Source organism: Crocodylus siamensis, chromosome 7 (assembly GCF_052110815.1).
Source record: "Crocodylus siamensis isolate JL-2025a chromosome 7, ASM5211081v1, whole genome shotgun sequence".
In the NCBI taxonomy this organism is placed as follows: domain Eukaryota; kingdom Metazoa; phylum Chordata; order Crocodylia; family Crocodylidae; genus Crocodylus; species Crocodylus siamensis.
In genome coordinates this window covers 968,586-1,092,273 of record NC_143401.1, presented here as the reverse complement: position 1 = coordinate 1,092,273, position 123,688 = coordinate 968,586, and the positions used below count along the sequence as shown (strand labels likewise).

The window sequence follows — 123,688 nt, the reverse complement described above, 5'->3', positions numbered from 1 at the left end:
TAGGCCAACTTCACTGTTTAACTACCACACTAAACCCTTACCAGCTCATGCTAGTGGCGAATTTGGCCGAATTATTCTAATAAGGCTGCACAAAATATGGCTTATGTTTTTAAAATACAAGTCTGCCATCTCCCTCTTCTGGAGACTCTGACGCACACACAGTCTCACTCAAATGATGCACATTCCTCAAAACTATGCTTTTTAACCTGCTTACAGCAAGCTCTACCTTGTAAGAGCAATTAACAGCTTCATGGTTGAATATCCAGGAAAGACCATTTCATACTTAAAAATATAAATATATATAGAGAAACATGTTTCTATTTTCAGGAAGTTTTTAAAGAGACGTGTCGCAACTTGTAGCGGCCTTGATTGCAAAACTTCCTCCTATTGTGAAGCCTGTATAGAGAATCATAGAAAAGCAGGACTGGAAGTTCTTTCTTGTATGCAACCTAAGTCTTCCCTGCTGCAAGTTAAGGCATTGCTCCTTGTCCTGTCACCTGTGGCCACATAGAAAAAGTGGTCTCCATCCTCTTTATTAGCACCCTTCAGGTTCTTGAAAGCTATTATCAAATAAGCCAAAAGTGAAAGAATGATAAAACATCTAAAAGCAGCACTCTTCAGATTCATAAAGTAAAAGTCTTACAGTCAAATCACCGAATGGCTTGCTGGTTGCCCATTCTAATGATAAGTTTTCTGTAGAGGTTTTTATTCATGTCATTCCTCTGACATTTAAGGTTTTTGAACTTGGAATTCTCTATCAGGTTTGGTTTTGGTTTTTTGTTGGGTTTTTTTTATAGGAAAAAACATACTAGACACATGTAGAGTTACAATAAGGAGAATAAAGCGTCATTGCAGAGCACTTAATACTATTGCTGTACTGCCTGAGAGCTTATGCTCTTTCAGCATAAGACTGGAAGTGGTGAATTCAAGCCTGAGTGGGACATATGGAGCTGATATTTCTTGCTGATCGAATGTGTCCGGTCAGTTTATGTAACTGGCCACCTCCCAAAACATTTGGTGCTTTGGTATATGTTGAGGGGGAGTGGGGAAGAGAGGGGAGGCCCCATTCCCTGCCAGCTTATGCATCTTCTGTTGCAGGACATAGCATAATGATGAATCGCAGGGCAGCTGCTCAAGTTTGGATCAGTACCGAATTGTCAGCCGTCACAGCTGGTTTAGTCAAGAGCAGCCACCATTAGTCTCCTTGCAGGCTGCTCTTTGGGAAAGACCCATATGAAAAACGCTACGTGCAATCGTGCCGGCATTTAAATACGCTCTCGGTTCATGCTTCAGTGCTCAGCGGCTGGTGTGTTTTGCATGCACTGGGACATCTGTTTCTGGCAGCTGGTTGTACAGTGGTAGCAGACGTGTAGGCAGGCTGGTGATTAGGAGTTTAACTTCAGCAGCGGAAGACCTGGATATTTTGGAATTGGCCAGCAGAGGGGGATGACAGACTGGAAACACGTTATCGTGGCTTCCCCGGTACCTGGATGATCCCTTTCCCTATGCTGTGCCTTCCTTGCAAAACCAAAAGAAGCAGAGGAGCTCAGGAGCTGCTCTGCTCGCATTATTGGTCTCTAAAGGGACATGTAAAACCCACTGGTTAGTAGCATAGCTTGTGTTCACAGGCAGCGTATGGATGATCCAGAACCTGGCCCATCCCTCTGGTTTCCATGCTGAAAGAGCATAAGCTCCTGGGCAATACAGCAATAGCATTTAGGGCTTTGCTAATACCAGTGCCAGGGTCAAGATGCAGCTGCCCACAGACATGCACCAGGGCAACACGTTTAATCGCCAGCTTGGGGGAGAAAGTGAGAGGCCTGGTAGAAGGGCTGGCATTGGAGAACGGCTTCCATAGCTACAGTGAAACCAGAGGTTAAAGTTAATCCTGAAATGAATGTGCCCGCCAACGGATTTGGGACTATCTGAAGTCCCAGACTGAAAAGTTGGGGTGGAGGATCCTTGTCGGTTGTAGCACCACACCACATATGGCATTTGAATGATCAAGTTTTGCTCAATCAAAAGGATTCGGAATTGATTTGGCTAATGCAGCCTGGAATGTGAAAAATTTTCCAAAAAAAAAAAAACAAGTGTGCCTAGCTGTGCTTTTGCTTTATGTACCAAACATTTGGGTCTTCCCGCAGTTCTAAATGTGCTAGTAAAGACTGGCAGCGTGCCCCGTACAATGTGAGGCCTAAGCCCTGCAAGCTCCTTACTGCAGATGAGCAGTCCTGCTGTGTGAATAACAACCCAGTAAGTCAGCCACGGCTCTTCAGCAAGAAATGCAACATCTCTCCCCACCAGTTTCTGGACAGTCAGCACCTGCCCCTGCCCTGACTTCCTTTTTCCTTCTGAGCCCTGAAATGAAGAGATGGCCAGATGGTCAATGCCCTCGGCGCTGGGGAGAACTGCAGCCCTGCAGACAGCCTGGCATTTTACCCAGTCCGAGTGGGGAGTCACGGGATCCCCTCTGTGATCTATTCAGTCGGTGCCAGCTTCTGTTAACCCACTTTTTCCACTGAAATTTCAGTGCCTGTCCATTAGGGCAAGAGGAAGCTCCCTTGACTCATTACCTAAAGGCAGCTCAGTCTTTTGGGCTCCATGATCTCTGAAGGCCCCTTCCAGCTCTACTTCGCTATGAATCTTGTTTTTTATAAGCCCCTTTCTGAGATTGTTCGTGCCTGGAATAGCATCTGTCTCCCTGCCCTGAAGCTGTAAGCACTGGTGTTGGTGGCCTTGCCCTGTGTACAACATTGTGCCCCGGTATTTAAAGAGGAGAAGCCAAATGGTCTGAAATCTAGGTTAGTTCCAAGATCCAAACTTCACAAAATGCACCTCGTTTCTCTGCGTGTGTCCCCCTTCGGAGTAACTCTAGCTCTGTTTGATGTACAAGAACGTGCACAATGCCGTGGCTCATGAAAGGGCATTTGACCAGTTGCTGGGCATCACAAGGATCAGGTGAGTCAAATTAGCATCCGGCTAGGTTCTGCAGAAAGCAGTCGCTGTGATGTGTTCGGCAGGATTTCTTGCATGCTAGAAGGGTGATGTGAACCAAGTGCTGGACCAAACTTTGCTAAGAAATATCATGGCTTGGCTAGCTTTGACAGTCTTTCTCAAGGAAAAACTTCTTTGCAAGGATTTGTAAGGTCCCTGCCAGCTCCTAACAACTATGGCATGACTCAATATACTATGGACTTCATAGACATCACAAGCTGCTTGTTTCTGGTTCCCGCGATGAATGGAAACTGCAGCCTTCCAGACAGTGCAAGGTCGGATGTGGTGGACGTGGCCTGGTCAGTGTTGCCAGCCCTCCAAGATTATCCTGGAGTCTCCAGGAATTGGATACAAGTCTCCAGGAAGCTGCTGAGAGTCACCTGGGAGATAAATGATAGGGCATTCATTAAAATAAATATTAAATGTTGAGTCCAATGTATACAGTAATTCAGTGGGTTTTTAAAATGTAATAGTAATGTGCATTTACCTTCCTGCCATAAAGTCTATGCACTGTAATCCCTAACTGACATAGGCAAGCACGTAGGCACGTTGGTGTTGTGTCGTGGGCATGTCAGCATGGTGTGTCAAATGTAATAATAACGTGCGTTTGCCTTCCTGATGTGAAGTCTGTGCACTGTAATCCATAACTTATACACAAGCACATGGGCACATTGGCATTGTGTGTTGCAGGCACGCTGGCATCGTCTCTTTAGTCCACTAACTATGCTACAGCGCACCTGCCTTGCACTTTCAACCCCCCACCCCAAAACCCAGAAACGGCTGATGGTGAGGGCCCTTCAAAACAAAACAGCTCTGAAGGTACTGTTAAAAAAAAAAAAAAAAAAAAAAAAGGAGTTCAGTGAATGAGGTTTTGCTGTATCCGTCATTTTATAATGGTATTAAAATGTTATTTAATGTTCCATATTTTTAAATGAATGCACACAGACCCACAAACATTTAAATGCTCATTTACAAGCAAAGTATCCTGAACTGAATCTCACTTTTTAAAAATACGATTCACATTACTGAATCTTGCTTTTTAAAAATGAGCTATGTTGCTGAACATCACTTTTTAAAAATAAATCACATTGCTAACTCTCACTTAAAAAAAAATATGACTCGTGTTACTGAATCTTGCTTTCTAAAAACTGAGCTGTATTCCTAAATCTCATTTTTAAAAAATGAGTCACATTCCTGCGTCTCGCTTTTTAAAAATACAATTCACATTACAAGTTGAGATTTTGCAATGTTGTTTATTTATGCAATGCACTTAAAATATGAAATGGTTTTCATAAAATACTTCTTATTCCCACCGAAGAGTAGAGGGTGGTATGGTGAAGGGTTTCCAAGATCAGTTGTTGTGGCAGGTGGAATACGTTTAGTGTTGGCAACCCCACGGGAGATTTCCAGGGCTCCGGATGTTGCTGACTCAGGAGTTCCCGTAACAGGGCACCTGGAAGGCATAAAAGTTTGGAGCCTGAGCTAGCAAATTGGTGGAGCCCTGCAAGGCACGGGGGTAGGAGCTCCCAGCCAGGGGAGTGACCGGAGATTGCTAGAGGGACAGCGGCACGACCTTCAGATCAGCGATGTACCCCAGGTGCCAGCTTATCCTGGCAAACAGGTAAGGGGAAGTTTTCCCGTGTAAAGGGGCAGAGGGCTGCTTTTCCTTGGTGTTGGTGGGCCTGGAGGGGGCTGTTTATGTTATACCCCGGGGGCTTATGGGTTGGGTTGCGGTTTGGCACCGCTGCACCAGTGATGTGGGTTGGGACTGTAAGGGGTGGTACCCAGAGGTGCCCTGGGGGCCACGATTGCTTTGGGTGCTGCCAGGGGCAGGCTCAAGAGCAGGGCAGAGCATAGACTTCACAGACATTGGGGCTGGAAGAGACCTCGCAAGTCCGTTGGGTCCAGCCCCCTGCCCAAAGGGCAGGCAGTCAGCAGAGGACAAATGATCCCAGTGAGATAGGCATCCAAGTGTTTCTTAAAGGGATCCAGAGTAGGTGCCTGCACCTCTGGAGGAAGCCTATTCCAGGCCCGGGGCACTCGGACAGTAAAGTTTGCCTTATGTTCAGCCTAAAACAGCCTTGCAGGAGTTTGTGACCATTTGCCCTTGTTGTCCCTTGAGGTGCTCTGGTGAACAAGCGTTTCCCCAGATCCTGATGCACACCCCTTATATACATATAGGCTGCCACCACGTCCCCTCTGAGCCTACACTCCTCCAAGCTGAAGAGTCCCATGGCTCTCAGCCTCCCCTCATAAGGTCTGTTCTCTTGTCCTCTAATCAGGCATGTGGCTCTCCACTGGACTCTCTCGAGCCTCTCCACATCCTTCCTGAATTGCAAGCCAGAACTGTACACAGTACTCCAGCTGCAGCCTCACCACGGCTGAGTACAGTGGGAGGACGACTTCCTGGGTCTTGCTCGAGATGTGTCGGTAGATGCGAGCCAGCGTTTTGTTTGCTTTGCTGGCTGCAGTGTCGCATCGGTGGTTCATGTTCATCTTGTGGTCCATAGCAATCCCCAAGTCTCTTTCAGACGTGGTGCTAGCAAGCACAGCATTGCCGAGCCTATGAGTGTGGTGTGCACTCTTTCTCTGGAGGTGGAGCACCTCGCCTTTCTCTGTATTGAATGCCATCAGGTTTAGATCTGCCCAACTTGTAAGTCTTTTGGGGCCAGTCTGGATTGCCAGCCCATTCTTTGGGGGGGTTGCACTTCCCCATAGGATGGGGCAAAAGAGCCAGATAGGTGCAGCCAGACAGGGGCCATGGGTGCAGCCAGCCAGAGGCCAGGAGTGCAGCTGGACAGGGGCCAGGGGCGCAGCCAGACATGGGCCAGGGGTGAACCTCACTTTTTAAAAATGATTTGTTACCGAATCTTCCTTTTTAAAAATGAGCTATGGTGCTGAACGTCCTTTTTAAAAGTCACATTGCTGACTCTCACTTAAAAAATACAACTCACATTACTGAATCTTGCTTTCTAAAAACTGAGCTGTATTCCTAAATCTAATTTTTTTTAAATGAGTTGCATTCCTGCATCTTGCTTTTAAAAATACAATTTGCATTACAAGTTGAGATTTTGCAATGTTGTTTATTTATGCAATGCGCTTAAAATATGAAATGGTTTTCATAATATGCTCCTTATTCCCACTGAAGAGTAAAGGGTGGTATGGTGAAGGGTTTCCAAGATCAGCCGGGCAGCAGGTGCAGGGGGGCGCTGCATCGGGCCCCGGCTGGGCGTGCGGGGGAGCCGGGCGAGGGCCCCCGAGGGCTGGGCGTGCCGGCTCGACGCGGCGGTGCCGGGGTCAGACGCGGGCCGCACGGGGCAAAGCCAGGCCTGGCACGGCTAGTCAGAGCGGGGGAATGAGCAGGCCTGCCCCGCCCCTCGCAGTCGCCATTCCGCGGGCAAGGGGCGGGGACGGAAGTGGCGGTGTTCCGGCGTGCCCCGCGCGTGGCGGAAGCGGAAGTGGAAGTGAGTGCGCTGGGAACCATGGTGCCGCTGGGGAGGGCGAGGCGGGCCCGCGGCTGCCGGGAGCTCGGTGAGAGCGGGGCGGGGTGGGACGCCGGGCGGCGGGGGTGACACGGGCGTCGCGGTGCGGCCCGGCCCGGCCCGCGGCGCCCGGCCCGGAGCCGACACGGGGCTGGTCCCCGCCGCGGCCGCTGTCTTGGCGCTGGGCCTTTCGGTGCTTCTTGACAGGTCTGCTGGCGAGCCAGGCCGCGGCGGGCGTCCGGGCGGGCAGTCCTGGGTTCGTGCTGACCAGTGCACGGCGCTGCGTGGGGCCCGGACCCCACCACGCGCCCGGGCGGGGGAAGGGCTCTCGGGGTCGTGGTCGACTCCTGGACCCACGCGAGCCGGCAGCGCAACGGAGCCGTTGGCTAGGCTGCCCGCACTTCGCCCTGCGCTGGGTCCCGGGACGGGGTGCCTCCCTTCGACGCGGCGCTGGTCAGGCGTCCAGTTTTGGGCACTGCACTTCAGGAAGGACGCGGACAACCTCGAGCGGGATCAGAGAACGCTGCTTGTATGGTTGGGGGCCTGTGGGCAAGGAGGGACTGAGGGACCCGGATCTTTTCAGCCTCCACAAGACGAGGTTGAGGGGGGTCTTGTGGCCACCTATACATTTATCGTGGTGGGGGGCAGCAGGGAATGGGAGACAGTTGATTTACAATGGCCACAAATTGGCAGAGAGCAGATTAAGGTTGGACATTAGAGATAATTTCTTCGTAGTGAGGGCTGCCAGGATCTGGATTGGGCTTCAAGGGGGGTGGTGCTGTCCCCTACCTTGGGGGTCTTCAAGAGGAGACTGGACAAGCACCTGGCTGGAGTTTTTTGACCCCTGTGCTCTTTCCTGCCTAGGCAGGGGGTCAGACCTGATGATCTGCTGAGGGCCCTTCTGACCCGAGCATCTCATAGACATTTGGGCTGGAAGGGACCTTGGAGGATGTTTGAGTCCAGCCCCCTGCCCCAGGGGCAGGAAGTCAGCTGGGGTCATAGGATCCCAGCAAGATAAGCATCCAAATGTTTTGAAGGCATTCAAAGTAGGTGCTCGCACCAGCTCTGGCAGCAGTCTGTTCTAGACCTTGGGGGCTCGGGCAGTAAAGAAGTTCTTCCTTATGTCCAGCCTGAAACAGTCCTGGAGGAGTTTGTGATCATTGGTCCTTGTCATCCCTTGGGGTCCTGTGGTGAGCAGGCATTCCCCCAGATCCTGATGCACACTCCTTATGGACTTATAGGTGGCCACCAGATCACCCTTGAGCCTGTGCTTTTCCAGGCTGAAGAGTCCCATAGCTCAGCCTGTGATCGTAAGATCTGTTTTCCTGACCTTTGATCATGCACGAGGCTCCCCTCTGCACTTTCTCAAGCTTCTCCACATCCTTTTTGAATTGTGGAGCCCAAAACTGGACTCAGTACTCCAGCTGCTGCCTCACCAAAGCTGTGTACAGCAGGAGAATGACGTCCTGGGATTTGCTCGAGAAGCATCTGTGGATGCAAGCCAGCATTGCATCTATGAATCTTGTGTTTCAAACTTGTATAAACAAAGCTATCTCAGGTGACGGGCTTTAAAGGCTTGGAGTTGCTTTGAAGCTGGTTTGTGTATCAGCCGAGACAGATGCAAGAGCCCTCTCGTTGTCTTGATGCAAATGTGAAATGCTCCCTGGATAGGGAATAACTTGCAGGAGCCGACACCCTCGAGAGCTGAAATGAACAAGCGCCCCTCGTCTAAATAGTTTTATTCACTCTTTTCACTTCTCTGTTGCAGATGAGTTGTTACATTTTCATTTTACGACATTGCACTGAATTCGATTGAACAATGGGGGAAAATAGTCCTGACGACAATGTTATCTGCTATGTAGTAGAGGATGATGAGTTGACCCAAGACGTTAAGATGATGAGGTTTGTGGATAAAAATGGACTGCTTCCTTCATCATCTGGGACAGTCTATGACAGGACAACTGTTCTAATTGAGCAGGACCATGGCATATTGGAGGATGATGAGGATGAAGGACATTGTGGAGATCATTTGTCTTTTTTACCAGAGGGTCACGAAGAAGGATTTCATCTAATAGCAGATCATGAAGGAATGTCCCAGGGTTATGTGCAACACATTATTTCTCCAGATCAGATTCATTTAACTATAAATCCTGGTTCAACTCCCATGCCAAGAAATATTGAAGGAGCTACTCTCACTTTGCAGTCGGAATGCCCAGAAACCAAGCTTAAAGAAGTAAGTAGCCGATTGTAGTGGTCGAGCGGTGCCCACCTCCAGTGCCTTTGATCTGGAGGATCCCAGAGCACTTGAGAAAGTTATTTGTGATGAAGTCATGGGGGCACAGCTACATGCTTCCCTCTGATGTTAAAGATAAATGTTGCAATTAAATCTCCTGAGTTGGTGGAGAAATCTCAACCAATGTTCTTAGCTACATTGAGTGGCCAAATATTCAAGGGGCCCAAAGTCCTGCTATGACTCATCGGCTGAGCGAGGGATCTGATGATGTGCTGTTATTTCAGTGGGTGGGTGCTCTGTGACAGTGTAGTTAACGCTAGAAGGGTGATGCTGTGAAAGCTGAAGATCCAAGGCAGTACTGCTTTAACTTGCTTCAGCGACTTGACATTTGATCTTGCCTAGTCAGTTACAACCCCTGAGTACAGAACCAAACAAAGCAAAACCTCCGGATTGGATACGAACTTCCTTGTCAGCCTGAGGTGTGTCCAGTTCTTAGGAAAATCTCTGCTTCCAAGCTGGTGCCAACTTCTAGGTCAGTTCACATCTAGTAACTTTTCTAAAGTGTGAAACCTTTGTTGCACTAATTGGTTTGAAACCAAAACTGCGCAGAGTAGGTGTGTCTGTACCTTTTTGCTGCTTAGAGCAACAAGGAGCAAGTGAAATTCTGGAAGGCAACGACTGATGGTCTTGGTCAGTGCACAGACTTTGAATCAATTCACTCACATGAAATGGGGCTGGTTCTGATAGCAGGGCGCTATTTACATAATGAATTTTAGCTGTGTGGAAAGTGAAAGCCGTGGACAGATTTTCTTGACTTTTTTTTTTTCCTGCAAAAACAGTGAATTGTGGGGCGGGAGGTAGTTGGCTAACTCTAATACAACTTGTCAGTATTTCAGCCATCGGGCCCATGTTGCAATTTTCCCTTTGGATGCGCTACCACTGATGTACGTGTTTCTCTTGAAGACAGTGGAACAATTTGTGTAATTTGATTCTAACTCTGAGGCAGGGTTGCAGAAACAAGCCTTTAGTTAGCATGGACTCAAGGTTTGAGAGCCCTGAATAATTCAGGCAAGCAGGAGACCTTGCGTGTAGTTCAAGTGGCATAGTAAAAGTGGGTCAGTAGTAACAGCAGCCTCTGAGAGACGAGATGGGCAGAGGTCAGGCTCAGCCAGTCTGTCAGCCTAGGAGTCCAACAGAAAAATAGTTCCTTACTCAGTTCTTATTCATATCAGCTGCTGTGGCACCCTGGACTGTTCCCTGCTCCTTCATGCCAGAACTGAATTCCAGCATGCCTGCCTGCCAATGTTTTTATAGGACATTCAGTTTGCTCTATGCAGCTTCTTCAAACAGGATGTGCTTGCTAAATCACTGTGGAACACTTTCAGAATGGGTTAAATGTGACCTGAAAAGAAATTTTGGGTTGTTCTGTATTTTTTAAGTGCTAACAAGACTTGGAAAACTGTTTTGTAACTATAATAAAGCTGCAAATACATTATAAAGTCAGGTAGTGGCTGATTTGGCATTCCTGGAGGGATTCACTCATTCTCCTGCTATCTAGAAAGATTATAACTTGGTAGTGATGGAAATAACTTTCAACCAGCTGGTTCAAAACTTTGATCTCAGTGGGTGGGAAAGAGGAGACGGGGAGGGGAAATGTGGAAATTCTGTTTAATTCAAATGCTTGGAGTAAGGAACTTCAAAGAATAGATGCCCCTTCACCTTGTTCTAACATCTGAAAAGCTACCGTTCCGGTTCTTAGGCCCTAGGGAAATGGAAGGAAGACAAGATATTGCAGATATTTGATGTCAAAGCAGTTACTTCTGAACATTTGGGTCAATGTACAACGTCAGCAGAGGACTTGGCTCTGATTTTTTGCTTTGTGAGAAAGTAAAGACCCTTAACCTGCCCTGCTAGCTGGTCATTCCACCTTACTACCCCATAGAATAACTAGCTGTCACCTCATTCATGTGCTGTTTACAGGTGGAATTATCCACCCTGAGTTTCGTTTGCTTTCTGAAGCTGGTGTTCCTGGGTCTGGTGCTCCTCAGTCTGTAAAGCTGAACGAGTTGGACACTGTTTAGTCCCATGCATCGCCAGGTTCTCCTCATCCTTGCAGACAACAAATATAGTTCTAACTTCCATTTAGCTTCTGGCTGTGGAAAATATGCTTATTCTAGACTTCTGGTAGTTACCTGCCAGGGCCCAGCCTGCTCTCTTTACAAAGGACATGTGGACCGTACTACAGCCATTGCCCTCAACAGAAGTAGAATTACTTTGAATTTGTGTTCTGGCTGTCAGTGTTGGAGTCCTTCTGACATGTTTCATTTTTGTCTGTTCACATAATAGTGGCCTTAAGCCTGTTTCTGCTATGACTTCCATCAAAACTCTGCATGTCGGCTTCATTTCTTGATGTATGCTCCACGCTTGTTTAGTCTCTTCTGCACTGAACTTTACCTTAGACTGAGGGCTCGGTGTTAACTTGCCCACTGTACCAGAAGATGCAGCTTGCTTGAAATATCATGGTATATGTCTACCTTTCCAGAATGCCTTGGAAAACATACTAGCAAACCAGTGCTTTGGAGAAATGAAATAAGCAGCAGTCTAAGACGTGTAGTTAAACAAAGTTGATGACACTGTCACTTTTTTACAAGAGACATTTATCTTCCTTGAAAAACGTAACCATTTGAGCTGTATATGTATGCCGTGAACACATGGGGTATGCAGAAGTGAAGGAGGGCAGGAAATATTTGAATGACTTACTCAAGTGACTTTTGAGTAATCCATATATGTGCAGAACTGTCACGTTCTCTGGTAGCTGATATTGAATCTTCCATGGGGAGATTTTTGAGGTCACTGACAACCAACTTCTGAATGTAACATCATACATGAGAGCCAGCTTACTTCAGTGCTAGTATGTGTAAGAAACAAGTGGAATTGAAGCTGATAATCCCTGGTCAGGTTAATACACTTCTTTCCAGCCAATAAAATTCACTTTCTTACCCAGTGTCTGTTTAGTCCATCTGCTGCTATGTACTCTCAATTGTGTTCTGGCTCCTTTCATTTTTTTAAATATCAGGGCACCTCCTTATTGCCTTGCAGGGATGTAACCTTTCTGCAGTGATCAAAGCTATCTCCATTAATCACGCTATTACTGCATTGTGCATAGTTAGTTGGGTGTTCACTTATTGCAAAATGGGTGTGACCTTCTCCACGCTGGCTTTCCTCTTATATAAATACTGGATTTTCTAGTTCTTTATCTTGTCATTGGGGAGCATTTAAAAGTGCTAACCCTCACTGCTCTGTTTGTACCTGTCTAGAACTTGCTGCATGGCTGTTGTCTAGGTCTGTGGTGCATGTTCAGCATAAGCAGGTCTAACACCTTTGCCTTTCCCTGCATGCGTGCTGTCTGTTTGACCAAGAAATAATAATGCAGCCTTCCTGTCCAGCTGCTGGGATAGTCCCCTTGGCAAATTAACTCACAAATGTTACTTTGCTGGTACTTATGTCTGTCTACAGATAAGCACTGTTCACAACAGAGAGCTAACATGTCACGTCTCCAGGCCCTTTTTGTGTATGCCAATGTAAAATGGGAGCATGCACACAATGTAAATTCCTACAGAGGACTAATGTCACCCAACTCAGTAAGGAATTAACTCTGAATGAAAGAATCTGGGATGAAACAGTGCTGTTATAAATTGAGCTGGTAACAGATGCAGCCTTCATCCGTGTCTGTTAGGGTTAGCTGTCTGCTCAAGGCCAGGGGGCTGTTACTTGCTCCCCTGCCCCACAGTCCTGAGGTGCTGTATTAGCTGCAGGTAGCTATACTCTGGACCCCTTGTAGTTCACACAGGTGTACAAAAGTGTTGTAAATGACCCTGGAGTGAACCTCATTTATCCAGGTACACGGGTTTCCCTACATTGCATTGTTTTGGTGGCAGCATACCTGTGGATGCCCCTGTATAGACAGTCACCCATTAAACAAGGGAAAGCAGCATATCTTAGAACACATCAGTGTTCTGCAGCAGCTATGAGATGGGGCTGGTCTCTCCTGTCTGTGTCAAAAGCAGTTAAAATGCATGGGATTTCCCTATTCTGTTTCCATGAACAGCTGGTAAAAGCACCGGAGGGAAGGGCAGTTTGTGAGGAGCATATTAAATTGAAAGTGGTGCAGGCTGGCAGAGCATCTGCTGCCAAGAGGAGAAAATTGGAAAGGGAGAGGCCTTGTCTGTGGCACTGGAAGGCCTAGGCAGCAGGTCTGCACTGACCCTTCAGCAGCTGGCACATAAAAGCAAAAGGCTCTCAGCCCACCTGCTGTAGGAGTACAGCAGCTTTTCTTATGCTTCGCAGTCTGCTGGGGTTTTACATACTTTGCTTCTGTTGGAGTTATCTTCCTCTTTCCTTCTACAGTCTACTCTCCCCGCTGCTCTTCGCAGTCGTTAAACACTTCCTATGCCATCACTGTTTCCATTACGCTGCACACTTCCTCCTTGTCCCTTTCCTTGGACTCTGCTGTGCTGCTAGCACTTAATTCAACCCATATGTGACAAAATTCTCTCACTTGCAGACTTGGGTAACATTGATGTGTAGCTTGTGCAATTGAGGTCCCTTACTGAAAAACATGAGTACAGTATGCCCCAGCCTTAAGCTAGATTGCTCTCTGCTTCTGGGAATAGGTGGGTTGGGGTGAGGAAACCCTGCCTCACTCCAAACACGAGTCTTCTAAAACGAAGAGGTTTTCTTATGCACTGGCCTCACTCACACAACTTGCGGGTGTTAGCCCTTCCCCTGTACCTGGTGTTCTTGAAGGAATCAGGTCACTGATGTGTGGTAAGGAAATGGGGTTAACTGGCCAGTGTTTACTTTAATTTTTAAGTGAGGCTTTCTTTCCGCCAGTGCCCCAGCACACAGAAGGGAACACGTGCAGTCCAAAAGACAGGCCCACAGGAGGTGAGGATGTTTCGGATGGGACCTAATTCATCTTTTAATTCCCTTCAGTGAAAGGGGCCTCATTCACGAGCATGTCCCAGATAGCACCAGACATGGACCCCAGTGTGTCTCTGTTAGGGACAGCATGGTGTCATGTTGCCCCAGTGGCAAATGCTGTGTTGGATGGTGCTTCTGGTTTGGTCAGGCTGCATCTCTGGTGAATGGCTGCCACCTTCCGAGTTACTTAATTTCCATGATGCCTTTCAGGCAAGCAGGACCTGAGCTTATGCTCCTCTGCCATTAAAGGAAATCAGAGCTCCACTCCCGCATTGTGGGGCTTAGGGCTGCCAAGTGCCCAGTTGTCGAAATGTCCAGCTAGCAGAGCCCTCTGGCATGAGTATGGCCAAGAGAAGAAATGGTCATGTTTTCTAAGGGCCCCTGGTTTTTATTACCTCAGTTTCCAGGGGCCTGTCCTGCAACACTGAGCATCTTATTCTCAAAGGTGCTGAGCACGTGTAGTTCCCAGTGATCTTTAGATTCTCGGGCTTTTGTCTCTGAAAACTAGGCCCGCTGAATATAGCAGCAGGGCACTCAAACTCTGAGGCATGACAAATCGCTGGCTGCTTTTGAGCACTGTGGTCTTAGTGGCTGGAGTCTGGTCTTTTCTCTAACAGCATGGGCAAATACTAGGAGAGTTCAAAGCTCATGCTAGGCCTGTCCAGCCCCGAGTGGACCTTTGCTGCCCCAGCAAGAGAGAAGCCATTTGCGGTTTTGGTTTTTTGTACCAGATGCAAGTCTATTTAAAAGAATAGTTTGGGGAAGATGAACATCGTTTCCAACTGCCGAAGAAGGTAAATGGTGCTCAGATGCTGTAGTGTAGAATCCTTGGGTGTTGTGGTCTACAACGGCAGGGACAGTCTACATCTGTTCAGCTTCCCTGCCCTTCTCACATCTAAAATGGGATTTTTGGAAAGTGGTTGGTGTTGGCCGAACTCTTCTCCCCCTGGATTCAGTAAGAAGAATTCAGCTGGCTTCAGTGAGAACAGAGATAGGCCAGTGTTGGATGTTTTTTTGAAAATACCATGCCACAATTTAATTTTGAAATATTTTTTTCAAGAAAAAATCAACACACCGCAAGTCACAGGTTCCTGTAGCAAACTCCTCCCTAAGCTGTGTTGCAGCCTTTGTAGAGGGGGAAATGATATCTTGTCAGGTCAGGGTTGACTCCAGTTTTACCAAGAGTTTAGATTATGGATAGTGTAGGATGGTTTTGATGGGGACGATCCTGCCACACTGACCTCTGGAGGTCCCTTCCAGCCCTATTTCTCTATGAAATCTTTTAAGTAGAGATGGAGTTGCACTTTCCTTCTGTGGTCATTATTTACATTGTTGAGACCTGAAGGACCTGTGTTTGCTGATCTGCTTGAGAGCTACTTCATTTTCTGATGATAAGGGTTTCAAAGTCCTCTGGGGTGTTAAGAGTGGGATTTCACAAGAATGCAAAGGCATCTCGAAATATGTAGGCTAATGAAAAGGGCATTTACAGAAGAGAGACCTCAGCCAGTGTGCCAAAGACTTGCCGCTCCTTTTCTTTATGCCAGATAAAATGCAAAACATTAGCCAGATGCTACCTTTCCCAGCAGGACTGAAAGCACATTTAGGAGGCTCTTGCCCAGATTTAGTAAGGCTGCTGTGTTCTCCTTGTCAAAGCTGTGTTGTGTGTCACATTCACTCATATCCAGTGTTTCTGATACCTGGCATCTCCCAGAGCAGCACCAGTGTACACTTACAGCCTGACAACATGTCAGGGAATGCTTCCTGGCTCCCTTTTGGATGACCAGGCTGTCCCCACCAACTCCCAGCAGTTCTTGGACTGATCTCCTTTGTGTGAAGCAGAAATCTTGGGAGCGGTGCTGACTCATGAAATGTTTGAGAGGAGGGACCTAGCTGACATGCCCTTCCTGCTTGCCATGAAAAAGCTTGTGAAAATTTGCTTAGGAAACATGAGTTTGCATTGCAGATATGGTTCCAGGTGTCCACCCACAGCCCCTACAAGCATGAAACAAGTTCTGGCTGTGGCTCCTGGGATGAGCATGATGGATTTCATGCTGCCTGCCATGTTTTCTTCCCCTGTCACAGCTGGAAGCCCTGAGTGTTGTCTCTCTTCCCTCTGGTTCTGTCCTGCTGCTCAGTTCCTGGTACTGGAGGCTTTGCCTGAGCCTCTTCCCCCTGCAGCGTGTTGGGTGCTCTGGGATGGGCACAAGGGGGAGTGTAACACTTTAGGAAATGCGAATAGGCTGCTGACTTCTGTCTTGCTCAAGTTACCATGCGATTAAACTCATCTGCAGGGAATAGCAGGGAATCCTTCCTGCTCTGCTGTGACTTTGCTTTGTCTTTATAAGCATTGCTGGTCGTCCTTTGGAGTCGCGCTTCCACTTGGCAGCCAGGTCCTCAGCATCCTCGGGGGCTCTGGAATCCTTTTCAGACTCATGAGGGTTCCCAGCTGCGTCAGTGAAATGAGAGCTGTCAGTCTGATAACTAGCGCTGGGGAGAAGTCCAGTCTAGCGCGACTGGTTGATGATTTCTTCCACCTGATGAGAGAATAAGATTCAATTAACCATTCTGTCTTCCATACTGTGTGAGTTGCTAATGCCTCCCCTCCCTGCTTTGTGCAGAACGGGGTGATTTTTCTACCAAATCTAGTTTAACATGAGTCAGGGTTTCCAGCTGGACCACAGAGCTAGTTAGACTACTCTGTAGCCTTAAAACACCCCATTTATCATCTCATTGCAGTGCAGTTTCAGGTTGTGTCAGAGGAATGAAAGCTCTGTTAGTGTGAGCATTTCGGCTGGGTCTCCACAGACTCTTGCACTGCTGAATTGACATTTTCAATTGGCATGCAATCTTTGGGCTCCTGTGATCACATTGCTGCTTATTAGAACACAAAATGACAGAGAAAATGACACATTTTTACTGTGCTGCTGCTATAAGCTGTATTAATAGGTATGAGAATGTAGACTAAATGGGCCAAAGCAATCTACACTCCATGGTAATTTGTGTCCAAATCACTTGCATACCCATTTATTGGTGCAGAAAAGTATGCAGAGCTTGTTGAGGACTTGTCAGTTTGCCTTTGAAACTAGAAACCTGGTTGGGCGAATGGGTAGCTAAACATTTTAGATTCTTAGTTTGCAGTTGTGAAGCTCTCTCTCTTTTAGGAGAACTGGAAGACGGAGCAAAGCACACTGCAGATGCTCATATTAAATAAGGTTAGGATCTGGTCCTGCAGGGTGCTCAGTAACTGCTGCTTCCATCGAGGTCAGCAGTAGCAGAGGGTTTTCAGCACCATGCATCTAGATACAAAAGCACATGCGTCTCTGCCTCTTCACACAGGCAAACTGGTACAGAATGTGCAATACATGGAAATGCCAGTTGCTAAAAAACATTTTAATTCAGGGTGCACGGGAGGGCTTAGTCTTCCCTTCTCCCTCTTATCCCATTAGATTCTTGTGCTTGTTTGAGTTAAAGCTTGCAAACCTTTGTTTCCCTACGACACAACAACAAAACAGGAATGTGTAACTTTGCCTGTTTAATTAACAGTACATTGGTATAAGTCTGGAATCAGAATGAGCTCCTTGTCTTTGTGGTTGCTGTTTAATCAGGGCAAGAACCTAGTAGTTATTTACCCTAACTCCCCTCTTTGGGCTCCTGCCTTGTACTGCAGCCAGGGTGTCAAGGACTTGGTTTGTCTGTTTACATCCTGTAGACTTAATATATACAGCATTTCTCTCCTAGGTCAAGAGATACCAGTGCACATTTGAGGGCTGCCCTCGCACCTATAGCACTGCCGGGAACCTGCGCACTCACCAGAAGACACACCGTGGGGAATACACATTTGTCTGCAATCAGGAAGGTTGTGGCAAGGCCTTTCTTACCTCCTACAGCCTCAGAATCCACGTTCGTGTGCACACCAAGGAAAAGCCGTTCGAGTGTGATGTGCAGGGCTGTGAAAAGGCATTCAATACACTGTACAGGTAAGTGCCCTCCTGTGCACCTGTATTGTCTTGTGTGCAGAAGCTTACTACTGCTTCTAGTATCACATTTGGTTCCTCTGTGAGCAGGGATAAGTAGGTCCTCCCATCCACAAGCCTGATTCTGCTATGTAAAGCTCAGGTCAACCTGAAGATCCATCCTGGCCTATACTAAGAGCTGGGGCAGAAGTACCTGGGCCAGTACCATTATTTGTACTGACAGTCCTGTACAGCAGGTCATTTTCAGACATTTTGATTAGGGCCCTGTTCTGACATTGGTAACTTGCTTGTTAATCTATTGGATGGAGCCTAAGTTTCTGAACCTGCTTTGTGCTCTTGTTTTTGTGGCTTGCCAGCTTCGGCTAGGGCCTCTGCCCTTCTGCATGTGATAAGAAGGATCTTTTTTTGCCTTGCAGGTTGAAAGCACATCAGAGGCTTCACACAGGGAAAACGTTCAACTGTGACACACAAGGCTGCAGTAAATACTTCACCACGCTCAGCGACCTGAGGAAGCACGTTCGCACACACACAGGAGAAAAGCCATTTAGGTGAGTCCTTGAGGAGACTGGCATGCTGCTTATCACTGGCAGCCTGGGCTGAGCCACGGTGGCAGTGCACAGGAGAGGCTGGAAGTCTGAACTCAATGCAAGAGTCTGGAAACGAACTGCACTAACCAGCCTGGACAAGATAGAAACCAAAAGGGATTAGATGCTTGGATATGTCTGTATGGCCACTTCTCTCACTGGCTAAGGAACGGGCTGTCAGGTGGGCCAAACTCTGGTCTGATTGCAAAGTAAGGTAAACCTATCCCATTAGGAACACACCAGCAAAATCCCTTGTTTCCTTCCAGCGCCACTGGGGAGTTTAATCCATACAAATGGTCACTGCAGCAAATGGTGCATACGCTTGTCTCGTTTTGCTGTCACATCTGTGCAGCAGAGTTTCCATTAACAGGTTAGCAGCAGGTCTGCCTTGTGCTGTCTTTCCGTGGATGGAAGGTGTTGGGAAGGGTGACTTAGCATCAGACCTGATACCTCTGAGAAGCCTATTACTAACACTTCTGTCTGTTGGTTTGTTCAGGTGTGATCATGACGGCTGTGGAAAGGCTTTTGCTGCAAGTCACCACCTTAAAACACATGTTAGGACACATACTGGTAAGCTGGAGGGATTTCTTATCTAACTGAGCTTCTTCAGTGTAATTATGGCTGTACCCATTAATTACAGAGTTGCCCTGAAAGGGCATTTAGTAACCTGGCGTGGCTCCCAGGTCTGTGATTACTGATTTCATCCATTCGGATGTTAGCAATAAAAGAGGTGCTAACAAGAATATACAAGAATACTGGCCACCCTTGCACTTAATTGTTAAATAGTTCAGGACAGCATTAGAACAAGCATTCAAAGGAGAGGAGATTAACTCAACAGACAGCGAAGTGGCTACAAAGTATGACTTCCCAGATCCTCACAACTCTAGCTACATACGCTCAGCCTTCTCCAAAAGCTATAACAAATAGAACCATAATGTGCAAGAGGTAGTGGGCAGCTAATAATTCAATTCATATTTTAATTAGGAAACAAGAAATGCAGCTGTCTAGGGGTAATGAGCCATAAAGCAATATCCCTTCAATTTAAACTTGGCAGCTGTTGAATTTCACCAGCGCGCTACACAAATGCAGCAATAACGACACATAAAACTTAAATCTTATGCTCTTCCATCAACCCACTTGACAAAATTGGAAGCTTTTCTTTTTGAGGCTATTATATTGCATCCAGGAAATGACACTAAATCTGTTCAATAGGCTGTTCAGACGTGCTCCCTCATGTCCCATTTGTTATTTACTCTTTGCCGTTTGGCATGAAATGGGAGACTCTTTGTAAGGTGGCATTCAGTCTGTTGCCCTGGACTGAGGTACTGTGGACATAGTGTGGGATTTGGGCATGTATTGTTCTTTATAAGATTTCAGGTCTGTAGTAGAGCTTGTGTGTTAGAGGGAGCAGGTGAGGCTGAATATAGCTGGGCATGTTTAAGGGTTCCCTTTCCCATCTAGTAGGGTGTCTAGGAGAGTGCGATTCTCACATCATCAAAATGGCTTTAGTGTCTTGTGAGCAGCAAAGAGATGCCTGAAGTCACAGATGTTTGTGTTGCCTATAGGGGAGAGGCCTTTCTTCTGTCCCACTGATGGCTGTGAGAAGACTTTCAGTACTCAGTATAGTCTCAAGAGCCACATGAAAGGTCATGAGAAAGGACACTCATACAATGCACTTCCAAATAGCGGCGTATCTGAGGTCAGTAGCTTTCTCTCTCCTAGCTAATGCTTCTGTGTTGCATCAAAGCATGTTCTCTTGTTCTGGGGTGGGGAAGCAGAGAATTTTCCAGGTAATGAAGGGTTTAAAAAGAGGAACATTTAAGAGTTTCAAAGTTGGGGCTGTTGGGTGCCTGGCTCCCACAGAAAGCCTGCAGTGTTTTCTGAAGCGCTTAGCCAGAAGTTTCAAGATGGAAATGGAAGTCTTGTGCACTCTCTCCCAGTTGGCAACTGGTAGATTTTGAGAAGTGGGGTTTGGTACTTCCAAACCTTAACTACCAAGGTGCTGCCAGATTGTCATCCTCCTGGTGAAACAACCTTCTGAATTAACCTGATAATCTGAGTCATGTTCACAGCTTGACTGAGCTACCGTTCTTTTGAATGTAGCCTGCCTTGTAATGACACTATGAGGTGAGCAGTATAGGTTAACAGTAGTGGTATTCATATAGATTTTCATGCTGCATTATCCTGCCTGAGTTTCCTTTGGTGATACCTTAAGCAGTGTGACATGCCTGCATGTTCAGAGCACGCCACATCCTGGGAAGTAGGCAGCGCAGCTGGTTTAGCTTGTCCCTGAGCCGGAACCAAGACCAGATGCTGAGAGTGGCACTCTGCGCTCCTAGGCAGAGCCCCAGGCCTGGCCCAGAAGTGGGGCGGACAGGCCCCGAGTTTTGCTTTGCTAGAGACCAGTTTATCTGTACAGTGATTTAAAAATTCCATGTTCCCTAATTATCTTTGAAAGGAGAAGAGTTGGGCTTTGTGACGTGGGGACAAACACTGATAACCCTCACTGTGAGCTAACATTGCTCCGCTGGTTTGAGGACTGAGATTTGGGCCTTCTGAAGGTAGCAAAATCATCTCCAGGTTGTGTGGAGTCTTTAAAGGGACTTAAAGTGACTTGAAAGATTTGGGTGCTGAATATGACTAATGCTGATGCATAAATGGATAACTGTGGCCTTGTTCCCCTTCCCAGGATACAAACCACTCACTCTGTTTGAGTGACTTAAGTCTCATGTCCACAGATTCAGACCTGCGGGAAAACGCAAATACAGTAAGTTTCTTGTGCTCCTCCCAGAACAGGTGGTTCCATTTCTGTACAGTGTGTATGTCCCATGTAGAGGAACACAGCATAGGTATTTAAAACTCGTGGCTTCTGTTCCACTTAGTTGGTTCACCAGCATTACCTGCTTTGGGTTCTCCTTTTACATATTGTTGTGAAGACATGTGCTCGCCAGCAGCAGGGAGAGAGGCATTGAAGCAACTTGCCTTAGAACAGATACCAGCAGATTTATCAGCAGGACACAGTGCACCGTGTCTTGGCAAATGCATGCGTTTCCTAAGCATCCTGGTTGGCCCCCTTCTCCAGTTGGATCTTGCTGTCTGTCAGCATGAAATATTGCTGCAGTCTTGCCGGGTGAATTTGGGGTGTTGTAACAATGGGATGCACTCAGACTTCTCCTGCAGGGCCAGACTGGGGTAATTCTGACAGCATGGACGTTTTTAACCTTCGCTCTTAAGCCTTGTTCTGGTTTCTATTAGTGTGAAGCAGGGTGGCATCCTTTTGTTCTTCAGCAAATTGTTAATGTGTGGTGTGGGCATAGATGAATTAGGCTGAAGTTGTTAGTATAGAAAAAATAATACATATTGCCATTTTCATTTTCAGCCACTACGAACCAAAGACTTAGCTGTGACCGCCCTGAGCTGTCTGGCTAGCGTTAGCTGGGGAGCTTTTGAAATGGCTAACCAGTGTACATATTCATACAGGGTGTTCCATTTGTTCTGTCTGGGTTGGGGTGGTGGCTGCCCGTGTGCATCTAGATTAGCATCCATTACAAAAGCTCCCAACAGAAGAAACATAAACAGGCATTTGTCTTTTTTGTGCAGCTGCATTACATTATGTCCTCAGCATTTTCAGCTAAGAAGTCCATATTTTGGCCTCAAGAGTTAAGCACCAGGTGCTTTTGCTGTCTTAGTTTCTACCATTTGGCTTTCCTTTCCCCAGCTGCTCTGTACCTTTTTTGCTCGCATTAATTGGTGGAATCACATACTTAGTATAAATGGGCATGTGTTGCGTTCACTTAATTAGGTTACTACAGACTGGCCTCCGGGTGGTGTTGAAAGAGCTTGCATCTTCTGCAAGTACATCTGGGAGGAGGCTTGTAAGTGCTTGTTGCAGTCTGTTCAAGAAGTAAATGAAGTTTGCTGATGTCTTGGGCACAGACCTTTTGGCTTTTTGCTGTACATGTTTCCAGGATCTGAAAGGAGAGTTTCTAATTCTCTAGTGAGGGGGTGCGTATTTTTCCTGATTTGGGTAGTAAGTAGGCTGGCCTTGTTTTGTGCTTGGCTGTAGGCCCAGGCTGTGGAAGCAGGGAAGAGCCCCTGTTCCCAAAACAGGCTGGGGTGAGGCTGCTGCACAAGCCAGGAAGTAAACTAACCAGAGCCATGTTGGCTTGCGCTCTGGAAAAAGTACAATGAAAGATTTCCCATGCGGAAAGGACAAGGCAGGAATTTCAGTTCCTAAAAGGCATCAATTGAGGATTTTGCCTTGTGCCCAATGGTAGGTAAGAGGCTTCCCAAAGGTCCCTTCCCTTTCTGAGGGTGTTTTTTTAGAAGCTGTAACATATGCTGGCTGACTGCTGCGTATGCAAATAACTCGTTGAACCCTGGGACGTGCTCTTACCTAACCCTGCTCTTTTTTTTTTTTTTTTTTTTTCCCCAGACACAAGGACAAGACCTTAGCACAATCTCACCAGCAAGTATCTTTGAATCTATGTTCCAGAGCCCAGATCATACTGCAAATCAGGAAGACTCTCAACAGACCGGTACGCTGTGTTATCCGTGTTTCCTCAGAGAGCCCTTCAAGGCAGTCTTCCCTTCTCCCTGCAAGTGCCCCTTTATTCATGTACCTCACCTTGAAGAAAGCTGCCCTGTAGCCTCAGCAGATACCACATGGGTGTGTGCTGGGAAGGGTTGGTAGGGACTGTTACCTTTCTGCCCTTTTAACGTAACCACTATTCATCGTCTGCGTGGTGCTGAGGCTGTGGCCCTAGAACTGAGAGTTCATGTTGGCAGGAGCATCTGGACTCTTGTCTCCTCAGCTTTGTTTCTGAGCTCTCCTCTTGGAGCAGACAGACGTATTGGCTGAATGAAACCACCTTAGTAGAGGATTTGTACTAGAAATCCTTATGGATGCTGAGAGCTAACAGCTCTTGGAGGCCTGTGTGTAGACTACAATGTGCTCAGCTTCCTGAATTTAGACAGGCTGTGTCCTGGCTCCCTGAGCTGTCCTTCACGCCTCACTGGTTAACTCTGTGAGCTTTGTGTGATGCTTTGGAGATGTAGAGGCTGGTGGTTGTTTTCCTGCATTGCTCCTGGTTCGCTACAGGCTGATTTGGGCTACATCACAAGGCTCAGCAGAAAGCAGCTTGTTCGTCTGGGATGGAATTTTTTACTTTGTTTCTTTTGGCAGCTGCCTTGATTGAAAGTTTCAATGGTGAAGAGGACGCAGCAACAACTGTTCAGTCTTCTGTTGGAGACTCCGCATCTCTGTCCCTCCCCCTGGTCCTGCAGCTTGGCATTTCAGAGCCTTCACAACCAGCACTACAAGCCTCAGCACCGCCTCCAGCCCCCATCTCCATGGGACCCAGTTCACAGCAAGTTGCATTTGGAAGCCCCGCAGCCGTTTTACAGTCCCCTGAAGTGCCTGTTCCTCACAGCACACCATTTGCAGCCAGTCACCAAGACTTTCTGCAGCCCACTCAGGCACCACCACAGCCCATTGTACAGGGACTTTCAGTTGTGGCTGGAGCCTCAGCCCCAGCACCGAGTGCCACGGAGCCCCTGCCAGCTGTGGTCCAGACCGGGCCTGTGGGTGCAAACTCTGTTCTGACCAGTAACCCAACAATAACAATTACTCCGTCTCAGAGCACTGCTATTCTACAGTCCAGCATAGTCATGGGAGAACAGAACTTACAATGGATTTTAAATGGTGCCACTGGTTCTCCACAAAACCAAGAACAAATGGTTAGTGTGTACCTTACTTTGTTGCTGAAACATGGCTCAAACTTATCCCTGTCCCTCACAGTGCAGGAGCTCTGGTTTGGAAAATAAAAACCACCAGAACTAGTTTATTTTGGAGGTATAAGCTTGGTTCCAGGTGCATCTGCTTCAGTACTGGTTATAGTTAACAATGTGTGTAGTGCTGCACAGGAAGTCACTGCCCTGACAGCCTCACAAGGTAGACGAATGGCAGGCAAAGTATTGGGGAAATGGAAAGGCAGGAAGATTTTACTGGGTGGTTGCTGTCTTCTTTCTCTCTAACAATGCACTCACTCCCTTCTGTATGCCTCAGAGATTATGTGAGCTTGCTTCACCTGTAATACTGCTATGTACAGTCCAAGAAGAACTTATTTTGCCTCATCTTTGTCACAGTATATAAGCAGAAACACCTCCATAATGAATTTGTTCAGGCATTTTGTTGTCTTTCCCTTTCCCTGATTTAACTCTATTGCCTTGTGAATCAGAATAGTCTTGTACGTAAGGATAACAGAAAGTCTTCTGGAAAACGAGATGTATCTCAGGTTCCATTAATTTGGTGTTTGGGACTTCAAGAATAGTTTGTATTATTCTTTAAGAAGTGAACTGGGGCCATCTGAAAAAGTTTGAGGTATTATAAAGAATAAAGGGACATTGATCTAAACAGTATGGAAAAGCAGGACATTTGGTTCATGTTGAATTTGTTTCATTGGCAACATGTATGAAGTGTACTCAGTTCAGCATCTTCTGGGCCACTTAAACCAGAACCCTAGTTCTGTTGTACCCAGAACGCAATACCAAAGCACAATATCAGCCCAACTTAAAAAAAAATTTAAAAAATTGATTTTTTTGCCATCTGTTCTTTAGGATGCATATTTCTCTTGCTCACAGCTTTATGGGTTTAATTAGTGAAGATGTAATTTTAATTGCATCAAATGTGTTTTATCTTTTAAAGCCACAAGTTCCGAAGGTAGAAAAAGTCTTTTTTACCACTGCATTACCGGTAGCTGGCAACACAGGTATGTATATCTGCAGTAAGCTTCTTACCCTTCATCTCCTGGGCTAGGACTTGTGATATGATTCCTTTCTTAAAATGTCTAAGGAACCTTCAGCTTTTGACCTCCTTGAGGAGTTTTAAATACAGTTCACAGCTATGGCCTGAGGGTGACATTGGCATTACATTATATTAGGAAAGAAGGGACCACAGATAATACAGCAGGTCCTGGGGACAGACTAGGGAACAGTGTTGTCTTAATTAGATCCAGTTTTCCCCAAAAAACACGTGCTATTTTAGTGTAATGCATGTATGAAGTGGAAAAGCTAGTGTCCCATTTAGTTTAAATGATCTGTGTACTTGGGTTTTGAAACAACAATAACCTCATACACGAGAAGCTGAAACAGCTGCTATAAATTAGTTTAAGATGTCTAGTAGCAGCAGTCTCGCTGACGCCCTCTCTGAGTTGCATCTAGTACAATAGACAGCCAGGCATCATTTGTTTTTCTGTAGCTTTCTTCCTCCACTGGATCAGATGTTCCAGGACAGGCATGTCTGAAAGTGAGATTTAAAGAGAGGAAGGGGGAGGCAGTGTTAAACAGAGCAGCACAAAGGCAGGAACTGTCCCCATAGAGCCTTGAAAGGGGAAAAGCAGAACAGGCAGGTAACTGCCTTTGAGGTGACAAGAAGGGGGAGTCTGTGTGAGGCCATAGTAACCATCCCTGGGGGTTGGTTATGTTTTAGTGGAGTGGAAGCACTCGGAAATGTCACTGAGAGCAGGCATGGAGAGCAGGGTGGAAGCCTGGGTGGGTGGCTTCGGGCCCTGAGCATTCTGGACCAGGGCAGCTGTCAGTCAAGTGGCTTCTCTTAGCTGCTGGCTGGGACACACGGATGCCTGTTTCTATGAGATGCCTGATTTGGTTCCAGCATGGAAAGAAGCACTTCAAGCACAGGGGCACAGCATCCTCCTGTGAGTCTCTCCAGCTGTCCTCTTTAGAAGGGCTGTCATTAATGCCTGGAAGCCCAGGCGGTCACAACGCTGCCGCTTTACTTAATGTGTAATCAGCTTGGTTCCTTCTTGTAATCAGCATGGTTTAGTTCATCCTGTCCCGGGTCTGTCTGCCTGTCACCTTCAGTAACCCTAGTGGGATTTGAAAAGGCTGGCTGAGCAGATTTACAGCTTCCAAGGCTTAGCTCTAACTGGGTAATGATGACTTAGCCTCTCCTGGTCCCCATGGCTTATCACAGGGATCATTTGGAAAGCTAATGGTATGGGTTCATTTTTCTTGCTCTCACAATGTTGTTATTGTTTCTGTGATACCAGCCGTGTAAACGGTTTCATAGTTGGTGGGGTCAGAAGGGACCTGAGCAGATCATCGAGTCTGAGCCCCTGCCGTGGCAGGAAAGAGTAGTGGGGTCAAATGACCCCAGCAAGGTGTTCATCCAGCCTCCTCTTAAAGACCCCCAGGGTAGGAGCCAGCACCACTTCTCTTGGAAGTTGGTTCCAGATCCTGGCCATCCTGACCATGAAGTCGCGCCTCCTGACGTCTAGTCTGAATATCCCCTCTGCCGGCTTGTGACCGTTATTCCTGGTCACTCCTGGCGGTGCTCGGGGGAACAGGGACTCCCCCAGTGCCTGCTGGTCCCCTTGGACTAGTTTGTAAATGGCCACTAGCTCCCCCCTCAGCCTTCTCTTTTGAAGGCTGAACAGGTTCAGGTCCCGTCGCCTCTCCTCGTAGGGCCTGCCCTGCTGCCCCTGACCATGCGAGTGGCCTCCTCTGGACCCTCTCCATGCTGTCGACATCCCTCCTGAAGTGCGGCGCCCAGAACTGGACGCAGTCCTCCAGCTGCGGCCTGACCAGTGCCGCATGGAGGGGGAGGATCACCTCCCTGGACCTGCTCGAGATGCATCTGTGAATGCAGGACAGGGTGCAGTTGGCCTTCCTGACCGTGTCTCCACACTGTCGTTCCATGTTCATTTTGGCATCAAGAATGACTCCAAGATCCCTTTCTGCCTCTGCACTGAGGAGAAGGGAGTTCCCCAGCCTGTAGGTATGGTGCTGGTTCTTCCTCCCCAGGTGCAGCTCCTTGCACTTCTCGGTGTTGAATCCCATCCTGTTCTCATCCGCCCACTCCTGTAACCTGTCCAGGTCCAATTGCAGCCTATCCCTCCCTTCTAGCATGCCCACTTCCTCCCACATCTTAGTGGTGCTTGAGCAGAGTGGGCATGTTACCCTACAATGAAGAGCATGCAGTCTAAATTCTTCTGGGCTTCCTGTTTCCCCTTCAGGAAACTCCGTGCAGCAAATCAGCGTTCCTGTCATCATCATCAAGCAAGAGGAGGCCTGCCAGTGTCAGTGTGCCTGCCGGGATGCTGCCAAGGACAAAGCCACAAGTAAGAGGAGGTGCTCCTCACCTGAGCTGAAACCTTCAGAGAAGCCAGATGCTAAGCTGCAGCCTCAGACATTTCCTTCCTCCTCCTCCTCTTTGCGTGAGCGAAGCGGTCAGGTAGCTAACCCTTCAGACTCGCAGCATGAAACGTTAAGTGCCATAGATGTATCGGATTTCCTGTCCCTCCAGTGTCCTGTAACCTCACCCAACCTGATTCCAATTGAAGCACTACTGCAGGGGGAGGAAGAAATGGGTTTGAACAGCAGCTTCTCCAAGTGAAGATGCTCCTGGTTCTTCTCCCTTGCACCTGGACGGTAATGTCCTCCCTGTTAGAAGAAGCTGAAGAATCAAGCATCTTTTTCCCCCTTCCTTTTTGGAAGCATTGTGGCTTACTTCTGCCTCTCGGATGTCATTTTAGTCACGTCCCAAAAGCATCCATCTTTGGGGGTCTGTCTTTAAGAAAAAAAAAAAAAGCAAAAAAAAAAAGCTAAGTTATATATGAACTGTTTTGGCTGCACTGTCTGTCACTTTTGCTTGTCATATGTGAACATGGAAGTTAAGGTTACTCGTCTGCATACAGATTAGAAAGAGAAAAGGGGGTAATAGGTTCCAGTCAGTCTCCAATTGCACATCACTGTTATGTTTAAGGTTTTGGTACTGGCAGCAAGTGGGTCTTTGTTACAACTCCTTGGGTCGGTGATCTCCCGTGTCTGATACTAACCCTGCACTATGATGAGGGCCCAGAGAAGGAAGTTTCTGTAGCAAAAGACGGCGTTACTATAGTAGGAAATGTTTTCCCTGGAGCTCGACTTGAGACAGTTTCTAAGATGCTTTTACCACACTTGGGATCCCTGCCCCATTCCTTAGCTGGCAGATGGTGCCTGGGTGTTTTATGCTAACAACGTTATTAAAGCCAGCAAGAACTTAGGGGGAGTTTACTTGAGGGTGAGGTGCTTGTGCTCCCGATGAGTGAGTGAGGGCTGAAAATAAGCTTAATGAGCCAGAAATGGGATCAAAGTCTCTGCCTGGTCAGAGCCCACGTGCCTCTTGAGGAGCACGGTGAGTTTTGAATGTAGTTGTATTGGTGCGTGCTGCTTCTGTGACTGATCTGAATGACCTAAGATCTCTCGGATAGGTAGAGCAGCATGAATCAGCCTTGAGCACAACACTTTGACCGATGGCTCTGGTCTGACGTTGAGGATGATTCTAGGAAATTGTTCCCAGTGATTCTCATCAGTGTTCAGTGAATTCAAATTCAGCGAGCCTGTCCTCTTGCTCTCCGGAAATGCTTCCTTTTTTCTGTTTAGCTCTATAATCCCTGTCTGAATCTGCCTCCAACCTACTGCAATGCCAGCTCTCTTGTGTGTGGGACTATTTCTTGACTAAAATGCATTACACAATTTAGTAGTTTCTCATATCAAACTGAAACTCTAGATTCTAACCTACTCAGGGTAAATAAAACACAAACTCCCCTTCCACCAAAAAGCCTGTAATGTTGCAATAAATGCAGTCTCATTTTAAATGGTTTATTTATGCTGCATTATTTTAAAAGATGTAATTTTATAGTATTTTATCCATCTGTCTGGCTTTGGCTGTCAGTCCGTTTGTGTTAAAGGAAAGAATATTAAATAGTTTTTATTCAGTTTACAGTGTTGTCATTAGTGAGAATTAGTGATACGACCATAAGCCAATGATGTGGAGCAGCTATGTTCCTTAGTTCTAGGGCTGCAAACTCCTCTCCCTTTCACTTGTGCTTCTGGCTGGTGGAAGTGGGGCTCAGGCCCTTCTGTTGGCTGGGCCCTGTCAGCATGGCCACGCCTTTCTCCCGGGTGTCTGCACCAGGATCCTGGAGTTTGAAAGCCCTTCTCCAAAGAGCCAGTGCCAGAACTAACGTCTTAGCTGGGGCCATGTCATCACCAGAGGGTGCAAAGTGAGATGGGTGAACTTGCTGTTGAAGTGCAGAGAGAAGGGGGCTGAAGGGAACTGGCCTTTATCCCTTGGAGGGCCTGCCCCATTTCAGGGTGGGAAGAGGAGAGCATCCCATTGCGACAAGGGTGCTGTGTGCACTAGGGCTTCTGGCAAGAAGGGCTCCCAGGAGGGCAGCCGAACTGGAAAGTCCCTGGCAGCTTTTCCTCCTGGCAGGCGCTAGCTAGCAGGGCAGTGTGTGGGGCATGGTGGTGCTTAGAGTTTGACATGTCCAACATGAGTTAGCAGATGTACAGGGCGTTTCTGTTTCGGCCCTGTGTTTTTCAGGCTCTGCTGGGGAGGGTGGGGCTGCTTTTGGCTGCTGCTTCGCTTATCATCTGTGCACCTGATGAAAGCTGGGTGAGGGGCAGGAATACACCCTGGGAGTGCCTGCCCGCAGCAGGGGACTGCACCCCTGCCTGTCTCCGCTCAGTTATGAGAGTTGTGCCATTGTGCTTGGCTTTGGCTCTGCATCTGGGAGCCTGGACAGTGGGGGGACTTGGCAGCCCTTTCGCAGCCTTTCTTCTTGCTCCTCTAGCCAAGGACTTCCATATTCAGCAGGGTTAGCTGAGCCTTGTCTTCAGCTGCTCCAGTTCACAGTGGAGTAAGTCAGAGACGAGTTTCTTGAAGAGGGCTTCGCTGTGGGTCCAGGCAGAGTGGAGCCAGGCTGACAGGCAAACACAAGCTGTCTGCTCCAAAGAGGGTAATACAGAGGTCTCTTCCACTTCTGCTGTTAAACAGCAGTCAGCAGTGTAGAGGCTGCTTAATTGGCTGACTCATATGCACTTGTAATAAAGCTCTAGTGGCATCCTTGGAAATCCCCCTGCGCTAGAGACCAAGAAGAAAATCCCCAGATGCTTTTGAAATGGGAGACTCCTTTAGAAAGGCAGTGGGCAACAGCAGTGAGATGGAGCACCCTCCCTCTCGTGCGCTCTCTGCTTCAGATGAGCAGTGTGTAACAGCTCTGCTCTTCTTAGTTCATAGCTTCAGCCTTGGCAAGTGCGGTGTCTCATCCCCAGGTCCTCAGTGTGTCGCAGGCTCTGTCTCTGCCCAGACAAGTGGGGTTAGCAGGTCTACATGCATCTGGCACCGGGTTGTAGTTTCGGCTTGGGTGGAGCTAAGGAGGGGAGAGCATCTGGTGTAGCCTGTCCCCACGCAGCTCTGATGCAACTGCTTTGCCAATGCATTTGCTTTTCTAACCTCTGGCCTGCTTGCTAAGATGTACAGTCATGCCTTGTCTGTCTGAGCCTGCTGCTGCAGTGCCTGCCAGTCCCCGTGCTGCTCCAGGTAATGCATAGCCAGTCCCTGCACCCTGCTGGGATGTCCCTGGTGGGCTCGCTGCGGAAGAGGAGAATCTGGCCAGGGGCTGGTCCTTGCAGTCCCAGCTGAGGCTGGAGGCTCCCTCCCCTCTGTTGACAGCAGGCCCCACGTTGGTCTCCTGGTGGACGCAGGGAGGCTGTTCTCCTGTGATAGTGCTTTGGCCTCTGCTGGCAGTGCTGTGCCCATGTCCTGCACCCCAGCCACGAATCCCTGTCTGTGTGTCTGCGAAGCAAAACTGCACTGCTCTGCGTTGATGTGTGTGAAAGCGCTTCCTGGTTGATTCCTTGGGGGGGAGGGGGTAGCTTTTGGGTTACCTGTAGCTACTAGTGGGGTACAAAGACAATAGGACAGAGAACAGGTCTAACTACTAACACCTGTAGCCCTGGCGGCCAAGGAGGGGTGCCAGCAACCTCGCCTCACGCAGCTGGGGGCTGGAGAGCCTGCTCTTCACACGTGTAGGTCGTAGAGGCAGCTGGGGACAAGAAGTCAGCCCATGTTAGACGCTGGTACTGCATCGCGTGGAACAAAGTAGGGAGAGGGCTGTGACTTCCCGTCGCGCTGGCTGTGTCCAGAGAGACTAGTTTGAGGAACCTCATGCTGGTATCTGTAATGCACTTTAGGTGATTTTATCTTTAACCCGATTGCTGCAATTTCTTTTGTATATACTTTCCCAAAGTTTATTTTTGCTCTGAGTAAAAGTTAACAGGGGTGTACAAAACTGAGCACTTATCTCGGTGCAATACTTGTAGCTAAAGATCTTTGTCCCGTGTGGTCAGTCTGTCTGTCTGTCTGTGTCTGTCTGAAGAACTGAATCTGTGCGGTCATTAGCTCAGTGACCTGTCGCCCTACTCTGTACAGAAGTGAAATTATGCATCCTTAGCAAACGTCTGATCTATGCAAAACCTCCACGGAGAGCACTGTGCTTTGGCAGGCCCGTTCTCTCGTGCTTTCTGATGAGCTGCGTGTCACTTCGGCTGGAGGCGATGGGCGTTTGCAGCTGGGTCCACCTGTTGTTGATCCTTTCCTCCCTAGTTTCCAAGCAAGCCCCCAGCAGAAGTGACAAGCAGCTGTTCCTAGACAGGCATTTTGCACCTTCCAGAGATTCTCCTCCCGACCACGTTCGATGTCATGTTCTCTGCCTTATTTCACGGAGAGGGGCTCTCCCGCAGTGTCCAAGCTAGTGTGTTTGGAAACTGCAGCAACATTGTTAAACTGTTTACAATTCTCTTCCTGCATCAATTAGAAAGAAGGCTTGGAAAATGAACTGATGCCTGGTGTGCGGATCTGGGACATCAGCTCTTCGAGCTGTGATTGGCCTTTGGAGTTCCTTGGAGATTTAAAAACCATTCTCTACTTAACAGTGACATACAGAAGGCAACTGCAACAGGGAGGCAGCGTGGTCTGGTGCAGAGGGCAGTACACTGGGTAACAGTCCCAGCTCTGCCACTGAATACCTGTGGGGCCTTGGGCAAGTCACTTAATCTTGCTATCTCTCTGCCTCTGTTTCCTCATCTGTAAAGGGAGGAGGATGTTTATTCATCTTTGTAAAGTGCTTTGAGATCTCCAGATGAAAAGTGCTATTTCAGTGCTAAGTATTATTACCAAGAGCTAGCTGGGCAGAACAGTGGCTATTTAGAGTAGATTTGGCTGTAAGGAAAAAAAAACACAACGAAAACAGAAGAAAAAACAAAAAAAATGCATCTTTAATACTGCTTCAGATACCTGACAGCCTAATTTTTATTGGTCTATTTTTTTTCCTCCTTAACATATTTTGGAAACAACGTCCAGTTTTTATAAATGTTACCTGTAGTCGATATCATGGACAGGGCTGAACTTTTAACTTTTTGCATTGTGTCTTGGTCTGTCCCACCCATTCTAGAAGTTGGATTCTGTGTCTGCACTGAGAAATGCAAATGAAACTGGATATTTATGTAGTCGTGTACATAGTCTGCGTGTGTGTGTGCGTGTGCGCGTGTTCTCGGAACAAGTGTAAAAATCCCACACCATGCTTTCGGTGGTGTGCAACCTGGCCAAAATTTGGTTCGTTATGCAGTGTACACTTTCTCGATGAAATGCAGTTTCTACTTTTTCTTACCAGAAATGTTTTCATATGATCTTTTTCAGCAAAATCAAGGGGATGTTTTTTGCAGTCTCGTAGTTCCGGTTGCCAGTATTCAGCGTAAAAGGTCGGGTTTTTTTTTCCCCCCTTGCTGTGTATTGTCACGTCCTTTCACCGGCTTACAAACTGGAGCTATTTGTTTGACCCTCATTTTCAACAGAGAATAAAAGCTGCAGTTGTGTTGCATCTTACACAGGCTGGCACCCGCACGGGAGGCGGGTGGCCATGCTATCTGCAACCCTGGTTAGCTACTGAGCACTCTCTTCAGCATGGATCTCTGCAGAATCGTTGCACCGGGAAATCAAGGTTGTGCTTGTGAGAGTTATTTCCTGCTTTTGTTTTGTTTGACACATGCTAGGAGCTGGGCAGTGGTCTTGGAGATGATTTTAAAGCCAAACACATCAGCTTTTCCAGAGCGCGTGTCTGGTGTTAAAGGCATTTATTTAACTCTGAAACATGGGAACACATGTGCGTGCATTGAGCGATGTGAAGATGTCAGTTACAGGTACAGTACTTCCAAAGGAAGAGCATCTCCAAAACCCCAAAAAGAGTAAATATGAATTTGTATTTTTGAAGAATGTAAAATGTGAATAATGGTGTTTGCTTAATTGCTCATTTTGTATAAAGTTAATATTGTACTTTGAGATATCTGCTAAGAAGTGGAAATTAACTTTTTTGGAATTGAAAGCAATATTAATACTAATGGAATCCTAATTAAATGCTTATTTAAACCCGGTGGTGTCAGGATCCTGCCTTGGGGCATGGGTGAGAGCCCACTACACCTCCTCTGGCACTGGCTTTCCTCAGGGGTGGGTGCACCACACCTCTGCCCATGCACATAGCTGAGGCTTTGGACCTGCCACCATCCTGCTGTCAGTACATGCATGTCAGTCGATTGTGCTGGGGTACAGAGGAATAAGCCCAGCCTTCAGAGCTCTTTAGGCTGTGCTCACTGTCCCCAAACCCACTGATTATAACAGGATGTGCTCTGCTACTCTGAGGTGTAGGAGGAAGGAAAGCAGGAGCAGGGGCCTTTTGCATTGCCCCAGAAAAGGGGCTCCCATGTGCTTTCCTGCATACAGCTCAGTGACCAAGAGACTCGGAGGCTGGTGGCCATAGAAAGCAGAAGAGGCAGATGTCCCTGGGAGCTGGGCTGTAGACCAGCCTGCACCCTGCCTGGTTTGTCTGGGGAGGCTTCACAGATTTTAAATGGGTTTTGCTCAGAAAACAAGACTCACTGTAAAACCCCAGATATGGCAGGTCCTTCCCCAGGGCACGAGCTAGGAGGGAGAGGCTTCTTAAACCAATCTCAGCAGTCTCTGCCTTGGGATTTCAGAGTCTTGAGCACCCAGAATAGCTCAGGAAGAAGGGGAAGTGCCTGCTGTCCCTGCTGCATGGAGGCTGAATGCACCCCCCCAACATATGGCATGTGGCAGGACAGGTCTGAACCCAGCCAACCAGCACCTTCACGCAGCACCCTGAGCACTGGCCTGTCATCCCCCTGGAGCTTCTCTCTGCCCTCACCCCCCAATCAAACCAGAAGTGCTGCAGTCCAGGGGCTGGATCCAATGACAGACTTGAGCAGTGCAGCACCCACCTGGGCTCCATGCAGGCCTCAAATCAGGCACCTTGACTGGGGATCCAAAGCCCCCACACCAACAGGTGAGCTGCCAGCTGCTGGTGTACACAAAGCCCTGGCCTGTGTTTAGCATCCTGCCCCTTTCAGAGCAGGGTTCTCAGCACTGCCTAGCCACAAAAACCACAAACATCTTTTCAAAGGCAGGGACCAGAAGAGGGAGGGAGGGAGGAGAATTCCAGCTCTTTGTCTTTCGCTCCAGGAAAGCAGTCTTAGTGCAGCTGGGAAGCAGGGAGTGAACAGCAGGCAGGGCAGAGCTCTGCTCCACTGGCCCTAGCCCTCCAGCTTCTCCCTGGGATGGGTGCAGCTCCGGGGAGGGAGCAGCAGTAGCTTGAGCTCCACTGCAAGGGAGGACTCCCCGCACAGCACCCCTGGTCTTCGGGGCTGGCTCAGTCCTGTGATAGCAGGGAAAAAGGTGGGGAGGAGATAGGAACACGGATATAGTGTGGGCAGGACACAGTCCTTGCAGTGCACAAGCCTAGCCCTGCTGCATTTCTAGTGTAAAATTAAGGGCAGGAAGGGAAATTCCCTTTCCAAGGCTGTAATTGAAAGAAGGTTAGCAAGTCTCTGCTGCCCACAGGTTACAGGGGCTGGTTGGTTAACTTGCTCCTGGCTGGGGCAGGGCTGCAGTTTTTCTGAGTGGCAAAGGGGCACATAAATCACTTTATTTCCATACTGCAAGCATCAACAGACAAAGCAAAGCCAGCTTAGCAGAGCTCAAGAGAGAAAGGGCCACATATTTCCTAGAGAGCAAGTGGGCTTATGTGAAAGGTTCTTCCAGCAACAGGCTGGTGGCCAGGCCAACCCAGCTAGCATTTCAGGGGTGATTCTTCTCTTCTTGCAGAACCAAGGAGCTGTTCTCCATCCCAGCAGGTGCCTAAAAATTGAACCACAAGCCTGGGAATTAGTTCCCCCAATGCTAGCTAGAGTAGCATAGGGTGTCCTCACCAGGTGCCCAGCTCTGGGGTCAGGGCGCTGCAACCTGGGGCTCAGCAGGTTTCCTGCCTGCAGCTCAGTGGCCTGTGGCTGGTCTCACCCCTGCTCCCTGCAGATGGGGAGGATGGAGACGGCAATACTCAACCCTGAGAGAGGCCCGCAGTCCCGCAAGCTCCGTCATCAGCAGGTCAAGGCTGGCAGTCTTTTCCTGGAGCCGTTGCTGCTGGGCTTCCAGCACCGTTAGCAGGGCCCTGATGCGTTCAGACTGCAGAGAGAAACAGAGAAGCCTCTGAGACCTGGGGGAGAAGTTAGCAAGGAGCTGGGGGTGCCTTGGGGGCCAGCAAGTGGCACCAGTTACTGCTTTTCTGTGGGGCAGACCTCCCTGGCAGCCTTCCCAAGGGAGCCCATGGTCTTGACCAGTAGCAGTGCTAAACCCTCTGGGGAGGGTAAAGTAGCTTGGGTGCCTTGGGCTTGCAAACAAGGCAGAGCCAACTCCCACCCATGCACCAAGCCCTTAGCTGCAGCCTGGAGATGCTTTACCCTGGGCCCCTCAGATACTGGGGAACTGCCCCAAAGATGGGCAGCAGTGCTTGCAATTACTGTCCTATATCCAAGCCCAGGCAGCCTTCCCCCCTCTGCTCCTCCACCAGATTCACACAAACCAGGGACTCGAGGGTTTTGGGCAGCTCAGCATCATCCTGTCCCGTGGCTTTTCTTGCCTCCATTGCTCAGCAAGATGGGAGAGCTGCTTGCTGGGGGCTGAGGTGTTGCTTTGGGAGCCGGTGTCCAGTTTGCACAAGTCCTTAGAAGCAGCACTGAAAAGAAAGATATGGTCACAAGGGGCTCTGGCCCCCAATACCTGGCAGGGGAATCAGAAGGCAGGGTAGTGTCATGAGGGGGGGCTGGGGTTGAAGAGCAGAGAACAAGGTGGCTCCAAACCAGCATCTACCCTTGGAGCTTAGGAGGGCTTGTACTGACCATTGCTTCCGCAGCACGTCTGCACTGCAGGAACCAGGCTTATCCAGACAGAGGCCCCTCCCCGGCTAACACCCACCACCCAGCTGAAGGTGGCCTCTGGTTCCTTATTTGTAACTTCCTTAAGTGAATTGCCAACACCTGGTCCTCCTTGATGACTACCTGGCTGGACGCATTTGAGTCGAGTCTTTTCTCCTGTCCAGGCGGGGGTCGGACTTGAAGATCTACACGGTCCTCTCTGACCCTACTTCTATGATTGACCCTCCGCCTGCCATTTCTGCAATCAGGGTGTCGGGTGTGGATGCAGGTGGACAAGGTTCCTTGGCTTTTATTACGCCAGCTCAAATAGTTTGTGTAATAGATAGGAGGATTTTTCCAACTATTTGAATGTTTCAATAAAATAATTTTTCCAACCATTTGAGTGGGTCTAATAAAAGACATCGGATTGACTTGGAGCTCTTTGCAACCAGAGCTTCCTCCTCCGGTTGGCAGCACCCCTGGGCTCCCGGTGACGAGCACTGTCAGCCTTGCCTTTGCCTGGGCGTCACTACAGCTTTGCTAGCGGGCCCTGACGTTACCAATGTGCAAACCCTGGGGAGCAGGGCTGACGTCCCGCACGACATGGTAGGACATGGGCTCCAGCGCCGGACGCCAGCTGGGGCGCGGTGCTGTGCGAGCGGCGGGGCTGGGTCATGGGTGCAGGGCGAGCCCGGGGAGGTTGGAGCGTGCTGCTTGGGGGGCTCAGGGTGAAGGATGCCGTGCGGTGGCCGAGGGCCGTGGAGCGGGGACGGCCGGGTCCTGCTGGGCCGACGCGAGCTGCAGGCTGGCCCCTGAAGCCTGGCCCCGCTGCATGCAAGCCCTTTGGCTCTGTGGGCGGCCGGGACCCCGCTGCAGGCCCACGAGGCCCCAGGTCAAGGAGGCAGCAGGTTGCCTACTGGGTGGAGCAGGGAGTCCGGGATTCATCGCCCATCCTGGGGGTGCCCGAGGGTCGAGGAGCGGGGCTGTGTCCGCCAGCGACTTGCTGGGCAGCCGGCCTCAGTTTGCCCAGCTGTGAAATGGGACGAGGCTGCGTTGCGCTCTAGGGAGATTTCCCCCCCGCCGCCCCGGGCTGGGGGAGAACCAGGCATCCGGGCACAGGGCAGCCGCCCCCCGACGTGCGGTGGCCCCGGGGGCCGGCAGCGCCGGCCCCTTTAAGGCCAGTTTGCGGGTCGGGGCGGCCGGAAGGACGTCACGGCAGCTCCTGCCGGAAGTGGAAGCGCTGGCGGCATGCTGGGCGCGGGGCGGGCGGTGCTGGCTGGCTGGGCCCGGGCGGGCGAGGGCGGCGCGGGGTCCGGCCCCCGGCCCCTGCCCCTGCCCCTGCCCGACGGCCGCGGCGCTCCGGGGGACGCGCAGGGTGAGACGGGGGCGCGGGGCCGGGGCACGGGCTGGGGGGCCCGGGTCGGGAGTGCTGGGCGGGGCTGAGCGGGGGCGTGCGTGTCCCCGCAGGCTGGCGGCGGGCGCTGCAGGCGGCGGCGCGGGCGCTGCAGGCGGGGGGGCTGGTGGCGCTGCCCACGGACACCATCTACGGCGTCGCCTGCCTGGCCCAGGACTCGCGTGCCGTCCGCGCTGTCTACAGCCTGAAGGGCCGCGACGGCGGCAAGCCTCTCGCCATCTGCCTGTCCTGCGTGGAGCACATCTACAGGTGCGTGGCCGGGGGCGGTGGGTCCCCTCCCCCACGCGCCGCACCGGCGGCGAGACCGCTCCCGAGACTCCTGCTCGCACCCCGCAGCGCTGGGAGCTTTCCACCCCGGGCCGTCCCTGAGCTCCCGGGGTCGCTCTGTCGCTTTCCTCCGCTCGAAGGAGCGAGCCAGAGCCCGGCGGTGGCATTTGTCGAGGGGGGGCCTCAGTCTAACAAGGGGGCATCTGCTGGGTCAGCAAGCTGCCGCCTGGGCCTTTTCCCGTCAGCTTCGCATTTGGGTTGTGAGCGGCACCTTGCAAAAGCAGACGTGACCCTGCCTCCCCTCCTGGGTCAAGCGCATAGAGAGTCGTGACTGGAACGATAAAGTCAGCTGCGTTTCCGTCGCTTTGGATGGCCGCAAACTAGTGATGCGGGGAAAGGGCTGTGTTCTGTCGCTGGTTGTAAGCGAGGTGCCTTTCTAGGCGTGGAGGATTTGCATGCAGCCCAGTTCTGTTACGAGGGAGTGGGGCCAGGCGCAGGGTGTTGAAATGAGGGTGGATGCAGCAGCACCAGCACAGGTCAACCCTCCTTATTTGTGGGGCGGGGAGGGAGATCTGTGCCTCTCCACTTTGTGGCCCTAGAAATGCATCTGGAGGTAGTTTGTCCGGACATTAACTAGCAGCCTGGGTGTGATCCCCCTTTGCCTTGCAGGTACTGCCACGTCAGCGTGCCAGAGGAGCTTCTACGGGACCTGCTCCCCGGACCCGTGACGCTGGTCCTGCAGCGCTCAGATGGACTCAACAAGGACCTGAACCCATTCACATTGGTAAGTCTTTGGGATGAGCAGCATCTCCAGTCTGACAGGCAGCGGGTTTTCCCACTCCTGCTCCTGTGTGCCATGTATCTGCTGTGCACTCAGTGCTGCTTGGTTTTTCCTTGAGCCTGGTTCTGCCTGGTCAGTGAGGCACACGATGATGTCTTGCATGTGACTGTTTGCAGTGGGACCTGCGGTTTCTGATATGCCCAGCTCTGTGCCGCAGGCTCTCGGCTTCATATCCTTGCTCCGTCGCAGCAGGTGCTGGGACATTGCCCCTTCAGCCTGGGGCTGTAAGCCAAGAGGCCTTTAGCCAATGTAACAGGAGAGGGAGCTGATCTGGAGCTCTGGTCACCGGCTGTAAACACGTTTACCCTTCTCTCTCGTAGCTGGTCGGGGTTCGCATTCCAGACCATGCATTCATCAGGGAGCTGGCACAGGCTTGCCCAGGACCGCTGGCTTTAACGAGCGCTAACGTCAGCTCTCAGGCGAGCACGCTCACCGTCTCGGTAAGGCTTTTGATGCTGCAGAAAGCTTTTATGCTTGGCTCCCAGATTGGAACTGAGGAAAATTGCTTACACAAGCTTGATTACTTGTGCAGTGAACCAAGGACCTTCTAGCGATGGTCCCTCTTCCTGAGCCCTGGTATTCCTCTTACTGCTCCTTGTAGAAAGGAGACTTGGAACAGGCTGTATATAGACGCGGATGTAGGCAATTGGTAGGGAGCGCACGGGGGTGCACTTGCCTCCCCTGACGGGAACGGAGCCCCTGCTGACTGCTGACGCTGTTGGCAGGGCTGGTGCCCCCCGACAGGGCTGCTGCCATTGGCAGTTTCTGTGGATGCCTCCCAGATTCAGGAGGCACGAGTCAGTCATGAATATGGACAATGTTTTAAGGCTTAATGGACTCTCAAAGCCACTTTCGGTCCCAACCCTGGCCAGCTATAAAGGCTTCCTTCATTTCACAGCACTTACACACGCACGTGGGTTCTCAAGTGTCTGGTTATGGAGTTCTGCTCAGAAGCAAAGCAATGAGATTACCTCGCCTAATGCCAGAAACTGTCGCCTGGCTCTTGGAGTCTCCTTAAAAATTAAGTCAAGAGCCCATCATGAGTTTTGGATGTTGAACATGGTTTTTATTCCTTCTCTCAGGAATTCCAAGACCTCTGGCCTCAGTTATCCTTGGTCATTGATGGCGGTCCACTTGGAGACACTCAGAGTCCAGAATGTCGTCTGGGATCAACGGTGGTCGATTTGTCTGTGTCTGGGAAATACACTATTATTCGGCCAGGCTGGTAAGCCCCTTTGCTGAGTGTGGCTGCAGTTTGTGCTTTAGGTGAAATACAAAATGTGTTTAAGGGTGCGCTTGTTTTCCTGAGTTCTGTACAGTGCATTAGCCCAGATTGTGTCCATAGAAAAAGGCTTCTTTAACTGTCTGTGTCTCCATCCCCTAAATGTGGAGAACCCATTTAGGAGCTGGGCTCAGAAGAGGAGGACTTGCTAACTTTCGTTTTTGCAAGTTCTTAAAAGCACAGTGCCGTCTCTCTCCTGCTGCAAGCTGAAGGCGACTGCTCAGCTTGTCCTTGCATTCTCCCACCCTTGGAGTGCACACCTGCATCCCAAGGGTAGCTCCTTCCTGGTCCTCACTCCCTCTGCCTTTCTTTCCGCAGTGCTCTGGCTCCTACAGTCAAAATCCTGAAGCAGAAGTATGGCTTGACGTCGGAACCTTCTTGAGAAACTGAACTCTGCCGGAGCCCTGCAGGGTCGGGAAAGCTGGGCACTGTGTGCCTGTGTCTTCAGGAGTCCAGTGTCATGGCCTTGTTTAATAAGGCCCGTCATCTTCCTGTCCTAACTCATTACACAAGAATGCCAGCCTGCATGCTGGCATTTGGTCTGCTGTACTTTGGTAAGGAACCAAACTAGGGTTTGTGTCATCTCCCTCGGATTATTGTAATATCTCCAAGCACCCTTGTGCAGATGGATGTATTTGCCCAAATTGGAGAGACATTTCAGCTTTGAAATAAAAGGAAAAAAAACCCTGAACGCAAGACTTATAATGTGTCAGTGGGCTGTGACACTGACCAGAGCCTTGTTAGCAACATCCCGTAGTTTTTCAAGGCTCTCCATTTAGTTCCTATGAATATCAGGATTGTACAGCTGCATCTCCTCTGGTGTTGAAGCGGCCAATCCTCCCCTGTTCAGATCTCTTGTAGAGAACCTTTTACTCCGCCAAGTTGCCAGGTGTCTGTGTGAAGCATAGTGGGGGTTTTTTAGACTGAAGCATTGTCTCAGGATGCCATGTTTTGCATAAAGTCTAGCCAAGCCCTGCTCTTTCAAGTGGAGATGAGCAGGACAAACTTTTGGTGCACTTTATGCATCATAAGAAGATCCATTTTGGAAGGTACCTTTCTGAGCAAGAGTTAATTCCTGTGCTGAGTTTCAGAAGTTTCCTGAGCTGCAGATATTAGACTCTATTCCTTACGGACTGTTGGCTTCCTTTCTTAGAACAAGTGCAGTCTGAACTCTATCTGTAGGGCAATGAACAAGCTCAGTGGATTAAGATGGATGTAACAGGAAGAGAATAGGCAGTTTTCATTCATTATTTATAGTGGGAATGCTAGGGTGCCATTAATCTGTTCTTGGGGGTATTGCTTGTTAGCACCATGGACCAATCTTTCTATTTAATTTGGCTGTAAATAATTATTTTTTAAGATGCTCTGACTTCTGAAATGAACTGTTTTGTGCATAGGGGCTTGCTTCTGGCCACTGGTGCCTTTTTTCATTTTTTCTGGGGGCTAATCTGGATGCTGCTGTGCAGAGTAATGCGCAAACCCCAGCAGCAATGCCTACAGAGCTTAGATGCTCTTTTGAGGGAAAGAAGTTCTTTACAGTCTGGTTGACAGAAAAGGTTGGTTGTTTACCTCCCTGTCAATGGATGTGTTTGGCTGCTGTGCACGAAATACGGTGACAAGACTAGATTCTTTTGCATGCTCTTTCCTGCCAGCCAAATCAGCAGTTCTCATCTGCAGCAGCACCATGTCAGCTTTGTTAGGTGTGCAGTCACCTACGCACGCCTGGCAAGATAAATGGGTTTCCATTAGGAACCCAGAGTGTCAGAAACATTCTGACTTGTTGTGGGCTTTGAAGTCCTTTAAAACAGAAGAATTGTTCTGTTTTTCTGTAGTCAGAGAACCAAGAGCTCTAAGACCTTTCACTTTCTGAGGCATGTCTGGTGTCTAAAACAGGTTGAGAATCACGGGAGCAGATGTTGCTTTCAGTTTTTAATCATGACAAAAATATCCAGATGCCTTCTAAACCTCTGGAAGGACTTAGCATGTAAAGCAAACAGTAGTAGTCAGAGGGCCTAATGGCACCAAGTCGGTCTGTAGCTGCCACTTTTTACTGATAGAAAGATGAGTACAAACAGATTTTGTAAAACAGATTTAGAGAGTCTGAGCATTCTCCTATTACAAATCAAACCTCATGGTGGGAGAACACACTGGCAATGTTATTGCAAGTGTTTGCTCTTGATTGTAGAGGAGGGAATAAACCCAGGTGTGAACTTCGAAAACAAACACTGAGCAGTCAGTTGCAAACTTTGAGTACAGACGGTTGCATTTCACTGGTTTCCTGTACACGCTACAGGTTAAATGGTCACCAGCATTCCAGCTCTAGTTGCACCCAGGGGCTTGTGTACAGCGGATTACAGGGAAGGCCCCCAAAGTGGAGCCCTTGGTATAAAACACACTTGCTCTGAGGCAAAGGTTTTTAACTGTGGTTTAGTTTCCTTGGAAGGGTTTACTGGAGAGGAAGAGCTATTCTGTTCTACAGTAAGCTGATAAGGGAGATGCATTAGAGCTGTTAGTGGGAGGGAAAGGGTACATGGCTGCTGCAGGCAACTAGCTGAGGGCATAAAGTAGAATGCGTGCTGGGGGCAGGAGCCCAGCAAATGCATAAAATGCCACAAAAACGCACTGGAGGAAAGGCTGAGACCTCTGGCGGGCTCTGTAACAGCCCGTTCAGACCCCAGAAGGGCACTGAAGAGGTTACTGTGCTAACCTGCAGCAGAACAGACTGCTGCATGGAGATCCCTCTGCTCGTTCTAACCTTCCTGTGACTGTAAGTGTAGGGGCAGTTCATGGAGAACACTTAGAGCCACCTGGCCAAGCTAACAGCTCTACGCAGACTCGGAGGCTCTAGCTGCTTTCTCAAGCTTCCCCTGGAGCACTGGATCCCAGAGCAGACTTAGCGTGACCTTTCAGTAAGGTAAAGACCAGAAGTTGCCTGTAGAGAGCAGTCACATCAGCCACTGCTCCTTCTCCTTGCTGAAGCGTTCTGCCCACCGACGGGTCAGCTCTAGGTACGTGTTGGGCTGGTGCAGCAGGTAGTCCAGGTACAGGCATGTCGCTGTCGTCTTGGGCACGGCTTTCTCAATCTGGGTGCCTTCATGCCACTCGTTGAAGGATGTGATGGAGACTATCTCCGGCTTCACCATGAGGGCGGCCTGCAGGGCTGTCTCGTAGTATTTCCCGTTGACGTGGTTCCGCGTGTTGTGGTTGTTCCAGGGGCAGATGCTAGTGTTGATGTAGCCAGGCCTGACACGGGATGAACGTGAGGTTGTTGGAGTCACAGAAAGCCTTGATCGCTTTCCAGTTCTGGTGGGAGGAGCCAAAGGAAAAGCTGTTGGACGCTAAGTATGTACGTGCCGTCATAGCCTGCCGAGAGGATGTTGTGCTTGTGCCTCTCCTCCACCAGCAGCACTATGAACACGCCATCGTAAGGGGTGTTGCAGACAGAGTGGGAGCCCGTTGGGGTGAGCAGGTTGGCCCAGGACTCAGCGGGCATCAGGTAAGAGTCGTAGGCGTAGAACAGAAGCAGGCTCCTGCCAGTGCTCGTCTTGTACTTGTAGAAAGCACTACATGAGCTGTAGCTAGACATGGGGAGAGAGCACACACAAGCCTTGTCAGGGTACTGACACTGGGTCAGGCCAACAGCCCATCTAGCCTGGGAGCTGGGCTCTGACTCGGGCGGTTATAAATGCTTTAGAGGGGGAGTGTACATACAAGATGTGTAGCGTGTTTCCTCCCTGCATTGCTAATTTGGCACCCAGCATTGAACTCCAAGCTGGTTCTGATCTCTGCAGCTGGCCTCTGTTTTTGGGTCTTAGGTTAATATAAACCTTACAAGAGATGTGAGGCACTCAATAGGGAAAAGACTGGAAACCTCTGGGGCTTGCAGATAAGCACTTAAGGGACTGTCTCTCACTGTGGCTTTCTGCTTTGCTGTGTTTCTGGGTTTGATTCTACTGAGCCCCTCTGCTCTGCGCATAACTGACTAATGGACAGGTCAGAAAGGAAAGAATAGGTGGGAATTCGAGCATTTCAGTGCAAAGCTGTAGCAAACTGCTCGCCTGTGGTCTGGGCGTGGAGGTGGCAGTTGCAGCAGCAGCGTAACTGCCCAGGTTTCTCTAGCGTGGTGAAGCACCTGGTGCATAAACCCTGGGGGTCCGTTCCTTGGCCCTGCACATCAGCACAAAGCTGCACTTGTGTTCGGCAAGGCAGCACTTACTTGTCCAGGATATATTTGATGTTCTCGTGCACAGTGTGGTCATCCCGCCCCTTGTATGGCTGGATGTGGAAGGCCACCTTCGAAACAAGCCAGAGAGAGTTAGCTCACAGCCTGTGCTCTGCAGGAGTGTGGGGCTCTAGGGGCAGGCCAGCGGTGCCCAGGCCTTTTGAAGAGGTCCCCCTGCCCGTTTCTCAAGGAGCAGCTGGAAGCTCTTGGCAGCCCCCTCCTAGGGACCAGGCTAACAGCACATCTCGCACCCGGCCCACCCTTGGGAGCCAGGACAAAGCAGGCTCTCAGCTTTCATGTGCGTGAGACCTAAGCTGTAATCGTGCCCACAGGGCTCCTGCTTGTGCTCGATGGCTGCAAAGCCGAATCCCTCATTGCCTCATGCAGCAAGCAGTTAAAAATAACCTGGAGCTGCTGAGCTGGCTGCAGTGCTTCTGCTGCCATTTGAGCAATTTGTTTAATCGCTTCCAGCAACAGGCAGGAGAAGCCCTACCTTTACAGCATATCGGTATGCGGCATCCAGGATGAACGGCACCAGGCTTTCGGACGGCTCCCCATTATCATCTGCCAGGCCGGGGGGTACCACGACAGCACCAGGACTCCTGTAGCAGAGTGCAAGCACGCGCCCGTGCTCAGACCCGGCCTGCCTTCTGCTTCCCATGGGTGCTGCGCCTGGGAGTGACTCCTCCCCCACCAGCACCTTCCGCCAGTGGGAGGTCTCGAGGGCAAGGGGGCCTTGGGTGTAGGAGGGAGACCGTCTGCAGTGGGAACGTTTGAACCTGGGTCTATCCTAATGGTGGACCTCTTCTTTGTCACTCAGGTAGGTGGAGATGGCTGTAACTACCCGCAAGTGGGAGGCCTTTGGGGTGCTGCTAGTCATAGGTTAGCAGCAGATGCATTTTCTCAATACCCAAATAATTACCTGCTAATTAAATGGCCCCAGGAGCGTGCTACGGCAGGGGCAGGGCCCAGCCTGTGAGCGAGCACATGGAAGGACGTTCTCGGGGGCAGGATGGGCTGCACTATGCCCGGGGTCAGAGCTCGGCTGCGCCATTCGCCCTCCTGGCTCCCCCCAGGCAGGGTTTCCTGTAGGCCCCGGTCCTGCGGGCGCCGCCCCACGCCGCTCGGCTGGCGCTGCCCAAAGGCCTGGCGTTTGGGGCAGAGACCAACCTCTAGCACAGGGAAGAAGTCCTGAGTAGGTCCCCCCGGGGCTTTGTTGCGAATCAGATCCTGTTCCCACAACTCGGGGTCATCCCTGCTCCCTGGCTGACTCCAGCCGCCGGGTCCCCCGCGCGACGCCCCTCGCCAGGACCGCTGGGTCCCAGCAGCCTGCGTGCTCCAAGGTCCCGTCCAGCCCCGGGGCCCCGGCAGGGGCGGGCGCGGCGGCGCTGGCCGCGGTGCTGAAACGCTCGGCGCGGCTGCCCGGGGGGAGCGGGGGTGAAGCCCGGCCCGGCCCGGCCCGGCGGGGCTCGCCGCTGGCGCGCGCGGGAGCCGTAGGGCTGGAGCCGCTGTCGCGGGGCGGGCGCGGCCGAGACGCGCGGGTCCCAGCGCACGAAGCGGCCGTCCGGGCGCGGCGCCCCGCACCGCGGGTAGCAGGCGGCGGGCAGCGCGCGGGGGCGGGGGCGGGGCTTCCGCGCGCGCAGCGCCGTGCACCCGCGCCCCCGCCGGCCGCGACCCGCGCAGCATGCAGGGAGCATGCGCGCCCCGCCCCTTGCGCGCGCCGTACGGTCCGCCTCACGGGGCGGCGGGGGAGCGCGGAGCCCCCTCAGCCCCACCTCCCACGCGCCAGCGCCCCGCAGTCGGAGCAGGTGGCCGGGCCTGGCGCCGGCCGGGTGTCTTGCCCTGCCAGGCGTGGGCGCCCGTTGCCCAGGCCCACGCGCTGCCCGCACCCGGGGTTGTGCCCGGCGCCCGGCCTCGCGTTGCCGGAGTCAGGCGTCGCGGGGGCAAGCGCTCAGATGAGCGGCAGGGTCGTTGCCTGCAGCTGCCCGCCCCAGGGCCGCTTCTGCAGCCTCGGCAGAGGGGCCGAGGCCCAGCTGGGAGCTTTCCGGGGAAGGGCCCGCCGGCTCCGGTGGCGCCCTGAGTGACGGAGACACGAGCGCGCTCACGCACGTTTCCACGTGCCGTGCCGGCTCTCTGGGCGCGCAGCGCTCCAGTCCCCGGGGCGGCCAGCCCATCTCTCTCCACTTGCAGTAGGTCGCTTAAAGACAGCATTGTAGAACAAGCCGTCCTGCCTTTGAAACCGGGGCTGTTGACTGGGCGGTGAGAAAAAACGCTCACAGAATGGGCAGCATAATTAATTCGTATTAAAGTGGCTTTCACGCCACAGATGTTCTTCCAGCAGCTACATCCGAGGATAACGGGAGTTTTCTGAAGGCATGCAGGGTCGGGAGGAGTTTGTTTGTTCCTTTGGGGACTCGTTGGGTCTGGGGAATGACAGGACCAGGCTGGGAACAAGAGAGCAGCAGCCACGGGCTCACGGGTTAATTTGCTGCCTGCCGATCTGCCCTGCTGCTCTTTGGAGGAGGACCTGGGGCCAACTCGTGGCCAGGAAGACATGGATCTGAATGATCTGCACCCATCGGAGGTGGTGTGAGTGCAGGGTGAGCCAGGCCTCCCCCGTGCACGTGAGCTGCGTCACAGCTGCTCTCCGGTCTGCCTCGGGCTTGGACAAGGGGCCCGCGAGCATCCCTCTGAATGAGGAAGATCGTGTGTGTGGCATTGTCCCTTCTCTAAGGAGAGGGGGAAAGCAAGTCATTCACCCCAGAATGGAGCCAAGCAAGCATCCTGACACCTGCATCAAATGCAGACTTCAAGGGCAATCCACTGAGCCAGGTCTTCAGATGCCCCCCCTGCCCGCCCCCCCAGTCAGAGCTGCACTGCTGCTCGCAGACATGGGCGGGGGGGCGGGGCAGTGACTGAGCAGAGAGCATCTGAATGAAGCACCGGGGCCTTTCCTGGGACATACAGGCGCTCAGCTTAGTGCCAGAACTGCAATAGCGGCAGCAGAGTCCCAGATCGATCAGATGGTTTTCAGCAAGGACAAGTGGGGCAGAACAGCCACAAGTGCAGATGCAGCCTGGGGGAGGCCTGGCCGGGCTGCCAGCCTGCAGAGAAGAAGCTGGGACTTACAGGGGACGAAAGCTGAATATGAGCCAACAGGCTGTCCTTGTTGCAGAAAAGGCCCATAGTCTACAGGGCTGTATTAACTGGATGAAGATCACTTGCAAATCGAGGTTCTCTGGCTCTGGCACTCCTGAGGCTTCTGCCATGTCCAGTTTTGGGCCCTGCACTTTAAGAAAGATGTGGACAGTTTGGGAAGAGGCCATCAGACAGTGACAAGAGCAGTTAGAGAGCTGGGAACCCTGATTTACAAGGAAGGGTCAAAAGAACTGGGATTAGTTAACCTGGAGAAGAGAAGACTGAGGGGAGAGTTGATAACAGGCCTCAGCAACCCAAAGGGTGGTTATATGGAGGATGGAGACAGGATCTTCTCCATGGCTACTGTCCCGAGAGAGCACTGATGGGACCCCAGCCAGAGATGTTTTCAGGAGCAGGGTGGACAGACACATGACTGGGGTGGTTCAGGCAAGGATGATCCTGCCTTGAGCAGGAGCTGGATGAGATGTGACGTCCTGAGGACCCTGGTCCTGGCCCGTTTACTTTGCACCCTTGGAGGAGAAGGCAGGGAGTGCAGCAGGGCCTGGGGAGGGATGATTCACACGGGGAGGCTGGCAGCCTGCGGAGCTCTGAGCATCTCGGGAGCACAGAGAAGCCAGGGCTTGGTTTTATGCAGGGCAGCATGGTCCCTTGCCAGGAGCATCCAGCTGGGCCACCCTGCACCTAGATAAAAGGCTGAGCTCAGGGCTGGCAGGTGCAGTAGCACTGGGCGCTGTGTGCTGGGCCTTGGCCTTATTGCAGCTGGACCACGCCGTAAAGAGGACGGCATTCCCTGATGCAGAGACCTGCTCCATGCAGGGGCTTTGTCAGCTGCAGCAGAGACGGCTTCTGATCCAGGAGCCTTTTGGCCACTTGCCAGCCCACGGTCCCATGCTGTTAAGGGCAAATCGCCTGTGGAACATCTTTTAATAGTGGGAGAAATAACTCGATTAGCAGTTATCAGTGCAGAACAGTGGGGGCCTCCGCAAAGTTAAATGAGTGCAGGGATGGGCCGTTTCCCTGCCTCTGCCTGTCAGGTTTGTCATCTAATTACAGGGCAATGCGGTGCCACAGCTCAGGCAATGGGAGAAAAGGCTCAGGGTAATTGTATTGGTCATATTTTGTAGCCACTACTTGCTTGGCAATTAATGACTGTTTCTCTGGTCAGCTGGGGAGCTGTCAGGGCCGTGGCCGGGCTGAAGCAGCCTTGTGCTTCTGACCAAGAAACTTTTATTCATTACTTTATGAAAGGCAGCATGGAGCCCAGGATGGGTCCTTTCCTCCAAGAGTGCCTGCCACAGCCCGGACACCCCAGGCCCCATCCACAGCCAAGCCACGTCCTCTCTCTGAGCCTCAGTGTCGCTGCCTGTGATGCTGACCCTCCAGTGATGCCTGCCGAGAGCTTCGGATGAGAAGGGACTGGCTTTGGGATTCATAGGGGTCAAGCAGCAAGAGGTAGGAGGAGTCGGAGCTAGGCAGAGGCAGGGGGCAATGGAGGGGATCAGCCACCTCCTGCTCAAAGCTGCTTTTACCAAGCCAGGCCGAGGGGGCTGATGGCATAGCAAGCGGCAGAGCTTGCTCGCATGCCATGGCAAGGGCCGGGAGCTGCCTCAGCCGACTCCCTGGGGCTCATTGAAGGCTACTGGCTTGGCAGGACTGGATTGTGATGGAGACTTGGAGTGAGGCGGGGAAGCTGACACGTCTAGATTTGAGAAACCCAGAGTGACAGGAGCTGGGCTGCTGCAGTCACTGGGACCACAGCCCCGTTACCATGGGCAGAGGGGTGGCTCTGTCCAGTCCCGGAGGTCATCCTGCCTGTGTTGTCCACCATGACCCTCTCCTGCCTGCCAGGCCCGGACCAGAGGCCGTGTCCTGGGGGAAGGAAAGCAGTTTGAGTTGTGATTTGCTGTTTAGCCTGGCAGTGAGGGTGGCTTCTCCCTGATGAGAAGCCTGTAATGGCTGATTTAAGTGCCAGCTAATTGGGGAGCAGCGGGGAGCCACTGCTGCTCAGTGCTTCCAGTTTGAGGCCAGAATAGGAAGGCGCCGTGCTGTGCCTGGGCAATGAATCGATGCTGCCCAGAGGGGCAAGCAGCTGAGGACCTTGTGCGCACTGGCTCCGTGGAGGCAGCAGCTCCTCTCTGCATCCAGCAGCACGTGTCCCTGGAACCGCCGCCAGGTGCAAAGCAAGTTGTGCCCGCGTGCTGCACATGCAGGGCCTTGCACCCAGAGCCCTTGGCTGAACTGGGAGGCAGGTGCCTGCTGCCTGGCCCCTCTCTGCTGTCGTTCCCCGTGTCGACCAGCAAGGAGTCCCCACTTCCCAGCTGCTTGAGTGTCCGGGCGGCTCTCCTGGAGCAGGGCAGTGGGTGTGTAGGGTCCAGCCGCCCTGGCCCTGTTTCGGCGGGGATGCTACTGCAATGCCAGCGGTCCTGGTGTGTAAATCCCAGCCCCACTCTGTGCCGTGGGCTCTGTCTGGACAAGGCTGCCCGCTGCTGACCTTGCAGTGGTTGGGAGGGCCAGGGCCGGCCTGTGCATGCAGGCAGCTCCGGCTTTCCCATCGTAGCTTCCCACACTGGCTGTGAGGATGGGGAGGAAGGCTGCCAGCCTCCACGGTCAGCAGGAGGATGGGCTAAGACCTGGGCCTGCTGTGACATGGGTGAGCACCTGCCACTCGTGCACCCTCCTTCTCCGGTGAAGGGGGCTCGGAAGAGACTGGCAAGGGGCTGGCTCGGCCATCGACCACCGAGCTGGGGCCTCCAGTCCTGGGGCAAGGATGCAGCCGGGGCAGGCACTCAGGAGGGTGCTGCCTGCCCAGGTCTGGGGGAAGGTCGCGGGTCGGGCAGATGTCCCCACACAAGCTCAGCACGCTCATAAATCAAAGCTGGCGATATGAACTTCAGCAGAGGCCACCCAGTCTTCATTTATCATTATTAAAGATATGTCAACACTTCAGCAGCTGATTTATAGCGGGTAATTTAGATCATGAATTGTTTCTGATACAATAAACTCTTCCTATCCGAAGCCCATCACAGGCTCTCTCTTGATTAGGAATTAATGACTCATAAAGAAGCAGGCTGAGTTTGGATGCAGGGAAGAGGGCAACTATTAATATTCCCCTCCCTGCCCTGCATGCGCGCCCCGGGTGAAGGCAGCATCTCGAGGCCCCTGGCCCAGGGCCCCGGCAGGCCTAGCTCAGTTCAGGCGGGGGCGGCCGGAAAGGTTGCCGGGTGCACGGCAGCCCAGCGCACTCGCATTTCACAGCAAACACGCTGAGCTGCGATTCTTTCTGGCACCGGCAAAGCTTTGCAATCCTTTATCTCGGGGAAAGGCCGTCGGCTCTGCGCTGATCAGGACTTGAGTTTATCCGGTTCCTCCAGTCATTTACTGCTAACAAGGTGTTGCTCTAAGCGTGTGGGCCGGCTGCTGCTGGCTTCCTCACGCGTCTGTGCAGCAGTGTCACGCAGCCAACTACAGCGAGACAGATCGCCCCGTCTCGGCAAACTAGCCACAGGGGCTGGGTTGATGTGGCGCCTCAGTGCTTCTTCACAAAGAAGATAGCAAGGCCCGAACTGACGTCTTCTGGGGTCTAAGTGAGGTGGAATCTGGTCTAACCGGACCAGGGCCCGAGCAGCGCAGAACCAATCTGGTCGTGGCAGCGGGCGGCACGAAATGACCGCAGATCCCTGCCGCAGCCGCGTGCACGGGGCCTGGGGCAGTGGGGAGGGGAGCCACGCTGGGCTGGTGGAGCCCCTGCCCCTCACACTGCTCCTCTTCCTTCCACCCTGGTGCATGCTCCGAGGCTGCTGTGAAGAGCAGGCAGTGCTGAGCTTCCCCAGTGGGGTACAGGAAGGGATCAGGCTGACGGGGAGGATGGAGCGCAGCAGGATGCGGCGCACGCCCCGGGGATGCTCGCAGTCAAGGTTTCATTGCTGTTCCTGCTCCCCAAGCACCCGCCGAAAGACCCGTTGCTTCTGTCTCACCCGCAGCTGCTGCACTGCGGGCGCCCTGGGTGTCCTGGGATCCTCCAGGTCCAGCCACAGCAGCAAGAGAGGAGGGATCCTCTGCCAGCCGCCTCTTCTGAGGGGCACGATGCTGCCCTGCTAACACGGGGTCTGCATGGAGCTGCTTGCCACGGCAGCTTTCCTACTGCCCAGGGCTTTTGGCAGGGAACCAGCATCAGACGGTGCTGTGAGTTGCTTGACGGCCCGAGCGCATTTGCAGAGCTGGCCTGGGGCAGGGGGCAGCCACTCTTGGACAGTGCCTGCACTGGAAGCCTCCAAGCCACGGTTCCCACCCTCGTCCGCAGAGGAAAGCTGTGCTGGGGCCACGTGAGTAGGCGGTCCGTCAGCCTTTGGCCCTGGCACTGGCTCGGAGGAAGTGAGGGGTGACTGGGAGCCCCGGGTGCTTCGCAGAACCACCCCATCCTGTGCCCGAGCATCCTGCTGCTCAGCCATGGTGCAAGGGAGGACAAGCCAGCTCCGCCACAGCCTCGGCTGCGGGGAAATACAAATGGGCCTGAAGAAGCAGAGTCTTGCATTGTGCGGAGGCGCCTTCCTCGCTCTGGGTTGTGCTGCCCACAGCTCCGCACCTGCCTGCACCGCTTTGGATCTGGACGGAGGGCCCCGCAGGAGGCAGGCGCTCGCCGGCTCCATGCTCCAGTGTTGGCAGCTGCTCTGCGCCTGGGAGAATTATGTCAAAGCCTGGGGTGTCACCAAGGGTCTCCAACCATCTGCAAGCAAAAAGCTCTCGCTCTCCAGTCCCGAGCACTGGCACCCAACGTCCTTGCTGGTCCAAGCCGCGCTGAAGGACACTGGAAGAATTATTCCATGTTTTCCCCTCTAATCCCATCCCAGGTGAGAGCAAAATGAAAGCGCCACGCACCAAATCCGGCTGTCGGTTCAGGCAGCTGCCCAGCAGTGTCAAGAGAGGTTTTCACCTTGCTAGGGGCCGTGTTGGCTCCGAGAACGGATCCAAGGGACCGAAGTCGGCCGTGTGAGGAGCCTAGCATCCGAGGCAGGAATTAGAACAGGACAAATTGGTCCAAAGCTTGCGTGGGATCGTCCGTGGCTTCCTAAGAGCACCCCTGCCAGCTGCCAGTGTCTCCCCTTCGGGGCAGGCTGAGTGGCACTGCGAGATTCCCCCTGCGGGAAAGACCCCGGTCACTCTCCCCCTTGGCACTCGCTGCCCGCCTCCCGGTGACACCAGAGACTGGCCAAGGTCTAACCCAGCCCGCGGCAGGGCTCATGCTCCAGGCCCTCATCCTGTTTTGCTTTTGGGTGAGAGATACGGGGATGTGAGCCGGGGGCCTTGCTGTCTCTGCACCGGGGTCAGAAGGCACCCGTGGGACCAGGGGCAGCTGTGCCGCTCGCACGCAAGGCGGGGAGCTGCCGGCCCGCAGGGTGATGGGGCCTGTGATGGGTCTTTCCGGCAGGAGCAGCGTGGCTGTGCACGTCCAGCGCCCTTGGGGCATCCCGCTCTGGGGGCTTCTCCATTGCACTGCCCTGGAGCAGTGAGGGCAAGCACCTGCACCCTGTGTGGGTGCACAGCTGGATGTGCCTAAGCAAGGACTTTCAGGGCAGAGCATGAGCAGGTTTGAAAAGCCTTGAGAGCTGGGGAATCTGGGAGCAAGGGTGCTTTGGGCAGAAAGCACTTGCAAAGTGGCCCTGGCATGAAAGTTGAGAGTCTCTGCAGAGGAGGCTGCTGCTAAGGGGTCACAGAGAGAAATCAAAACGCCGGGATCCTGCTGCTCTGCTTTCTGCTCCCTGCTCTGTCTGCTGCCGCTCTGCCTGTTGTCCCCCCTCACCGGCTCTTGGGGTGCACCAGGCATTTCCAGCCTCTGGGGTGCTGCCGCGGTGGGAGGGAAGCACGATGGAGGCTGCTGGAACCGGGAAGGCGAGCGGGGCCAGAGGAGACTGGGACGAGATGGGCACCATCAGCAGGGCCGCAGGCCCAGGTTCAGTGGCACCTGGCAGGGGCTGAGGAGGGACGTGGAGCTCTCTCAGGACTCAGCACACGGGTGGAGGTTGCGCCGTGAAAGCAGCGCAAGGGAGGAGCACCGAAATGGTTTGATTGACTGCAGCACCAAGGTCACTGAGTGGGGGGCACGCTCCCCCGTGCCCCTTCCCAGGCCCTCGTCCAGCTGCGCAGGAAGGCAGTTCAGGGCTCGCTCCCCTTCTCACCTCCTCGACATCTGCTTCACGGGAAGAAAGAGACTTGCTAATTGCTGGCTTTTCACGGGTCGGAGAAACTGGATCATGTCCCAGAGGCAGAGCTGAAAGCTGCCCTTAGATGTAGCTTGGCAGGATGATAGCTCAGAGCCTCTGCGAGTCCTGCAGCTTGCGCTGGCACGTTCCCAGAGCAGCCCGGCTACAAAGCAGCGATCAGGGATTTTCATATGAAAAGGCTGGTAGTAGACGTGCCCCTTCTCAGGGTCAGAGCATCGCAGAGCAGCCGGGCGCGCAGGGCTCAGGCAACATCTAGTCCAGCCCCTGCTCAAGGCAGGATCATCCCTGTCTGAGCCAGCCCAGGCAAGTCTCTGTCTAGATTGCCCTTAAAAACATCCGAGGATGGAGACTCCTCAGCCTCTTTGGCAGCCTGTTGCAGCTTCACCACCCTCCTAGTGCGACACGTCCTCGTCTCCAGCCTAAATTCCCCTTGCTGCAATCTGAGACCTTTGCTCCTACTCTTGCCCGCACAGCCACAGGAGGACAGTCCGTCTCCATCCTGCCGGTACTGGGGGATGTTACCTGTTTCCCCCTCCGCCTTGTCTTCTCATCCCGGTTCTCCCAGCCTGCCGTCGTTTTGGGCTGGCCCAGCCTGACAGGGCTCTTTCACCCCCACGCCGGGTTCAAGAGCTTGTCAAAATGCAAACACAGGACCCACAGCAGCCGGAGGCCCAGAGCTCCCTGCGAAATCGCTAGCACCAGGAGCCGTCAAGCGCCGGCCCTGCAGCAAGGGTGTTTCAGCTCCCGGGCTGGCGCCGGCAATGCAAGAGGCGGAGGCTCCCGGCCCCGGGCATGCAGGAAGCCTTGCAGCGGGCCCAGCCCCAGGCTGTTGCTCCCAGCAGCGAGCCTTTCCTGGGCCCTAAACCAGCCTTCTGCAGTGGCATTTCTGTTAGCACCAGACGACTTCCTCAGGGGTGCAGGTTGTAGCCGTGTTGGTCTAAGGACAGAGGCAGACGAAGCCTGACGAAGGGTTTTCGAACCCGAAATCTTCCTTAAAAATTGTTCTCCAGCTATTTAAGTTGGTTTAATAAAAGGTGGCAGATTCACCCAAATTACTTCCCCTGCGTTCGTCTCGCCCGTGCCCAATGCGGGTCAGTAAGTTCAAGCCCCCCTTGCTCCCTCTGGGAGCTGTCACGGCCCCCAGCGAAGAGCGTGGGGGCAGCGGGGCTGCCGGGGTGCGTTCCCAGCGCCCGCTGAGGTGTAACGATGCTTTTTGTTGCCTCGCAGGGAGATCGATCAAGTACCGCAGCCTTCCCCGGTACTTGGGGCTGTGTCGGGAGCCGCTGCTCCATGACGAGCGGGGATGGAATGGGATTTGTCTCGCTTTGCTGCTATCTGGGCTGCCCGAGATCGCCGGTCTCCGTAATTTATATTCCATTGTGCGGTGCTGACTGAACCTCCTATCAGATAATTGATTCCCTTTGTTTCTTCCTAATCCTCTAAATCTCCTTTCTGATACTAATTACCTGTCCCAGGCCTCCATTGTCCCGCCAGCTCCGTGGGCTGCGCAGGCCTTGGCGGGCCCCGCGTCTCCCTGTCCTCCCACCCGCCTCGTGGCGAAGGCCCTGGCGCGCCCCGCGGCGGGGCGCTCGGCCTGGGGAGGAAAGGGCATCCGGAGCTGGGGGCTCTTGGCAGGGTGGCGGGTGTGAATAAGAGCTCGGGTGGAGGCAGCGGGGGCTGGCCCTGGGTAGCAGCATTTAAGTGAGAGGTGCTGGGAGCAGCGTGTCCTTCTTTCTGCTTCCTCCTCCTGGCACCGGGGAGAGGCCTTGGGTCTTGGTAGGTCGAAGGTGAAAAGGACGTAACCCAGCCATGCAGTCCTTTCAATGACCCCCACGGCCCGGGGTAGGTCACGCGCTCGCGTTCACACTTGCGTGTGCACATCCATATGCTTGCATGCGCGCAGACACGCACATCCATCCTTTGCTTTCCTTCTCTGGGATTCCCATGGACAAGCGAGTCCAGGGCTGGTCTGCAGAGTCCCCCGACACCCACCGGCAGGTAGCAGTGGGATGAGGGGTGTCCCGGCCCTTGGTGTTTCTGTTGCATCACATCATGGCCCCCCGCTCATCCCCAGCGAGGCAGGGGCAGCGCCACGGCTCCTGCGGACCCGCTTTCACCAGTACCCTCGCAGCTCCCTCCCGCCCGGACAGGGCCGCTGGGCCGCGGTGCCGCAGGGGGTCTCAGCTCCCGGAGGTGCCCAGCCAGGGTCAGCTTGTGCAAGGCTGGGGTATCGGGACGGAGCCTGGGGGCAGGCTGGCTGGGCCGGACCCCACCTGCTCACGTGGAAAACTCAGCTGTGTGCAAAGCAGGCCGGGAGCTGGGGCCGGCTGCGCTGACATCCCTGCATCACCTGCCTCCCCTCGCTCGGGCTGACATCTCGAGGCACGGCTAGACGCTGTGGAGAGAAATGGCCGCATTGTCACAGCTCCCTGTTTATCACCGCTCGGCTGTGCATTAGCCTGGGCCGCGCTCGGGCCGCGCGGCTGCCGCGACGGGCCATATGTCAGATAAACTGGGAAGCGAGCGAGCTGATATATTGTATGGCAGAGAAAGCAGGGGGATGTTTTGCATATTAACACGGAGGAGGCTAGAGCTGGGACAAGGAGGCTAAGAACGGGCTGTCGGATTTCTCCAGAGACAAAACCTTTTATCCTGGGATCCCGCAGACCTGGGTCCGAGCCCCTTCATGCGCCTGCGACATATCCAAGAGGATGCTTTTTCCCAGGACAAGCTGGGGTTCAAGCTGCCTGAGTCCAGGACTGTCCCTGGGACAATTGTGATGGAGTCAAAGCCTGGGACAACCAGACCTGGGATAAACTCAATGCCTGTTTCTACCCAAATGTCCACCTCGCTGAGCCCTGCTTCCCCAACAGAGAAAGAGCCTGGTGGGGATCACGTGCACACATGCGCATGCGTGCACACGCGTGTGCACCTACGCAGGCTCCAGGTCCATCCTCCACGCCAAGACTCTTTAGCACCAGTCCTTTTCGTCTGGGCACCACCACGGTCCCATTTCCCGATCCAGTGTTGCTCTGAGAGCTGGCAGTGACAGGGGCTGGATGACCGTGGCCTGACACCCCTGGCACACCCTTGCTGGGGGTCCAGGGGCAGGTGTGGACGGGGATAGGGAAAGGGGGATCGTGCCCCTTTGTGCCTTCCCTGGGGGCTGCCCAGCCTGCTGAGACCCCAGGGATGGCAGGGAGCATTCCTGCAAGGTGGAGCCCAGCGCCCTGTCCACCGAGCCAGCTCTGCTACACCCTCTTCAAAACCCAGCGCAGCCCGAGACGCTCCCGACCAGATGGGACAGGGCCCAGCCTCTAATGCAGCGGAACGAGCCGTCTGCCAGGTTACGCGGCCCGTCTCCCTCCAGCCGGGCTTTCAAGGGCAGCAGAGGAGAGAGAACAAAGGTGATGCAGAGACCGGGCTGCGGGGCTGGCTCGAGCGCAGACACGAAGTGACAGGGGAACAAAGCCTGCGAGTGCAGCCCAAGGACTGTCTGACCACCGGTTTAACTCCTTTGCCACTCTGGGGACATCTTCTCTCCGCTGGAGCCACTGCCCAGCCCACAGGGAAGGCCAGAGCCTGCCCGGGCTCGTGGAGCAGGACCCAGGTTCAAACAAAAGGTTCCCACTGCGTCCCAGGGAGAATCGGCCTCTCGGCTTGGGGACCCGCGGCTTTCGGCATCGCCCGACTCCCAAGTGCAGCGCGTGGGTTGCAGGAGACTGCCCTCGTGACCCGCTCTCTGTGGCTGGTAGCACCAGCCGGGCACGAGGGGAGCGTGCGGCTTCCCCAGCCCGGGGTCTTCCCTGCGTCTTGTGTCCCAGCTCAGCCTTGCTTACCCAAGGCCCCGTTCTCCAGCAGCTGCCGCAGCCCCCCTGGGTCCTCTCGGCTGCTTCAGAAGGACGTGGCGGAGAATTACAAATGTGCCCATTACGGTGGGAATGAGACGAGACGCCGCGGTGATGAAGACTGGCTAGGCTCAGCGAGCCTCGCTGCACATTGGCGCTGCCACCGAGCATCGTTCCGCCGCACAGGACGCCTGGAGCTGCCAGCCGGCTCTGGGTGCGTCTGCCAGCGCCCCGCTCCGGGGTTCAGGCCAGCCAGAGCCAGCTGATGGGGTCAGAGGCTGTTCAGAGGAGCAGGGGCCACGGCCCCTTCCTGGGATCTTCTGAGTGTCTACTAACACCCTTTGCAGCAGCAGGACGTTGGGTGCCGCGGTCCCACTGCTTTGGCGTGGCAGGTTCGGGGTGCTGCATGGCACGGCGAATAGGGTGGTTTGGACAGGGCTGATCCTGCTTCAGGCAGGGTTTGGACTTGGTGTGACAGTGGAGCTCCCTTCCAGCCCTGCAGCCAGGGCACTGGGGCCAGCTGGTGGAGAGTGCTAACCTTTCTTCCCCTCCAAGGCTTTGCAAGAGTTTGCAGAAAGGAGCAGGATGCGACACACAAGGAACAGCAGGTGCATGCTCTATGCAACGAGGGGAAGAAGGGGACTAGCCTTCAAACTGCTGCAAACGTGATTTTATTAGTGGAACAAATTAGGGGTATGTGAGGGGCTGTTCACATGCATACAATGATCTCTGCAGGCCCAGGGGATGGCATGGAAAGAGCCCCGAATGAGACAAGTCGCTCGGGAAGTCCCCAGCTGCGGACGGTGGCTGGGAAGGGAGCCGCTGGCCTGAGCCGGAGCTGGATGCCCGTGCTGCTCAGAGCCGGCTCACCTTGCACCCACCTGGCGCATCTGAGAGGAGAAGACATGGGGCTCAGGGAAGGCCGCCGGGCTCCGGGAAATGCAGCGCTCACGGCGGGGGTCGGCTGGCTGGCTCTGCCGGCTTCCCGCCACAATCAGTGGCAGCCAGGGCCTCGGTAGCTAGCGCCCCATCCGAAGATACAAGCAGGGGCTGCCAAGTGCGCGCCCCTTCTCACCGGCTCCAGCTGAGAATGCCTGCTGATTGTGCTGAGCTGTCGCGCTGCGGGGTCCCTGCCCCGGATTTTGTGGGGCTGACACCGGGACAGCATGTTAATGACACCAGTGCCATGATCCCAGCCCACCTGCAGCCCGGGGTCCTCTCGCTCGGTGACAAATGCACGGCACTTAACCCCCCCTCCCCAACAAGACACTTACTGTATTTTACATTATTTTCTGGTACATGGGTCCCTGCGGGCTGCCTAGAAATCCATTAGCAAGAGATGTAAAGATGCTTAAAGGCATTTACCCAGATTAGCTGCCTTTACTCAGTCAAGGATCTTTTAAATGATTACCTTAAAAGCTGAAGAGCTGCTGCAAAACATTTATAATACAAAGATTCCTAAGCAAAGAGCATCCATCCGACAGCAAATTAAGTCATTAAAAACAAACAGATTGCTGGGCTCGCTTTTAGTTCCAGCTGAACAGCAGAAGAGGTAAAAATAGTTAATATGTAGTGGGTGCCTTTCCCTTCTGGAGCTGGCAGGCAGGAGGTGTGCTGCTTCTAGCCCCGATTTATGAGCCCGTTTTACATTCGCTTCCCTTTTGGCTGGGATTTCTGTCACTTAGCTGTGATCAAGGAATGGCAGCAATGAGCTGGCGCTGCCGGCAGCACCGTCTTGCTGGGGACAGGCCGTGGAAAGCCATGCCCGGGCCCCTAGGGAGGAGGTCAGGCTTGCTAGATTCGAGAGTCACAGATGGTGCTGGGTGTATCTGGGCTCTTCAAAACCTGCACCCTTGTTCTTGCTAATCCTGTCCCCACTCCAGCTTTGCTCACACACCTCCGTCGGCCAAGCCTGCACAGCCGTGCCACCCCCGGGCCTGCCCCGGCAGAGCTATCCAGACCTGCGGGGCTTGCTGGTGTGCCAGCATCCCATGGCGCTGCCAGGCCACCCGGGTCCTGATCTGCCCCCAGCACCCTCTGCCATCCCAGGCTGCCTTTTTGGAGCAGGAACAGCAATGATCCGGGCTGCACTGGACCAGGCCCCAGGACCCCCCGAGCTACTTTCCCTCCCAGCTCCTTTACCCTTCAAACTAAAGAGGCGTTTGTCAGCAGCAGACAGGGCGGCCCTGCTCCCCGCTGAGATGCGGTCCTTTAGCTCGGGAATCGACGGTCTCGTTTCCTCGGGGCCGGCATCCATTTTTGTGTCGCGAGGGCTATTTTCACCGCGGTTTCAGAACTCTCTTTCTGCCACTGCTTGCAGCGGCAATAGCTCGTCCCAGGGAGCTGCGGCAGCGCAGGGTCTGCTCTGCAGCGGTGGTCTGGAGCCCCTGTGGGGCCAGGCTGATGCCTGCAGCCCTGGCCAGGACTTGTGCTCCTGCACTGCTCTCGCCCCGGGTTTCTCCTGCGCCCACTGATTGCTGGGGACCAGTGGCAGGGACAGAGCGCTGCGTGCGTGCACGACAGAGGTGACATCCTGGGGCGTGCGGTCCAGGGAGCGAGCGTGCCACCCCATGCTGGCTCCCGCATCTTGGTGCTCCCTTCCCTGCCAGCGTCCACCCCTCTCTCCTGCCGCCGACTCTGAGCAGGGACCCCCATTTCATGCCGTGTCTGTGCAGCACCAAGCACCGTGTGGTCCGGGTCCCGGGCCAGGCCCAGGGCAATCTGGATAGACCCCGTGCTCCTTTTTGCACTAACGGCTGTTTCTTAAGCACTCCATCCTGCCAGAGACCCGTTCCCCCCAGCAGCACGAGACTCCGGAAGCATCATTCAGGCACCTCTGGCTGCTCTAGCCCCGAGTCCCGACGGGGGCCTGGCATGCTCCCGCAGCCGGATGGAAACGCTCTGTGCTCTGTCAGCACCGGGACCCACCAGCCCCCGCTCCTCCAAACGCACCCCGTGCCCGTGCGCTGCTCTGGGGCATCCCCGCGGCCCGCGTCGATTCGGCGCCTCTGTGGCCCGAGCGGCCGGATCCCTTCTGTGCGTGGCACGCTGCCGCGCTCCGGAGGCTGCTAAGTGCGATCCATACATCACACCCCGCGAGTCGCGTTTCGTATTAGAGCAATCTCATTTGAAAGGGCATCCTTCAAGCGCAAACTAGCTTTTCCCCACACTTGACTGATCGCACAAATAACCGTGATTAAAGGTCAAGCGCCTGGGCTTTTCTCTCTTACTCCTTAAAAATTTATGTGCGAAAGAAACCCTGGGAGTTAACACAGCATGAAATTGTGATGCAGTTCGGAGCCTGTAACGACACCGACAGCTCCCTTCTCTTCCTGGGCGAGTGGAAACCCCCCGCAGGAACGGCTCTGGCGACAGCGAACGCGTCTTTCGTGGGCGTCGGGGGAGCTCGGCAGCCTTCCCCGTGCCCCGCGGCTGCAGCTCAGGGCTCCGCAGACGCGCCACCGGCAGCAGAATCCCCGCGAGACCTCGCCTCACGTCCCGGCCGTTCCTTATTTTTTAATTATTGTTCCTTTGTATTTGCTTTCTAAGGGGCATCGCCGGTGGCGGTGGCTCTCGTGGCCGGCTCGCCGTCGTTAGGGTTCCGCGTGAACGCCCGGGCAGCACGGGGTTAACGCAGCCCGCGGCACGTGCGGCCCCGCCCCTGCGCTGCCATTGGCCCGCAGAATTGCCCACCCACCCGGTGATTGGCTGCGGTCCCCCCCTCGTGTACTCCGATTGGGGGCGCGCCCGCTTGCCTTCCGTTGGCTAGTGCCCTCCGCGCCCCTTTGCGCCGCCATTGGCCGGCGGGTGCGGAGGCGGGCGCGGATTGGCGGGGCGGGGCGGGGCCCGGCCAGGCGGCGGCGGCGGCCGGCGCGGAGCGGAGCGGAGTTGGCGGCGTTATGGACCCGGGGCCCGGCCTGGTCCTGCTGCCGTTGCTGCTGCTGCTGCTGCTGCTGCGCCCGCCCGCGCCCGCCGCCGCCGAGCACGGTCAGTGTGGGCCGCCCCGCGCCGCGCCCGGGGGAGGGGGCCTGCCTCAGTTTCCCTGGGGGGGGGTGTCGTGCCTCAGTTTCCCTGGGGGGAGTGTCGTGCCTCAGTTTCCCTGGGGGGAGGGGGTCGTGCCTCAGTTTCCCTGGGGGGGGGTCGTGCCTCAGTTTCCCTGGGGGGAGGGGGTCGTGCCTCAGTTTCCCTGGGGGGAAGGGGTCGTGCCTCAGTTTCCCGTGGGGGGGGTTGTGCCTCAGTTTCCCGTGGGGGGGGGTCGTGCCTCAGTTCCCTTGGGGGGTGTCGTGCCTCAGTTTCCCTGGGGGGAGGGGGTCGTGCCTCAGTTTCCCTGGGGGGAGGGGGTCGTGCCTCAGTTTCCCTGGGGGGAGGGGGTCGTGCCTCAGTTTCCCTGGGGGGAAGGGGTCGTGCCTCAGTTTCCCTGGGGGGGGGGTCGTGCCTCAGTTTCCCTGGGGGGGGTGTCGTGCCTCAGTTTCCCTGGGGGGAGAGGGTCGTGCCTCAGTTTCCCTGGGGGGAGGGGGTCGTGCCTCAGTTTCCCTGGGGGGAGGGGGTCGTGCCTCAGTTTCCCTGGGGGGAGGGGGTCGTGCCTCAGTTTCCCTGGGGGGGGTGTCGTGCCTCAGTTTCCCTGGGGGGAGGGGGTCGTGCCTCAGTTTCCCTGGGGGGAAGGGGTCGTGCCTCAGTTTCCCTGGGGGGGGGGTCGTGCCTCAGTTTCCCTGGGGGGGGGGGGTCGTGCCTCAGTTTCCCTGGGGGGAGAGGGTCGTGCCTCAGTTTCCCTGGGGGGGGGGGGTCGTGCCTCAGTTTCCCTGGGGGGAAGGGGTCGTGCCTCAGTTTCCCTGGGGGGAAGGGGTCGTGCCTCAGTTTCCCTGGGGGGGGGGGTCGTGCCTCAGTTTCCCTGGGGGGAAGGGGTCGTGCCTCAGTTTCCCTGGGGGAGGGGGTCGTGCCTCAGTTTCCCTGGGGGGGGGGTCGTGCCTCAGTTTCCCTGGGGGGAGGGGGTCGTGCCTCAGTTTCCCGTGGGGGGGGTTGTGCCTCACTTTCCCGTGGGGGGGGGTCGTGCCTCAGTTCCCTTGGGGGGGGTCGTGCTTCAGTTCCCTTGGGGGGCGTCGTGCCTCAGTTCCCTTGGGGGCGTCGTGCCTCAGTTTCCCTGGGGGGAGGGGGTCGTGCCTCAGTTTCCCTGGGGGGAAGGGGTCGTGCCTCAGTTTCCCTTGGGGGGGGGTCGTGCCTCAGTTTCCCTTGGGGGGGGGTTGTGCTTCAGTTCCCTTGGGGGGGGTTGTGCTTCAGTTCCCTTGAGGGCGTCGTGCCTCAGTTTCCCGGGGGGGATCTGCGCTGCTTGCAGCTGCTCCCAGGGTGCGGGGCAGGTGGAGAGTCCCCCCCCGGCTGCTGCGTGGGGGGAGCCGCGAAGCCCCCGACATGCCGTGTGTGGGGCAGCGCCCCCGCGCCCCTTACCAGGCTCCCAGCTGCGCCGTGCTGCGCTCTGTCGCTGCTCGAGCGATTGGCGGCGATGCCCGCCGGGGCCGGCGGCGTCCGGCTCCTGGCGGTGGAGCCGGAGAGCCGGGTGGCGTTGGTGCGCAGCGGGAGGTGACCCCCGCGTCCGGGCCAGGCTCGGGGAGCTGCCCGCGGCGCGCTGGGGCAGGGATGAAACCAGGGCACTCGGGAGCTTCCCCGTTCCATGCATCTGCCCTCGTGCCCCCCGGCAGACGGGTGCCCCCGCAGAGCCTCGCTGGCTGCACGCAGCTGTTTCAGCTGCCGCCCCCATGCCGGGAGACCGTCCCGTCGGCACTCCTGTCCCTGCGCAGACCGAGAGGAGCCTGAGCGGGGAGAAAGGGGGAGTGGGTGGTTACGTTAGCGAGCACCAGACTCCTGTGCCCCTGTAATGCAGCCTGGTGTCTGTGCTGCGAGATCCTGCCATGACAAACCCTCTTGTCCGGAGCTGAAGTTTCCAGGCGTGGAAAGCCCCGGGGGGATCCAGACCCTGCATTTTCTGTCCGGGACTTTGTGCCAAAGATAGCAGCATAGACCTGCAAACGCGTCCCTCGCCGGCAGCCTTTTGGATCGTATTTTTCTCTGCCTGCCTCGCTGCGGGGTCTAACGGCTGGGCTCCAGCATTGATTCTTGTGTTAGGTTTTATTGCTCCCCATAATTATTTAAGTTTGGACAATAATTGCCAAATTGCTTGTTATCCTCCCAGTCTGGAGGAGAGATTCCTAGCGCAGTGTTCAATCCTGGACTTCAACATGAAACTACTGAGCAAGCTCCAAAGCCAGTTTCGTGGGGTGCTTTGGATCATGACTTTCTGCTCAGCTGGCTGCAGTCTCGGGAGGGTTTGCACCATGAGAGCTGCATGCCAACCTGTCTTTAGACAGAGGCTTTATAGCTCTTTGTACCCAAGCGCTTCAGCCACCTGCTGTGAGTCAGTGGGTCAGGATTTGACCCCTGGAGCGTGAAAATATGGTGTGTTCTTCATTTCTCCTTGTCTTTGTAAAATGGATCAATCTTCCCTATGGATCTGATTGCTGCAAGTTTGGAGAGATGCCCACAAGTCTGGGCAGGAAGCTAACCCATAGATGGTTCTTTGGACTTTATAGTAGCACCTCAGATCTCAGCAGACAGAAGCAGGCACTGGAGCAGTCTGCAGAGGTGTGAGCTTGTGTGATCAAGGTGGAAGTGAAAATGGGTGAGATTTCAAGGGGCATGAGAGGGCTCTGCAACCTCCTTTCACAGCCCTGTGGCAGGTCACCTCTGGGGCACTGCCCAGTGGGTGCATTTCTACCTACTGTTTCCACCTGTTTGCTTGCTCAGGATGAGCTACCAGGACCACTGCTTCCTAACTTGGGGGCTGAGCTGGGTGGGTGCTACCCTGTAGCTGAGAACAGATACGGGACTTCTAAATTCACTTCCCACTCTCTTGTCTTCCATGCAGTTATTTTGCTGGACTCCAAGGAGTCCCAGGCGGAGCTGGGCTGGACCTCGCACCCATCGAACGGGGTAAGTGGAAGCTGTCCTGTCGCTGGTAGAGCTCCTGGCAGCCAGCATGGAGGCGTCTGGTCAAGAATGGTAGTGAATGTGTCTGCCGGCACTTGTGACCTGCATAGGCTGAGAAGCCCGATGAATTCAGAGTGGCAGTTTTGGGCCCTCTGTGTTTTGGGGAATGGCCTCATGGCTCCAGTGATCCAGTCCCTGCATCGTGCACTGTTGCTGGCAGTGGCGCTGCTGCAGGGAGGTGATGGCTGAGCTCTCGAGCTGTGCAGCCTCTGTGGGGAGGGTGCGGAAGGCTTTGGCCCTGGGGAGTGGCTTCCAACCTGGCCACTGCGGGTTTAGGGCAGCATTGGCCTCTGGTCACAAAATAACCCTACCAGGGCAGGTGGGCAAAGTCCTGCTCCACCCCAAGTGCCAGCAGTGGGCTGGAAAGAAGGGGCAGGTTTTCTCTCCGAGCAGTGGCTTGACTGTCTGACACAGCACAGCTGGATTGAGTAGTGCTTTCGTTGGCCCTGGGCGCCCAGGGGAGCGGAGCGGGGCAAGTGGCTGTATCGATTGTGTCACAGTAAGGCAGCAGACTTGGAGCAGTTTGCCCAAACGAGTTTTACAGCCTCGTAATAAGCAAACGAGCACCAGTCAATTAAAGCTTTAATGTGTGGCTGGCTTCCAGGCCTGTCTCTTTCAGGTTTTCACTCTGCTCCCTACTGAGCAGAGGACAAAACAGAGCAGCTTGCAGGGAGCTGAGATACACAAGTGTCTGCGATGCCTTTGCCTCATCCTTGGGCTGTCTGTAGCTGTGCCTAGAGGCAGTTTCCTGCCCCTGCCCTCCCCTTCAGGGGGAGAAGTTGCATGTTGAGACCTAGGAGTTGTGAGGAAACTCTGTTGCTGGGTTTGCTTGCTGCTGCTGCCTGGAGATGGGTTTGCTCTGAATGGTCCTGGAGTCGGCCCTCACAGGAGACAGCGAGCTGCTCCTGGTTTCATCAGCCAGCACCCTTGCCCATGGCTCCCAGGATGGGCCTCTTTCCTTGTAATCGGATGCGTTTGATGCATGAGAGCTTTGGCTCCCTGCCCCCCATCCCACCTTGCTTTCCTGCATGAGCTGAGTTTGCATAGCACTGTCTGAGAAGGAAAACCCAGAGCACAGGCCTGGCTTTGAGGAGACAAACCTTGCCAGGAGCTGAGGTCCAAGCCCTGCAGAGGTCACTCTTGAAAAGATGTGGGGGGCCTTGTCTTCATTCATGATCACTGCAGAGAGGTGTGTTATATGGCATTGTGTATCGGCTGCTGCAGGAGTTGTGATGGGTGGTGTGTGCATGCCAGGAGCTGTGTGTCTGGGCTTGGAGGGGGGTGTTGAGTAGCTGTTACTGAGGTGTAACTGTTCCTTGCTCCTTCCACAGTGGGAGGAGATCAGCGGCGTGGATGAAAACTACAAGCCGATCCGCACCTACCAGGTCTGCAATGTCATGGAGGCAAACCAGAACAATTGGCTGCAGACGGGCTGGATCGCACGCCGTGACGGGCAGCGGATCTTCATTGAGCTGAAGTTCACCCTGCGGGACTGCAACAGCATCCCCGGCGTGGCAGGGACCTGCAAGGAGACCTTCAACCTGTACTACGCGGAGGCAGACGCCGACCTGGGCCACAGCCTGCGCGAGAGCAAGCACACCAAGATCGACACCATCGCCGCCGATGAGAGCTTCACTCAGGGCGACCTGGGCGAGCGCAAGATGAAGCTGAACACGGAGCTGCGGGAGATTGGGCACCTCACCAAGCGTGGCTTCCACCTGGGCTTCCAGGATGTGGGCGCCTGTGTGGCCCTCGTGTCTGTGAAAGTCTATTACAAAAAGTGCCTCTCCACGGTGCAGAACCTGGCCGTGTTCCCCGACACCGTGGCCGAGGCTGCATTCGCCACCCTGGTTGAAGTGAAGGGCACCTGTGTCAACCATTCTGAAGTGGACCTGGATAACCCTCCCCGGATGCATTGCAGTGCAGAGGGGGAGTGGTTGGTGCCCATTGGGAAGTGTACATGCAGCGCTGGCTTCGAAGAGAAGGACAGCGGGTGTGAAGGTAAAGTGTCCGTTCCTGACTCGTTCCTGCCTCCCTGCTATTTTGTTTTACTGCGTCCGTCACCCTGGTGCCCAGGGCAGGGAGGGGAAGGGCAGTTAGTCACTTTCTTCATGGCTTTGTAACCACTTACCAGCTTGCCAATAGGGTGCCCAGACTTTGCCCTGGTGATGGCCCTGTGCTGTCACAGCTGGCTGTGCTGTGGGCTCAGAACGGCGGCCAATACCACTGGCAGGTGCGTTCACACCATAACGCTCTGCAGTCATTTTAATATCCCCATTGTCCTGCTCTGGAGACAACTTAATAATTCAGTAACTTCACAACTTGCAAGGTTACATTCAATGGCAGCTGTAAAAGTAGATGTAGCTCCTCCTGAACAGGTGTCACTGTTATGAATTTGGTGCCACAATCACTTTGGTACATCTGACGTGAGGGTGAGAGCAAAGCAATGCGTGGGACTGGAGGGGGGATGAGTGAGCATCTGAGTTTGGAGTAGAGGAGGGGAACTATCTAATTTAACTTTGTCAGGGTAACCCTGTGCCAGTTGCTGCAGCTGGGGTTTCTTGCCCATATCAGGCCATCTGCGCATGCCCTTGTGGCTCTGTCCCATTGCTGCCGTGGGGCAAATTACTTCCCTGTGGCCTAAACCCACCTGTTGTGTGTGACAACTCTGGCTTTCCCCATGCGCTTCAGAGCAACAGGGCTGTGCATCACCAATGTTCCTGACATGGGTGTGTGGGACAGGGAGGGGGCATTTTCTGGAGGGGAGAGGTTCGCATGACTGAAAACATCTCTTAATAGTTGTGTGGCTAGCACCCAGCTACTTTACCTGGGAACCTGAGTGGTGTTGGGGAGAGGAGCATGGGGAAGTGGGGGGAACAAGTCTATTTGGCTAACTACAGGGCAGAAAGCAGCTTTCTGCTCCCTAGGCTGGCAGGGCCCAGGAGACTAGGAGGGGCTGATCTTGTGCTTGGTGGGAGCCGTGTGAGTCACGTACTTTGTTTCTTGGAAATCGTCTGTTTTGGAACAATACTGGAAATCACAGACACCCTCTGAGCATCCTACGAGTCACTGCCCAGTGCAGCGACTGTCAGAGGGTCGCGGGGCTGGAACCCTGCTGGGTTCTGCCTGGGCAGGCCTGTGGGGCCAAAGAAAACCTCAGGGGGCCCCACTCCTCCTGTGCAGTAAAACAATGGGCCGTGCCCAGGGATCAGCTCTGTCCCATGACGATGACCTGGTAAGCGCTGAGCTTCAGGCACAGGGGGGCAGGTGCTGGTTATGCTCCTCCTTTGGAAGGCAGGCCAGCCTTTTAATGGGACTCTTGGTAATAGTTACTTAATGCCCTCTTTAAGGAGACCACATTAAAGCAATTGGAGTGAAATCTGGGTATTGTGCATTGCTCCGGTGCATGTGTGGCAGCCCGCCATGCCCCCCCATCTGTTCGGAGCAGGAAATTGACATAGTGAGTCCCAAAAGTGCCCAGCTCATGTTTCAGGTTTCTCTGTGTTGAGTTTAAATAATTCGTATTCTCTTAGGAAAAATATTTGAAGTAATTTAATGGACATAATTAAGCTCTTTTCCCCTCTCGCAGAAAGCAGGTCATTAGTCACTCTGCGGAGCTGCCTCTGGTGGCTGGTCCAAAAGCAGAGAAAAGTTTGGAGGCACTGAAAGTTTTTGGGATTTTTTTCCCCCTGGCCATTCATTAGCATGGAACAAAGTGCATCTTTTCCAGAGATGGATGGTGAGGGCCGGGGAGGTGACTAGGCTCTTTCAGCAAGGATAAGGGCCACTTCTTGTGGAGGTGGAGACACCTAGGTGCCTTGTGGGCCCATGCAAAGAGAGGGCACTGTATTCCCCACTCTCCACACCATGCTTTTTTGCTCCCACATCAGTCGTCTCCCTGCGTGGCATGGGGCTTGGGGTGCCATCGAGCGGTGGCTCCTGACGTGCGGCCCAGCATGGTGCTGACTGGCCCCTGCTGATCCTTGCAAAAGGAGCCTTCTGTATGGGCAGCTAGGGGTGCCTGTGGCTCTTGCCTTCCTTGCGCCTCTTACCTGAGGGCAGCTCTGCTAAGCTGGCGGGATGCTGCTTGTTTGCTCGAGTTCTGTATAGTGAACTGCCCAGGGCTCAGATCAAGGGAGTTGGCCAGGCCACCAGCAAGGCTGTCCTGCTTTCTATGCCCATAGATTACAGGGTGACCAGTGGCCAAGGACACAGACTGCAGGTAAAGCAGCTTAGCTCCTGGGCTTTGGGCTCCAGTGGTGGCACCAATGGGGTAGAAGCCCTTGTAGAGAGGCCAGGAAGGCAGCTGCTGTGGTCTTCCTGATGCTTTACCCACAACAGCTTCAGGCTGCTGCGTGCAGACCTCTGTGGCCCAAAGCCTGGATAGGCCCACTTGAACCCTTGTGATCATCCCTTTCACAAAGGAACCTCCAACACAAAGCATCGGCTGGTGTCCCTGGCCCCACCCCTAGATCCAGCCTCCTAAAAACCTTATGGTACCCTGAAACTCTCAGCAGAAGCCAAGTGTGGGCCCCTGGACGTCTGCGCTCCTGCCCAGGCTCCCTGCACCTGCTTGAAATCAGCAGGCAATGAAGTGGTGGGAAGGAGAAAGGTGTAGATTGGTGCAAGCAGGTGGTATCCCTACCAGGTCTGTGCCTCGTTTGCAGGGCTGAGTGTCTTCTCTGGATGGGGGGGTCTTTGGGGAGCGTGCAAAGCCTGGAGCCAGGCTGACCAATCGATGCCTTCTGTTGTTGGGTGTAATAAGCTGGAGTATGGGAACTGGCCTGCTTGACTGGGCACAGGGCTTCTGCTGTCATAGAGGAGGTGATGTTTGAGCAGGCCACTTCACTACATGTGTGGGGCAGCTTGAGTGGGACAGGGGAGAGCAGCAGGGCCTGGGAGATGCTGTTTTTGCTCAGGGAGACGCCAACTTGCGTGGGAATTAAGCGATAGCTCAGTAGTGTTCTCTGATGTGATTTAAGGCTGAACTCCCCCTTGTGTGGAGGGTGCACTCATGGCTTCTCATCGCAATCAGCACAGCTAGGAAAGGGGTAGTAGGATTTATGGCACTCAGTAATTACAGCTGCAGCAAAGCCAAAGCTCTTCGCTGCCCAGCTCCCTGCACAGCACCGTTCATCCCATGTGCTTCCTGTCTCTGTTACCAGTCCCCCAAATGCAGCTAGCTCTGGGGTGGGGCACAGTAGCACTCTCCCCGCTCAGTGAGTGGCTCTGTCACCGTAAACACGTTAGGGAAGTCCCTGTGGTTTTGTGCGTGCTTGCAAACAGCTGCTGATGCGTGATTACCTCTCTCCAGCGACTGCACAGAGGGCGAAGGGAAGGCTTTGTTGCAGTGCTGCTGAGCAGAGCTGGCCACTCAGCTCCTCAGTGGCTGTGTCCTTTTACCCTTAATTTCTCCAGGCACGGTTGCTGGCCCATTCCTATCATTTGTTCTCCAGCACCTCGCCATGCCGTTCTGGCAGGAAAAAGCCTGGCAGTGGAGGCTGCGCCTGGCGTTCGCTGCAAAGTTCTCTCTCTCTCACCTTCCCCCTCCGCATCCCACCCCTCTTCGCATCTGCAAGGAGAATTTCAACAAAGCCCAAGGTTAATATTTGCCAGCCCGATTGGTTGCAAATGAGACAACTTCAACCAGACGTCGAATTAGCATGATGGAGGCCAGTTTCCAAAAATAGCCGCCAGCCACTTTTCCCTGACAGACACGTAAATTTGTGCTGGAGCAAAGTTTCCTTTTCAATTTATTTCTCTCTGCTCCTGACAGCCGTGGCGCACGCTGGCCCCACGTTAGCATTCTGCGGGTTCATAGATTCATAGATTCATAGATGCTGGGGTCGGAAGGGACCTCAATAGATCATCGAGTCCGACCCCCTGCATAAGCAGGAAAGAGTGCTGGGCCTACATTACCCCAGCTAGATACACATCCAACCTTCTCTTGAATACCCCCAGGGTAGGGGAGAGCACCACCTCCCTTGGGAGCCCGTTCCAGACCTTGGCCACTCGAACTGTGAAGAAGTTCCTCCTAATATCCAATCTAAATCTGCTCTCCTCTAGCTTGTGGCCATTATTTCTTGTAACCCCCGGGGGCGCCTTGGTGAATAAATACTCACCAATTCCCTTCTGTGCCCCCCTGACGAACTTATAGGCAGCCACCAGGTCGCCTCTCAACCTTCTCTTGCGGAGGCTGAAAAGGTCGAGTTTCTCTAATCTCTCCTCGTAGGGCTTGGCCTGCAGGCCCTTAACCATACGAGTGGCCCTTCTCTGGACCCTCTCCAGGTTATCCGCATCCTTCTTGAAGTGCGGCGCCCAGAATTGCACGCAGTACTCCAGCTGCGGTCTGACCAGCGCCCGATAGAGGGGAAGTATCACCTCCTTGGACCTATTTGTCATGCATCTGCTGATGCACGATAAAGTGCCATTGGCTTTTCTGATGGTTTCGTCACACTGCCGACTCATGTTCATCTTGGAGTCCACTAGGACTCCAAGATCCCTTTCCACTTCCGTGCCACCCAGCAGGTCATTTCCTAGGCTGTAGGTGTGCTGGACATTTTTCCTCCCTAGATGCAGCACTTTGCATTTCTCCTTGTTGAACTGCATTCTGTTGTTTTCTGCCCACTTGTCTAACCTGTCCAGGTCTGCTTGCAGCTGTTCCCTGCCCTCCGGCGTGTCCACTTCGCCCCATAGCTTAGTGTCATCTGCAAACTTGGACAGAGTACATTTCACCCCCTCGTCCAAGTCGCTGATGAAGACATTAAAGAGTATCGGTCCAAGCACCGAGCCCTGCGGGACCCCACTGCCCACACTCTTCCAGGTCGAAACCGACCCATCCACCACAACTCTCTGGGTGCGACCCTCCAGCCAATTCTCCACCCACCGGACTGTGCAGTCATCCAAGTCACAGCCCCTTAACTTCGTGGCAGGCTCCCCTGCGCACCTGCCTGTCAGCGGTTCTCATTTCCAGCGGGCTGGGGTCTAATTAGCAGGCAGTTCCTTTTGGCCTTCGGATGTCTTCTCCTCCAGGGGGTGACGCTACCGAAGCCAGGTTTGGGAGGGACGTGGAGCCTCTCCTGCCAAGAGCGGTGCTGGGGCAAAGAGTCAGATCTGACTGCTCAGAGAAGCAGGTCCAGGGTCAGTGCGGTTTCATAGATTTCATAAACATTAGGGCTGGAAGGGACCTGGGGAGATCATCGAGTCCAGCCCCCTGCCCAAAGGGCAGGAAGTCAGCTGGGGTCATAGGATCCCAGCAAGATAAGCATCCAATTTACTCTTGAAGGTGTTCAATATAGGTGCTTGAACCACCTCCGCTGGCAGACTGTTCCAGACCTTGGGGGCTCGGACAGGAAAGAAATTCTTCCTTATGTCCAGCCTGAAACGGTCTTGCAGGAGTTTGTGACCGTTCGACCTCGTCCTCCCTTGGGGCGCTCTGGTGAACAGACGTTCCCCCAGATCCTGGTGGTCACCCCAATAAACTTATAGGTGGCCATCAGATCACCCCTGAGCCTGCGCTTTTCCAGGCTAAAGAGTCCCGTGGCTCTCGGCCTGTCATCGTAAGATCTGTTTTCCTGACCTCTGATCATGCGCGTGGCTCTCCTCTGGACTCTCTCAAGCTTCTCCACATCCTTTTTGAATTGTGGAGCCCAAAACTGGACGCAGTACTCCAGCTGCGGCCTCACCAAGGCCGAGTACAAGGGGAGAATGATGTCCCGGGATTTGCTCGAGAAGCATCTATGGATGCACGCCAGCATTTTGGTCACTTTACTAGCCGCAGCATCGCATTGCCTCCTTATCTGGCACCTGCTATGGGGGGACATGGGCACTGTCTGTGCTCCAGACCCATGGCCTGGGAGGGGGTCACAGGACCCACAAGGACTGTCCTGCTGCTGCCAGGTTGCACTGGACTGAGCTCAGCTGGCCCCCTTGCTAGCTTGGCTTCCCCTTGAAGGAGCTAAACTGGGCAGCAGCCCTGGGAGGGTGGAGACCACCCGTTTCTTGGAGTCCTCTCCTTCCCGCTTGCTATTCTCACCCCCGCGGTCAGCTGAGTGTGGGGCACTGAGAAGTGCTCAGATTGAATGCAGCACTCTAACAAGTGTTCTGGGTGACAGGGACTACAGCGAGATCCCTGACACGGGGACCGAGCCTCACCTGAGCAGTGACAGATGACAGGCGCCTGCTAATGACAAGCTCTTCCATGAATATGGAAATAAGCTGCACATTTCCATAACAAGGGAGCCGGTCTAATTGACTCTGCCTTCACACTCAATCCTCGGGTGGAAATGACACCTGAGAGCTTCCTGTTAGCAGGAGGTAGCCTGGTGCTCAGGGATGCCTGCATCCCTCTGTGCATCTCGGCTTGCCCAGGAGGGAGGATGGCAGAGGCCTGTGCTTCCTCGCTGCCGCAGACCTGCTTCGCTGCCAGCAGTGACCGTGCACCAAGCTGTGTGTCACCATAAAAACACCCTCTGGTGCACCAGCGCTCCAGGGACTGCCTGCTGCTGCTGGCAGGTCCAGTATGTGCTCCAGCTCCAGAGGGGGTCTGCTGTTCACAGAAGCTCCTCTGATGCCCTGCCTTCAGAAGATAAGAATTGGCCTTGACTGAGTCAGACGTCTTGCCCAGTCTCCTGTGTCATAGCTGTGGAGAGCTGTGTCTGACTGGGGTTTTCCCCGCCTCACTTGCAGCCTCCAGCATTTGAGGTCTAGGGAGTTCTGCTTAAGAAAGAGGCCGTGCCGCTCGCTCCTGCACTCAATAGTGACCGATGCTCCTTTCCTCTGGGAATTTGTTCAATCCCTTTTTTAACACTTGCTGGAGCTGGCAGCAGGGGCCTGATAGAGCTGACCTAGGGCAGAAGAGGAGAAATCCCTGAACACACTCCTTTGAGCCGCTCTGGGTGACTAGTCCTGAGAGCTGTGTGGGTCTGCTCATCCCCTCAGTGCTGGGGGAGCTGAGCCCTGCAGCCCTCCTCTTCCTCGTTCATGCTGCGTCACAGGCTTTGGATGGGCCAGCCCCTCTCCTCAGTGGCTGAGCTTCTGAGCACAGAGCATGGCGTGGGAGGTGTTCATCCTGCACCCGGCCTCACGTGGTGATATTGTCCGTGGGGCTGGGGCTGCACATCCAGAGCCAGCTTGGGGCATTGGCACAGCATTGCTCAGTGCCTGGTGGATCCCAGCACTGCAGTGCCACAGCTGTCGCCCTCTCTGCTGCAGCAGTCGGCAAGCTGCCTCATCTGACAGTGCCCCAGAGGCAGGGGTGAGGGGGCAGCTCAGCACACTCTGGCTGGATATCCTGCACACAGCAAGTATCTCTGTCCTAAACATCAGCTGATGCTTATGCTTCTTGTCTGACTCACTGCTGAAGGGCACCCCAGTCCAGGGCAGGCTAGGCAGGGGAGCTAGCAAGGCCCTGTTCAAAGCTTGGCTGCAGCCAGTGTGAATGCCCTAGGATGGGCCTTTGCAATCGTCCTGCAGCTGGAAGCATGGCACGGAGCCCTGCCACGCTGCTCTATGCGCCTGGCATGTGCTGGGTGCTGTCCTACCTGGACAGGTGCAGGGAGCCCTGGGAGCTCATATACATCCCCCTGGCTTGTGTGCCATGAGCCCCAGGGCGACCTGTGGCCTGTGATAAGCTGCAGGGAGCCAGGATGCATCCACGGCCCTGTGTTTCCTCAAGGGCTTCTCCTCCCAGTATTGGCTTTGTCTCCTATTCCCTCTGGCCTTGTCTGACCAGCTCCTCCCCCTAGGCCCCCCGACTGTAATGGAAAGAGATGTTGTCAGGAGCACGTAGAGGCAGACAAACTGAGTTTGACAGCAAATAACCAAGCGAGACATCCCACAGAATTGTGTGCAGCCAGCTGGGCCCAGCACTGTGGAATGGGGCATTGCTGGGGTCAGCTGTGGCACTAGGACCCAGCTATGTTGGGCTGCCTGTGCTGCTGGGGAGTGCCCTGGGGCAGGGCTTGGAGGGAAAATAAGGGGGCTGGGGCATTGGCTGGCATTGGACCTTGTTTCTGCTGTTTGGAGTTTTGCCATAAGCACACAGGTTTGCTCTCAAAGTTCTCTGTTTCCTGCTGGAAACATCAGGCTCTGGTGCCCAGCTATGCTCGTTTTTGCTTTGTGTCTGTCCATGCAGGGCTTGTTGGGGTTTGCCAGGCTGAAGGTGAGGCCCAGAGACCCTCTGGAGCCAGGAGGCTGCTCTTCCAGCAGGAAGGGTCTCAGTGGTGCTTTGGGAAAGAGAAATTTGCACACCAGGCCTGTACTGACTTGCAGTTCATAGAATCATAGAAGATGAGTGTTGGAAGGGACCTCGGGAGGTAACATCTAGTCCAACCCCCAGCTCAGAACAGGATCAGTCCCAACTACAACATCCCAGCTCAGGCTTTGTCTTAAAAACCTCCAGGGATGGAGAGTCCATCACCTTTCTGGATAACCTGCTCCAGTGCTTCACTGCCCTCCTAGCAAGGTGCGCTAGATGCAAGGGGTGCTTCTAAAAGGTCTCCTTCCTGGCTGCCCTGGGCTCTGTGTTTGCCAGCCTGGCTTCTGTTAGGAAGGTCGGACTCTCCTTATTGAGGTCCGGGGCCTCTGCGAGCAGACGCGGCGATTACTCTCAATGCAGAGCGGAAGTGGGAGGCCAGATCAGGAGCTGTTATACACAAGTGCTGGCTGCAAGGGACGGGCTTTCTGATGTATGCTCACAGCTATGCTGTGGGGAGCAGACTGCTGGCTTGCCCTGTTCTGGGGGACCTGCATTAAGGATGAAATGAGACTTGTGATGGCAGAGTCTGCTCCATCCTGGCCCCATCAGCCCATCCTTTTGCTGCTCTTGGTATTGTGAATCCAGGCTGCACTGCCACAGGGAAACCTTCAGCCTGTCTATGCTGTGGGTGCTTCCTCCTCTCCCGTCTGCTGGGACTTGTGGTCCAGGGGTCTCATGTGCTGCCAGCCTCCCCCAAGCTCCGGGCAAGTGCCCCTTGCCACCTGGCCATACCCACGTCTGCCCTGTTGCTACCCATTTGTAGACACGAGCGTGGCACTTCGTGGACACCTCCCAGCCTGCTCTCATCACCGCAGACCTGCGGGGGACAACGCACCTGAGCTAAGGCCCTTCTGCTTTGGTGCATGAAGAAGGCCTGGTGCATGCCACCTGTTTTGTATAGCAGATACCTTGGGAGGGCGAAGCCTTCTGTGCTTTGGCTTCCTGGGCCCTTGACTGAGGGGCAGGTGGGCAGAGCCCTTGTAGAGAGCTGAGTGATGGGTTTCACCAACAGCAGCAAAGGGGTCAGATGCTCAGCATGAAAATGCTGCTGGAGGCAGGATTGTCCCTGCTAAACTGCCCATAACACACGGCTGTCAACCCTCTTCAGACTTTTTGGGCAACCGTAGTCTTTGGAGAACAGCCAGCCAGGAGGGCTTTGCTTTGTAAGAAGGCAGCAGTGCCTTGCACTGGTGCTGAGAGGTTGTGATGGAGCCCTTCAGCCTCGGCTGCCTGTCGTGGAGGAGCAGCTGGAAGCACTTTGTTTCCTGCCCCTCCAGACTGCTTTCCCCTTCCCTAGACTGGGCTTTCTCTGCCTGCTGCAGGTAGGGCATGTGGCATCGGCTCTCTCCTGCCCCTCTGGTCCCATGTAGCCGAGCTGGCTGCCATGAGCGGTGCTGCGAGGCTGCTTGCTGCTGTGTTCTGTCCCTCCCTGCCTGGGCCTGTCTGGCATATGCAGATGGCTGCTCTGTGTGTGTTTGGAGCCTAGCACGGTGGGTCTGACACCAGCTAAGCTGCCCCAGAAAAGCAGCGTGTCCAGAGCCTGTGGGGGTCCACATGGGTCTGGGGCTGCTGCACCTCCCATATCCACTGCTCCCACATGCCAGCGTGGTTGGACCCTGGACTTAGCAAAAGGTGTGTGCTTGAACCCGTGTGTGCACTGCTTTGCCAGCTTTGGTGCACACTCACGCAACCATGGTGGGGAAGGGTCTTTCAGTGGCTGTAGACTGAAGTATCACATTTCCGTGGAGACTTCCCCTGTCATGATAGTGCATCATGGCAGCATCTCGTGATGGGAGAGAGCATTGGAGTGAGACATGCTGGCCCTCAGCACGCTGCTTCAGGAGTCTCCTGTCCCCTCTGCCTGGATGCAGTGGATGGCTCCCAGGGCGCAGCGCCCAGCTGCTGGCATTTGTTTCCCCCTTTCTCCATGAGCTTGTACACCTGTGTGTGCGTCCTGCGCTAGCTCTGCCGTCTCTGGCGGCCACCTGAGCATTATGCATAGTAAACTGCTCGGAGTTTAAGGATGGATTTTTCTCTTGGGAGCCCAGTGATTCACTCAATACCACCCAGCTTTTATTTTCCATCATGTCAGCCTCCTTGATTGCCGTGCAGCTTTGCCTCGTCTCCCTGGGGCGATAGACCATTGCATCCCCCTCAAAGGGGAGTTGCTGAGAGGTAGAAATTTAGGAACACTGATTAAGGGGGTTTTCTGTTGTTAAAAGCCACCCAAGCACTTTTTATTTTGCTTTTATGTCATGGGTGCAAGCTTTGGCAGCTGTCAGAGTAAAAGCAGGCTGGTTCCTTGCCCCTTCGGGTCTCATGTGCCAGCAGAGCACAGGCCTGGCATCTCACAGTTCAAGTGGAGGAGCTGAGTTGGGAGCATCCATGTTTCATGGGTTTTTATGTCACAGAAGCAGGACATTGCTCCCCCTTGCTTTATTTAGATGATGGATTTTATAGGATGGTTTGGGACAGAGCTGTGGGGTTGGACTAGCTGTGACCTCTGGAGCCCCTCCTCCAGGCCCACTGCTATATCTTCCCCCATCCCATTAACAGCCTATATTCTGAGCCCATCCTGCCTCACACTGATGCCCCTTCTCCGCTCACACATCCAAACACACCTTAACAAAATATATTTCCCCTGCAGATTCCTTGCTGGAGTGCTCATCAAGCTGGGAGATATTTATTGTGCTGGATCGCATATTATATTACTGTATTACCATGTGTCTGAAATAATTATGGCTATGGAAATCACAGCAGAGCCAGGCACAAATTACCCCATGACACTTCATTTTGGAGAAAAATACTCAGAAAATTACAAGCAGCACAACCGGTTTGCAAAATCCCTGCTCAGGCTGAAGGTTAGAGCTATTCAGCTGCTAGGGGGGTGCCCTGATTACCCTGCTGGAAGGCAGAGGAGGGGATGAGTGTTTTGGTCTCGGAGGCGGAGAGGTTCCAGGTTGTGATCTGAGGACATTCCTATGCACCGCACTGACTGACCTGTAACTTGGAGAATTGCATTAGGGAATTGAAACAGACAGCAGTAAATTGCACTTGGCTTCTGTCTGTGTTGGCTTTTATGTGTCCTTGGGGAAAACTCCTGCATAAAGAGCAATATTTGTATTGGATTCAGCTCAGTACTGCTATTGCACTGAATTCAAGTGAATATATTCCTCTTGCCTTCACACAGCGGGATATTTCAAGGCTGCCTTACTGAATACACTCTGGCTATTTCATTTTTCTCCAGACTAAATCAGTGAATTTAATTTCTCCCTATTAAGATCTCTTTGTAGGAGAGGCACAAAGACCGGGCATCTGGAGTTAGCTTTTCATTTCTGGGTACTTCAAATCATTTAACAAGGGCACAAACGATGCTGCCGTGTTGTCCTGAGGCCTTCAGAGGCCCCAGGGACCTGGTGGGCTGTGAAAAGTGTTATTGAAAGTTAGCTAGCAAAAAAGTTTTTGCAGTAGCCGGGCTCCCTTTGAATTCCCTCTTGTTCCAAAGTGGCACAGCTGGAGGTCTCCATTTGAGCAGTAAGATACCGAGATCAGAGGGATTTAAAAGGGAAGAGCATGACTCTCCCTTGAAGAACTGGTTGCCCGTGGTATTGATCTCCCTTTCACACCGGCTTTGTCCTTCTTCTGCGAGCGCAGAGATTGTACAAGATTTCCTTTTCTTCCTCGCAGTGGGGCTCTGTAACAGTATCGCTCACTGCCTGCAAAATATTGATTACGGTTTTTGCAATAAGACAAGGAGAGATTGCAAACCCAGCATGTCTGGGGAAGGCGAGACAGCCGCTCTATTACCCAAGGACGCTCGTTGGCCAGGTGGTTTTGCCAGCTCAGGAGATTACCACTTAAATATCTGAGAGCAGCCAGTTTAACATGAGGCGTGCTGTCCTTTCTTGGCTGTATCCAGGCTTCAGCATTTTCTCCCCTGTGCACACTTGGTACCTGGCGCTCAGACTCCAAATGAGCAGCCTGCTAGCTGGGCTGCATCCTTCCTGTTGGGGGCATGTGGCATGGGATTAACAATGCCCGGGAGCTGCATTTGGGATCATAAAGTGTTTCAGTCCATGGCTTCCAGCCGGGGCTGTGGAGTGTGAGCTGTGGTAGGCTCTGAGGGTCGCCTGAGCTGCAGGCTTCCTTAAACAGTGCCTGGTTGGATCTGGAGAGGCTTTATCATTTGAAATTAAACCAATGAGAGATGTCAGTCCTCAGCATGAAGAAGCATGTCAGAGCTCCTAGGGTTGGGGCCCTGCCCAGTGCAGCAGGATGGGGAAGCAGCTTTGAGTCGGTGGGTTTGATTACTTTGCCTCCGTGGCTTGGAGCGGTGAAGGGAAGAAGCTCATGATCCCAGCAGACCTGAGGCCTGGCACCCAGGCCTTGGGCACAACCCAGGCTGGATCCATCTGGCATCTTTCACACAGTGCCTGCTGCTGGCAGAGGCTTCCCCAGGCACTGCGGTGATGCTCTGCTCCAAGTGCCCTGGCCCCTCAAGGTTATTTCAGTGCCTGATGTACCTGAGCGCTCACGTTGTTACCTCTCTGCTCTTGGTCTGGCTTACAGGATGCCTGGCATGGCTTACCTGGTGTCCAGGGGGTGCCTGGTAACTAACGCACTGCAGCACAGCCCAGCCAGCGTGGGCTTCCCTCTGCTCCCTGCCTCGGCCAGCGTGGGACAGGACACGGTCTCTGCAGCCCGGGGGGTGGGGGGGTCTCTCGTGTGGAGCTGGAAAGATGGCTGTGTGGAGCTCTTGGGCCCGTCAAGGCCAGCTGCATGACAGACGTGTCAGGGCAGGTGTACGGGGCCAGGATCCATCGCTTGGCTTGTACCAGGGCAGAGGTAACAAAGGGGCCGTGATGCCAGAGCTGTTGGCTGATCTGCACCTCCTCTGAATAGCGCTGGCAGGAAATGCTTCTCTGGCTATGCCACCGCTTCCTCCTGGCGTGAGCACTGTCCTCACCCCCTCTGCACTGCAGCTAATTGGCAGGCGCCTGGCATGGAAGGATGTGGAGGGCTGGTCTCGGACGAAAGGGTGCAGGGCTGAGCTGGCTGTGGGAAGGCTGACGCCAGTGTTGTTTCACAGCTGAATTGGCAGGACTCCCTGCCGGGTGGAGGGAACAGTGTGGAGTGGCAGCTCCTAGGCATGTCCTGCTGCTGCCCTGGCTTTGTTAACAATGTACTGGTTCAGCAGAATGACCCGATGCTTGCTGCCCTGGGTGAGCCTCTCCTCTCCAGACTGTGGGCAGCTGCGTGGAGCAGGGGCTCCGAGTGCTGCCGGCACGGTTCTCCGGTCCTCCCTGGCATCCTGCTGGGGACAGACTCTTGCCCAAGCTGAGCATCGCTACGGGAGACTCGGGAGAAGTTAGGCTGGCGATGAGCTGTCCTCGCTTGGCTGCATCCGTGCTCAAACAGGGCCCGGCATGGAGCTGTCTACGAAGTCATCTGTGTTTCCTCCCTGCGTTTGACTGCCACAGCAGCGCATGTCTGGCACGTCATTCACAGACTAGCTCCTTGAACCTTTTGGGGCTAAGTTCACCAAAGCAGCCACAGGCTTTGGATGCCTCTTTCAGGGTGCCAAAAACTTGATTTCCAAGGGGGATGAGTGGTGCCTGTCGTTGGCTTCTGTCAGCTGTGCCAAGCATCTGTGAACATGAAGCATTCATATTACAAGCTGGAGCCTGCTTTGGAGCTTAAATATTGGTTGATGCTAAAAAGGCAGAGTCCCTGTCGGCTGCAGGTGGAGGATGCTCAGGGAAAGGCACCTCAGCGATCAGTGGGGAGGTCACGATGTGGGGGGAGACTTGCTAGATTCTGGAGCTGCAACGCTGCTTTCCAGGGGTTTGGTGACAAGGGGTCTAAGGGAGTCTGAGCCCCTGCATGTTGGCTGAACAAGTGTTATCTGCTTGTTCCTGTCCTTGCTGACGAGGAGTGCGTCTTCTTGATCTCCTGATAAAGAACAGTGACTTCTGCAGCCTGATTAACAGAGCTAAGACAGATGGGAAGCTGGCATGCCAGCCTGCACCCGGGCTGGGTGTGTGGGAGCTTGGCTCTGTGGAAATCGCTCCCCAGTGAGCTGCATCAGAACAAGGGGGTGTTTTATGCAACAGATGACAGCAGAGACCGACATTGGGACAAGCAGCAGTGCTGATAGTGCAGAGCTTTGAACGGGCACTGGGTCCGGTTCCACAAGTCCAGGCCTTTCTTTACCCTCCGACACCTCAAGGCAGTCTGGGCGGCAGCTTGAACCCTGCATCACCTTGCACCCATTCCAGGCCTGGGCGCCTTTGCTCCACGTCCCCGTGGCTGGGACATCCATGCAGCCTGGACTGGGCTGAGCCCCTGCAAGATCACATTGGAGCTGGGGCAGAAGCACTGATGAAGCAGCCTGGGAAATGCTGGGCTGCGTTGGGCCGAGAGCTGGACAGATCCCATCATGCCCCCAGGGATCTTCCCCTCTGCCTTGTCTTCCCTTTTGTCCTCTGTGCCAGAGCTGGGCTTGCTGGGTCAGAGGAGGGAGTCTGGGTGCCCTTGGGGCAGATGGGTGCCAGGAAGGGTGGTGGAGAGCCAGCAGCACAGTACAGAGCGCCTGTGGCTGGGGGCTCCGCTGCCAGGCGCCTACGCTCCCAGGTTCAGTCCAACGCATGCGAAGGTGACAGTGACCTTGAGACGCGGCATGTGGAAATTCTGGGGAGGGGAGGCCCAGGGAACGAGGTCCTGGCCGGATTGCAGCGTCAGCTGGTTCTGTCCTGCCCTTGCCTCTCGCGCAGGAAGCTGAATGATGAGGTTTTGGGCGCTATCATCAATCTTGGAGGTGACAAAAAATCAGCCCCAGAGATGGAGTCATGGGCTGGGGGGGAGGAACAGTGGGCCTCCTGGTAGGTGATGCAGTCAAGGCAGCTGCAGCCCTCGCCTTGTGTGTGTGTAAATCTTGTATATGTGTATAGGGCCCGTGTGTGTGTGTGTGTGCACGTGCACACATTTGTGCATGCACACCTATATGTATAAGGCCTGTATGTGTACAGGGCATATGTGCATGTGTATATAAGGCATGTGTGTGTATGTACACAGGATCAACATATGTGTACAGGATGTGTGCACATATTTATGTACGGCGGGGGGGGGTGTACAGGGCCTGTGTAGGGGACCCCAGTGAGTTGGCACCAGCTGCCTGTGGGGATGCGTGCTCAGGCATGCAGGGCTGGGGCCGTTCTGACCCCCTCCCCCTGCTCCAGTACCTTGGTTCTTCCCAGTTCAACCCCTGCTCTCCCCCCGCCTGCGGGACCTGCTGGGGCTTGTGTGCCTGCCATGCCACTCCTCTGGGTGCAGAGGGCTGGACGCCAGCTCCAGGAATTGCCTTAGCAAAATGATGTGGTGCTGATCTGTCGCAGGGCGACGACTGGCCTCCCAGCCACTGGCACCCGGGGTGGGTGGGGACTCGGAGCACTCGGCTCTCCTGGGAGCAGGCCTGTCATCCCCCTGACAGCCCTGGCAGGGACCATGTCTGCTGGCCTGCTGTCTCTCTTCCCCATCGCTGGACAGGCTTGGGGTTTGAACTGTCTAGACGCAGTCAGAGCCTGCCTGTGTTTGCTGGCTGGAGCTGCAAAGGCAGTGGGGTTGGTCTCCTTAGCCTGTCGCCTTGGCATAGTGGCTTCCTGACAACTGCACGCCCTCCGATGCTTCAGCTGGGAGAATTAACAGGCAGTAAAAGCCCGTGATCTGAGTCAAACACCGCAAACAGAACAGTATTGATTTTGCAAGAAACCGAGTTGTAGCGTTAATTACGAACGATCGTGGAGACATGCGGGGGGGGGCCGCAGGCTCTATTGATTGGGTCTGGTGAGCACACGGCTCCTCCGGTCCCACCGGGAGCTTCGGCTCAGCAGTGCTGCTGCCGGCCATGTCCTTCAGGCTTAGGCTCTCTCTTTCTGACATCCGCAGGGTTTGGGGGTGAATGAGATGAGGCGAGACAGTGAGAACAAGGGAGAACACATCCAACTTCCAACAGGGCCCTGCTGGGGATGTAGGGGACAGCAAGCAGGACAGGGCAGCGGTTGGGAGGATTTTCAGAGCAGGGATCCATTCCTGGCTGCGGAAGGGGGAGAGACTTTGGTTCCTTGAAGATAGGCTGACCGTGTGGCTGCAAAGCCACAGTGAATGGCACAATGGCAGTGAATATGGGGGTTGATCCCAGGAGCCTTGACAGAGGGCACAGAGCTAGGGTGGACTGCTGGGGTAGCATGGTGGCTGTTGCGGGACCGCAGTTGGGAAAGCTCCTCCAGTTGCTGTTAAAGAAACGTTTCACATCTAGAGAAAATAAGTGGGAGAGAGGAAGGAATTGAGGCCAGCATGGATAATGACACCCTCTGCCTGCATCAGAGTGTCCTTTGTGTGCAGAGCTCTGCCCTTGGCTCCAAAAGGGAGCAGGTGAGGAACAGTTTTTTTCCTGGGCAAGGCAATCGGGCATCCGGAGCCGGGGCAGAGGCGTAAAGTCCTAGCACATTTGGGCTGGCAGGGGTCATGTCTCGTCCAGTCATCCTGTACTGACCCAGCCCAGCCCAGCCCAGTGTTTGTCTGCCCTGCTTTACAACATGCAGCAGGTAAAGCTGGGGATGAGGACAGGAAGGAGGCTTTTAACTCCAGCTTGTGGGACAAGCCAGAGCTAAAGCAGCCAGTCCAGTTCCTCCCTGCTCCATCCTTCTGGCGGAGGCTTCCTCTTAACCTTGCTGTCCCCTGCCCCATGACTGGGTCTTCCCTGAGAGCACATGCAGCAGGGCCGCCTGGCTCACGCCTGGCTTCAGTCTTGGCGCTGTCCTGGGTGCCACATAGGCGACGGGGGCTGATGCAATTTTCAGAATAGCATTAACGGGAAATGCTCGAGGCTCCATTCCAGGACCCATGTGGTGACACCATTCCCACTCAGTCGTTCATCTCCTGCCTGCACATGTCCATGGGGTGTTCTGTGACCCAGGTCCTTGCCCTGCCTCGCTGCAAAGTGACAGCTGCGTTTCCCTTAATGGGGAGGCTAATGGCTGCAGGAAGGGAGTGCAGGGTTGCTGCCAGTGCCGATTTGTGGGGTCAGGTTCACTGGCAATAACATGCTCATACTCACATTTGCCTGATTAAAAGCCTTGGCCTGCTTTAAATGGAATGCATTGGAGCTGAGCCCCGGTAGGATGCAGAGCCTGGCAGGCACTGTCCAGGGAGGTGGGGGAGGCATTGGCTGCAGCTAGCAAAGCTGTTAAGTTGCAATGGCTGGACACAAGCAAAGCTAGCGTCTTCTCTGACCCAGGCTCCCACTTGGGGATAAAATCTTTTCCTCCATGCCCAGTTCCCCACTCGGTGGACACAGCGGTGGGAATGCCTGCCTGGCTGGTGCCTGTGCCCGGCTCAGATCCAGCAGCCTCGCTCCCGCCCCAGCTGCAGCTAGATAGGAATGGCTGGGGAGATTTCCTCCTCTTAGTCAAGGCAGCCGAGATTGAATTTCCTTCAAGCTCTTGACTGAATTATAAGATGCCACTAGCGCTATTCCAGCCAGCCCATCCCATCCTCTTACAGGCAATTGTCTTTTTCCCTGGGAGATGCATTACTGCCAATGTAATTATGGTTTGAGATGCACGGCTTGGCTCTGAACTGAATCCTGCCCTTGATAAGATTGTGAGCTGACAGCTGAGGTCTGGGGGAGGCAGCGAGGTGCTGGCCAGCAGCTTTGCCTGGTACTGATTACTGTAAGACTCTAATATCCTTCTGGGAGATGGGTCTGGCATCAGGTCAATGCCCTCTGCTTCCACTTCATTATAAAATGGGCTCCATCACTTGAGCAGAGGGGCAGGCCTCGGAGCTGCCGTGTTTCTGTGTGCCCTTGGTTGAGGGGTTCGGGGCTGTTTTCCCCAGGGTGGTTGGTCACTGCCCCTGTCCTGCTGAGCTCCGTGCTTGCAGCACACAGGGCGCTGAGCCTCCAGACTTGGGTTCAGTCCCCATCCCTGTGTCTTGTGTGACCCTGTGCAACCCCTGCCATAGCCCTGGTTTGCCTTGGAAGTTGTGGTTGAAGCCTGAGAGAGACCTGAGTTGGTGAGGTCTCTCGTTCCCTCCCCTGGGAAACCCCACAGCAGTGTTGGGTATCAGCACAGCTAGGGGCTATGCCTGGTTTCTGACGGGGGCTTGCACATGCAGTGGGGAGCTGTGCTAGTGTTGTGCCCCTTTTCAGGATGCTGGTGAGCCTGGGCAGAAGTGTTTTGAGCCACTATTCACTGTCCCCACCTCTGCTAAATGCTGCTCTTAAGCTCACCTCTCCTGGCTATTCAAGACCGAGGGAAAAGGGGCCTGACCAGATCTACCCTCATTCATTCCTATGGGAATGGTATTAGGGGAAGATGGCCAGATGTTCCCCACGTGAGGGTTGGCCTGGCTGCTGCTGCCACTGTTGAGACCCACAGCAGGCACCAGGTCAGTCCAGCTGGAGATGGAGGAAGGAGAACAGCCAGACTCCCTCTGTAAGGGTGCTTCTTCCCTCCTGCCCTGGGCACTGCTTACCGCTGCCACCATCCCTGAGACCCACGACAGACACGAGGTCACTGCAAGCGTTCTGTCTCCCTTGATGAGATGGCCGATGTTTGCGGCTATCTGCCCGGCCCAAACCCTGATGCCTGCATGTTCCCTGCTTGTATAGGGTTGGTCCGACCGAGTCTGCACAGGAAAGTGGTTTTGCTGCTCTGCCCAACACAGGGCACAAGCAGGAGTGTCTTGCCCATGTCCAGTGCTTGGTGACATAACAAGCCCTGTGTTCTCTCCAGGACGGATGCCCGTACCCGGGAATTGCTGGAGACAGGAGGCAGGAAGAGCGCCAAGGCAGAACACAGCTCAGTGTGGGACCGGGCCAGCAAGATACCGAGGACACCCAGCTCCTCCCTAGCTTTATAGGACGAGAAGCAGAAGTGGCTCCTGCCCTCTCTGTTCTGTGCCACTGTGCAGTCCCTGGGGCTGCCGGGGCCATTTGATTGTGTCCCCCAGCCCTGGGCTATGTGACACAGGCTGTCTGCTTGTCCAGGTCTCTGCCGAGTACAGAGGCAGCACTGGGGTGTTAGACTGGTCTCCACAGGTGTGCTTAGCAAAGCTCTGGAGGAAGAGACTGTGGCCTGGGGGGGAAAGTGTATGTGCTTCAGTGTCAGGTTTGATGTGCTTGGACTTTGCAGGGCCATTGGCTCTGATGCGTCCGAGTTCTCATAGTTTCATAGATGTTGGGGTCAGAAGGGACCTCAGGAGATCATCGAGTCCAACCCCCTGCCCTGGGCAGGAAAGAGTGCTGACCCCAGATGACCCCAGCCAGGTGTCTGTCCAGTCTCCTCTTGAAGACCCCCAAGGCAGAGGAGAGCACCACCTCCCTTGGAAGCCCATTCCAGAATCTGGCAACCCTCACTGAAGAAATTCTTTCTACTGTCCAACGTAAATCTGCTCTCCGTTAATTTGTGGCCATTGTTCCTAGTTACTCCAGGGGGTGCCCTAGTAAATAAAGCATCTCCTATTCCCTGCTGCCCTCCCCTGATGAATTTATAGGCAGCCACAAGATCACCTCTCAGCCTTCTATTGCAAAGGCTGTATTTGCACTCCTCTGTAGCATTTTTCAAGCTGGTACTTCTGAAGGTCACAATTCATCTGGTATTTGAGGCAAGCTCACTGGAAATGGGGCTGAGGAGCGTAAAACTGCAGTCACTCTAGTCCTGGTGCTGGTAGCAGCTGTTGCTAAAGCTTTGCATGATTAAGAAGCCCACACAGGTACCTCTCCACGGCACTCAATAATCCACTGGAGAAGCAGCCCCAGTGCTGCTAGCACCTGAATTGCTGGCTGCTTCCCTTTGGTTGTAGGGCCTGGATGGTTGTGCATTGCTTTGATTTGGGATTGCAGCTGATGGGAGCCCAGGCCCAGGCCTGGCTGCTTGGGGGCTTGCAAGTAGCAATGTTTTCCTCTTGGTTGGTATCATCTACCCCAGGCAGGTTGGCAGTAGCAGTAGAGTGAAGTCCAGCCCCAGAGGTAGTTCACGCTCCCTCCAGGCACAAAGAAGTGTCCCGTGGCTCCTCCAGCCTGTCTGAGGCAGGTGCGCACATGCTCACAAACCTGCCCCTGGTGACAAAGGCGTGTGGCCAGGTGCATGACCATGTCGACTGGGATGGTGTGGCCCTGCCCGCTCTCAAAACAGCATGCGCTTGGCTCTGCTCCTGAATCCCAGGTGCTCCTGCACCTGCTTGGTCTGTCACAGCCGACTGCTTTTTGTAGCCTGGTTGTCTGGGACACGATCTCCCTTGCTGACCTCGGGGGCACCTGGGCCCTGCAGTCTGGCTGCGTCTGTCTCTGCACAATCCCTGTCACTCCCAGGAGCTCGGACACATTTTCCCCTCACCCCGTTTCACCTGGGGTGGGGTCTCTGGTTTCCTGGTGACCAGATAAGATGGTCTCAGGCATGGCAGTGGCCAGGTCTAGGCTTGTGACAGCGAGGCGTTCCAACAAACCTGGAAAGGCTAGCAGTGTCATCGGAGAGAAAGCCAGTGTCCCGTCCCCACCCTGTGAGCCCACAGACAGCAGTCCATGCTGGAGCTGGTTCCGGAGTGCGCAGGGGGGAACAGGGCCTTGGAGGTAGAGAATGGGCTTGCAAATTGTCCCGTGCTCCACCTTGGGTGCTCCTTGGTCTTCCCCTTTGTAGAGCAATGGGAGTCCTAAAGTAAGGCAGGAGCGGAAACACTTCCCATGGGATTTATGCCTGATCTGTCCTGTCCCCTTCCACGATGCTGTGAATAAAAGCCAGCCCCGGCTGGTGTAGCATGTCTAGCACTTTGTCCTGACATCCCCACTGCAGCCGCTTGTACTAGAACACAGTAAAAGTTAATGAGCCAGAGAGCTCTGGCTTAGTCTCTACAAGGCGCCATCACGGCAGCTGACCCCTTTGAGTGCTGGGAGTTGGGGCTGCTCGTAGGCAGCAGCTCATCCCAGACCCACAGAAGTGATTGTGTTTGAAGACACGGGGGCTGATGTGGTAGGAGACAGGGATGGAAGAGCGGAGTGATGTGCTGCACAGCCCCTTCCTGCTGAAGCTGCTGCTGCCTGGGGTGGGGTGGGGGTGGCTGCCTTCACAAGCAGGAGAGAAGCACAGCTGGGTGTAGTGGTGCTTGTTTGGGCTCCCATGAGTGAGATAGCACAGGGGAGCAGGTACAGCAAGCCTGTGTGCCTAGTCCTGCGGTAAGTGCTTGGCAGCATGTGGCACGTGCTCGCTTGCAGCTTGCCTTCTTCACAGACCTTCCTTGAGGATCAAGCCTGATCCTGCTGTGAGCTGGTGCATGGAGGGGTAGTGCCTCTGGCTGCTGCTTTGAAATTGCCTCTGCCCTGCCTGCAGCCCCAGTGGGCGAGCCTCTCTCTAAGCTGGCTGCTGGTTTCCATCACAGTCTCTGTTTCTCTCTCTCTCTTTCTCTCTCTCTGTCTCTCTGCAGCCTGCCGCCCTGGGTTTTACAAGCTGTCACCCCGGCTCACTCTCTGCACTCCCTGCCCCGAGCACAGCCTCTCCCACCAGGAAGCCGCCACGTTCTGCACATGCCAGAAGAACTACTCCCGGTCCCCACTGGACCCGCCGTCTGCCTCTTGCACCCGTACGTCTTGTACTTGAACTCCCCCAGCAGGTGCATTGACACCTGGGTTGCAAACAGACCCCAGTACTTGCCTGCTGCCTGCTCCTTTGGGAGGTCTCTGGTGTTGCCATAGCACAGGCAAGGTGCTAGGCTCTTCTCGTGCATGCTGCATAGAGCTCCCAGCCACGGGAGGCCTGATGTCAGGTGCTGTTGGGGACAGCAGGCATCATCATCCTCGGGGGGGACCAAGGTGTGCTGGGCTAGCCTGTGGAAAGCACTGTCAAGTCGCTGGCTTGTGTTGGGCCTGGGGCCAGCGGGGGTGCTTCACCCCTGCACTGCGTGGCTCAGAGCCTGGTTTCTCTGGCAGGGAGCGTGTTTCTGCTACATTCCCTGCCTGTGGCTGAGGGCAGTGCCTGGCCTTGGGTTGCTGCTTGGGTACTGTAGCTGACCTCTTGGGGTCCGGCTGTCACTCGTGCATCCTGGATCCTGGGCTAGCAGGGTGACAGTCCTCCACTGCTGCAACCGGCTGTCCCGGTGATGGGCTCTCTCTGCTTCTCGCAGGCCCACCCTCGGCCCCACGGAACCTGGTCTACAGCCTGAAGCAGTCAACGCTGGTGCTGGAGTGGAGCGCGCCGGCTGACCTAGGCGGGCGCAGTGACATCACCTACAGCCTGCTGTGCACGTGCTGTGCCACGGCGCCCCAGGGCCTATGTGAACCGTGCGGCAGTAGCGTGGGCTTCGTGCCACAGCAGGCAGGGCTGGTGGAGCGGACCGTCACGCTGGTGAACCTGCTGCCCCACGCCCACTACACCATCCGTGTGGCGGCCGCCAATGGTGTCTCTGACTACAGCCCTTGGGTGAAGCAGCAGTACACCGAGGTGAATGTCTCCACCGGCCTCACAGGTAAGGTTGCCATAGGCTGCACTCCCCTCTCGCTGCCCCCGCTGTCTCTCTCTGTGGGCAGGGCCTCAGGACTGGCATCTTCTGATGCAGGAGTGAAGCAAAGGCAGGTTTCCCGTGCTTCCGAGCAGCATGGCTGGTCCTAGGGGTAGGCAAGGGTTGGAGGTGGCATGCCAGTTTTCCAGGGGCAGTTGCAGCAGGGAAATGTGTCCTTCCTGGTGGGGGGAAGCTCCATGCTGCTGCTTTCTTGACCCAGGTGGGGAGAGCTCAGGGCGCTGTGGGGAAAGCCTGCCGTCTGGCATTGTATCCTGCCTCTCCCTCTGCAGCTGCCTTATGAGTGTGACATTCCTGGCGTGTCTAAGGGAGATGGCTGGTCCCCCCAGCATCCCTGTAGGAGCTTGCTGCTGTCTTGGCTTGAGAGGTTTCGCCCTGATCTCGTTATGATCCTGCTCCCACAGCTGAAGCAAATGCTCTTGCTCCCTTCCCTGCTTCTCCTCCATCCTCAGGGCCTCCCTGGTGGCTCTGCTCTGGGGACGCGGTGCCTGGACTCGCCCAGCCGGACAGTAGTCACCTCTCCACTGGCTGTTCTGTTCAGGGCAGAGCCTTTGCTCTGCTTTTATTCCTTGCTGTTTGGTGGCTTGGCAGAGAAGAAGCTGGTGGTGTCCAGTCTTGCCCTAGGGCTAAGTTCACTCAGGAGCTGGGCAAAGGGGGGTGGGCTAGAAATGCTCCCACCAGGGTTTCCCAATAGAGGGTGCTGGGACTGGGGCCAGCAAAGGCAGCCATCATTCCTGCCAGCTGCCTGGTGCTCCATGAGAGAGGAGCCAGTGCAAAGCAAAGGGTTCCTCATGCCCCCCGCAGATCCTCGCCTCTGTGGTAAGTGGGTGCCCCTGGGAGGGGCCCAACATGCGTCAGTGCTGCGTGGGGAAGGCAGGCAGGACTAGGGGTAAGGGATCCTAGGAGCCATCCGGAGTCAGCGCCTCTTGTCAGGCAGCTGGGGCTCTGGTGACAGATGGTGGCACGGAAGAAGCTGAGTCGCTGACTCCCAAGCAGCTCGGGAAGTTCCTTGAAATGCTTTGATTTCTGCTGCCTAAATGGGCTGTTGTGTGCGGGTGTGAACAAGTGGAGCTGCGAGGTCATTTGTGCCGGACTGGGTTGATCCTTGGGTGATCCGCTTCCGTCTGCATTGATGTGCTGCTGTGCAAAGCAAAGGCAGTGATAATGAGCTCGTGGCCTCTGCGGGGGAGGAAACAAGGATGCTGCCCCCAGCAGGGAACCGGCGAGCCTGCTGCGTCCCCCCCACACAGGACCCCCTGCCTGGGTGGGATCGCTGCACGGGGTCAGAGCCAAGAGCAGGAGCATCTCCAAGGCAACATTCAGGAAAGAAGGAGCTGTCCTCTCTTGTGTTTGCAGGGGGAAGAGAGGATGCTCTTAAGTCTGTGGGATGCAAAATTAATACTGTGTTTCTTCTAATCTGGCCTCAGCATGGGGCTAACGTGGAGCGTTTGAGGCATGCGGCGCCGTCCCTGGCAGCAGAGGCGCTGCATTAGCCATGCAGACGTGCGTGGCAGGGCCAGGTCATTGGTATTCTCGGCAGGCGCCAGCTCCGCTGGTAACGGGCTCTGAAATGTGCTGCACGGGAGTGATGCGGCAGTGGCTGAAGTGTGCTCTGGTGCCTGCCAGGGGCTGTGGGCTGGGGCCTTGCTGGGCACCTGGGTGCTACCCACGGTCAGCCTGGCTTGGCCCGGGGGCTCTTCCAGCCTGCCATCTCGTCCTCTTCCCTGCAGCCTCCCTGTAGGCTCCTGTGGCAATGGGAGAAGTACCTGGCCTGCATTCATGGGCAAATCTCCCTCCTGGGTTGGATTAAAAGCAAGGCTCTGAACTGTAATTACGCCGCTTAGTCTTTGCCAGCAAGTGGCACTTACTAACGGGCAAATTCCAGAGCTCTTGTTATTACCAGCACGGACTCCAAGCTCTGTTCTGGGCCGGCCCCGGTTCCCTAAGTCCTTTCCCCTTTCCCGTGTCCCCAGAAGCCCGACAGGGCTGATGACTGGCCTGGCTCCTGAGGTCATGCTGCTTTCCCTGCCGCTTACCTGCCAAGCTCTTGACTGGCATGACTCGAGGCACAGTGTGACCTCAGCTGTGGGTGAAGGCAGTGCTCTGATCTGCAGCCTGAGAAGCTCTTGGGAGGCTAGGTAAACCCACATCTGCGCCCAGTCCGGGCTTGCATTCAGAACCGGGCAGGCTGCCAGGGCAGGAGCCGGCACAAGGCATTCCGGGAAGCCTGGACACTGGATTGATGGTTCATACAGACTAATGAATGTCACCGCCTGGCATGAGCTGCTGCCAACTCACACAAATTAGCAGGTGTGAATGAGTGCTGGTGCCTTCCGCTTCTGCCGCGGTCCCCAGGTCATCCAGGCTCTGCCTCAGCTCTGTTGTGGGTGAAGCATTCGCGATCTTTTCAGGGAGTGATCTTGCAGCTTGATTCACGCCTTGTGCCTTGGTTTTGGCTCCCTGGGGTACCAGGTTCCTGTCCCTGTTGGGGGAGAGGTCTTGCCTGCATCTCTGCATCGTTACTTGTTCAGCGCAGCTTGACTCTCGCCTGCGTTCTCTCCGGATGTCAGACAGAATAGAGACAGACAGAAAATATCTGGGGAGAGCGAGGTTATCCACTGCAGATTTCCCCAGGGGCTTTGCTCCGTTCTTTATCTGTTAAATTACACACGAGGCCTTCCTTTGCGCAGACAGCTCCAACACTATTAATTCTCCTTCGGTGCTGATCGGAGGAGCTCCCCTCAGATTCCAGCAATTGCTTTTCATAGACTTTTTAATTCTGAAAACCCCTTGTTAGGTGCCAGGGCTTTCTGAGGCTGACACCAGCCGGGGAGAATTTCCAGCCAGGACTGGCTGAAGTTCTTTCCTAGCAGAACGGATAAAGCCATGCTAAACTCACAGCCGTACCCAGCTGGGGGATTAGCTGTGGCGGCTTGGCCTCTCGTGCTTCTTACAATGCAGGGCGCTGAGTTCTGTGCCAGGACATGGTGCTGGGGACTCGGGCGTTGTGGTGTGTAACATGGAGGATGTGGAGCAGGTCCCTTCCTAGACCTTCCTTACCAGCAGAGAGGAGTTGAGGCCCCAGTGTCTGTTAACTGCTTCTGGCAGGAGCTGAATTTCAGAAGAAGTGCCTCATCTAGACCATCGTGGAGGGAAACTGAATCCCTTCGGCTCTGGCCTCTTTCCAGTGTCAAGGGGATGAATACCTGGGGCAGCAGGCAGTTGGGTGGTCCAGCCCCTGCCTGGCAGCTCCTTATGAAGGCAGTCACTGGTAGGGCCCAAGTAAAGCAACATCCTTCCCTCCACATGTGGGATCCTGTGATTGCGAGGCAGCACTGTGTGTTGGCCCGGAGAGGGCTGGGCGACTGGCTGCATGCTCGTGGCCAGGAGAGCCTGACCTGGAGTACAGCTGAGACCTTGCATGGCTCACCCAATGCAGCCTTTCTCAGTGCTACCTGGGCAGCGTCCAGGCACCTCTGCTTTAGGCCACACTGCGAACCTGGGTGAGCATCTTCTTGGGGGTTTTGTTCAGCTTTGCCCTTTCTTAATGACCAGTAGGAAGCCCAAGACTTGCCCGGCTCCGGGGACACATGCCCGATGCCCCAGGACCATAGGGAAGGAGGCTGACTTAACGTGGCAGGACTTCTGAAGGAAGCAGCTGAGCTCTCAGGATGGGGGTGAGCCTCAGGGCCTGGATAGAGAAGCCCCTGGCCTGGTGGGTGCCCTCCCAGTGCAGAAGGTCGGTCTGGCTCCATCACCAGAGAGCAGGGTGGGTTGGGCATCCCAGATCTTGGTGCTGTCTCAGAGGGGCAGGTGGGCTAGCTGTGGCCTTCCAGTCCCTGGTGTGCCACGACCCTGCCACCTCCTTTTCCCCCAGCCACTCCTCCAGCAGCCTCGTACTCTTGAGGCCCCGTCCCAGCCCCAGCAGTTGCCCTGTGCTCAGATGGGAGATCGAGCCCCAGAAAAGCCGCTCCAGTGACGCAGCATGTCACGTTTGCTGAGCTGCCTCCCCCAAACTCCCTGGAGTAGGCGCTGGAGGCAGCTAGTGCAGCAGCTCCCCCCTCCCCAGCCTTCCATCAGCAGAGAGGCTGCCTGGAGCCCTCCGGTTTATCAAGGACGTCTCTCCCCATCTCCGGCTTGCCTCCGCGTTTCAGGTACCCTGGTTTTCCTTGGCAGGCGAGTGAAGCGAGAACACCTATTTTTATGCCATTGCTGCTGGTGCCTTTGTTAATTAAGAGCAGCAAAGCGATGCACGATGGGTTGGAGTTTATGAAATCAGGCAGGATGGTGAATAATTTAATGTTTGCTTTTTCCAAAGAGCGGCAGCATTTGGGGAGTTTAAAATATTGATGGGAAAACATTCTAGTCGCAGCAAGGGCTGCTTTATAGCCCATGCGATACCCACACTTTTTGGATTTCAGGTGTCTGCTTGGCACTCCCTGCCCTTGTGCATGTGGCATGCTTTGCGGGGGCTGTGGCCCTTGAGTTAAGGACCTTTCCCTGCGGGAAGAGCAGGCCTGATTAGCAATACCAGTAATTAAAGGCAGAGCAGAGGTGGGTTTTGTGTGGGCAGCTCTGACTGTTAAACAAAGGCAATCTGACTTTTTCCAGCTTGTTTAGAAAAGGGGAAGAAGCCCAGGAGCAAGCCAGCTTCCTTCACAGGCGGCAACACTGAGGGATGCAGAAGGCAGCATTTGGTGATCTATCTGTCCGCAGGGACACAAAGATAAAAGGTGCCTTATGCTGGGTGCTGAGGGCTTGGCCCAGGGCCTAAGAGCAGACCCAGCAACAAACAGCAGCTGAGACAATGCAGTGTCGCACTTCTTCCACCGAAGCCGTCCTGGCTGGCGTACTCCCAGCTGCCCCTGTACCCGTACCTGGAAGCACGTGTGTTTGTGCAGCTGTGTATTGGTAAAGCTGGCAAAGAAGTATCGTGACTTCAGCTAGGAAGTGGGAAGATCCTTTACCCCAGGAAATGTGCTGCCTCAGTTTCCAGTGTCACAGTCAACACCTCTGCTGCAGAGGCCTTGCTGGAACAGCATGGACCCGACGCCAAGACTGTTTTGCTAAGCACTCATCTCTGAGCTTCCCCCGGGGCCTGAGGGCTTGCTGCCCCTCCTGTTGGACTTAGCACGGCAGCTATCAGCGTTTCTGGTACCCCCCTGGACAGTGGCTGCTTCTTCCCAAGGTACAGGGCACACTGCTCTCTTGGATAGTGGCTGGGTGGAGAGCACTTCATCAGCCGCTTTATTGGCCCTTGTCTGCATGTCCCAGACTAGACATTCATCGCATGCTGTGCTAGGCTGTCCGCAGCTCGGCTCAGCTCGCTTGCAGGTTTGATTGCTTTTTACCACTGTAGAAGCTACAAGGGCCTGACCTCTGCGCAGGGCATGAAGCAGCTGGCAGAAGCCTGGGTCTTTCCTCCTCTTTGCCATACGTCAGGCGGATTCCAATTGTCGGCCCAGGGGCCCGGTTAGTGCCAATTAACAGCACCGCAGGAGGCTAATGGGGTAATAAACAGCTGAACTCCGGTCTCCGTCATGTGCTGTGCATTCCCAAAGCAGCCCGGGCGGAGGCTGTGAGCAGAGACCAGCGAGCTGTTGCTGGAAACGCCGCCCTGGTTGGGTAGCTTGCCACAGACCGCACTGAGATCAGCAGTGATCCAAGGCAGCCGTTGATAGTGCGCCGAGGCATGCTGAGTGCATTTCCCCAACACTGGGAACTTTTCTGTGGAGCCCCTGGAAATCCTGCCCATCACCCTGCATCGTGAACGGCAAGATGATGAACTGCTTCACTGAGCCTGGGACGCTCCTGGGTTCTTAGCCCCCTCCGTCTCTCCAGGCCCGGGTTTCCCATGAGCTGAGGGTGACCCGTGGGCTCCAGGAGCTGGTTTGTTTTCCCTGTGACTTCCCACCACAGCTTCAAGAGAGGAAGAGCTGTCACCCTGATCCGGACTGTGGGTCGCAGAGGAGGGTTACTTTGATCCAGACCCACACGTGACAGCAGAGTGCAGGGCGTTCTGCCCCTGGTGCCCTGGTTTGCAGCTCTGGAACTCTGTTTTGGAGAGCAAATGTGATGTGGCTGCTAAGGATGGTTTTCGGGGGCCGTGTCTCACCCTGACCCACTGCCTTTGCCTTGGAGGCCCCTCTGGCACCGGTTGTCAGGGCGGGAGCTTGCACTGGGTGACATTTTGGTGCTGCCACTGTAGGTGATGTCCCTTTGCAGCTTTACAAATGCATTCCCTTTCCTGTGAAAACAGACTTCTAATTCCAGCTCTGGCCAGGGAAAGTGCCCTGCAGCTTTCATGCTTGTCTTTAGTCAGGCATTTCTCTGGCACCCTCCACCATTGTACCCAAGCCTTTCCAATGCCACACTCCCGTGATGGAGGGCAGACCTGGGGCCACGCGTTGGGACAGGCAAGAGATGCACTGAAGCCATGTGCCATTTACCCCCACTCCTGCAGATAGACAGCAAAGACTGACTACCCCCTGACGTCTCTGCCCGCAAAATGCAGCACACACCTAACCCGAGTGACTCAAGGGATGTTACCCCTGCCTTCCCACAGATAGTCTGTGGTAGAAGTGGGGATGTGAGAGCAGAGCTGGGAGGAGACTTTCTCTGCTTCAGAGCTAGTTTGGCTGCCTGCAGAGCCCCACAACACAGTGCCACTGCAGGGGGGCAGAGCCAGGAGGCCTCAGGCCTGCATTTACCAATGGCCTTTTTAAAGGAAAGAGGTTACTGCATTGTCCAGACCATGGAGCGTACAGATCCCTTTGCCTTAAGCCACCACCAATTGAGCACAGCCCCAGAGGGGTTTGGAGTTGGCTCTTCAGGCCTGCAGCCCTCTCGTGTCTGTGGTCTTAGTTCTAAAACCAGGTGCCTCTGATTTTGTGCCACTGCCTTGTGCTGTATTGCAAAGGGTTGTGGCTGGAGCAGAGATGCCAGGGGCAGGGCTGTGAACCGCTGCTCTGAGAGAGCTCGCTTCTCCACTGAGAGTCCACGCGCTCACTGCTGTTGGATGGAGCTGCTGATGTCCCTCCAGCCTGTCCTGCTGGTGCTGGTGCTGGTGCCGTAGCCGGCAGGGCCCAGTCCCAAGGGACAGCAGAGTTCCCCTGTGCTTGTCAGGGCTCTGCAAACCCCCTCCCGCCTCTGGGCTTCTCTTCTTGTGGCACCGCATGGCCTGGGCTGTGGCTTTAGGGAGGGTGACTCTTACCAGAGGGACCTGGATTTGCAAGAGGACAGGGCAGTGGCCTGGGTCCTAGTGACTGGCTGGCACCCTGGGGCCTCTACCTCCTGCTGGCTGGCACCAGGGGAGGATGCAGGCTCCCGGTGGGAACAGGACCTCGTGCACCACCTTGCTGTTGGGTCCTCTCTCAGCCCTCCTTCACTTCGTCCCTTGAGAGAGGCCGGGCTAGGAGACCCTTTGCTGAGTGCAGTCATCCAGGTGCCGACCGCTGCTTTTCGCTGGGCCTGCTGCCTATGCCTTGTGCTCAGTTAACTAGGGGCAATTGCTGTCTGAGCCCAGGCACAGGCTGTGGGTGTTGTCCACCTAGGGCCTGACCTGCCAGGATGGCACCACAGGACGTCTGTGCACGGAGCAGCTGCATGGCCAGATGCCGCGGCGGGCACTGCTTTGCTGGGGTCGGGGGAGCCCAGCTCCGGGGCGATGCTGTTGGTGACCTGCTTGTCTCTTCTCTCTGCTTTTTCAGCACCATCTCTTGTCACTGACATCCGCACTGATAGCATTGACCAGAAGAGCATTTCCCTGTCCTGGCAGGAGCCGGGCTTCCTGAGCACCAATAACACTGAGTATGAAATCAAGTACTATGAAAAGGTAGAGTCTTTTGGAGACTTGTTCCCTGTATTTCCAGCACCTCCTAAAGACTCCAAAAGAGACATTATTCCCCTGCTCCCACCCCGGGTGCCTGTCGTTCCCCATACTGCCTGTACGCCCTCCCTGCCTTTGCTGCGAGCTGTGTGCGTTGGAGATCCGCGGGAGCGTAGACACCTTTGTGTGCCTGTGCGTGTGCGCATGTGTGCAGTGCATGGCACCGCGAAGATTTTATTGGCGTGCGTTCGGGATGCTTCTGTTACTTACAAGTGCCAATAAAATCTTAATTCCCTGAATCACCCCCCTTCCCCTCCCTGCAATCTGTTTGTGTGCATTTCGCAGTGACTTAGGTTATTTTTAGTGTTTATTTAATTAGTATTTTTCTCTCTCCCTCTGTGCAGCCAGGTTGTGCCAGTACACGTGAATCCTAATGTATATACCTCCCAGGGAGAGAGTGAATTTAATAATGTGGAGTGGTTTTTAAAATGCATCTTGCAGCTTTCTGTGAAGGCTGAGGTGTGGGACCCTGCAACTGGCCAAGCTGCACATGAATTGCCTCTGCTGTTAGATAAGGGGTGTCCCCAGCCTCTCACAGGCTCAGACCTTGGTTTCTAGCACTGATACCTCCCCAGATATTAGACCTTAGGCCTCTTGTTAGCGCAGGGCTGATCGCCATTGCCTCGGGGTATTAGGCCAGTGATTTGTGGTGGCGGGGAAAGCAACAAACATTTTCCCTGGCAGTGTTTAAAGTACAAAATGGCAGCTGTTTGATGGATGCTGTGGGGTTTGCGTGTCTTCCCCGGCTCTCTCACTAATAGTTTTCCTTGTACAGTTATCCAAGCTGAGCTTGGTTGTCATCACTGAGAACTCTTGGAGGTCAGGTGAGGTCCTGGATGGCTGGAAAAGGGCAAATATGGTGCTCCTCTTTAGGAAAGGGAAGGAGGAGGATCTGGGGGATTGCAGACCAGTCAGCCTGGCCTCTCTGCCTGCAAAAATCCTGGAGCAGTTCATCAAGGACTCTATTTCTAAGCACCTGAATCAGAATAGGATGATCAGGAACCACCAGGATGGATTTGGCAAGAACAAGCCCTGTTCCAGCCTGATTTCCTTCTAGGGCAAAGTGATGGGCTGGATGGGGAGAGCAGTGGAGGTAGAGTACCTTGTCTTTAGCAAGGCTTTTGGCACTATCTCCCATGTCATTCTCATTAGGATGGTGGTTCAGCACTGGAACTGGCTGCCCAGAGAGGCTGAGGAATCCCCCTCCTTGGAAGTGGTTAAGAGCAGGGATGACAGACATTTGGCCGGGCTGGTTAGTCAAGGATGATCCTCCCTCAAGCAGGAGGTTGGTTTAGATGCAACTGCCTGAGGGATCTGCCAACCCAGCTGTTCTGCAACTCTGTGAAAGTCAAAATCAATGCAGTTTATCACACAATTCTGCAAATGAACCTGTCTGTCTGTGCTTGGGCCCGTCATGAAACTCATCACACATCAAACACGCTGTGCCGCATGCCAGTGACATGCTGGAAACCAGCCAGCCTGCAGCAGATGTGTAGTCTCTGGATCCAGACTACCTACTGGCGTGCAAGAGAGGGATATGTTGAGGGTGGGCGCTGAAACACGATGCCATCCTTTCTTAGCAAAAAGCTGCCACCAAGAGATGCTGGGTGACATCAGCTACCAGCCACGCCGCCTCCAGCTTGAATGGCGAGATTGACTCTGCAGTGCAGCAGTTGCTTGCTTATAAATGGGGTGATCTCAGATCTGACCCGAGAGTGACATACCCCACGTCCTGTACCCATGCATGCACCCACACATGCACCCTGCTAGCCTGCTGTGGGGTGGAAAACAGGCAGTGAAACCCTTTTCACCGCTATCTTGCTACTTGTGCTATCACTGATCTTGCAAGGTGCCCAACGGAAAGCAGCCAAGGCAGGGCCCTGGTGCAGCCAAGCTGGTAGGAAGGTGGCAGACACCCTCACCCAGAAGCAGCCAGGTGCAGGGCACAGGTTCCTGCGCTGCCAGCACACAACAGCTGCACATCTCTGGAGGGGGATCTGAGTGGTATCTGTGGTGCTGTGGGTACTCTCTGGAGGCGCTGCAGCAGTGCACAGAGCATGGCCAGAGCACCCCTCCTGCTGCATGGAGACAGAGCTCCTCCCTACTGCCCCAACATGCTCTAGCCTTGGATAGACAGTCCTGTCCATCCCAGCACCTCTCGTTGTGCAGGGATGGACACACGGACAGACCATGAGTGTTCCCAGCCCCAGGCCTCTGCACCAGTGGCAGTCATGGGCCTCCTGAGAGGAGCTACTCCCTTCACGCAGGGAATGCCAGGGGCTGAATAGACTTCCCCCCACCATCACACCGTTATGGGTTCCTGGAGCACTCACATCTGGCTGTTTGCAAACACCCAGCAGCATGCTGTTTTCTCAGAGCCACCCCAGAGGAGTTCACCACAGAGACAGTTTTCCTGTTACCCCAACACGCTGGGAGCGAGCCTTCCTCCAGGCTGCACAGGTGGCCTGCTGGGAACTGCAGAGCTAGGACAGTGCCAGGCCCCGGGGCAGCTGTCCTCATGGCCAGCTGGCTCCCGCTGATGCTATAGGAACATACTGGGTCCCCTCTAGGGCCTGTGTTGTGCATGTCAGAGCAAGCATTGGATGGAGGAGATACAGGTTTGGTGTTAGCTTCCAGTGCTGGCCCACAGGTGCTGTGAAGGAGATGGGGTGCTGAGGGCTGTCGAGCTGGCCATTGGCTCCATGCAGTACCTGGGGGCAAGTGGGCTTACAGACCCTCAGTGCCAGCTCCTGGCTGCCCTGCCATGGACAGACGGCGCTGTGGAGGGGTACAGGGACCCACTGCAGGTTGTGAGCACAGCTGTTCCTGGCCGAGCAGGTTGGCGAGTGCACGCGTATGTGCATGTGTGTGTGCATGCCGTGTCCTTTGGCTGCCTGGACCTGCTCACGGTTCCAGCTGGGGCCGTGCCCTGGACCAGAGGGTGGGATGCTGTGGGCTGGATGGTGCTGCTCTCGAGCCCCCACAGCCATCAGTTGGCTCAAATGGGGAAAGACGTCAGGCCCTCGCCTTTCCCCAGCCCCTCCTCTATGCCCCATGCATCCCCAGCCCCACCTGCATCATCTTTACCCCACTCCTGTTCCAGGTGTTTGTGGTTCGTGGAGCCTTGAGGAAACTCCTAACTTGGGCAGGCACAGAGGCACCGCGGCCAGGCCAGGCAGCAGCTGTGCTGGTCTGCTCCGCGCAGTGGCGTTTGTCCCACTCAGGCTCTGCTGTGTCGTCACGTTGCAGGATCAAAGGGATCAGAGCTACTCAACCGTGAAAACTGCGGCAACTGCCGTGACCATCCAGAACCTGAAGCCGGGCACCATCTACATCTTCCAGATCCGGGCGTCTGCTGCTCAGGACTATGGGAACTACAGCCCTAGCATCGAGGTGGAAACCCTGGGAGAGCGTAAGTGCAAGCCTGTCAAGGCTGTCCTGGCACTTCTCCCTGCAGCAGCCTTCATGCTGAGTGCATTGCCTTCCTGTTATGCAGGGCCTGGGCCCTTTCTCCAAGCTTACCCTGTCGCCCTCCATGCAGGGCAGAGACTTTCCTAGCTAGCCCCAGTTGTGCTTGTTAAATGTAAAAGCTGCCTTTGGAGGGGCACTGGCAGCAGGGCTGGACCCAGCCCCAGAGATGGGCAGCCCCATCCTGGCCAGCAAAGCAGAAAGCACCAGCCAGGCTCTCGGGTGCTGGGGGTGGGTTGTTAGAACTGGGCCTCCCACTCCCTGCCAGGGGGTCACCAAGCACTGCTGGGTGGGAACAAGCATCAGCCCTTGCCGGCCAAGCTCTGGGAGGCCCTTTCCCTGTGCCACCTCGTCTCTGGGCAGGGTCATGCCGAGTGGGGTTGATTCAAGGAAAGCTGGCTACGTCATCCCGCCTGAAAATCCAGTGATGGCTCTCCCCACAAAGACTCCTGGCTTGCAAAGAGCTCAGTCCCCTTGGTGCCTATGCTGGGCAGCACCAGCACGGTGTGTCGGGGCTGTTCTGGTGTATCAGGGCCCTAGCTGATGTCACTGGCTAGAAGGTCTCGGCAAGAGGGTTGGTTTGAGCTTAGTCACCCACCCAGAGTGGAGACGCAGGCCCGGAGATGGCTGACTCCATCTGGATCTTGCCGATTGTGTTTAACAGGGCTTTAAATTGCATCTGTTTACCACACAGAAGGCATTTGCAGAATGAATTGAATCCAATAAAATGTTTTGTATAGAATGTAGTTATCTAAAACCTCTGTTTGCAGAAGAAGGAGAGGGGGGATTAAGGTGACGAAGGGAAACCATTGGCAAGTCATATATTTTAATACATTCCCTGCCTAGACATGGGAATATTTCCAGAGAGCAGAACGAGGAGTTTGTGCTGCGGCTGAGAGCTCAGGGGATGACTGGTATTGTCCTGCGCTTTAATCCGGTTGCACCAGCTCTGGCTTTCAGCACTGAATGGGAATGTAAATCATAGGAGGGATGAGAGGCAGTGTCACGCCTGCAGAAGAGGCTTCTCCATATCCTTGCTGAAGCGGGAGGCGTTGTCTTTGCAGTCAGGAATGCTGATCTGGGGCTCGGAGAGGATTCTTGGGGCTGCAGAGAGTGTTGAACTGAAGCACGTTGAGAGCCTTACCTGGAGTGTCACGGCCTTCGGTTTCTTAGGCCCAGATCCCAGCTCTCAGTTGCTGAAAAGTTTTGATTGGGGTGGGGCTGGGGGATTTGCCACAGGGTGTTGCAAGCCTGAAACACTGCTGCCTTCCTGCTAGCAATTCCCTCCATCCAGTGTGCCCAGGCCTGACATGACCATAGCGCTATAGCAAGACGGTTGTCTGATGGCTTGTGGCCGTCACACAAACCCGGGTGGGATTCTCCTCCCCGCAGCTGCAGCAGGGTAGGATCAGACAAGGTTTTCTGCCCACTGAGAACATGTTCCAGGGGCCTACCATGCCCCTTTCTGGGTATCTGATGATGCCAAAGGGAGGGAAGTCTGAGGGTTGTTCCTCTTCCTGCCCCCTGCTCTTTTTTGTGGACAACCCCACTGCCCTGTTCCCATTGCAGGCTGAGTCCAGGTGAGGGGGGTGGTGGGGGAAGGATGCTCTGCCCTGGCTCATGTGCCATCATGCTGCCAGGGCCCTGCAATAGTGCCTAAGGCCTTGGCCACTCCAGCACCCTGCCCCCTAAGCCTGACCCCTGTGTCGCTTCACTCGGTAGTGACCGTGGCTTCGAGTGAGCAGAACCCAGTCATCGTCATCGTCGTTGTGGCCATCGCTGGGCTCATTGTACTGGTTTCCATGGTGATCGGGGTGATGATCTGGAGAAGGTAAGCCACTCATCCTAGGATGCACGAGGCTGTAACTCTGTTGTCCCTCATAGCCTCCTGGTGTGTCTGACCCTGTGAGCACAGCTGGGGGAGAGCTTCACCTGCCCCATTTGTTGCAGCGTTTGGAGAACCAGCTGCACGACCAGGCAGGCAAAAAACCACTGCACTGGTTCCAGTGTGGTCCCTGTACTGGATGAGCTGCAGCTCCCAGCTCTGGGACTGGCATCATCAGACTCCCGTCCCATGGGTCACCCACAGAGATGTCCCATGTGTGTTGAGATGGTCACAATGGCAAATGCTGGAGACAGTTGCTGGGTTTTAACGCCAAGGAGGTGGCTAGTTGTTCTCAGTGTCTCCTCCCTGCCCTGTTCCCTGCATTGAGATGCTGCTGTGCAGTGGGCCGGGGCTGGGCGCTGAAGCAGATAATTGTGCTATCACTGGTGCCGCTCATGCTAGTTTCTGTCCCCACTGTCAAGGCTGCTAGAGTGGGCGTGAGGGTTCACAGAGACGTCTCCATTCATGTGCCAGATGTTTCAGTTTAATGGGATGTAAGTTTTAACTTCAAAAGAAGAAACTGAACCTAAAACAAGGAAAAGAGTTTACGGCGGGAAACACCGAGGAATGAAAAGGCATTGGCAGGTGCCCTGCATCACGTTGCCCCTGAAGTGCAGTCCTTGCCTGCCAGCCTGTCCTGCCTGGCGGTGGGGAGCAGCAAGGGGGTCTCAGGAGGTGATGGGCCTCTCCTGCACATAGTGCCTAGTCCTTATGGGGACAGCGCCTGCTTCCAAAGAAGCCCACAGGCTTTTTGCTTTTGAAACAAGCTTAGGATCAAGTAGAGGACAGGCCAGTTGCACAGAGCTTCACCTGTCTCTTTGTAAGGGAGACACAGTGATGATGGAGAAGACAGAAATGTGGCTGGATGTGAATTCCTTCTCACAGTGTCTCTGAATGCACCAGGCTGTGCAAAAGAACTGGCGCCCACAAATGCCTGGTGGTGGCAGCCCTTAGTGTGGCCTGTCTAGGGCTGAGAGAGGCTCTCCCCAGACCCTCACTGTCCCCCTGAGCCAGAACTTGCCTTGATGTTGATGCCCAGGGAGGATTTGACCTCTACTCTTTGGCTTCTGGCACCAACACTCATGGTCCATGTTTCTTGCACATGGGGCATCCCTATGTGCCCTATTCATGCAGCTCTGAGTTATTACCTCCCAGCCTCAGTAATTCCCTGCCGCTGGGGGTTGGTGCACAGAGGTGGCAGCAATGCCCAGTGTTAGGACCTGCCTTGCCTTGGCTCCTTGTGTGGTGTGTGCCAGGGGGCTGGCCAGCACCCTCAGGCCCCATATTCCACCAGAGACTAATGCCTGGCTGTTCGTTCTTCTTGCAGACAATGTGGGTACAGCAAAGCCAGCCAGGATGGGGATGAGGAGCTGTACTTCCACTGTAAGTACTGTTTACTGTGGGTACTTTGCTGTTCTTCGTAAGCCTGCTCCCTGCAAAGGAAGCCCTGGATGCTTCCTTTGGAGGGGCTGTCATCCTGCGACAGCCCAGAGAAAGCTGGTGCAGTGCTGCACAGTGCTGGAGAGACAGCTGGTTTGAAAGCTTCATAAGCCAGCGTCTGTCCTTGTGGTGTGCAGGGTGCCGGGTGAGCATGGAGATCACCAGGTGGTGGGAATAGACAGGGCGTATGCATGACCCTGCCAGCTTCCCACACATGGGGATTCAGGGATGTGGCTGCCCAGGGGACAGCTCTTTATTACCAAGTGCTGATGATTTCATAGGCAGCCTTTGTCAAAGGAAATTCAAATGTCAGCCCAGTCGAGTGCATTGGATTCCCACTGCTGGTGGGCACAGCGCACAGATGATCTGCTCCCTGAAGCATGTCAGAAGCAGGGGAGTCTCTTGGCTCTGCTGATGGGCTTTAGGCTGCTTTGGGAGTTCTTCCCTTGCTGCTGAATGAGACCCGAACATTTGTGGAGGGTTTCCCACACAAATCAGGGCATGCTGGGGTGTAGCAGCAGGTGCTGCCGGCAGCTTGTGCACTGCTGGTGCCTTAGTCCCAGCCTCGGGTATCAGCAGCACGTGCAGGAGAGTGCAGCAGCTGTGTGCTCAGCAGGTAGTCCCTGGGCTGTGCGTGCTGTAGTCGAGGGCTTTGTCTTCCCTGCTGGGCCTGGCCTCCCAAGAGAGCACTGAATGCCCAATGAGTTGGGGCAGAAGCTCAGGCAGATGCTCCTGGATGTGCAGAGCAAGGCAGGGCCAAGCTGATAGACTCTGCTCCTTTTGACTGGGAACAGCCTTTAGCTTCCCTCTGTCTGGAGCTCTCAGCAGGCAGCTGCTAGCAAACCTGCCCCAGCTCAATCCAGCAGCTCTGGTGGTAGCACGGAGCTCTGTGCCTCCCCAGACACCCCTGAGAGAGGCAGCCTGGGTCCTGGAGATGGTGCCACAGGGCGTTGGTTTCTGTTTACTCGAAGTGCATCGGTGCTTCTGAGGGGTTGTGCACAGCTTCCCCCCGGCTGCTGTGCCCAAGAGAGAAGTCTGGAGAGGAAGACTGGCCTGAAGTCAAGGCTGGGATTAAGCACGGGGGACTGCAGGTCTCTGACTCCCAGCCTGCCCAGCTATGTCACCTGGAGCTGGGGATCCAGGAGCAGCAGAGTGGGGAGGAGAGGGCGCTGTGTGCCCAACTCACACTGCCACTGCTTGTCCCCGCTGTGTGCCACAGTCAAGATCCCCACGCGGAGGACATACATCGACCCCGACACCTGCGAGGACCCCATGCAGGCTGTGCATCTCTTTGCCAAGGAGCTCGATGACGCCAGCATCAAGATCGAGAGGATTATCGGGACAGGCACGTGCTCTCGCTGGGAGATGGGGGGAGGGCTGCAGAGACCTCATTGGGTCTCCCGCACTTGGATAAGGCTGGGGACACCTGTGTCACTGAGGCTTGGGGATCTGTGAGTGTCCGGCAGGGGGGTCTACTCAGTGTAGACGTTTTCTTCCTTGGCCCTGTCCAGCCCCTCGGGAAGCCCACGAAACCCCAAGCTGCTCCCCATGGCATGTAAGCAGGACCACACTGGGGCACACCTCTGGTCCACCTTGACAGGGGCAAAAGCAAGTGCTTCAGGGGAGAGAAAATATCTGGGGCATGTGTGGAGTGACCCATCCCCTGCCAGACCCCCCCCCCCCATCTGCCCCCAGTGATTTAGGGCTGTCTGAGACACCCCTACCTCTCTGACTGCTGTGTTTCATAGCACCCAATAGGCCGGTCCTCCATGAATCATCCCTTTTTGAGCCCAGTTCTGCTCTCTGCTTCCCACAGCAGTGAGTGGACCCCTGGTGTTTTAATAAAGTGCTTCCCTGGTTGTTTTAAACCAGTCCTGATACTTTCAGGTGCCTGCCCCCGAGTCATAGTATTGTAGGCTGGGTGAGTAACAGCTCCCTGCTGCTTTTGTCCACACTCTCCTGACTCTTTAGACTCTATCACATCCCCCCTCAGCCTTTTCCTTTCCACACTGAAGAGTCCCAGTCCTTGCAGTCTTCCTCCCTACTCATCCAGCCCACCTCCCTGGGGCTTCCAGCTTTGCTCTTGTCCAGGGAGAAGAGTGCATGGTCAGTTAGGATGTGATCTAGGCCTTTGACCCTGTGTCCCTGGTTGCTCTCTGGGGCAGAGAGAGCAGACAGACATGAGGAGGGGCTCCCTGGGACCATCGGCAGTTCTCTGCTTCTCGGCAGCTTGGCAGCGCCTGAGATTGATGTACAAATATGTTAACGCGCTGATGTATTGATTTCCATCAGCTCTGCTGCCTAGGACTTAAAAGCAAATTAAAATCCCTTCTCCAGGCCCATTGTTTTAATCACCAAGGCCAGCCCATGCTGGGAGCCAGGCTGCTCTGGGGTTATTTCTCCAAATCCTGCTAGGATGGGAAGGAAAGGCAGAGGGAGGACAAAGCCAGCAGTTTCGGCATGGGGACCAAGGACTGTCAGACACGGGTGGGGACGAGGGAGTCTTGACAGTCGTCTGAGCAAGGGCCTGGAGCTGCTGTGCACAGGGGAAAGACAGCCAGCTAGGAAAACTTGTCCAGCGTGGTTTGCATTAATCTCCCAGGTCACCGTAGGAGGGGCCTGACTCCTAGCACAGCCCATCCAGTCCCGCTTTGTGCCATGTGTGCCTTGTACACTGAGCAGTGTGTCACCTTCTGCCAGAGTCCTTGCTCTGGTCAGACATTGCAGCCTGGCTTTCCTGGTGATGTTGAAGGTTTGAGGAAGACCTAAATCCAACCTGCTATAGGACCATCTCCTTTTCTCCTGGCCTGTGACTAACAATGGAGCAATCCGGCCCCAGCCCTCGGGAGCATAGTGTATAGGCACCATTGCAGGGGCCAGGACGTGGCTGCAGGCGCTTGGTAACTCTTGTCTCTCCCCTGCCCAGGTGAGTTCGGGGAAGTCTGCCGGGGCTGCTTGAAACTCCCCAGCAAGCGGGAGCTGCCGGTGGCCATCCAGACCCTCCGCGCAGGCTGTTCAGACAAGCAGAAACGCGCCTTCCTGGCAGAAGCCAGCACCATGGGCCAGTTCGACCACTCTAACATCATCCGCCTGGAAGGCGTCATCACCCAAGGTAGCAGCACTGTGCACCACGGTGCAGAGGGGGCACGTGCACGGCACCTCCAAGGCGGTGAGGCTCCTCTGCCTCTTGTGGTACTGGGAGGTGAGGGTGCTGAGTGCCTTAGCCTGAGCTCAACCAAAGCATGGCTTTGCCAATAGCAGCTGGGCCTCTTCCCCTTAGTCCCCCAGGAGCCCTGATTGCTGATTAAATCCCCCTGAAGTCCCCCAAGGTGCTGGGTTTGCCACGGTGCTGTGTCCCTGTCCTCGTTTAGCCTGAAAAACCCTGCTAGCGGGTGCTACAGCCATGTTCACAGTAAGATGAGGCCTCTCAAAGTGTTTGGGCAGTTGATCACTGAAACATCCAGGGTGCAGCTGAGATCAAAGCATCTGGTGGGGGGCTAGGAGAGAGGGGTCCTCACCTCTCTCACTCATGTCAGAGGTCTGAGAGTGCGTGCGGCTCACAGCAGGGACCAGGGAGCTTTGTGAAATGTCCGACTGCCTGAGCTTCATCTGAGGTTTATGATCAAAGCTAATGAGGGGGAGCGGGACTCTCAGCTCCTGCTCTGTCGACAGGGACAGCAGGCCCCAGAGGCACAAGGTACAGGCAGTAGCATGCATTTGTGGTACATGCAAGCTGCTGTGAACGCAGGGGAACCTGAGTGGGAATTATTTAATTAGAGCAAATGACCATGGTCCCTTCCTGACCTGTTTCCTGCTGATGCCAAGCAGAACCACATGCGGCAGTGAGGACACGGGCGTCAGTGCCAAGGCAGTTCCAAGGGGCCCTGTCACTGGCCGGGTGGAGAGATGGACTGAGGGTCTTGAGAGCCCGGTAGCAGCAGGGCGATGCAATCAGACAGGCACTCTGTGTCCCCACGTGCTGCCCCGATCAGCTGACAGGAAGCCATCCATGTGCTAATTGGTCCCCATCAAATGAAGTGGTGCACTCCCTGAGCTGAGCCCAGCAACTGCAGTGCTGCCTCGTGCACCGTGTGATTTAAAAGCAATTGAAAGCCATGGGCCTGTGGAAGAGCAGGAAGGATGCCAATTGTTCCCTTAATTACCTGCCACACCGTCTGGGTCTTTAATGCAGCAGCACTGGCCTGGTAACGGGCTTGGGCAGTGGCTGGTGGCTGAAAAGGCCATGCAATTGCTTCTGGAAGTCTGGCACGCATCTGGTGGTTAATTGAGTGTTTCCATAGAAGCTGATGGACCGGGTCTGTCAGTAGAGGGGTCCCTGTGCATTGCTTCCTGCCTCCTGGGTAGCTGAGCTCTGCATGCAGTGGAGCAAGCTGCTGCTTGCTAGTACCCGTGTATGCCCAGAGACGGTTGTGCCACTGTCAGCCCATGTGTTTCACTGGGCACATAACGTGGCACGCCTCAGTGGTGCTCCTCCTAGCGTCACAGCTTCAGCCCTCCACCTCCGGTCAGCACACGGAGCCCCTCTCAATTCCTCCACACAAAACCCATCACTGGCCTGAGGCCCACGCCTGTAGCTGGATAAAGCAGGCAGATCAAACATCAGGATCAGGCCCAGCTGTCTCAGGGAATCAGGCCCTGGGATGCTGAGCTGAGCCTCTACATGCAGCTCAGACACGCTGAAATTAGTCCCTTGATGGTCAAGTGCATAAGTACTGTCATAACAGACACTCCATCATTCATGCCTCGCTGTCTGCCAGTCCCAGTTCTTGTTTATAAATGCAACCCGCATGCCTGCTTGTTCTCTGCCTCTGATGCTACCTGTCTCCCTGTGTGTGTGTGTGTGTGCATGTGCGTGCGTGTAAATTGTGCCATTTCCATGAACAGCTCCATCACGGGTAATTATATCATCAGAAACCCTGATTGCCCACTCACACTCCCCTTTTGTGATGGAGGAGTGGAGGGCCCTGTGCCCTGAGCAGACTCGCCCCTCTCAGTGCTAATGCTTGAGGAGATAATGAGCCTGGTTCAGGGAGACAGATCACACGCCTGTGGGGACCTGCCTCCTCCGCTTGGCAGACATGAGGCTGTTTCAAAGTAGAAGAAAGTCCTTGCCCCGATGGTGGATATGTCTCAAGGTTTCCCCATGCTCCCAGTAGCTCTGGTTCCCATGGTTGCTAGCACAGCACTGCAAAGCAGCTTTTCAAACCCCAAAACCATGTGCCATGTTGCAGTCTGTGCACAGAGGTGAGGACACCCCCCGCTTTGCTATCCAGAGCATTGGCTCTGCAGCTGCATGCCTTGCTCTGAGTCCTGGATGTCGAACATGGCACTTGGCTGCATTTCAACACTTCTGTTTGAATGAGCCCCGGGTCATGCTGTACCACTGCTTTGGCTTCACTTTGCTGGGCCAGCCTTGCCGGCTGCAAACATTCTCAGCAGCATCGCTACATTTATTCCCAGATCGCTGAGGGCAGTGTCAAGTGGTGTCATGTCATATTTGGATACTGGGGAAAACTCTCATGAGGAGGGTGGTGAAGCACTGGAACAGGCTCCCTAGAGTGGTGGTGGAGTCTCCATCCTTGGAGGTTTTTAAGACCCAGCTCAGCAAAGCTTTGGCTGGGATGAAGTAGTTGGGGCTGGTCCTGCTTGGAGCAGGGGTTGGACTAGATGTGACCTCCTGAGGTCCCTTCAACCCTCCTTGCCTATAGTTCTATGTCTTGCATTGGTCCATGAAGAACCCCTCTAGAAACCTGCCCGTCTGAGGATTTGCTGTGGATGACCATCTGTTGCCCAGCCAGTTCTTCACGTGCTCCACTGGCGTTTGGCTCTGCACGTCTTGCGATACCAAGTCAGGATGCCTCACAGAAGTCTAAGCAGTTCATCTGTCCAGCTAACTCACAGAGGACGAGAGCAGGCCTGCTTGCCATAAACCTGAGCTGAGGGGCCTTGATTCAGTTCCTGCCCTTCGCTCCTATACCAGCTGGCTTGCACATAGTCACTTCTGTGCTTGGGGTCGACACAGGCCAAGCCCTGCATCATTCGCTGCATCACCTCACTTCTCTTTTGGAGTGCTGGCATCATCCAGGAGCATTCTTCCAGCTTCCTGGCACTTCCCCACTGTCTCCAAGACCTATTAAAAATGAAAGCCGGTGGTCCAGAAATCTCCTCAGGGCTCTGGAGTACAAGCTGCCTATTTAAACATGTTTATCTCCAGATCCTTTCTAGTTACTAATGGACTGGAAAGTACAGCATCATCTTCATGGGATATGAGTACATCATTCTGTGGCTTTCTCCTGCTACAGAAGCATTTATTGAGTATTTCTGCCTTTTCTGTTTTATTTTAACTGTCTCTGTCTAGTAATGGGTTGGCACTTTTGATTCTAGGATTACTTTCGTTTTTCACCGATTTTTTTAAAAACTCTTTTGCGAGGCCTCTAGCTGCAGAAAGGCCATTTCCCCAAAGCCGAGGAAAATTGAATGAAATCGACTGGATGGAAAAATGTAGGCGGAACAAGCGCGACTGAAAATTGGGAGTTGTGTTGGAAGAGTTTGTTAGAGGGCTGAAAAGCCACAATTGCACAATCAAGAGAGAGGACAAAGCTAAGAGCTAAAAGCCTGTCTTGGCTGAAGGGCAAAGAGAAGGCTGCCGTGAGAAATTAAACAGCAATGTATAAGAAACGGCGGAGAGAAAAGAATTCAGATAAACTAGGGGTTGTGAACTGCGGAAACGTGGCTGAGGGAAAGTAGGGCACCAGGGAAAAGCCTGGACTGGCAGGGAAAGAAGAGCGAGGCGGTATCGGCATCCAATTAGACCTGCCCTGCTAGCCTCTCAGCACGACTGCACCAGCTCTGCGGAGGTTACACGTGGGCTCTTTACCCCCTTGGCTGCTCCAGCAAAGCCCCCATCGAGGAGGCTTCTCCCAGCCTGTGAGAGACAGGCCAGCTTGTCTCAGCCACCGCTACCACGGGCGCAGAGGCCGGGTCGCTTCCCATACAGCCCCTTTATGAATGCAGACACCCAGCTGACTTGCTGTAGGTTGTAATCTGGACAGCAGCTGTCTCCCCTGGGCTCCAGGGTGTTTCCTTTTCCTTTCTTTTAGCAACTGTTATAGTTTGATTTTCTTCCCCTCCTTTTGCTTTCCCTTTGAGCCTGGCTTGCCTGGTCCCCTGCTTTCACCTGTGGCATGTAACAGGGTGTCTAATGTTTGGGATGTTCCTTCTGGTTGTGGGTGAGCGGATATTTAGGGAGGTCGTGCAGCGCCCTGCCTATCGCAGCCCTGGAGGGCCCTTCCTCTCCCACGCTCCTGTGCCCGTGGCTCAGCCAGCACCTCCCACCTGTATTTCTTCAGCCTTAGTTGGATGGGAGGAATCTCTGTGCCTTAGAGAGAGACGTTGTCGTGACAAGTTTACCAGGCCTTTGAGCCATTAAGGGAAAGAACCCGGGACAGTAACTGGACGCCCCATCCCCTTCTCAGCTCAGGCTCCACTTCCTTGCACTGACAACCTCCCCACCATCCGTAGAGGCTCCCACGAAGGGCAGGCTGGGCTCAGCCAGTGGCCTAGTGCGAGATGCGAGTAGGAGGGTCATTGGCTGCCCAGTGCTTGGGAGTTTGCTCAAAGTAACCCCCTCTTCTGCCTCTCTGCCCAGGGAACACCATGATGACGGTGCTGGAGTACATGGGGAATGGGGTGCTGGATTCCTTCCTGCGGGTGAGTGCGTGCAGCCTGCCAGCCTGTCCCTTGCCCGCTGGAGCGCTTGCTGGTGCCACGTAGAGCCATGCTGACCCATGCTGGGCCGCCTCCTTGCTGTCTTGCAGAAGCACGAGGGGCAGTTCACAACCACGCAGCTGATAGGCATGCTGCACGGGATCGCTGCTGGCATGAAATACCTGACAGAGATGGGCTATGTGCATCGGAGCCTGGCTGCCCACAAGGTGCTGGTGAACAGCAACCTGGTTTGCAAAATATCCGGCTTCCGGCAGCCACAGGAGGATAAGATGGAGACCATCTTCACCACCATGGTAAGCGGCAGGGTGGCAGAGCAGGGCATGGAGTGGGCTCTGCACCTTCCTCTTGGGAGGGAAGAAACCAGTGCACGTTTTTTTTTAACTGGAAAGCAATTAATTGGGCTTGTTTGAACATCCTGCAGCCACTGGAAGTGAGCTGAAGGTGTGAGATCATCATGTGACTCACAGCATTAATATTTAAGAGTCGACACATTCCTCAAGCAGACAAACACTTCTGGCTGTCAGGGAGCTCTGGCAGCACCAGGGTACAGAGGCGGCAGACTGCAGTGCCCGCAGCCCCCGGATCCCGTCTCTCTGTGTGGGGCTTGCAGGAGATGCTGGCAGGGGGGCAGCTTCGAAGAGACTTGGAGGGGGCAGTTTCTAGTCTCTGGAGCCAATCCTGGGGGGCACTCAGCAGCTCTGTCGTGCCAGCTCCTGCCAGGGTGGACAGCCATGGGAAAGGGAGGGGAGGAGCAGTAGTCCTTGTGCTCTGAGCCTGTATTGTACCTTGGCCTTCTCTCACACCAGGGATGGAAAGCTCGTTAGCACTAATGAGTGGTGGGAGAGCCTGGGAGCAGCCCCAGAGACCCCACATTGGTTTCTGCAGCTCCAGGAGCAAGGCATGAGGTCCTCCAGCCCCTCTGCCCCCTTCTCTCTGGCTGAGGGGGAAGAGCTGAGAGGAGCCTCTTAGCGCAGCCACGAGGCACCGACTCCTTCCAGGAGCACATGTCAGGAGTGAAGGGCAGGCTGCTCTCACCACTGCAGCAGCATCTCCATTAAATATTGAGGCTAGTGTGCCATCAGCTCCTCTGGCAGAGTGAATATTTCAAGATGTGGCTCTGCCATCTCGCCTGGTGCCTTATTCCATTTTTAATGGTGCGGGGCCTGTGCTGCACATGGGGAGGTGCCGGGCAGAGACCACAGCAGGTGAGAACCTCCTTTCTCCTGCTTTTCCCTTGGCAGGGAGGAAAGAGCCTCGCGCTGTGGTCAGCCCCCGAGGCCATCCAGTACCAGCACTTCAGCTCAGCCAGCGACGTGTGGAGCTTCGGCATTGTCATGTGGGAAGTGATGTCCTACGGAGAGAGGCCGTACTGGGATATGTCCAACCAGGACGTGAGTTGCTTCCCAGCCCCAGCCGCGAGCATGTCGCCTGTCGCTGCGTGGCCGTATGCAGCAGAGGCTGCATGCATGGATTTTGGAGCATGTGTGTCATTGGCATGGAGCTGCATGAGCAGCCCTGGGGGCTCTTCAGCGCTCAGCCGTGTAGGGAGGATGCTTTTGGCCTGTAATAGCTGTGGGAATGACATACGCCCATTGCTCTGAAAGCAGCAGCTGTTCAGATGACACTTAGCCCTGGGGAATTTTCTGTGGGCTGCTTTTATCAGTTTATTGGTGTCTGTGCCTCCCTGCCTAATGTGGGCTCTGGGTGGCTGTGAGAGGAAGAGACAAAATAAGTTATAAAAGCTGCTAACAGATTGACATTGGATACATAACCCCCGCTTTTCCCCAAGCAATATCCCAGCTTAGTCACGCCTGCTAAATGCCTGCCCAAATAGGAAGCTGTTAAAGTACTTCCAGAGGTCCAGGCTGGGCAGGCCCCAAGGGTGAGGGAGCTCCAGAGCTAAGGGGAAACTACCAAGAATGACCTTCCTTGTGTCTTTGCCTTGGCACACTGATGGTGCTTGCAGGCTGCTCTGGGCTGATGGTGCCTAAGGGAGAAGGCAGTCCCATTTAGGGCCTGATGGGTCAAAGCCAGCACCTTGAATGGCACCTGTGCAGCCCTTGTGCTGTGTGCTCCTGATCAGGGTGCCTGTCTCTGACCTGTCCTTCTCCTGTGCTTGCAGGTGATGAAAGCCATCGAGGATGGGTTCCGGCTCCCAGCGCCAATGAACTGCCAGCCGCCCCTGCACCAGCTCATGCTGGACTGCTGGCAGAAGGACCGCAGTCAGCGGCCCAGGTTCTCACAGGTCCACAGCATCCTCAGCAACATGGTGCAGAACCCAGAGCCCCCCAAGTGCAACACCTCCACCTGCACCAGGTGAGCTCCCTGCTGCTGGCTCCTCCCCTGGGCCTTGGGGTGTGCAGTTCTTGGCCAGCAGCCTAGTGGCATGTGCAGCTGGTCATGGTTCTACCCCGCCGCACCCCTTCTCCCCACTCCAGCATCCCCTTGCTGCTGCCCACCTGCATCTACCACCAACGACAGAGGGATGGTGATTTGTTGCTAGGTCTCTTCCGACTGTTTCAGTGGTGGCAGAAGGCCTGAACCATGCATGGCCGGAGCTGAGGTTGGCGCCAGGCCCCTTGGTCTAGGCAGCTGCCATGGTGGGGGCCTGGATGGCTGGACTCCTGAGCAGCTTCCATGAGGCTCTCACCAGCCTGGCAGCAGCACTGCATTGAGGGGCATGTCTTAGCTTCATGTTCCTCTGCTTTGTACTGCCATGGGCACCAGCTGCCCCTGGCCTGGCTCTGCTCTCACGCCTGTGCTCTGTTTGTGCCTGCAGGACCCACAGCACCTCCATCCCCCTCACCGAATGCACTTTCTCAGCCTTCCCGTCTTTCAGCTCCGTGGGCGAGTGGCTGGAAGACATAGAGATGGGCCGCTACAAAGATAACTTTGCTGCTGCTGGCTACTGCTACCTAGAATCGGTGGCCAGAATGACAGTGCAGTAAGTGGAAAGGGTGCAGGGACAAACCCAGGCACTCTGGTGCAGTGTACCTGGCTTGGAGGCTTGGTGGTTATCTTTGGTTATTACTAAACAAGACCCAGAGGCATGCACAGGGCTTTGCCATGCACCTCTCTGCCCCGGGTGGTAGAGATTTGTGTTTCAAAGCAGGGAGCATGAAGCCCGTTGGTGTTGTCGATGGCTACCCTCAGCCTCTCGCCTAGTGTCAGATCAAGCTGCTATTAAGTGTTGATCCTTTTTGCAGCTAAGGGACAGACAGCAGAGCCCACAAAGGGACCTCTGGTCTTGTCACTGGGGCTCCTCTGAGCTGTTCCCTGTGGGGTTGGTTTTGCCTGTGCTGCCTGGTCAGTCCTTCAGCCCCACTGGTGACTAGACGAGCTCTGTCTGTGGCCATCAGATAGACCCCATCCCCAAGCTGCAGCCTCCTTTGGCTTGGCTGCTGTGTGGGGCTCCTGGAAAGAAAACTGGGCACAGAGTTGTGCCTGTAGGACCTGCAGTGGGAGCCCATGGCACATCGCTTTACCTCCATGGCTCCGTACTCACCTTTGGCATGGGGCTTGTCTTGCAGAGACGTCCTGAGCCTGGGCATCACAGTGCTGGAGCATCAGAAGACCCTACTGAGTGGCATCCAGACCCTGCGTGCCCAGGTGATCCAGATGCACGGCCGCGGAGTGCAGGTGTGAGGCCGGCTGGAACGCATGTGCTCTGAGCACCAGCTTCAAGCTCCCCGGGGTGGAGGATGTGACCCCCAAACTGGACCGAACCCCTGACCGGACCAAGAGCAGTCGCACCAGCAGGATGCAGGGAGGTGCAGGGCTGCTGCTGGTCTGGTCTGTCCAGGCAGGCATGGGGCGCCCAGGGCTTAGTGCTTCCGGCCCTGGGGCAGTCTCACATACCCACAGCAGCAGCCTCAGTGCCGGGCTTGATCACCTCTCTCTGTCCCCACTGCACTGAGTAGAACGAGAGTTGAGCTAACGTGAGAGGCTGTTCCTGGCTGTGCCAGGGTGTCATGGTGGTTGGGCCCCAAGCACCGGGTCTGAATAGAGGGTTGACAGTGTTTCTGTCCTGAGGTTCTGCCAATTATGTCCCCAGGGCAGCTTTTCTACAAACCAGCATGTTTCACTGCCCTGGGACATGGGGAGGTGATGGGAGCTGTGCACTGTGCGCAAAGGAGCCAGGAGCCCTGCTCCTCTGCCCTGCTGCATCCCTGCCCTCTCCAGCACCCCAGGCCCAGCCACGTCCTTGGCCAACGCGTGGAGGGAAGGGTGACGTATGTCCCTAAGGTTCTTCTGAGCAGGCGAGTTCCGGGGAGGAGAGAAAAGCTCTGATAGAAGTGGTCTCCCTGTGGGGCTGTCCTGGCAGGGCTCCTTTTGTGTCTACTTGGTTTGGTGGCTGCATCTCTGCAGGGCCCTGTGGGTGCTCAGCAAAGGGGACAGGGCAATGCCCCTGCCATGGATAGGCCTGGTGTGCTGGGAGCAGTGACCGTGGCAGCATGGGCCCAGCCAAGCTAGACCTGGTGGCTGGCGGCTGCACTCCAGCACTGATGCTGCTTTGCTCCCTCGTCTCCCCTCCCATGAGGCCTGCCTCCCTTCCCATCCTCTTCCAGCCCACCAGTGCTAGGAGCAGCATGTGAGCGAGTCAGGTGGAATAGCCTCCGTGCTGCTGGGTGCTGGGGGCTTGTGCCACCTCTACCCCTTTGCAGCGGTGCTGGCTCCCGCAGGGCATGACTCCCCCTCTCCAGACTCTGATGGGTGATGAGGCACCTGCACCCGCCAGCTTCAGCCCTTCCAGTGGTGCCGCTCTAAGCTCCATAAACACGGTGTCCAGCCCCACAGGAGACAGTGGAGCAAGCAGTGCAGGGCACAGGGGGCCCAAGCCAGGGCAATGCTGCAAGGTCAGCCCCCGCTGGATGGATAGATTCCCCCAGCCACGACTAGCAGGCAAAGCCAGCTGGGCTGCTGTTGGGCAGGCTGCCCAGAGAATGATGCTGGTAGCAGGTGAGTACCCCTTTCCACCCTGTCACGAGGGCTGGCTGGGCTGAGCGGTCTCACCTGGTAGATGTACCAGAATAAAGCACAGCAGGAGGCTTGGGCTCTCCATCACTACTCAGTGGTGCTGGGAGCTGGAGAGAGGAGGCGCGTGGGAGCGTGGCTCTGTGGTGCCAGAAGCTGGGCTGTGCTGGGCCTTCGGCAGTGGAGGGCACCCGTGCTGCCAGCATTTGTGTTACTGACAGTCTGAGGTCATTGCCATGGTGATGCCACTCTAATAGTCGCCCAGACTGTTAATTCTGGGGCAACGGTGGGACCTGGGCCTCAGCATTGTCTCCCTGAACCATGGGGCTCTTGGAGGCCTTGTCAGGGAGTCCACCCACGCCACTCGCAGCACTTCTATTTTAGCTGCAAATAGTTGCTCTGATGCTGCAGCCTCTGCACGCAAGAGCTGGCGCAGACCCCGCATTGCAAATGGCATCTGCTTCCTCATCCAGGTTTCCTGGAAGCGAGTTAATTAACTGATCCAAGTGGGTGTGCAGTGTTCCACGGGCCTTTCATTAGCGGCTGTAAGTAAGACGCATGAATTATTGATGACGGAAAGCAAAGATTTGCAAAGGGAATGCATGCAGGAGCAGGTGCTGCCAGCGCAGGCAGGAGACGTCCGTGTTCCTGGTGGACTCCACCATGGAGAGAGGATTCTAGAGCAAACTTGAATGAGGGGTCTGAGCTCCCGATGTGCCCGAGAGCGCGGCACAGAATGGAGCCCCTGCTTGGACCCTTCTGCTTCGGCAGAGCCGAGGGAACAAGGAGGCAGTGCTGGTGTCTTGATTTCTCTAGTTGATCTGGTGACCTTTGCCGAGCCAGGTATTTTGGGGAAAGGCGCTACGTGTGTAGCAGAGTTTGATCAAAGGGGTCTGGTCCACACGTGTCTCTCTTTTGGCTTAGCTGTATCAGACCAGATTCAGCAGTACCGAGCACCACTGGATCTGTTTGCCAGGAGTTAGTGTCACGCAGGGTCACAGTGGTTTACATCTTGCTCTCAGGTCGCAACTGGGTCTCGGGCCTGCTCGTAGCCTCTTGTGACCTGGGACACTGCTGACACTCCCAGGGGACTGGGCAGGCTTGCTTTCCCGCTCCAGCGGCTCAGAGGGGCAGGCTGGTTTTGAGAGAGCATCCTCCTTCCCTTGCCAGTTTCTGGGCCGGGTAAACCCAGGAGCAACACGAGGCAGCACAGCAGAAGCCATGCACCGCGCTCAGGATGAGCTCTCCGCTCCCCATGGAGAACTGGACCTGCCATTTGAGCTACAGATGCATGGAGCAAGCTGAGACTGACACGTTTGCAGCTCACCTGCTGGCAGAGGGCTCTGGCGAGCTCCCTCCTCCCCCTGGCCATGCCATTGAGGACAGCAACGTTCCCCAGCATCACCTGGATTGTTTTTAAAGGGAAACCTTTGTTTTCCGGGCCCCCTCGGAAGGTGCGCGCCCCGAGTTCACCCCCAGACAAGCATTAAAATCAGCGAGTGAACCTTCATTTGCTAGAAATGCCAGATCCTGAGGATCAAGTGCAATTTGTATGCTCCTTGTGTTTACCCTGTACTAGTGAGAAAGGCTATTAGAGTCCTGCCGGCAGGAAGCTGAACCAACTGGATTCCTGGTCATTTCCTCTGGGTTAAAGCCGTCCTTGGCTTCTCTGCTTTTTGTCCTGTCTGCTGCATCCGTGCTCAGAGCTGTGCCAACCTCCCTGCACAGATGCTTGCTAGATCGTCGCATCTGGTTGTGGTGTCAACGCTTGAACAAGGGGTGTTGAAACCCAGAGAAGAGCTGAGAGAATGGCCCCGGGCCTGGGGAACACGCCTGCAGCAGGCACCTAAAGAGCTCAACTTGCTCATTGCCAAAAATTTAAACAGGTGATGCACTCCCCCCGCATCTGTAGTCCCTGCAAGGGGGGAAGATGCTGTTGGAGGGTTTCTGCTCTCAAACAAGGGCACAGCTGCAGCCCCCGGCTGGAAACTGGAGTCAGGCCTGGGCCTTCCTGCACAATTCTGCAACACGCAGAATTAATGTGGCATGAATATGATCCTCATCCCCTTTGGGCCATGTCGGGCCTTTTCACCCCAGGCTGCAGACAGCAGACAGCTCACTTTCCACCAGAGCCAATTACCAGGGTTGTTTTCAACCATTTCTTCAAGTGTTTCACCCACTAGCTTCATCTTCCCAACCGTCTCCTCAGTTCTTCATGCAACTGCAGCCTCCGCTCGGGTGTGTGTTTCTGGCTGAGTGCAGAGTGAGCCTGGGGGTTCGGTTACCTTCTCAACTGGTTCTTGTGCAGGGCTCAGCTGTGGTCCTTTGGGAAGGTCATTGCCTTTCTCCTTCCTCCCGACTACAGAAACGGGGCAGCTTCGGCTTCCTCCTTCCTCTCCAGAAGAGAACAGGGCAAAATGCCCATCGGGGAGCACTGCCCTGACCCCTCCAGTCCTCCCTAATTGGGTTCCCTCATCAAGGCAGCAGAAGACAAGATGAATGGAGCAAGCTCCAGGCTGCAGTTATGTGTTTAATATTAACTCACATCCCATTAGCAACTAATCCTTGGGGAAGCGTCAAATGCCTTCTAATTAAATTAGACTGCAGCAGTGCTCTTCAGCTGCTCCACCAAAGGGAGCCTTTCCAAATGGGTTTCTTCCCTGCCCATGTGGTCCTCTCAGCACCAGAGACCCCACGAGCCCGCTGGCCATGATAAGGGTTTAATGGTCTTGCTGCGGCACAGGCGCCAGCTTTTCATAGGGGCATTAGCATTATCTCATGTGGTTGAAGGAGAGTGAAGAGCCTTTTTTCTTGGTAATCTGCAGGATTGCTGGCACTAATAAATGCAATTACAACAGGATTAGATTGTAGATGCTTGTACATCCTGTTGGCGGGACAGGAATGTGAGCGGGTTGGAGGCTACAGGCAGGTAGGAGCAGGCCATTCAGAAAAGGGAGGCTCTTGGGCCAGGGACCATCCCTTCATTTGCCCCTGCGTGTAATCCAGCACCTGGGTTCATTTGCCTTCTGAGACGAGGCTGCAGCCCAGCCCTGGAACAGCCAAACACCGTGGCCCCGCTCCCTGAGCACCAGTCCCTTGCAGCGGAGCATTTACATCGGGACTTGGAGATGCTGTGTTGGTTTAAATCTTCCTTGTCCACCCAGCCCTGGTTGCATATCTCCAGGCATGGAAGGGCAGCTCTCCCCGCCCAGGCCAGTGCTCCTACAGCTGGTTCCCTGGCTTTGCAGTATCCACCTGACTCCATGAGCAGGAAGCCACCTGCATGGGCTTCTCCCCTGTGCCAGCCAGAGCTGCCTGGAGCAGCTCCCAGCCCTACCTGGGCCCTTGGGGCCGGCACAAACTCGCCAACCAGGCAAAAGTGCAAGTTTCATTCTGGCATCTCCAGCTCCGGGGACCTGCTGCTCGGCCTGGAGGGCTTCCACCAGGCCAAGTACCATCCCACGAGCTAGAGCCAGGGTCCAGGAGAAGAGAGGATGCAGCCTGGACCACGCTTGAAAGGGCCGAGTCTCAAAGAGATGCCCAGTACCGATCGGTCTCCATCGGCTGACTCGCCAGGACAGCCAGCACGCATGTGAACGTGTGGTGTGCTCCTTCTTCCGCCCCAGGAAAAACCAGAATCAGGTTGGTTCAGCTCATTCTGCGTTTTTTGATATCCATTAACCCCCTGTTATATAGTGTAAATACAGACTTGAAAAGGTAATATATATTTTTATAAGTTTTGAACAAATGTACTGTATGATGACAAGGGGCACTGTGTACGTTTCGCTGTTTAAAGTCTGTTCGGATGTGTCCAGGGAATGACCGGTGTTTGGGACTCATCCCAGTCGTGCTGCTGACGAGGCTAAGAATCCAGCTCTACCGGCCTTTTCTTTTCTTTTTCTTTGTTAACTTTATATTGACGGAGCCGTCGTGTGTGCAGGTTGCAATAAAGAGAAACCCAAATGCCAGCTGTGCCGTGACTCGTCTGTGGGTTTATTTCAGGTGTGCCAGCGCAAAGAGCCAATTAGCAAGGGTAGCAATTATCTGTCAATTAGTCGGTGAAACTCTGGCGATGTGCGAAATAACGCAGTCATGATTTATGAAGCAGCACAGGCTGACTCGAGAGCCTCCAGGTCCTGCAGAAGTGGCGGCTACGGCAGGCCTCAGCCCGTGGCAGGGTTTCACGTCGTTCCCGTGTCTCCACGGTGCCTGCGGTGTGTGGCGCTGCACGGAGAGATGCCTCTGCCGGCTTGTCCAGGGGCTCGGGAAGCCCGTTGCACTCTTCTGCAGAGCGTGTAACCTTGGAGTCGGTGGCAAGGCCATTTCCCTCTGTCAAGTCAGGTGCAAATTGTCAGTCTGCTATGTACGCTGCTCCGTGCGCGCGGCAGGAGCTGGGCTGGGCTGGGGGGGGAGCTGCCGGGTAGAGTTAGGCTCTGTTGAGTTACTGTGCTGATGGCATGTAATTAATTGTTTAATTGAGTCAATGAAAGCGGTGTATGGCCAGCATGTTAACTACGGGCATGGTGCAGAGGCAGCGATGCTTGGGATGATTTGGTGCAGCTCTTCCTCCGGCCCCGTTTCTCCCCCTCTTCTCCTGGTTGCTGCCACAGGACATTTTTGCACGTCCTGGCAGCGGTGAGGGGTGCTAGGTGCCAGCGGCAGGGGTGAAGTCGGTGCAATGACCTCCCGTCCCATCCTGTCCTGTCCTGTCCTGTCCAGCTGAGCAGAGCCGGCCCCTTCCCTTTCCCCCTGCTGACCCATGAGGACCCCGGGTCTCCAGGCACTGAATCCTTTGCAGGGGGGTTGCAGCTGGGAGAGGCAGGGCACTGCCTGGGGGAGGCTGTATGTGGCTGGGGGGGCCAGGTGCAGCCCCCCCGCTGCAGGGCCTGGCCTGCATGCACCATGGCTGGGGCAGGGAGGGGGAGCCCCTCCATCCCTGGGTGAGCTGCAGCCCTCCCCGCCCCTCCGTGCTGCTGGAAAAGGAGCCATTAATAATCGTGGCTCCGTCCCAGGGAGACGCATCTCCTCCGGCTGCTGGCGGTGGCTTGTGGAGATAAGTGCGAAATCATTAGCAGCTGCCTGCGCACCAGCCGGGGAAAGGTCAGGCTGAAAGACGAGCGGTGCTGGCATCGCCCTGGGCCCCTGCGTCCTTCCCCCGGCTCTGGTCCGGTTCTGGGGCAGGGTAGGTGACGTAAGGCCTGCAGCGAGAAGGGATGCATCCTGCTCAACCCCACTTGCAGGGAGACAGGAGACCCCTGGACTCTTCCCCAGCCGGAAGGGCGGGCCGGGGTCCCCTGCTGCACCCACAGCCGTGTCCCAGCCTGGCTCGAGGCCTGCGATCTGCTGTTCCCCGCGCTCCCTGGGGCTGTCCTTGCCTTGCAGTCTCTGCTGTGCTGCTGCTTGTCTTAATTCGGGGCTGCCCAGATACAGCTGCCTTGTGAAAGGCTGGACGTTGCCAGCGGAAAGACTCGGTCCTCCCCACACCCCGCAGGACTGGGGGAGAAGGGACCAGTGCCCCCATTTTATAGAGGGGGAAACTGAGCTACAGGCTGCACTTGGCTTCGGCACCATCCTTCGCTGGAGTCTGCTCATCTGCCTCGGGACCGCAGCCGTGCGTGGCACGGTCTGCAGCGAGCGGGCATGCCTGGGCGGCTGGGAAAGGGCCTCAACCTTCCAGCATCCGCAGAGCAGGGCCAGGAGAGCTGCCGGCCGTGGGAGCCAGATGAGAGCAATGAGCCGGGCCCACCGCCCTCCTGCAAAAGGCACAGGCCCGGTGGGTTTACCCGGTGCTCTCCGCTGCCACGAGGGCACGAGCGGGATGTGTACAGGCCTGGGCGAGGGGCAGCCCTGGTCTTCCCCCTTCTTGCAGGGTGCTGAGGGTTTTCCCAGCCCACGCACGGCCAGCTTGGCTGTCCTTCCCCAACCGTGCTGGGTGTTAGCGCTGGGCGTGGCAGGACCACGAGCAGCTGGGTTTTGGCATCCCCCCTGCTGTCCTGCACAGAGATTAAATAGAGTTCCCATTCATCCAGGTTTTCCTGGACATGTCCCCTTTTTGGATCCTCTGATCTCTGTCTGGGCAGTTTTTTAATATACGATGTCCGGGATTTTGGTCACCTGAGCTTTGAAGTTTTTCCCAGCACTTCCCAGCTTGCCCTAGCAAGGAGCTGCCTGGGGCTGGAGGGAGCGGGGCAGACGGGGTGCACCTGGTGGGGGGGTGGGAGCCACCCCGCACCTGGATGCAGGTAAGTGGGGGGTCAAAGGGCCAGGGCTTGGCTGTCTGCAGGGTCGGGGGGGACTTGTGGAGGGAACGGGTGTGCGAGGGGGGCAGGTGGCCTTGTTCCACTTGGGACAACTCACAACTTCAGATAAGCAGGACTCAACCCTGCGGTCCCAGCACCGCAGGCAGAGGCCTCTGCTCTCGAGCCACAAGCTGGAGGCCAGGAGGTTTCTTTGGGGTCTCCCTTTGTTCCCTTCACAGAGGGCAGGACTCGAACCTGCAGCCCGGCACCCAGGGCAGAGGCCTTGCTCCCCAGGCTGGAGCCCAGGGGCGGGCAGGGGCCTCCAGACGAGCAGCGCACGCGCAGCAGAGGTTTCCGGGCGCGCCTGTGCACTAAACACCTCCTCCTGGCGCGCGGGACCCCTTTCCTGCTCCCTGCGCCCTCATGGCCCTGCTTTTGGCCCCGACGCCGCTGGCAGGGCACCGATCCCAGGCTAAGCGCTTGCCCCCACAGGCAGCCATAGCTGTGGCCTGCGTGAGAGGCGGCATGAGGAGTGACCGGGCTGCAGTGTGAAGCTGGCATCTGTGCCTACAGATGAG

The 123,688-nt window shown here is 54.7% G+C and overlaps 4 protein-coding genes and 1 long non-coding RNA gene across 6 annotated transcripts; 3 read left to right on the top strand and 2 right to left on the bottom strand.

Moving 5' to 3' along the window:
* The first annotated feature begins 6,456 nt into the window (after positions 1–6,456).
* Positions 6,457–33,521, top strand: MTF1 (metal regulatory transcription factor 1). Its single transcript, XM_090056890.1, has 11 exons — positions 6,457–6,525; positions 8,245–8,709; positions 17,431–17,669; positions 18,083–18,214; positions 18,747–18,820; positions 19,816–19,949; positions 20,940–21,017; positions 22,686–22,788; positions 23,436–23,989; positions 24,957–25,020; positions 27,286–33,521. Exons 2-11 carry the CDS (start codon positions 8,296–8,298, stop codon positions 27,663–27,665), a joined length of 2,172 nt encoding a protein of 723 aa, XP_089913016.1. The 5' UTR covers positions 6,457–6,525; positions 8,245–8,295; the 3' UTR covers positions 27,666–33,521.
* Positions 33,215–37,543, bottom strand: LOC149859229 (uncharacterized). 2 transcript variants are annotated; one of them, XR_016443444.1, is made up of 4 exons: positions 36,500–37,543; positions 36,025–36,177; positions 35,508–35,627; positions 33,215–35,303 (listed from the first exon to the last, which is right to left on the bottom strand). It is a non-coding gene; the product is annotated as an uncharacterized LOC149859229 (long non-coding RNA). The 2 variants fall into 2 exon arrangements; XR_016443443.1 differs by having other exon boundaries at positions 33,215–35,627.
* Positions 37,544–37,572: 29 nt separating this feature from the next.
* YRDC (yrdC N6-threonylcarbamoyltransferase domain containing) lies at positions 37,573–40,850 on the top strand. Its single transcript, XM_090056892.1, has 6 exons — positions 37,573–37,730; positions 37,823–38,018; positions 38,706–38,820; positions 39,198–39,317; positions 39,960–40,102; positions 40,478–40,850. The coding sequence occupies exons 1-6, from the start codon at positions 37,604–37,606 to the stop codon at positions 40,539–40,541; spliced, it is 765 nt and encodes a 254-aa protein (XP_089913018.1). The 5' UTR covers positions 37,573–37,603; the 3' UTR covers positions 40,542–40,850.
* Positions 40,851–40,989: 139 nt separating this feature from the next.
* On the bottom strand, positions 40,990–46,033 carry MANEAL (mannosidase endo-alpha like). Its single transcript, XM_090056891.1, is given in 5 exon segments — positions 40,990–43,408; positions 43,410–43,505; positions 43,507–43,737; positions 44,376–44,452; positions 44,875–46,033. Coding segments are annotated over 5 exon segments (876 nt in total). The 5' UTR covers positions 45,043–46,033; the 3' UTR covers positions 40,990–43,104.
* Positions 46,034–61,471: 15,438 nt separating this feature from the next.
* Positions 61,472–121,205, top strand: EPHA10 (EPH receptor A10). The gene is made up of 17 exons (XM_090056532.1): positions 61,472–61,593; positions 64,520–64,584; positions 65,973–66,642; positions 88,379–88,534; positions 89,075–89,416; positions 97,177–97,301; positions 100,605–100,767; positions 102,546–102,654; positions 104,036–104,091; positions 105,368–105,493; positions 107,075–107,260; positions 111,818–111,879; positions 111,987–112,190; positions 113,139–113,288; positions 114,020–114,213; positions 114,677–114,841; positions 115,428–121,205. The coding sequence occupies exons 1-17, from the start codon at positions 61,506–61,508 to the stop codon at positions 115,540–115,542; spliced, it is 2,976 nt and encodes a 991-aa protein (XP_089912658.1). The 5' UTR covers positions 61,472–61,505; the 3' UTR covers positions 115,543–121,205.
* The last annotated feature ends 2,483 nt before the right edge of the window (positions 121,206–123,688 follow it).

Coding starts and splice junctions, on each gene's coding strand:
- EPHA10 (XM_090056532.1), top strand. CDS start 61,506: ATGGACCCGGGGCCCGGCCTGGTCCTGCTGCCGTTGCTGCTGCTGCTG. Junction 61,594..64,519: donor GCCCGCCGCCGCCGAGCACG/GTCAGTGTGGGC, acceptor TCTTCCATGCAG/TTATTTTGCTGGACTCCAAG. Junction 105,494..107,074: donor CGAGAGGATTATCGGGACAG/GCACGTGCTCTC, acceptor TCCCCTGCCCAG/GTGAGTTCGGGGAAGTCTGC.
- MTF1 (XM_090056890.1), top strand. CDS start 8,296: ATGGGGGAAAATAGTCCTGACGACAATGTTATCTGCTATGTAGTAGAG. Junction 19,950..20,939: donor CAAATAGCGGCGTATCTGAG/GTCAGTAGCTTT, acceptor TCCCCTTCCCAG/GATACAAACCACTCACTCTG. Junction 25,021..27,285: donor ACCGGTAGCTGGCAACACAG/GTATGTATATCT, acceptor TTTCCCCTTCAG/GAAACTCCGTGCAGCAAATC.
- YRDC (XM_090056892.1), top strand. CDS start 37,604: ATGCTGGGCGCGGGGCGGGCGGTGCTGGCTGGCTGGGCCCGGGCGGGC. Junction 38,821..39,197: donor ACCTGAACCCATTCACATTG/GTAAGTCTTTGG, acceptor TCTCTCTCGTAG/CTGGTCGGGGTTCGCATTCC. Junction 40,103..40,477: donor ACTATTATTCGGCCAGGCTG/GTAAGCCCCTTT, acceptor TTCTTTCCGCAG/TGCTCTGGCTCCTACAGTCA.